The sequence below is a fragment of the Carcharhinus amblyrhynchos genome, chromosome 24 (assembly GCF_965287045.1).
Source record: "Carcharhinus amblyrhynchos chromosome 24, sCarAmb.v2.hapA, whole genome shotgun sequence".
NCBI lineage: Eukaryota > Metazoa > Chordata > Chondrichthyes > Carcharhiniformes > Carcharhinidae > Carcharhinus > Carcharhinus amblyrhynchos.
In genome coordinates, this window is record NC_137347.1 from 18286137 (window position 1) to 18430315 (window position 144179).

Here is a 144179-nt window from a genome sequence, read left to right on the forward strand (position 1 = left end):
TAGAGTCTTGCCTAAAGTCAGCATAACCTCCTTGCCCTTGTTCTCAATGGCTAGGATGTTGCCACAGATTCAAATGTCAAAATCTCCAGAAAATGTTCAGAAAATAAGAATTTCACCGATAATATCCCATTTACAGATTCCACCCCCCACCTCACTCTATCCTATCCCATCCCCCCCCCCCACCCCCTCACATAACAGCTTTCCCACCCAGTATCACCAATAAGACTGGATATGTTACATTCAGTCCTCTCACCTATGACACTGATTATAGCTGAGGCCAAAGCACTTAAGTATACAGCTGCTCACCAACCTGAAAATGACCCAATTATTCCTATTATCTTTTCTCAATCCAACAAATCCTCAATCCATGCTAACGTATCATCCCAAAACCTATGAGCTTGAATTTGGTGTAATAACCTTGTGTGTGTTATCTCACTGAATGCTTTTTGAAAATCCAAATACACCACATCCACTAATTCCCCTTCATCAACCCTGGTAGTTACAACCTCAAAAAACAGATTTGGAAAACACATTGCCCCTTTCATAAACCTGTGCCGACCCTGCCCAATTATATAATGATTTGCAATGTGTCCTGTTTTCATTACTCTTATATTTCTTGTGTCCAGATCACCAACAATCTGTCCTGGTCCCTCCATGCCAATGTTATAGTTAAGAAAGCTCACTAACACTTCTATTTTCTCAGGAGCCTAAAGAAATTTGTCCTGTCTGCTACATTTTCACTGATTTTTACAGGTGCACCATAGAAAGCATCCTTTCTGATTGTGTCACAGCTTGGCATGGTTCCTGCTCTGTCCAAGACTGCAAAAAAACTACAAAGGGTCGTGAACCAAGCCTAGTCCATCATGCAAACCAATCTCCCATCCACTGACTCAGTCTACACCATCTGCTGCCTTGGAAAAGCAGCCAGCATAATTAAGGACCTCTTGCGCCCCAGGCACGCTCTCTTCCACCTTCTTCCATCAGGACAAAGATACAAAAGTCTGAGGTCACATACCAACTGACTCAAGAACAGCTTCTTTCCTGCTGCCGTCAGACTTTTGAATGGACCTACCTGATATTAAGTTGATCTTTCTCCACACTCCAGCTATGACTGTAAAACTACATTCTGCTTCCTCACCTTTCCTTCTCTATGAGCTTTGTCTGTATAGTGTGCAAGAAACAATACTTTTCACTGTGTACGAGTACATGTGACAATAATAAATCAAATCAAATAATGGGTCTACTGCCCATGTCCTTCTCAATGGCAGTGTTCATGGGTTTGAAGGTGCTGTCTAAGGAATCTTGGTGATTAATGGGACCGGGACAGTAGTCTTCAGGCCCTCTAATGCTCCCATCCTCCTCGGAAAGATTCCTATCAGCGGGGTGTATAACTACTTCCCACTAATGGGGAACAGGCTTACTCACCCCGCTGGTGAGGACAGAGGCCATTAACATCCCTCCAGGAGATTGGATACAAAAGAGGGTGCCTCTTGGCATTGTCAGCCTGGCACGCTGGCACTGCCCAAGGGGCACACTGGCATTGCCCACAGGGCACTGGACGGTGCCAAGGGGGCAGGGCCAGAGGGGGCGGGACCTACTGTGGTGAGTAGAGGAGCAATGAGTCTCTTAAGTAGCCATTAATGGAGAACTTGAGTGTTTGACTAGTTCCATAATATGGGAGATAGATTGGGACTGGGCAGGAATGTCGCAGGCAGGCCACCTGCTTTATTTTACAAACCACTATACCTTCAAATATTGTGGTAGTGGAAGGTAAAATTCAGCCTCCTACCTCTGTTGTGGCTACTAGATCAAACTCATTAACTTCCATCAGTCCTACTAATCATCTTTCTTTTCTGTAAATGCTTCATGCATTCAAATATAGTGATTTTAGATTTAACATTTTTCCATATGTTCCCTGATGAAACCCCAGTCACTAATGTCCCATTGCCTTTATTAAGCTCTCTGTCCTGCTTGATCCACTCTGTCAATTATCGCTCAGAGGTGCTACACTTCTCTTATTGCTTTCAAATGTATCCTTTCCTGAATTGAGAAGTTACTCATGGTGCAGTTATTCAGTTGGGAGGGTCGGTTAGCTCAGTTGGCTGGCTGGCTGGTCCTGGATACAGAGCAACACCAACAGCGTGGGTTCAATTTCTGTACCGGCTGAGGTTATTCATGAAAGCTCTGCCTTGTCAAGCTTGCCCATTGCCTGAGACATAGTGATCCTCACATTAAAATCACCACAGGTCATCCTATGGTCATCTGCTTCTGCACCTGGTCTAACTGGCACTCAGTGCTTATATTGGTTTGCAGTCAACTTAATGGAGACGTCACCCTGAGCTCAGCAACACTTAAACCATTTTCCCAGGTACAATTAGGAGATCATTCTTGAGGACTTGAGTTGCCTCTTTGAACATATGCAGAGTAATAAAAGGTGGAAGTGATAGGCAACATTGGAAATATAGTGACTGGTCAGCAAGAAGTGCCAGCAAGACTATTACGATGCATGAAAAACAAAGAAAACTGAAGTCCAAAGATATGCTGGTTAGGTTGATTAGCCATGCTAAATTGACTCTGGTGTCAGGGGATTCACAGGGTAAATATGAGAGGTTACCAGAATAGGACCTGGATAGGATTGTGGTCGATGCAGACTTGATAGGCCAAATGGCATTGCAGGGGGTCTATGATTCTATAAAAAGGTTAAAATGTGGGCTTGTTCATATTCAGCTGGTCTCAGGGCATCTGCACTGAAGAATAGATCTTGACTTTGTGCAATAGATTAAAGTGCTGGAAGGTGAGTCAGCAACCTATTTTGGAATCGTTTCAGTCAAGGGAACTTTGTAAAATGGGTTTCATGATCCACGATCACCCACCTTACATGATCGCACAGAACCAGAAAGGAAGCTGGGGGAAGAACAAAAGGAGCCCTGACCCGATAAAATGCAACATCTAATGCAGGAAGTCTCCTATGGAAAGCTGCTGAATGAATCAAGAACCAATACAACATACAGCCAATGGGACATAAATTCAATGGATCTTTCAGTTCAGTTTTAACCCTGGAGATTACTGAGCAATGCAATACAAAATCAGAGTCCATAGAAGAGATGTAAACACATGAGAGAGGGAAAGAGAGGGAGAGGTGAAAAGAAATTTGTAGGCCTTGCTGTGACCTGATTCTAGGCCGGTTACCTTGTTCAGTATGATGGAGGGAAATTTCCTACAAATGCTGTGTGGTAACACTCACAAAGAAGCTTTTGAGCATAGTAAAGGTGTTTGAAAAGTATCAAGTTTGTAGAGGAAGGGAAAAAAAGAGGCAATTTATATTTGTGTTTGTACAGTGTCCAAAGTGGAATTTTAGGCAGATGTAGTAAAGGCAACTCTGTGTTTCATACGAAAGGCTGCTGGCGGGCAGAGCCACAACAGACTGGTAAGTAATAACCCATAGGAAATCAGGAACCTTTTCACCTAATATTCTGCAGCTTTTGTGCAGTCAAATAGGAACAGCAAATGGGTATTTAAGAAGCATCTCCTTTACATTGTCCTATTGTCGCAACAGTACAAGGATTCTGATGTTTAACAAAATGTATCGTGATTAAAAATGCTTATGGTCAAAAATTCTGAATCAAAATAAAGTCAAAATTTCTGAATCAAATTCTGGTCAAAAATTCTGAATAGCAGGAAAGACTTGGGGGTAGAAATTGCCATTATTTTTTGGGTGTGATAGCGGTGGCATGGTGGAACACTGGTTAGCAATGCTGCCTCACAGCGCCAGGGGCCCAGGTTCAATTCTGATTTCGGGTGACTGTCTGTGTGGGTTTCCCCTGGGTGCTCCAGTTTCCTCCCACACTCCAAAGATGCGCAGAGCTAGGTGGATTGGCCATACTGAAGTGTGCCTTGGTACCCAAAGATTTGTAGGTTAGGTGGATTAGCCACAGTAAATGTGCAGGGTTATGGGCTAGGGTGGAGGGGAGGGCCTGGATAGGATGCTTTTTTGTAGAGTTGGTGTAGACCCGATGGGCAGAATGGCCTTTTCTGCGGTGTGAGAATTCAATGGTAAGAGGGATTCAAAGCTTATTGATTTGCAGTGAGGTTGCCTGCAAGCAATTTGAGCAAGTGTTGACCCAATGTTAAATTGTGGAAGCCCAATTTTTCTGGTATTATGCAAATCAATTTGAGATGCTATTAACTCTTTTGATTTGGAGTTTGATTGGCTGATTTTGAAATGTTTCTGAAGTTCACATTTATCATTTGTTTTTTTGTTGCCAGCGTCACCTGTTTCTTGCTTCATTAATTCTTGTGAGGATTTATTTAAATAAGGCCCATAAATCCAGAGACTCAATAATTGAAGATTATTTCTTCCTATGCATTCCTCCTCTTTATTTCCTTCCAGTAGCTCCATATCATTGGGATTCCTTAACTCGGGCTTGTTCAACGTTTTTTCATTGGAGTTTTGAGCATATTTTACGAAAGTAAGGTTTGGTACAACACTAAACGTGGATTTTTTTTAAAAGCTGACCTATAAAAATGAACAAAGAAAATGACAAAATAATAAGTTGGTAATTAAAATGAAATAAACTGAGTCTACACTAACAAACATTCCACCCAGGCCTTCCCCTCCACACCATCCTTGTAAACCAGTGCATTTACTATGGCCAATCCACCTAAACTGCACATCTTTGGAGTGTGGGAGGAACCAGAGTACCTGGAGGAAACCCATGCAGACACGGGGAGAATGTGCAAGCTCCACACAGACAATGACCCAAGAGAGTGGAAAGATGAGATCATAGGGGTGATTTTCCAACCTCACTATGCCTGGTGCGCATCGTGCCAATCCCAAAAAATAGCGTGCAGGCATTGGCTTCACGCCCGGAGCCAAACAGTTTGAAATCAGGAGTTGTTGCAGAACGGCACACAAATGCTCTGAAGTCGGTCTCACTGGCGTGTTTATGCAGTGCTTCCCCTCCCCACGCCTCCCCAAGACCAGCTCACAACTCATCAATCTCCTGGAAAGTTACTGGGTGCAGGACAATTGTGGTGCGGAACACACCTGAGAGATTGATGCGGATCACTCCGTTAATCTCACCGTTTTGATACTTGGGCCATGCTTCTCCCAAACTGGGACTAAATGCCCGTATGTTCGATCAGGTGGGACAACCCGCCAACTAGTCCAGCTGCTCCAAGACCGGCCTGCCATTTTTAAATGGAAAACCCCCTTGCAGACAGGTCTCACACTTCCATAAAAACATAAATGCTGACCCCCCACACTGACCAGGGGAGCACCACCAACCCCGCACCAAAGAAGGGCATCCTCTACCCACACTCAATTAATGGGGAACCCCCACACCACACAGGCTTGACCCCCCCCCCAACCATCCCTCTATTCCCCATCAGATACTCCACCCAGCCCCCCCTTCCCCCTCAGACCCTCCACTCAGCCTCCCTTCAGGCCACATGCCTTGGTAGTGCCAACAGTGGCACTGGCACTGATACCCTGGCCTGGTACCTTGTGCCAGGAGGGGCCTCAAGGAGGTAGGTCCGGTGACCATTTGCCCATCTGCTGTAAATCACTTCAAAGAGGAAGTTAAACCATAGACTGTCAACATTGTGGTTGGAGTCAATGGGGTACTTGAGGTGGATTCAACCATGAAGGCAAATAAAAATAAACACAAGTGGCTGGAGGATGATAGAAACCATCTGAGCTGGCAGCTTTTACAAGGCACTGCGCATTGAACTTGTTACAGATCAAAGGTTTCAAGTGCAATGGGGAGGGTTTCAACAATTTCTACTTGCTGGGAAACTTCAAATCAAAACATTGGGGTTCACGCATCCTCACCCACTCTCACTCTTATTCACTCACCCACTCTCACTCATACACCCTTACTCTCACATCCCTACTCATCCGCTCTCTCCCTCATCTTCTCTCACCCTCACTCTCACCCAACAACCACCCTCACTTTCACTCACCCACTCTCCTCAATAACTCGGACGGTTGAGGGTGGAAATGATGAGAGTGGAAAGGGCAGCTGAAGTAAGACCTGAGGCCAAGTGGTGCCCAAGGTGGGCAAGGGGATTGGTGGGGGCTGGGGGAAAGTGACCGGAGCCCACTGGGGGGAGTGCCAGGGAATAATGGCGAGAGCAGGAGGGTAGACATGATAAGTGGAGGCCCCACACACCCTGGAGTCTCTCTCTACTTCCAGATACTCACAGCTGTTAGTGTTGATTGGTCCCTTAATCACAGTTTGTTTCCTTGTTATGTTTGTTGCTGATAGGCTCACTGCAGAAACCTTCAACAATACTGAGCCATTTTGAACAGTCACTTTGGAGCCACAGAGAGGTGTTTGACAAGTCACAATGCGCCTTGTGGGTCACAGGTTGGACAAACCTGCCTCAACTCTTCTAGATTGGTGCTACAAAGTGTGTTATTCTTGGTCCTTAACTTTGGCATTTCATTTTTTTCTGGGTCATGAATGTTTTTATTTTAATGACATATTTGTTCATGAAGATGAAGGATTTTAGTGCTTCCTCCAGCCATCTCCAGCTCCCAGAATTTGACAGCTGTGGCCTAGAATTACACAGAATCGTGAAGATTCCAAACCTTATGCAAAATGGCGCCAGGATGCCGGGATTTAGCATTGAGTGCAAATAGACTCCTTTTCCGATGGAGCAAAGCCCATTTACTGCTGTGTGTGATTCACAATTCTTAACAGCAGCCATGAATGCTCGCAAAAGTGGATAACGTCTATGGAAGTATTAAGCTGTCAAAGCCTATGAACGCCTGCTTTTAAATTTTGAGAGAGAAAAAGCAGACTGCTGCATCTCTGAATTGACAAAAAGGTACTTTTGGTTTCGATAGATGTTTGCTGAAATAAGCCTAAGAGCTATCATTATAGCATTATTACTGCTTAACTGCTACCACAACTTATTATGATCACAATGGGAGGCTGCAAGTTAAAACTTCGATTGAAGGCTCCAACATGTTATTAAGGGATTACCTACCTTTGATGTGGAGCTATGAAGATAAATGTCTTTTTAATAAGGGATTAAGTCCTTGAGGAAATTTAAAAGTATTGAATTGGCTTTTATCAGTGAGATTTTTTTTAACATAGTAAAGTTTATAATAGATACTTAGAACTTTATTTCATCTCACCTTTTTTTATCTCGGGGACTGCAGCAGTTCAAGAAGGCAGCTCACCTCCACCTTCTGAATGACAACTAGGGATGGATAATATATTCTGGCCTAGCCAGCGATGCCCACATGAATTAAAAGAACCTCAGCATGGGTACTGAGGTCTGTTTGTGGTGAATACTGAGAGGCCTGGCATAGAAGGTGTCAGAGCAAATGGTGATGGGCAGTGATGATGGGTTGGCACAAAGTTGGCATAGATATTATAATGGGCAATAGGAATGGATGGAGGCCTTTGGGTTGGCATGGAAGGTATAAGGGTCCACAAAGGGTGGGGGTGGTGGAGGGATAGGAATTTGCAGGGATTAGTCTGGATGCTCATGATGAGTTTGTGAGAGAGTGAGGATTGAGGATGAGAGAGTCTGATGTTCAATTAGACAACTGGGATGACTTGCCCAAGCACCAGGTCAGGCCCTTTAAATGGACCTGGCTTTATCCAGGGATAATGGGTGTGACTCCTGCATGCCACTCTCTCCCCCTCCCCAACACCACCCACTACATCTCCACCACACCCTACTTCCCATCTTCCCCAACCCTGGAACAAAGATTTCATTTTTCAGGGAGCTTTCCCTGGAGATATGGAGGTGGTTCGGGTGAATGGAAAACTCCCTTGCCCTGTGCACCTGCCTTGGGAGCAAGGATTCAGGCCCCAGTTTGAATATCAAGCCCTCCAAGATAAGAAATAACAGCTGCATAGCTAAGCTTCCTCGACCCTGCATTGATGTCCTGGTTCAGTTTAAATGTCAGAGAAAGGGGTTTGTTGTGGTGGAAGATTTTAACTTCCCCTATATCGATTGGGATTTACTTAGTGCGAGGGGTGTGGATAGGACAGAGATAGGACAGGAGAATCCAGGAGGATTCTTGAAACAATATGTAGACAGTCCAGCTCGGGGAAGGGGCTGTACTGGACCTGGTATTGGGGAATGAGTCCAGCCAGGTGGTCAGCGTTTCAGTAGGAGTGCAGTTTGGGAACAGTGAACACAATTCAGTACGCTTTAAGATACTGATTTATAAAGAAAAGTGTAGTCCTCAAGTGAAGTATTAAATTGGAGGAAGGCTAATTACAACAATATTAGGCAGGACCTGAAGGATGGAGATTGAGGTTTGCTCTCACTGGAATGACAGAGGTTGAGGGATGACCTGTTAGAAGTCTACAAGATTATGAGGGGCATGGAAAGAGTGGATAGTCAGAAGCTTTTTCCCAAGGTGGAAGAGTCAATTACTAGGGGAATAGGTTTAAGTTGCGAGAGGCAAGGTTTCTAGGAGAAGTATGGGGCAAGTTTTCTACACAGAGGGTGGTAGGTGCCTGGAGCTCACTGCCAGGAAAGTAGTGGAAGCAGATATGACAGTGACATTTGAGGGACAAATTGACAAATACATGAATAGGATGGGAATAGAGGGATATGATTCCCAGAAGGGTAGGGGGTTTTAGTTCAGTCAGGCAGCATGGTCGGTGCAGGCTTGAAGGGCCGAAGGGTCTGTTTTTGTGCTGTCATTTTGCTCTTTGTTCTCTTTGGTAAACATGACCTGATGCATCTGTGTGAAATTTAATTATTTCCTCACCACACATGTGACTTTTCAGCTTGAGACTGGCAAATTAACGCCAGTTTTGCATCTAGGCTCTCACCTATCATAAATTGGCCGAAGGCTGTGCTTCTAAAGTGTTGTGTTTTACTTCTATTTTTATTTTTGAAAACACACTGATGAGTTTAACATTCTGTTTTGTGGGGCAGTGGATTTAAGGCAGAGGACATTGCATTCAGTTCCTCCACTGCTCAAATGTTCGACCTCACTCAGTCAGGAAGCTAGCTGATGGGCACTAAACACCCCCTCAGCTCACATGAAAAGGAAATTCAGGTCGTTCACCAAACCCCATCACTCTGCACAGCCTTGCCAGCTCCTGATTTTCCACTTCAGCCACTCCACTCCGACGGCCAATTGTCCCCCACCTCTGATCTCCCTGCTTCCTCACTTATTTGAGGCTGAGTGATGTAATTGTCAGCAATGTTTCAGAAGGCAACCTGCTTCTCTGCAGCTGGCCCACTTCATGGTAATGTAACCTGAGGCCCAACCTCAAACTTCACTATTCAAGTGCAGCATTTATAGACCGCCCTTCCAAAAAAAGACCAACTCAAATCCCTACCCTCTAATTTTGACACCAATATCTCCCAGTTACAAACACTGATTCCCATTCTCCTCACCGCAACATGCTGTTAATTAAATTGTAATAAGATCTTCAAAGGAGACCAGGCCTCATCATTACTCTCTGAAGTCTTCAGTTTGGATCTTGAAAATAAATTTACCTCATAAGAATGCTTTTGAAATGTGTTTTACAAATTCATGTAGCTAGTTCTCATTCTGTAACCGCACAGTTCCTGGCTTGTGCAGATTGATGGGCAGATGACAAAAGTCTTCTCGCAAAAAACTCCGGAAAAAAAAAGCCTTGAGGCTTCTTGTCACCAAATTTGTTGCTTAGGATTTAGTGGATTCTGCGCGAAGATGGAGGCAGCTGTAACTCTCAGGCAACAAGCCCAGCTGCAGCTTGCAGGTTTCCCTGTAGGGACATGAAGTAAATTGGCAGATGTTCTCTATGAAGTCAGGCTCTCAGCGGGACACAGAAGAGGCAGTAATCTACAAAAAATTGATAATTACGTGGCTGTAATCTCCCAAATTGAAGATGGTTTCATTCAGTCAAATATATTGTCTTTTTCCTGAAGGAAGCCCAGCAAACTGTTGTCCTATGACAACAGAATACAGCTTAGTTATTGACCTGTAAATGGCAACAACGCTGCAAATGGGGAAACACAATTCAAAACATCATTACTCAGTGGGCAGCACAGTGGCACAGTAGTTAGTGCTGCTGCCTCACAGCGCCAGGGACTCAGGTTCAATTCCGGCCTTGGGTGACTGGCTATGTGACATTTGCACGTTCTCCCTGTGTCTGTGTGGGTTTCCTCCCACTATCCAAAGATTTGTGGCTTGGTTTATTGGCCGTGTTAAATTGCTCCTTAGTGTCAGGGAGTTAGTGGAATAAATATCTGGAGTTATGGGATGGGGCCTGTGTGGGATTGTTGTTAGTTCAGGCTCGATGGGCTGAATAGCCTCCTTTTGCACGGTAGGGATTCCATGATTTAAATTTTTTAGCCCACAAGAGTGTAATTTCTTTTTGCTGAATTCCTATTGGACAGTGTGTGATGAGGAAAGTGTGCAATGAGGGTATGTGATGTGGACACTGTAAGATGAGGGTGTGTGGTGAGGAGAATGCACAATTTCAAAGGTTTTTGCTGATGCTCCATAATCATCATTCTAGTGTATGATGATTCCGAGTCAGAGATGGGTGTTACTTACCGTAAGTCACCTTTCCTATTGCACGTTGAACCTCCCTGGTCTGCGATCTCTAATTCAAGTTCTAATATGTAACTGAAAGCATTATTAGAACTACAGGTAGCAGGTAGATTTTAGGGAGGGTGAGAGCAATAGAATTGGAGAGCTTGTATGTGAAAAATGAATCTTATCATCTTAAAATTCATTATCAAAATGAACTCTATTTTTGAGATGGCACAGTGGTTAGCACTGCTGCATCACAGCATCAGGGACCCGGGTTCGATTCCTAGCTTGGGTCACACACTGTCTGTTCGGAGTCTGCACCTTCTCCCTGTGTCTGCATGGGTTTCTTCCAGTTTCCTCCTGCAGTCTAAAAGATGTGCTGGTTAGGTGCATTGGTCATGCTAAATTCTCTCTCAGTGTACCTGAACAGGTGCTGGAGTGTGGTGACTCAGTGATTTTTACAGTAACTTCGTTGCAGTGTTAACGTAAGCCTACTTGTAACGCTAATAAATAAGCTTTAAACTTTTGTTCATTATCAAAATGCATGACATTAGCCCAAAGTTTATCTAGCAAAGGAAGGGAAAAGACTTGTATTTACATTGTCTCTTTTATGACCACCCAATGTCTCAAAGCATTTTACAGTCAGTGAAATAACCTTCCATTATATCAAAGAACACAGCAAGCAAAAATTAGGAAAAACATTTTGAAAATCCACAAAATGAATGATAAATATGCAGCTGATAGCAAAAGCAAGTTTCTGGCACTTATTCAGGTTCCAGTGTTGCACCAGTGTTGTATTTGCTGGCCTCCTCAATCTGTAACCACTGAAGACAGATATCAGCATCAAAATTCACTAAACCATTCACACTAACCAGGCAGCAATGAGCTGAGTTATGTGTAAAGCTCTTGCTGAGTAACAGTGAGTGAGGTAGCAATAAACCTCAACATCAAAAGGCAGCAAGTGGTTTGATTTGATTTAATTTATTATTGTCACATGAATTGGTATACAATGAAAAGTATTGTTTCTTGTGTCCTATACAGGCAACGCATACCGTATATAGAGAAGGAAAGGAGAAGGCGCAGAATGTAGTGTTACAGTCGTAGCTAGGATGTAAAGAAAGATCAGTTTAGTATAAGATGGCTCCATTCAAAAGTCTGATGGCAGCAGGGAAGATGTTCTTGAGTCATTTGGTACATGTCCTCAGACTTTTATATCTTTCACCCAACAGAAGAAAGTGGAAGAGAGTTTACCCGGGGTGCGTGGGGTCCTTGATTATGTGACTGCTTATGAAGGTGATTTGGAACAATTCCTTGTGGCTGGTTTGGCAGTGTTCACTGTATTCTTGTGTAAAGTGCTTCCTGGCTGGTGAGAGATTGAATTCATAAGTTAGTGTGAAGTCCAGCCTACATTGTTGTGGCTTGGTCTATGACATGTTCATGTTCCGTTGTCGGATGAATGAACATTGCTCGACAATCACCAGGCAAGACTGTTCCCTTCCTGTTGGTGAACACTTCAGTGGTCACGGGCATTCGGCCTCTGACCTTTGGGTAAGCATTCTCCAAGGCGACCTTCACGACACACGACAGCGCAGAGTCGCTGAGCAGAGACTGATAGCCAAGTTCCGCACACATGAGGACGGTCTCAACAGGGATCTTGGGTTCATGTCGCACTATCTGTAACCCCCGTGACTTGCCTAGGTTTGCAAAACCTCACTCACTGTACTGTCTGGAGACAATATACATCTCTTTAACCTGTGATCAGTGCTCCTTCCACTCACATTGTCGGCCACTTTAAGACTTGAATAGCAGGTTAGGTGTAAAGATTCGCATTCTAATCAGTAATCTGTAAACTGTGCTTTATATGCTCTGTCTGAGGCCAGAACTCTTCATTCACCTGACAAAGAGGGGAACCTCGAAAGCTTGTGAGTTTACTATCAAACAAATCGGTTGGACTGAAACCTGGTGTTGTCAGACTTCTTACTCCGCTAAATAAACCAAAAGCTTCTCAAGGATAGAAGTTTTTTTTTGTTTAATAGTAGTAGATAAAATAGCAAAGATATCCAGCCATTATGTTTTTGCTTTGCTGTTTGTAGAACACAGAAACATAAAAACTAGAAGCAGCATTCAGCCCTTTGAGCCTGCTCCACCATTCATTTTGATCATAGCTGATCATCAAATTCAATATTCTGATTCCTCCCACATCCCTTGATCCCTTTAGCCACAACAGTTGACAAATATTAGCTGACACAGATTGTGCATTTACTTCAATTGGACACACTTTCTCTGTTCTTTATAAAACCCAGAAGGTAATCAGCAGAAATGTTCATTATACCGTCATAACCATACAACATAAGAAATGCACAATTTCAGTTGTTAAATTAATAGACATAAATAATAATTTAATTACATTCTGCTTTATTGTGATATTTCTAATATATATATTAGTTTGATTGCTTCCTGCCTCATGTCTATCACTATACCTTTCTCTTATTCAACTTTTGATTTGATTTATTGTTGACACATGTATTGGTATACAGTATTAGAATCATAGAAATCCTACAGTGCAGAAAGAAACCATTTGGCCCATTGAGTCTGCACTGACCACAATCCCACCCAAACCCTACCCCTATATCCCTACATACTTATCCACTAATCCTTCTAACCTACGCATCTCAGGACACTAAGGGCCAATTTTAACATGGCCAATCCACTTAACCAGAATGTCTTTCAGACTGTGGGAGGAAACCGGAGCACCCGGAGGAAAAACACGCACACACGAGGAGAATGTGCAAACTCCATACAGACAGTGACCCAAGCCGGGGAATCGAATCCAGGTCCCTGGAGCTGTGAAGCAGAAGTGCTAACCCACTGTGCTACCGTGCCACCCAGTATTGTTTCTTGTGCGCTACATAGACAAAACACTTCGGACATAGCGGAGGATAGGAGAAGATGCAGAATGTACTCTTGCTGTCATAGCTCGGGTGTAGAGAAAGATCACCGTAAAATGAAGTAGGTCTATTCAAAAGGAATATTCTTCCTATAGAAATTTCTTCCTGTAGGGAAGAAACTGTTCTTGGGCCAGTTGGTATGTAACCTCAGACTTTCATATCTTTTTCCTGATGGAAGAAGGTGGAGGAGAGTATGTCCAGAATGCGTGGAGCCCTTGTTTTTGCTGGTTGCTTTTCCGAGGCATCGTCAATGGATGGGAGGCTGGTTTGCATGATGGACTGGGTTTCGTTCATGACCCTTTGTAGTTTTTTGTGGTCTTGGACAGAGTAGGAGTCATATCTCATACCATGGCCACGGTTCTCCCAAAAGTGCTGAATTGGTGGGAAAACTGTTCTAGATCCCAACAGTTTTGTCAATTCAGTTCCTCACCTGAATCTCCGCACTCTGTGCATTACAGAGGTCCCAATTGAGAATATCATTAAAAGCTCGGGGGAGCAGAGCCTATTCACACCAGAGTTTGACAGTTCTGAAACTCTGCACATGTCCAGTGGGCCCGATCTGTCAGTCTCCCCGTTTGCTGGCCAGCTTGATCGCTGGCCATCCCGGGACCCCCGCAGTGCTATCCCTCCAGCTCCACCCATGGCCTAATTGCAGCCCCAATAACAATTCCCATGCCAGTGGTGATGCCCCCCACCCCCTCATTCCGGCAGACCCTCTGCCCCCTCCCCCGCCGATCCCCCCCCTGGGGTCAGATCCTCCCGGAGGCAGGCCCTCCCCCCCACCGGCAGACCACCCCTCTCCTCCCCACCCATCCCAATTGCTGGCCTCCCTCAGGCCCAGACCGATCCTGTCTGCAGAGTGGCAGCGAGACCGTCCCTCCACCCCAACCAATCACTCCGAGGCTCCACCCACAATAGGCCTCTTCCCAATGGGCAGTGCCAAGGTGCCCCCGGGCATGGGCACTTTGCCCCTTGAGCACTGCCAGGGTGCCCACGCCCATTGGCACCACCTTCTGGCTGCCCAACCCCCTGGGGGGGCCCCCAATTGCACACCCTTTCATTCCGGCAGGGTCTCCCACTAGTTCTCCAAACATGGGAAGCTAGTGTCAACCCCGTTGGAATTAAGTACACCTGGCGGGGTGGGAGATTCAATTAAGACTTGAAACTTCCCGGTAATGAACTGCTAAACATACTTCAAATCTGTTTGAAGAATTACTTACCTGTCTTCCTGGTGGTTTTCAGCATGGTCTGACCGGCGACTGTTTGCCGGCTCTGGGAGATGCGCATGCATTCCCATCACGTGCGCAAATCCCGGTACAAGGCCAGCGACGAGCATCTCCCACCACGACCCACCAAAAAAAGTTGCGGGTCACGATGGGAGAATTGCGGCCCATATTTCTGTATAGCATGGAATGAAACAATACTTGTCACTGTATACTAATACATGTGACAATAATAGCGCAAATCAAATCGAATCAATTCAAATCTTTTTTCAAGGCTCCTTCAGTCTCCTCCCCTAACTCTTCTTCATTGGCTTCTGCTCTATGGAAGATTTGCTACATTGTGGGTACTCTCAACATACATTCCTGCGTAGGACTCTACAGAAATCCTCAATGCTATATTCAATATGCTTCTTTATTGCAAAGTAGACTGATTATTATGAAACTGTTTCATCAACTTAGTCTTTGTCTCCTGAATATTGCCTCTGTTTAATGGTGCCTGGATCAGTGCAATTCTGTTTTTATTGCATGACATTCTGAGGTTTTTATTGGCATTTTGGGCATTACATAATGTAATTCCATCCATTTGGAAGTAAGCCCATTGGTTTAAGGTGACTAAATGAGTGAAATTCCATTTTTATTGCAAAAGATTAAAGTCTTATCTGGGATTTTTAACCATGTTTCGGGATCATATTCCATGGTTCTGTCTACTATTCTGTATAAGCGACAAATCCTGGACTGTGAGCTAACATCAATATCAAAATAAAATGCCTGTATACTTATTCATCTGAAAATTGCATGAGATTGATTCCCAAACTTAAATTAACAAAGTACAATGTGAATAAAGTGAAGCACAGACCAGCATTAAGCAGGAGAAGAATCTGATGGAATCGTTTATACCAAAACAAGGAATTTTTGCTCCATTCTAAAATGTCTTCCGGAAAATTAGTCATTGGCTTTGCCACCAGTTTGTGCAGTGTAGTGGTCATCACGTTCACTTCACACACAAAAGGACAGCGCGGTGGCACGGTGGTTAGCACTATTATCTCACAGACCAGGGACCTAGGTTCGATTCCGGCCATGGGTCACATGGGTCCGGTCTGTGTGGAGTCTGTATGTTCTCCCTGTGTCTGCATGGGTTTCCTCTGGTTTCCTCCCACAGTCCAAAGATTTGTGGGTTAAAAGCAAATTATTGCAGAAGCTGGAATCTTAAACCAAAAGAGAAAATGATGGATAACCTCGGCAACACCTGTAAGGAGGAAAAAGGGTTGATGTTTTGTGTCCAAGTTTGTCAAAGTTTCTCTTTTGATATGTGGGTTAGGTGGATTGGCCATGCTAAATTGCCCCTTAGTGTAAGGGAGACTAGCTCGGGTAAATGTATGGGGCTATGGGGACAATGCCTGGGTGGGATTATGGCCAGTGCAGGCTTGATGGGCTGAATGACCTTCCTCTGCACTGTGGGCTTCTATGGTTATATGACCCCGGTTCAAAATTGGGTGGAAACATTATTAAAAAAGAAACACATACACATCCTATTGTATCAACTTCTTAACCATCTGATTCTGCAGATGTCCTGAGTCCAATTTAATCAGGTAAAGCACAGGGTGTGAAGTGCATGGGATTAACAACATGAGAGTCAATAATGTTTAGAGAATTGCTGTCAGCTGACACATTTGAATTCTCAGCACCAGTTACTGTTGCATCACATATTGGTTATTAATACGTAACGCTTAGCTGCGAGGCCTGACAATGTGAAAAGTCAAATGAGACAACTAGGTGTGATGTGGCAGCAATTATTACTAGCAGCTCAGCAGCAGACACAAGGCTCAGAGGCCAGATTAAAAAAAACTGCATTTAAACAATTAGAATTGCACAATTTTTCCAGCTCAACAATGATTACTGATTACTGATCAGAGATGTGGTCTCATCAGCAGATGATTAGAGCAGGTTTGCCCACAGATAAATTAGCAAGATACAAAGACTCAATTAAGAGATATTGATTGTGGACATTGTTAACTACGAGCCTTTTTCTCTTTCTGTGTGGCAAAAGCTAACAGAGAATCAATAATATAATCAATTATGTGCTGCTATGAGATGTTTTATGGTTAGACACGATGCAGTCAAATGGAGGCTTGCTACTTTCCCTCAGCAAACTGTATTAGAACGTTCTCTTCATCTTTAACTCTTCTCCCACTACCCACCTCCCCCCCACCTGCCTCAGAGTGGTGACATGTTATATGGATCCGAGAGTGTTGACAGTCCCGCATACTTCAGCAAATGATAACTCTTGGGAAAAATGTTCAGGCAATGAGTCGTTTTCTTTCGGAGATTTGTTCTTCTCTGGCTGGGCCAACACTTATTGCTCATTCCTAATTGCCCTTGAAAAGGTGGTGGTAAGCCTATTGAAATGCTGCATGTACACCCAAAATGCTGTTAGGAAGGGAGTTTTGGCCCAGTGACAGTGAAAGAATGGTGATGTGTTTCCACGTTAGGCTAATGTGTCACATGGAGGGGAACTTGAGGGTAATGCTGCCGTGTCAGAGGTTACAGATTTGAAAACTGCTGTCTGAGGAGCCTGGGTGAGCCACTGCGCATGAGTAGCAGAGGGAATCTTGAGGAGAATTGTTTGGTAGAGCAGACGCAGCACGGTTTCGTTAAGGGGAAGTCGTGTCTGACAAATTTACTGGAGTTCTATGAGGATGTGTCTAGGGCGGTGGATAGAGGAGAGCCGATGAATGTGGTCTTTCTTGATTTTCAGAAGGTGTTTGACAAGGTGCCTCACAAGAGGTTATTGCAGAAGGTCAGGGGACATGGAGTTGGGGGTAGGGTGTTAGCGTGGATAGAGGATTGGCTGTCAAATAGGAGGCAGAGAGTGGGGGTCAATGGGTGCTATTTGGATTGGCGGTTGGTGACTAGTGGAGTGCCCCGAGGGTCGGTGCTGGGGCCTCAGCTATTCACCATTTATATAGATGATCTGGAGGAGGGAACCGAGTATATAGTGTCGAAATTTGCTGATGACACCAAGATTGGTGGAACGGCAAATTGTGTAGAGGGTGTGGAGAGTCTGCAGAAGGATCTAGATAGGCTGGGCGAATGGGCCAGGAACTGGCAAATGGAATTTAATGTTGGCAAATGTGAGGTTGTCCACTTTGGTAGGAATAATGGTAGGAAGGACTATTACTTACGTGGCGAAAAACTGCATCATGCGACGGTGCAGAGGGACCTCGGGGTCCTTGTGCATGAGTCGCAAAAACCCAGCCTGCAGGTGCAGCAGGTGGTCAGGAAGGCGAATGGGATGCTGGCCTTCATAGCGAGGGGGATAGAATATAAAAGTAGGGAGGTCTTGCTGCAGCTGTACAGGGCACTGGTGAGGCCGCAGCTGGAGTACTGTGTGCAGTTTTGGTCGCCGCACTTACGCAAGGATATTTTGGCCTTGGAGGGAGTGCAGAGGAGGTTTACTAGGCTGATTCCAGAGTTGAGGGGGTTGAACTATGTGGAGAGGCTGAATAAACTGGGCTTGTACTCGTGGGAGTTTAGAAGAATGAGGGGAGATGTCATTGAGGCGTATAAGATGTTGAATGGGATGGATAGGACAGAGGTGGAGAGGCTCTTCCCGCTCAGAAAGGACAGTAGGACTAGAGGGCACAGCCTCAGGTTAAAGGGGGGGGCGGTTTAGAACGAAGTTGAGGAGGAACTTCTTCACTCAAAGGGTGGTGAATCTCTGGAATTCTCTGCCCGTTGAAGTGGTGGAGGCTGCCTCGCTCAATATTTTTAAGACGCGGGTTGATAGGTTTTTGATAGGCAAGGGGATTAAGGGTTATGGGGAGAGGGCGGGAATGCGGAACTGAGACACGACAGATCAGCCATGATCTTATTGAATGGCGGGGCCGGCTCGAGGGGCTAGATGGCCTACTCCTGCTCCTATTTCTTATGTTCTTATGAATGAATGTTTAAAATAGTGGCTGGGGTGCTAACCAAGCAAGCTGCTTTGTCCGGGATGGTGTCAAGCTTTCTGAGTACTGTTGGAACTACATCCATCCATCAGGTGGCGAGTATTCCATCATATTCCTGGCTTAAGCCTTGTAGATGGTGGACAAGTTTTGGGCTGTCAGGAGGTGAGGTACTCTTTGATGTAGGTAGTGAAATAAATGTTTTAAAGCAGCTTGAACACTTGATGGGATTCACATATTTGCAATGGTTTTTTGTAACTAGAGTCTTTTTCAGTATGAAGTGTGCTTGAATAACTGCTCTTTTACGTTGTTAGAAGTCTACATTTTAAATGTATATTTCAAAATCATTGCTCCTGCAGATTGCCCATAGTGTCTATTGGATGAATGGCTATGAAAGATATATGGGGCATGAATGGGTCAGATGTAGGTATGAATTACACTGTAAATAGCAGAACACTTGGGAAAATTTTCATACAGAGGGATTTGGGCATGCAGGTCCACAGTTCCCTACAAATGGAAACACAGATGGCCAAGGTGATTAAGAAGACATATGGCATGCTTGCCTTTATTGCCCAGGGCATTGAGTACAAGAGTTGGGAAATCATGCTGCAGCTATATAAAGCCTTGGTTAGGCCGCATTTGGAGTATTTTGCGCAGTTCTAGTCACCACACTACCAGAAGGATGTGTAAGCTTTGGAGAGAGTGCAAAGAAGGTTCACCAGGGTGTTGTCTGATCTCGAGGATATTGGCTATGAGGAGAGGTTGAATAAACTAGGATTGTTTTCATTGGAAAACCAGAGGCTGAGGGGAGACCTGATAGCGGTCTCCCCTCAGAGACATAGATAGGATGGATAGTCAGAGGCTTTTTCCAAGAATGTAAGTATCAATTACAGGAGGGCACAGGTTTAAGGTGAGAGGAGGGAAGTTTAAGGGAGATGAGCAGGGGCCGTTTTTCATGCAGAGAGTAGTCAGTGCTTGGAACACACTGTCAGTGGAGGTGGTAGAAGCAGGCACGTTAACAACATTAAACAGGCACCTGGATGGGTACATGAATAGGGAGGAAATAGAAGGATATGGACTGAGTCAGGGGAGAAGTTTTTTTTAGTTTAGTTAGGGCATCATGATCAGCACAGGCCTGGAGGGGCTGTTATTGTACTTTTCTTCTTCACCTGATGAAGGAGCAGCGCTCCAAAAGCTCATGATTCCAAATAAACCTGCTGGATTTTAACCTGGTGCTGTGAGTCATCTTACTGTGCCCACCCCAATCCAACGCCAACATCTTCACATCATGTACTTTTCTTTGTTCTTCAAACCTGAAGCACTTGACCATCTCCACTTCATCACCTTTGATGTAGACAGGGGCATGCCCTCCAGTATGCTTCCTAAAGTCAATGACTAGCTCCTTCATTCTACTGAGGTTTCTTCTTGGTATCTGATAATGTCTTCCAGAAAGTGGACATTTGTGGCTTTTGGGATTACTGGTGAAGCTTCAATTATTAAGTGGCCTTCAGCACTCACCGCATGCTGGGTGGCATCAGGGTCAGGTATGGTGGGCACTGATAGTACCCAGGTGGAACTGCAAATCATATAACTGAAATATAGAGTGGAGCTGAAGAGGAGAACATAACCTTTATTCTGTGACAGTATTACCTTATTCGCAAATTTCTTAAAAGCCAATACACCTCATGATGAAAAAGTGGAATGCTTACACAGTTACTTGAGAAAACATTACCTATTCTCCACTTCAGTCGACAAAATGATTATTGAAAACTGAGTACCACATGTTAAAGAAATAACCTTTATTATACTGTAACCATTTTATTACAGTAAATCGTTGCTGCATATTAGACCTGGGAATTAGTATTCATTGCTCCCTAGCAAGGAATTGAAATTTCCTTTGTAATTGTTGAGTGAAAGCACATCATAATAATGCATAATTCCCCACTGCTAATGACAATCAGCCATTATTTGATTATTCAGCTGTTTACAATGTTTCTTATAAATTTGAAGATAATATCCATTTAGCTGCCAATTAATCCTGAAATTGCAAACTCTCATGACAGTCTATGCTATAATAATGCATGCTTGTGTCAGTCACAGTATGCAAAGTTCTGCACAGTTACAGATCATGCACAAATGGAATGCTACAGAACGTTATTTAATGTGAACGTCAAAATATAGAAACAAATAAAAATTCACAAGCTGAAAAATAACAAGTTTGCAGTCAGACTCCATTAGGACTCACCCTCCCTTTCATTATGTCATTTAAAGTAGGAAGAATTAATATGAAGTCCATCTTCGTCAGCCGCGACATCTGTGATTGGCAAAAGATGTCCATGTGGACCAATTGCTGTCGTATAAATAGGATCATGGTGCTGCGAGCATTTGATAAGAATAAAGGAAAACTTCCAAAGTTTACTTTTGGCTTCCATAGTAGGTATACTTATCTGAAAATCAATTTTGATCTTAACTTTGTATGCTGAAGTGCTTGTCAATGTGCAATGGACTCTGTCAAGTTTAGTAACGCACATTGGGGCCAATCTTGAGTGTAGGATCGTGCACAGTAGGCATTGGGTTAAAGGAGTGCATGTGCTATAAACATCACGAGGCCACCAACATTTTGAGGGCTCCAACTTCACAGATCTCAACCCAGCATTGCTCACTTTTACCTCTTTCTGAAAGTCCACAAGCAGGACTGACCATTGTTTCAGCCTGCTTTTGGCTCACTGAACTCCGAGGGACCCGGGTTCGATTCTGGGCTTGTGTCGCTGTCTGTACAGAGTTGGCATGTTCTCCCTGTGTTTGCATGGATTTCTTCCGGGTGCTCTGGTTTCTTCCCATAGCCCAAAAGATGTGCTGGTTCGGTGCTGTTTAGATTGGCATGCTGGCTGTGTTAAATTCTCTTTTAGTGTACACAGACAGGCGCCAGAGTGTGGCGACTAGGGTGTTTTTCACAATAAATTCATTGCAGTGTTAATGTAAGCCTTCTTGCGACACTAATAAATAAACTTAAACTTCCTTCTTGCCTTTATTGTTCCTACCTACACTAGTGATCCCTCTGGACTCAGGACAGATCTTACAGCTCGAAACCGGGCATCAATGACGACAGTACGATGGCACAGTGGTTAGCCCTGCTACCTCACAGCGCCAGGTACTTAGATTCAATTTTGGCTTGGGTCACTGTCTGTGTGGAGTCTGCACATTTTTCCCCTGTCTGTGTGGGTTTCCTCTGGGTGCTCCAGTTTCCTCCCACAGTCCAAGGATGTGCGGGTTAAGTTGCTTGGCCATGCTAAATTGCTTCTTAGTGTCAGGGGGATTAGCTAGGGTAAATACATGGGCTGACGGGTATAGGGTCTGGCTGGGATTGTTATCATAATTATGCATTATTATGATGTGCTTTCACTCAACAATTACAAAGGAAATTTCAATTCCTTGCTAGGGAGCAATGAATACTAATTCCCAGGTCTAATATGCAGTAACGATTTACCGTAATAAAATGGTTACAGTATAATAAAGATTATTTCTTTAACATGTGGTGCTCAGTTTTCAATAATCATTTTGTTGACTGATGTGGCGAATAGGTAACGTTTTCTCAGTGGGGCTCGATGGGTCAAAGGGCTTCCTTTTGCACTGTAAGGATTCTATGATTCTCTGAGATGTTGCGGCCATCAGCAGCTGCAGAACTTTATCCAACCACAGCCTGTAGCCTCATGGTCTAGCATTCCTCGGCAACGTGGGTGACTCGCAACTGCCCTTTGAACACGAGCAACTAGGAATAGGCAATAAATTCTGGCCAGCCAGCGACATCCATGTCCCACGAATGAATAAAAAACCCTCACTCTACCATCAAGTGCTGGGATCAACAGTGTTTCAGTGAGGAGTGCAGGAGAGAATGTCAGGAGTAGTACCATACATACTGAAAAATGAGGTGCCAACCTAGTGAAGTTATAACAACATGGACACTAAACTATAGTATGCAAAAAACAGCTAGCTGTCACATTCAGCCATGATTGGTGGTGGTCAATTAATCAGAGCAGGAGGTTTCAAAATATCCTCACTTTTAATCACAGCTGAGACCAGCTCATCAGTGCAAAAGCCAAGGCTAAAACATCTGCAATAGTCTACATCCAGAAAAGCCAAGTTGATGACCAATCTTGGCTTTCTGCTGAGATTGGCACCGTCAGAATTACCAATCTTCAGACAATTCAGATCACTCCATATGTTTTCGAGGAATAGCAGAAGGCACTGATTGCAGTGACCATGAGCCCTGACAATGTCCAAGCTGCAGCACTGAAAACTTCGGCGACGAAACTAACTAACTCGCTCTGATGTTTTACTTTCAGAGAGCATTGAATCTTAGAGTCATAGGTTGGAATTTTAGGTGGGCACTGGAGCTTGTGGGAGGCGGGGGGGTGGGGAGGCGGGATGCAGGCCATTAGTTTCTGCATGGTCAGGCTGGAAGATAAAAGTAAGAACCTGCCAATCCTTCACTCATTGCAGATATCTCAAATAAGTTGCATGCAGCCCAGAAGGCAAATGGAATTTTGTCCTTCATTGCTAGAATGATGCAGTTTAAAAACAGCAAGGTTATGTTGCAGCTATATAAGGCGCTGGTGAGACCATACCTGGAGTACTGTGTACAGGTTTGGTCTCCTTACTTGAGAAAGGATATACTGGCACTGGAGGGGGTGCAGAGGAGATTCACTTAGGTTGATTCCCGAGTTGAGGGGGTTGGCTTATGAGGAGAGACTAAGTGGACTGGGGCTATACTCATTGGAATTCAAAAGAATGAGGGGATATCTGATAGAAACATATAAGATTATCAAGTGATTAGATAAGATAGGAGCAGGGAAGTTGTTCCCAATAGCAGGTGAAACTAGAACTAGAGGGCATGGCCTCAAAAACGTGGCAACAGATATAGGATTGAGTTGAGGAGGATCTTCTTCACACAAAGGGTTGTGAATCTGTGGAATTTCCTGCCCAGTGAAGCAGTTGAGGCTACCTCATTGAATGTTTTTAAGGCAGAGATAGATAATTTTTTGAGCAATAAAGGAAGTAAGGGTAATGGTGAACGGGCGGGTAGGTGGAGCTGAGTCCACAAAACGATCAGCCACAATCATATTGAACAGTGGAGCAGGCTTGAGAGGTCAGATGGCCTACTCCTGCCCCTAGTTCTTATGTTTTTATGTTCTTATGTACATCCTGGGGAGATACCAAGACATATTGGTAGGCCACACAAAGTTAAGAACTTGTAGTGGCACTAAGATGGCACAGGTGAAGGGCAACACTAGATAGGTAGAATATTTATGCACTTTAAAGTCTCATGTTCACATGTTTCTATATTATCACTTACTTTGAAGGCACTTTTATTGGCACCAATAAATGTTATTACACCCCACAGCTGTGACTAATTTGTCTCTGATTAGCCTCTAACAGGAATAAGAACATAAGAAATAGGAGCAGGAGTAGGCCATCTAGCTCTTCGAGCCTGCCCCACCATTCAATAGGATCATGGCTGATCTGAAGTGGATCAGTTCCACTTTCCCGCCTGCTCCCCATAACCCTTAATTCCCTAATCGATCAGAAATCTATCTACCAGTGACTTAAACATATTCAATGAGGTAGCCTCCACTGCTTCAAAGGGCAGAGAATTCCAGAGATTCACCACCCTCTGAGAGAAGAAGTTCCTCCTCAACTCTGTTCTAAATTGCCTTCCCCTTATTTTGAGGCTGTGTCCTCTAGTTCTGGTTTCCTTTCTAAGTGGAAAGAATCTCTCAACCTCTACCCTATCTAGCCCCTTCATTATCTTGTAAGTCTATATAAGATCCCCCCTCAACCTTCTAAACTCCAACAAGTACAGGCCCAGTCTATTTAATCTGTCCTCATAAGCTAACCCCCTCATCCCCCGTATCAGGAATGTACTTACCTCAATGGCTGCCGGAGGGACTCTGCACATTGACGCCTGGCAGGGGGGAAGGAAATCCCTCAGTGCACTGCTACTGAGAAAATCAAGGCACTTAAACAATTCACTGGGTACGGTGAGTGGCATGTATTGGCAGTGACTTACAAATCTGCCATGGCACTGCCAGAACCCACGAGAGATTCTCTCTCCCCCCTCCCTACCCTCCCCACCCTTGGAGCCCTGCATGGGGGTTTCAGATCCGTTACCCACCACCTAGGCTTAGACTCAGGTACCAGGGAGCCTACGGATCTCAGGTAGGAGGCAGACTAGTTGGCACCAGGACATCATCACAATAGCGCATAGCAAGTCATCACCCTCCTGCCTGCCACAGAAACTCACTATCACAGTGTAACGAGGCCCACCACTCTGTGCTACTATGTTACAGGAGAATATAAGACTTTACAGGGAGGGCGGGGGGGTGGGGGAGAAATGGAACCCACGTGTGGCAACCCAGCCCCTACTGATCAAAGTGTGTGGTGATCAGGGCCTCCCTCGATGCCCCTGCGGGCCTGACCCTTGCTGCTGCCAGCCCTCCAGCACCTGGGTGGTGTTGCTCATTGTTCTCCTTCTCTTCCTCCTCCTGCTGCGTGGCCTCCTCCCCAGTGACGCCCGGCTACTCGGCCTCCATGTCTTCTTGCTCCAAAAGGCCTCCTCTCTGCTGCACCAGGTTGTGTAGGACACAGCACGCAACCACAATGTGGGATGATATCAGTTGAATATGGTTCAGGTGCCTGGACCACTCTGGCGGTGATTATATTGTAAGGCCCCCGCCAGAGTGATCCAGGCCCCTGAACTGCATTTTGAGAAGCCCTGTGCACCGTTCCACTATTGAATAGGTGACAATGTGGGCCTCATTATACTGGGTCTCCGCCTCAGTCTCAGGCATCAGCACAGGAGTCATCAGCCAAGTCCGAAGCAGGTTCCCCATGTCCCTCACGAGCCATCCCTACACCCTGGGCTCCTCCTCAAAGATCTCTGGGATATCCGAACTCCTCAATATGAAGCTGTCGGGCATGCTGCCAGGGTGTCTGGCACAGATATATATAATATTCAGCTGATGGTTTCTCAGCAATTGCATATGTATTGCACGGAAGCCCCTTCCGTTCATGAATCTTCCTAGAATCTTCACTGGGGCCTTGATGGCGATGTGGGTGGAGTCTGTAAGAACATAAGAACATAAGAAATAGGAGCAGGAGTAGGCCATCTAGCCCTTCGAGCCTGCCCCGCCATTCAATAAGATCATGGCTGATCTGTCGTGGCTCAGTTCCACATTCCCGCCCTCTCCCCATAACCCTTAATCCCCTCGCTTATCAAAAACCCATCAACCCGCGTCTTAAAAATATTTAGCGAGGCAGCCTCCACCACCTCAACGGGCAGAGAATTCCAGAGATTCACCACCCTTTGAGTGAAGAAGTTCCTCCTCAACTCCGTTCTAAACCGCCCCCCCTTTATCTTGAGGCTGTGCCCCCTAGTCCTACTGTCCTTTCTGAGCGGTTGCACATTTGGTGTCACCACAACGGCTGCAAATCCTGCAGTTCGTTTTGACCGGGGTCCTGATTGTGTCAAATTTTTTTCTTGATAAAATAGGGATGGGTGCAAAAATGGGTGCCATTCCCACTATTCATATCACGCCTGATTCTACCACTATTTCCCACCACAAAATGGGTGCAATGAGGTTGTAAAATTCTGCTCCCCCCTCCCCATGCCTGCGTGGGTTTCCTCTGGGTGTTCCAGTTTCGTCCCACAATCCAAAGATGTGCAGGTTAGGTGAATTGGCCATGGTAAAAAGCCCCTTATGTTCCCAAAGGTGTATAGGTTAGGGGGATTAATGGGGTAAATATGTGGGATTATGGGGGTAAGTCCTGGGTGGGATGCTCCGTGGGAGATTTGGTGTAGGCTCGATGGGCCAAATAGCTACCTAGTGTCCTGCTGGGATTCTATGCCCAATTTTACTCTTTTGTACAGCTGATGGCTAGAAACTAAAAATACGATCAGAGCTTTTCTCTCTAATGACATCCATTCTTTAGAAATTCAAGTTTCTGCTGCAGAGGTCAAACTGCGCCAGTTCATGCTGCCGGCTTCCCCTGGATTCCCAGGCCTTGAAGCTAGAAGATAGAGAGCAGGAAAGAGGAAGTCTGAAATCAGACTGCACTGAAAACAAAATACAGACGTCTGCACAATGGATAGCACTGGGAAGAATGATTGTTAGAGTTCCTCTTCTTTACCTATATGATTCAACTTGGAAACGCTCAACTATGACAAAACCGTGGGTCAGCTTAAAGAACTATTGTGATGCTGACGCCTTGGGAACAATTCAGTTATCTCATAGTCAGTGGAATAAAATCCAGATTGGTTAATACAATGAGACCTCTGTATCTCGCCTTGGCTTCAATGCTGTATTTAAGGTCATTGAGCCGGGCTGCATGTTTCTAACAGCCGCAGAAATGAAATGCACAATGAAAAGGCCCCTCACTGTAAAACAGAAAATGTTGATCGTTTCATCGTCACATTGCCGAATAATTTCCAGTCTTCAGGAAGCGCAACACATGCAGTGCCGTGGGTCGAGCGCACGTCACCAAGCATCCTTTCCGAGCGACTCATTCGTCGCAGGGAAAACTGGCAAAAAGAGAGAAGCAGAAACGACTGTCCAATTGTTTCATTGAAATTGGATTATTATTTAATTAACTGAATAATTGTTTCGCTCCCTGGTGTTTACAGTTGGTGACTTTGAGGGTGACCCTCAGCATTTAAATATTGGCAAGGAAGCAGTTGCTGGAGCACCAGTTTCACTTGGCTGGCGCAGAGGGCATCATGAGCATGCCAGCCCTGCCAGTGCCAGCACATGCCAGCCTTTCCTGTCCAAGCTCTAGCTGTTGGCAGGCTCCGTCATGCCAACAGAGATGGAAGCGTTTTTCCCTTTACTAATATGCAAATCCACTTTCTTATGAAGTGCAAATGAAGCCTGTTAATTAGGGTCAAGATATTTCTCTCATCTATAATTGAGAGCATCAGAATCATATTAGAGCTATTCATTTGATCCAAACCATATTTGAGCGATCAATTATTTCAAAGACAAAGCATTATATTAATTGAGAGCAGCAGCACATATTCATTGAGTTGTTCAGATGAGGAACGGAGAACAGTTGAAAATACATGGCAAGTTGTATGAAACTTTACCTGTGGCAATCTACATTCAGTTACTTAATGACACTGGGAATATTTCTTTGTGATACGTTGCACATCTTACAACATATAGGACTTGATAGGATATTTGTTTGGCAAGTAGGAATGTCCATCTACATAACTCAATATCAGTAAGAATGCCTTGTCCAGTGATGTGAAGCAATTTTGTAATGTACATGAAGGGATTACTCACCTTACTAAAAGCGTGCAGTTTAGTAGGGCACAGGTCTAGTGGTATTATCACTAAACTGTTAATCCAGAAACTCAGCTAATGTTCTGGGGACCCGGGTTCGAATTCCACCATGGCTGACAGTGGAATTTGAAGTTAATAAAAAATATCTACGATTAAGAATCTGTTGATGGCCATGAAACCATTGTCAATTGTCGGCAAAACCCTTCAGGGAAGGAAATCTGCCGTCCTTACCTGCTCTGGCCTACTTGTGACTCCAGAGCCACAGCAATGTGGTTGACTTTCCACTGCCTCTGAATGGCCTAGCAAACCACTCAGTTGTATCAATCGCTGCAAAGTCAAGAGTAGCTGGGGTTGGGCGATAAATGTTGGCCAGCTAGGGATGGCCATGTCCCAAAAATGAACAAAAAAAAAGTGCATATCAACAACAACTGTGTTTATATAATATTGTTAATACGTTCATCCAGCAGAGGTGGCAGAAGAACATTCTGGAAGAAATCAACTCAGTCACCTCGACTGTACTATGGGTAACCAAAGAGCTAGTGTCGAGGAGTGGTTGGAGCAGTTGGACGCACTGCAGGGCATGCAGGGGACAGAGAGTGTGATAGATGCTAGCTTCAGGGAGGTGGTCACACCACATAGCACTGCTGCCTCACAGCACCAAGGGACCCAGATTCGATTCCTGACTTGGGTCACTGTCCGTGTGGAGTCTGCATGGGTTTCCTCTGGATGCTCCAGTTTCCTCCCACAGTCCAAATACGTGCAGATTAGATGCACTGGCCATGCTAAATTCTCCCTCAGTGTACCCAAACAGGCGCAAGAGTGTGGCAACTAGGGGAATTTCACAGTAACTTCATTACAGTGTTAATGTAAGCCTACTTGTGACACCAATAAATAAACTATTATTATTTACTTTGTTAGTTTCTGATAGGTAGATGGGTGACTGCCAGCAGAGGCAGGGAGGTAAAGCAGGTAAATCCCTGTGGCTATTTCCCTCTCAAACAGGTATACCATTTTGGATACTGTTGGGTGGGGATAGCCTCTCAGGGGAAAATACTAGCAGCAGCCAGGCCTGTGGCACCATAACTGGCTCTGCTATAGAACAGGATCAACTAAGTCCAAGCGAGTGATAGTAGTAGGAGACGCGATAGAGGCACAAACAAGAGTTTCTGTGGCCACAAATGAAACTCTAGGATGGTGTGTTGCCTCCTTGCCAGGGTCCTGAATGTCTCTGAGTGGGTACAGGGCATCCTGAAATGGGAGGTAAACAGACAGATGTCATTGTCCACATTGGCACTAATGACATAGGCAAGAAGAGGGAAGATGTCCCACAAAGACAATTTAGGGAGTTAGGCCGGGAGCTAAAAGCAGGACTTCTAGGATAGTAATTGCAGGATTACTCCCTGTGCCATGTGTTAACGTATGATAGGTCTCGGCATCTAAAAACTGACAAAGCCCTTGAGGAGTATAATGAAAGTAGGAAGGAACTTAAACATAGAATTAGGAGGGCTAAAAGGGGCCATGAAATGTCTTTAGCAAACAGAATCAAGGAGAATCCTAAGGCTTTTTATACATATATTAGGAGCAAGAGGGTAGCAACAGAAGGAGCAACCCACTCAAGGACAACGCAAGAAGTTATGTGTGAATCCACAGAAAGTGGGTGAAATCCTTAATGAGTACTTTGTATCGGTATTCACCGAGGAGAAAGGCATGTTGGATGTTGAGATCAGGGATCGGTGTATGAACGTTCTTGAGAACATTAATATACCAAAGGAGTAAGTGTTGAGTATCCTAAATTGCATTAAGGTAGACAAGTCTCCAGAGCCGGATGGGATTTATCCCAGGTTACTGCGGGAGGCAAGGGGCGATATAGCTGAGGCCTTAACAGATATCTTCACATCTTCTTTGACCACAGGCGAGGTTCCAGAGGACTGGGGAATAGCCATGGTGAAATTTGAAAAGAAGGATGAGAATTTTAATATTGAGGCATTTAATCTGAAGCCAATGTAAATATGTATGGTGGTGATTTTTGAATAGAACTTTATGTGCATTAGGATATGGCCAGCAGAAATTTGGATGTCTTTAAATTTATAGAGGGTGGAAGATGGGAAGTTGGCCAGGGGTAGTTAAGTTTCAAGATAACAAAGATTTGGTTGGGGTTTTCAGCAGCAGATAAAGCTACATCATTGAAAACACATTAGCTACATAGCAGTTGGTTCAACCTCCTGGAACTTTCCCTCTGTGGTATTCACTACCACAAAGAGCGGTGGATGCTGGGACAGTGAGTAAAGTAAAGGAGGAGTGAGACAGATTTTTAATTGGTAATAGGTTGAAGGTTTATGGGGAGAAGACAGGAAAATGGGGATGAGGAACATATCAGCCATATTGAATGGCGGATCGGACTTGAGGGACCAAATGGCCTAATTCTGCTCCTATATCTTATGAACTTACAAACAACACTGTGGGTGTATCTGCAGTAAAAAGTCTGACAACACCAGGTTTTAGTCCAACCTATTTATTTGATAATATACTCACAAGCTTTCGGGGTTAGCCCCTTCGTCAGGTGAATGGAGAGTTCTGGCCTCAGACAGAGCATATAAAGCACAGGTCTGTGCCGGCATACCCACATCATGGTGTATCTGCAGCACATGGACAGCAGAGTTCAAGAAGGCAGCCCACCACCACCTTCTCAAAGGAAATTAGGGACGAGCGATAAATGCTGGCCTAGGTAGTGATGCCCACATTTAAAATAAATATTAGGTGTTAATTAACCCAATCCTACCCATTGGTACAAAGCACCAGGAAAATGTTGCACTTTAGAGAATCCAAAAACCAAAGTTGAAAGATGGTGAGGTGGACCTCTTTGGTGAGGATGCACTGCGGAGGTAAGCATTCATTCAGAAATTATCTGCATCCCATCACACGAAAGATCAGTTGAGGAAGAAATTGTTCAATGATTAAATTTGATCTCTTAACAAAAAAAAAACTTGACAGGATGTTGGAAACCAACTCAAAGATGCTTGGAAGATAATTAGAAAGAAAATGGGCTATCAGGCTCATGGACGCCTTGGCCCTGTCACCCACCCTAAGAGCTCTGATGCTGCTGTGACATCAAAGAGAACATGGCACCATGAGAACAAAAAATCAAAGAACAATGCAGCACAGGGACAGGCCCTTTGGCCCACCAAGCCTGCGCAAATCATGTTGTCCTACCTAGACCAACCGCCTGTATCCCCCTATAACCCACCTGTTTATTTGTCTATCCAGATAAGTCTTAAATGTCTTTGCAACTTTTGTATGGACTTATCTAAAAGAGTTTGATGTTACATTGCAATTTTTATTTGTTGAGTTGAGAAACCTGGGTTAAGGTCAAGCTGCCTGACGTAACCAGGATTCAGAAAAATAGAAGAGCAAATTCATCGAAGAGTTATGATTCAATGACTTCAGGAATGGATTTAATAAGTTAAAGGGACAGATTGGAGGAAAGTGAAGTATTTGGGCTGACAAGTGTGAGGGATGGTATGGCTCACATTATCCCTGAGTCTAGGGACACACACTGGAGGTACAGGCAGCACGTGAAAGTCAATTTCAAAGAAACGGTGTGGTTTTTTGTGTTTTGTACTGTGAAATCGTGCAGTGAATGTGCAATGCGTTGGACAGGCCCAGAGTGCAAATTGACATTACTTGACTCATAAACTCTTTGGAAACACAGCCTCTGAAGGACTTCATTCCATTCTGCATGCCACCTAATAGGCACATTGGAAGGCCCACGACCTGCCTTGAATACTGGATAACAGACATGGGAGGTGGTTGTGGACCTTTAGATTAGCTGGTTTTGAAGATGCAAACCACACTCCCCTAGATAGAAAAATGAGCATCTGGGGGTTGCTTAGGCTATAGTCTCGGAAGGTCTCAAAACAATTACGGGGACATGTGCTCTGGCAGGCATCCCTGAGTTGATGTTAAGTCAAAGCCACATTTTCAGTGAGTTGTGGATAACTGTCAGCATCCATCCCTGTCAATGGTAGAAAATGTATGTGCCCTAGAACGTGAATTATCACAGCTCACAGTCAGACCCCAGGAAAGGTCAGTGAACCGGTCCCTTCACATCTTATTGCCACTATTAACACACAAAAACTATAACACTTAGAGGTCAAGTTTCTACCTTGGACACGCAGGTACCTGAGAAAGAATTCAATATAAAGGTTGGATGTATTATAAAAGAGGGTCATAGAAAATGGAAAGGCCCCAGTTATGTCTTGACAGTAAGGCAGTACTTTACAAACATGGCAAACACCTATTGTGGTGAATGCAGTAAATGAACTATCTTGTACTTGTAATGCTCACATGTGTGGGTGAACAACTTAGTCCACCGAGGTTGGAGCCTCCTAGTGCCAACCCTTGCCACTGATATATTTGGTGTGGGGGCAGGAGCTGGCAGGTAGGTGGTGAGCAAGCAATCCATTGGAATTTGCAAGCCACACTACACCCTCCGCAAACCCATTGGTAGAAGAGTGTTAAATATAACCCCAATATTTTTATGTAATGAAAGAGAAGGAAATCTCTTAATTGCATATTACTTATGTTTAATTATATGTAGCTGGTGAGAATTAACTGGTTCACTTCAGGAAGAATTCACTTGTGCCTCTGTTAGGCTGAAACTGTGGTTGTTGGGTTAGGAGGTGTTAGTTTGTAACTTGGCACTCTGTAAATAGAAAAAGGATATAAAGGTCTGTTCTTGTTTTATCCTTCACTACCTGGTTTCTGGAATGTAACAACACATGCTGAAGATTAGACTCAAAGGTGAGATTTTTCACTAAGACTGGAAATTCCCGCCCAAGGTCAACGGACCTTTGAATGGTGTGCCGAATGTTCCCTCCCGTCCATTATGATTCCGGTGGCAGGAGAGGCGGGAAAACTTTGGCCTGGAAACCTTTAATCTCTCGAATGCAATCATCCTTCAAAAACTGCTCAGTTGCCCACCTGAACCTTGTATCTATGCTCAGCAGAATTTGGTAGATTATGAAGTCGTCAGCCATGATTTAATTTCACATACGTGTGATCACCCAATGTTCATGTTGGAAATGTTGTGATGTTTGAATACACGCACTAGTTGTGATTAAGAGCCCTGATACCAATTAGGGAAAGGTTCAGGTACATATATAAGAACCAGTTTCCACCTGTGTGGAGGAACTATGTGGAAGGGAAAGGTGGTCTCCACTTACATTACGTTGCGCTTGTGAATAAATCTCAAACTGGCTCCAGCTTTTCCTTTGCCAGAAGGTTGTTCACCAGATTAACACCCAACATCAAGCTATGCCCTCTATTATGACTCAAACATTTTGAACACAGTGGTTTGAGAGAGAACATATCTAGGTCATTGGAAAATACTTGCAAATTCATGACACTGAACCGTGTCCATTTATGTCCATGAAAGCAGAGACAGAGGTGTGACACAAGATAACATGTTCAGTGAACAATACTGACCCTTGGTAAACTAACTATAGAATAAAAACTTCTCCGGATTAAACTGCTGCTGTTTTAGCAAAACCTGGATGTTCAGAAGTCCTTTATTAGTAGCAATCGAGGTTGACTGAGTGATCCATGCAAACTCACCCTGAAACTCATAAAGGCTCAGAGGCATGGAAGCTCCCATCTCCAAGTTTGATACCCAGCTGATACAGTCATAGATTCATAGACTCACTACAGTGCTGAAAGAGGCCATTTGGCCCATTGACCATAATTCCACAGAGGCCCTATCTCCTTGGCCCCACATATTTACCCTGCTGGTCCCCCTGACACTGCGGGGTAATTTGCCATGGCCTATCAACCTAACCTGCACATCTTTGGACAGTCAGTGAGAATGTTTCTACTGAACACAAGACAATAATTTTCACTGCTGTTGGCTTAAAGTCAAGTTAAAGATAGTGGAAGATGTTTGCTTCATTCTATAAAGTTGTATTCAGAAAGAAAACATAAGGAGGTAAAGGCAAATTACTGGGGATGCTGGAATCTGAAACCAAAACAGAAAATGCAGGAAAATATCAGCAGAACTGATAGCATCTGTGGAGAGAGAATAGAACTAATGCTTAGAGTCACGTTGACTGTTTGTCAGAGCTTTGAAACAGGGGTGGGGTTGGTCTGGTGGTGATTTTGGGCGAAGATGGGCATTTGTCAGCCCAGATTTCCTAGCTTGCAGATCACCCTCTTGCTTCACAAGGAAACATGTTGAGTCCATTTAAAATTTACCTTTTGAGTCAGAAATCAGCTCCCAGTGCAGTCTGTAGATTTTAAACAGAATTTCACCTCCTTCCTGCAGGTGCCTGCTCACTTACTCAAAAGAACAGCATAATATGGAGACACAGGAGCTGTAGCCGATATGTGACTCTAGTTCTCATGTATACAATGGGTTATTCTTAATGACCTCATATCTATTTCTATTTATCCTGACCTTTCAGCAATATGCCCACATCACAATAATAAATACAAAGCTGACTTTGTGGGGGGATAGCAAGATCTTTGGTCGTGCTGACTATCAAGTGTAAAAGTTTGTTTTATTAGTGTCACGTTTACACTTAGGCTTACATTAACACTGCAATGAAGTTAATGTGAAAATCCCTAGTTCCCTCACTCCAGCACCTGTTCGCGTACACTGAGGGAGAATTGAGCATGGTCAATGCACCTAACCAGCACATCTTTGGATTGTGGGAGGAAACCGGAGCACCCAGAGGAAACCCATGCAGACACCAGGGAAACATGCAGACTCCACACAGACAGACAATGACCCAAGCCGGAATCAAACCCAGATCCCTTACACTGTGAGGCAACTGTGCTAACCACTGTGCCATCCTCTCAAGTGACCCTTGAGGGAACTATTCATACCTCAGTATCAAGTGAGGACACAATCAGACCTAGGATCTTCTCCACGTGTCTAAATATTCCACTAAAGCTAACACTGAGGCTTGCATGGGAGGAATGGCCACCTGGTCAAGGTACGTGTGGGCAGATCAATGTAACCACAACATGATCCAGAAAAACAAGGCCAGTGCAAGACTCTTTCCCTTGTGTGTGTGTGTGTGTGTGTGTGTGTGTGTGTGTGTGTGTGTGTGTGTGTGTGTGTGTGTGTGTGTGTGTGTGTGTGTGTGTGTGTGTGTGTGGAGGGGGGGGTGGGGCAGTGGGGGGGTGGGGCAGTGGGAGGGTGGGCAGGGGGAGAGAGGAGGGCAGAGGGTGGAGGGGGAGATGGGGGGATTGCGCATGTGGATGGTAAAGGGTCTTATCAAATTATCATCGTTGCATTTGTGAGAAACAATTATTTGGGGATGAGTGACGAGGCAGGTTTACACCGCCACCTGAGACAGGACTGTCTCCAGGAACCTTGCAATTACACAAGGGAAACCAACGAAACCATAGAAAAAAAATACAGACAATAGGAGTAGGAGTAGGCCATCATGTGGCCCTTCAAACCTACTCTGCCAAGCAGATGCTGAATAAATGGTGATTGTGTTTCTAACCTGCCATGTCAACTTCTTTCAGTGAGATAGTGGTCTTATGTCCCAAGCCACATTAACTCAAAATTATTTATGTTAAGAGTGTAATTTCAAACAGCAAGCATTTTGGTTGAGCTATTTGGAACTGGCTGTCTTCTCATGACCTCATCTCCCCCTCCCCCCGCCCCCCAGCTAGATCATTGACTCTTCATTTACACTATGTCGTGGCTGAATGGGATCCTGTCTTTCCGTCCCCTGTTGCCCTTCTGACATTGATGCTCCCTTCCGTGCCTTCATTCACACCATCTGTACAAAAAAGCACAGCAGCAGACAATAGGGAAAAGGTTCCATTTCACTAATCCTGTGATGGAATACCATAATTTGTTTCAGTTGGAGTGCAGTGCTTGAGCTGAATGCAACAGGAAAGTCTCCCATCAATAAGGCACGCTCGATGGAGTAACAGTGCAGATATGCTGCCGCGGCTAAACAGAGCTGGGAGTCAATCACATATGCTCTGATTTGTGGAAGCAAAGTACCAGCCCCATGAGGCCCACACCACAGGCACGAGGAAATACAAACTGCTCAATAAAGTTCTTCACTTCAGAATTTTACATTGGCCTAATTAAAAGTGCAATCCTACAATTTGCTTACATGGCATTTGCCCAGAGTATGTAATTATAACTGGGCCTTTTAGCATAGCTACAGGTCCTTGGATCTTCAGATCAGATTTTAACCTTGACAGGCAACTGGATCAAAAGGGCAGTTGTACACTCACTGTTGTTCTCCGAAAGCTCACCTGCCTACCGCACTTTTAAATGCTGTGTTTTTAGTAGCGTTGGTAACAGGCACTGGCTGTATGCAAGCAGACAAAGAGTTCACTACATTTTTAAAAGGCTGATACAACTCAGCCCTTAACACAGTTTGTTAAATTCTTTCATGGGATGTAGGCGTTTCTGACTAGGCCAGTATTTGTTCCATTGTTCCTAATCGCCCCGAGGTGTTAGTGAGGGGCGCAGCTATACCTGCAGTGCCATTAGAAAGGGAATTCCAGGATTTTGACCCAGCGAAGCGACAGTGACAGAGTTCCTAGTCAGGCTGATGTTAAGCTTGGAAGGGAAGTTGCAGGTGGTGGCGATCCCAATCAATGCCATTGCTATCCTGGATGGCACAAGTCTCACAAGTGCCAAACCTGCCAGTGACACCTGGAGCCAGGGCTGAAGCAACGCTCAGAATACCAATATTTTAAGTGATTCCTCACATGTCACAGGAGAAGCACGGGTACTCCCCAGGTCCCCCAAGGAAACATTGGGCCTGACCAGCCCACCCGCACCATGGGGTGGCACTCACCCACACTATTTGTGCTCAGGTTGAACTGGGGGGGAACGGGAAGGGTCTTTGTGTTTCTCAATTCAAGGTTCAGGAGTTTTGTTTGTACATCCACTGGGGAAGTGGCTGGTTGTGGTAGACAGGAGCTGGTCGGGGCTACTTTATAATGTTCAGAACCAGCTTGTAAGCTACATCCAGCTGTCTCCTGATACTAAATGGCTCACTGCTGAGGTCAAGATAATAACACCCAGCAGCAAGGTGACCAAAAATAACCAGAGACACAGCACTGTTCACTCTGAGCTGGGTGTGGAGATACTGGATGGGTTAGTAAGCTGATAAAGTGGGAGTTGAATGTCAACGCATTGAATTCCTACTATGAGAGCCAGTATGGCTGATTCTTGTGTGAATATTTCCCATATGTAGAGGTGAACTCTCTTCATCTACTCAGCCAGCCTTCGCGCCATGTTCGTAACAGGAGAGTTATGTTACTGATGGGAGTCGTCCAACTTGGTGCGATTCAAGTTCAAAATCGCTGCCCTGGGGCTTCTGAATTTGATCAAAACCACAGCCCGAGCTTCTCAATGGGCCACACTCCTTGGAGACCTGAGACAGGTAATCACGGAACTCTGGTGGCCTCCCCCAAAAATACGATGGTGTCTCCAGCAACCCTTCCGTCAAAGCTGCATATTTAACTATCACAGATACTGCGATCTCTCCCACCTGCAAATACACATTCAAATACAAGAGAAACAAGAACAGGAGAATAAGAAAAGAGAAATGGAAATAGAGAATGGAGGAGACATGGAATAATGCTGAATGGAAAGAGACAAACAGAAGTCCACAAACCAATGCTGAAGATAAGAAGGAAATGGTTAACCTATTGACTGTATAAAGTCCAAGTTAGATTTGGCATCAGAAATGGTGTTTAATCACCATTCTTCCCGACATAGAAAGCAACCCGTTCACTCAGCATGATCTGATACACGGTTCTTTGCCTATTTGTCTCGACAGGGAGGTTGGTGGTCAGTGTTATTGATCCTATATCCAGCTATCCTTCTGCACAGTATGACTACGCTCTGATGCTTTTTTGAGGAGGCCTTTGTAGTGATCTTCAGGGAGGGAATCGATACGACTCAGATGCGAAAGCACTTTATTGGTTTCAACTGGAGTACAACCCATAACTGCTTTATGGAGATGAAATAATCTCTCATCGCTTTATTCACAATGCCAAACTAAAATTCTGTCTCTTTCTCTGAGAAGTATTCACACGGGTCTTTCCTTCTCTCTTTGTCAGATAAATACTTGAAATGAAAAGGTTTTAACAGGCTCATTACAATACCAACTTGCTTTTTCAATATCGTAAAACATGCTAAGTTGTTTCCTAGTAACATTATGGGACAAAATGTGACACTGAGCCACATATAGAAATTTTAGGATAGATGATTAAAATTCTGGTCAAAGAGGGTAGTTTAAAGGAGCTTCTTCAAAGAGGAAAGGGAAGTATAAAGGTGGTGGGATTTAGGAAGGAAACGTCAGATGTAGAGAGCCAATGGAGGTTAACAGGCACAAGGACAAACAATGGAACGATCCAAGTTAAGAGATGGACAGCAGACATTTGGGTGGTGGTTAGTGGAGGGAAGAATGTGAGAAGCTTGCCAAGGGAATATTGAAATAGTTAAAGCTAAAGGTAAAAGCAGCATGAACAAGGGTTTGCGGTTCTGATGCATTGAGGAGGGTCAGAGCTGGGTGATATTATAGAGGTGTAAATAGGTGGCTTTAGTGCTGGCACAGATTTGAGGTCAGGAACTCATCTCAACATCAAATATGATGCAAAGTGGGTGAAGAGTCTGGTTCAGCCTCAAGGTTGTTACCAGGAAGAATGGCTAGGAGCTTGGAGTGAGGACCAAAAACAACGGCTTTGTTCTTCTTCATACATCACTAGGAGAAATTTCCACCCATGCAGTACTGGATGTTGGCAGGCTGATAATTTAGATTTCATGATTGGGATAGAGGAGGAGAGTGGAGTTTATTGATACAAGAAAGCACCGCAATGGACCTCCTCTTGCATTTATGGTTTTTTCCATATTCTTTTGGGTCTTGTTGTTTCTCTCACTCTGTTTCAGAAAAGTGAAATAGGTAGATATTCCTCTCTGAATAAAGTTCGCATCTGTGGTGGTAAAGCTGACAGTAAGTTCATTGTGTGCTACTTTACAATAACAGCAGTATCAGACTGAGTCACGTACAGGGCAGTGTGGTGGTACAGTGGTTAACACTGCGGCCTCACAGCCACAGGGTTCGATTCCCGGTTTGAGTCACTGGCTGTGCGGAGTCTGCACATTCTTGTCATGTCTGCGTGGATTTCCTTCAGGTGCTCTGGTTTCCCCCCTCGGTCTGAAAGATGTGCTGGTTAGGAATATTGGCCACGCTAAATTATCCCTCAGTGTACCCGAACAGACATCGGAGTGCGGCAACTAGGGAATTTTCTCAGTAACTTCATCGCAGTGTTAATATAAGGCCATTTGTGACACTTATGAATAAACTTTCAAACTTGGTGTTGGATTTCACCAGGTCTTCTGGCACAAGAGCAGGAAGCCTTTTGTACCTTTTGCTTTTTGCAGCCAATTTCCCGTTGGAGGACCTTGCGGAAATTCTCGGCCACGTCGCTCAGGTGCAGCTTTTATTTAACCCGACCTGCCGCTTAAAAGCCGTCAGTGTAATTACTACAAACAGGCACGGTCTTAAGTCAATAAGCCAATTAGAGGTTAACTATTGTTTGGAGAAGCGAGTTTACAGATTGGCATGTGTTTGTAAATTTCTGGCTCTGTGTCAGAAGAAACCAGCGTGAAATGGCTGCCTTTCAAATTACTTTTTTATTTAATATTTTGAAGCAGTTTGGATGCATCTCAAAAACAGAGAGAGAGAGAGAAGCGGGAGACCAAAAGTGCTACTGCGGTTAATACATCAATTGGCAATGTTTTAACAAGGTTTTTTTTCCCAGCAAACGGGTACCTATATTATATACTTACCTAAATCTCGGTCCTGGGTATCTTCCATCCAAACAAGGCCACATATTCTTTGTTTTTTTTCCTTTTTCTTATCATTCAAAAATTAAAACTGTCTGAATGGCTTTCACAGCCATTAAAAGGTCACCAATCTGAACTCGGTTTCTCTCTCCACGGATTCTGCCAAACCTACTGACTATTTCCAGCATTTTCTGTTTTTATTTGAAATTACTGGCATCTGCCGTATTTTGTCCTTATACTCATTCCTTATACTTACTGCCTTCTCTGTTTGCTTTTCTGTTTTATATAAAAATATTGATACTATTTCAAATAACCAAAACCATAAACCAGCCTTTCAACCACTCACCAGAAACTTAACTGCATCAACCAAATAAAGATTGTGGCTACAAGAGCGGGTCAGCAATTCTGCAGTAAATAACTCATCTCCTGACACCATTTCCACCATCTACATGCACAGTGGCACAGTAGTTAGCATGGCTGTCTCACAGAACCAGGGATCTGGATTCAATTCTGGCCACGGGTAATTTTCTGTGTTGAGTTTACGTGTTTTCTCTGTGTCAGTGTGGTTTTCCTCCAGTTTCCCCCCACACTCCAACAATGTGCAGGTTAGATCGATTGGTCAAGCTAAATTGTTGCCTTGTAACAGAGGGACTTGCAGGGTAAATACATGGGGTGACAGGAATAAGGCCTGCATGGGATTGTTATCATTGCAGGCTCAATATGCCAAATTGCCTCCCTATGCACTGTAGGGATTTGATGATGATATACATGAGGGTTCTGATGGAATACTCTCCACTTCTTTGGATGAGTGCTGTTCCAACAACATTTAAAAGCTCAATGTGACCCAAATCAAAGCAGCCTGCTTAATTGGCACCCCATCCATCACTTTAAACATTCACTCCTTCCACCGCTGGCACCCAGTGACAGCAGTGTGGACCATATCTACAAGGCTCCTTTAACAGCCCACATCTTCTACTGCTCAGAACAGGACAGCAAATGCAGCACTACTGGCCCTGATTTTACCAGCATGGCCATCCTGAAATTGGGGCAGGCGAAACTCGCAGAATGGCACTCCCTGTTGACCTCGGGTGCGATCTTACGAGCCTCAGGCAGCTGCGCTAGTAAAATCAGGGCCTGCTGTCTGCAAGTTCCCCCTCCAAGTCACACACCTTCCTGACTTGGGATTATATTGCTGTTGCTTCAATGCCGGTACGCCCCTTATTTTGGAATTCCTTCCCTTACAGCATTGTGTGTGTACCTACACTGCACAATGACATCGACTCAGAAAGGTAGCTCATCACCACCTTCTCGAGGTATAGGCAATAAATGTTGGCCTAGCCAGGGTCACTCCTAGAATGGACAGAAAATGAATCTCCTCTCTCTAAACTCCCACCAAGCTTGTTGCTGCATCTTGGATATCACATGAAATCATAATGAAAGAGGGCATTAGAGAATGAATAGGATAATTCCTGGCAAATTATAATCAATAATAATAGCTTTCAGAGATATGGAAGCAGAGATCTTTCCAGACTGAAGGAACCTGACAAATGTAATCATATTCTAATGTCTTAATTAATTTTGTACAATACTTTACAAGGTAAAGCTTGTTGAAAACCTCCCTCAGGAAATTGAGTGAAACCAATTCTGACTCAATGCCGCAGAATCAATGTTATCTTGTATCTGAAGGCCAATCAGTGTGCTTAAAAATAACACTCACTTAAAGTCTCTTATTTAATCATTTGAATTAATTTTATTAACAATAACATATTAGCAAACCTCCCATTGCTGTGTTAAGTCAGAAGATACAATGATCCTTATGAGCCAGTGCATCATTAAATCACAGTGTTCCTGGGACATGAATAAAGAAGGAAATGAGGAATATTTGTGAGGGGAATAGCTGAGAGGAGATGCTGAATGAAGGACTGCAGAGGGCAGTGCTTAGACTCTCTTTCTTACACTATTGGTCAAAAATGGCAAATTATATACTGATAAATGTGAATTATTCAACCCCGGACCAAGAAACAAATACACAGGGAATGAACACAAGGTAACTTGGGAGCGTGCACTTGGGAGCATGGCTTCATCATTGTCAGAGGCAATTAAGCAAACTGTTGGGGTACATGACCAAAAGTCATTCTGAAGGTTTATAATGTACTGGGTTGACCTCAGTTGGAATGTTGTGCCCCTCTTCCAGTCGCCATACTTCAAAAGAGACATTCCACTTCATAATTATATGCTACACCTACACACTAACCTTTTGTGTCTCATATATGAGGAACCCTAGATTGCTCCGCACCTCAAAATTCTACAGCCATCCTCCATTTAAATAATACTCTCTGCCTTTTTATTCTTCCTGCCAGTGTGAACAACTCCACATTTTCCCATATTATACCCTGCCAGATATTTTTCATCTATCATATTGCTTCCCACCCACTCAACCTATCAAAATCCTTATGTCCCCTTCACCACGTACTTTCCTAGCTACCTTTTTGTCATGCGCAAATTTAGTTATCATGCCTTTGTCCTCCTCATTTAAGTTATTGTTGTAAATTGTAAGAAGTTGCGGGTCTAACACGAACCCCTGTGGGACTCCACTCATCATATTCTGCCAACCAGAAAACAACCTATTTGTAATAATTAGTTGGGGCAGAAGTCCCTTTACCAAAACCCTTTTATTTACAAACTCTAACAGCGGTACACAGAGTGCAAGCACTTAGCAGCCTATCTCCAGGGGTGTCAGAGGAACTGACACTCCCAGTTAAGTGCAAGGCCTCTGATTGGCCCATCAATTGAATCCTTAATCAAGGAGGTCATATTCCAATTGGCCAACCTCAATGGCCTGATTGAAGTCACTACACTATTTTTGCATACTCTGTTTTCTGCCAGGCAACCAATCTACTATGGTGGAGAGTAGAGGGAGAAAAGCAAGTCCAGTTGTAAAGAGAATGAGCTACAAGGAAAGATTAGGGAAGATTGAATTCTAGTCTAGAAATAAAGTGAGGGTTTACCTCATTAAGTGTATAAATAACTAAAAGGCATAGCTAGAATGAACCAAAGGTATGATTTTCTTTCTAGTCAAGTCAGTAGAACAAGAGGACATCAGGTTAAAAGTAGGTTTAAACTAATGTTAGAAAAAATATCTTTACTCAAGGAGAATTCAAGATGCATTTACTCTTAGTTTGAGTAGGTTGCTATGAAACAGATGAGCCAATAAATGTAATAGCTACTTTCACAACTTCTTCCTCCTGATATATTCCCACAAGGTTGTGTTCTCAGCCCCCTACTATACTCTTTATACACCAATGACTGTGTGGCCAAATTCCCTTCCAATTCAATTTTCAACTTTGTTGGTGACACCACCATAGTGGGTCAGATCTCAAACAATGATGAGACAGAGTACAGGAATGAGATAGAGCATCTAGTGAACTGGTGCAGAGATAATAATCTCTCCCTCAATGTCAACAAAACGAAGGAGATAGTCATCAACTTCAGGAAGCGTAAAGGACAACATGGCCCTGTCTACATTAATAGGAATGAAGTAGAAAAGGTTGAGAGTTTCAAGTTTTTAGGTGACCAGATCACCAACAAACTGTCCTGGTCCCCCATGTTGACACTATAGTTAAGAATGCCTCTACTTTCTCAGAAGATGAGGAAATTTGGCCTGTCAGCTAGGACTCTCAACAACTTTAACAGATGCACCATAGAAAGCATTCTTTCAGGTTGTATCAGAGCTTGGTATAACTCCTGCTCTGCCCAAGACCGCAAGAAACTGTGAATGTAGCCCAATCCACCACTCAAACCAGCCTCCCATCCATTGACGCTGTCTACACTTCCCACTGCCTCAGCAAAGCAGCCAGCATAATTAAGGACCCCACACGCCCGGACATTCTCTCTTCCACCTTCTTCTTTCAGGAAAAAGATACAAAAGTCTGAGGTCACGGGCCAACAAGAACATCTTCTTCCCTGCTGCCGTCAGCTTTTTGAATGGACTTACCTTGCAGTAAGTTGACCTTTCTCTACATCCTAACTATGACTGTAACACCACATTTTGCACTCTGTCATTTCCTTTTCTATGAACGGTATGCTTTGTCTGTATAGCATGAAGAAACAGTACTTTTCACTGTATGTTAATATATGTGACAATAATAAAAATCAAATCAAATCAACTGTAACACTACATTCTACACTCTCTCATTTCCATCTCTATGAATGGTATGCTTTGTCTGTAAAGCGTACAAGAAACAATACTCTTCACTGTATGTTAATACGTGTGAAAATAATAAATCAAATCAAATCAAATATCCAATATTTTGCTGGAAATTACTCTTACCCTTCTTTTTTCAAATTGTGATTAATTGTCAGCCTTTTCTAGATCTCATATGAACACGAGGAAAAAGAGAAGTAAGTCCATTTGTTCCCTCAAGGTTCTGTCATTCAATAAAATCATGGCTAATGTATTTCTGCTTTGAATTTGATTCTCGTACCCAACCACAATCTATCCACCTCCACCTTAAGAATGTTCAATGACCCTGCTTCCACCACCTTCTGAGGCAGAGAGCTCCAAAGTCGTACAATCCTCTGAGAGAAAAAAACTTCTCATCTCTGTCCTATAAGAGCAAACTCTAATTTGAAAATAATGTCCCACTAGTTCTGGACTCACACATGAGAAACATCCTTTCTACATCCATCTCATCAAGACCGTGCAGAATTTTAGATGTTTCAATCGAGCCACCCCTCACTTTTCTAAATTCCAGTGGAAACAAGCACAGTATACCTAACTTTACCTCATAAGGCAACCTGCTCATTCCACATATCAATTTGGTAATCCCCCTGTGAACTGCCTCCAATGCATTTATAACCTTCCTTAAATAAGATGACCAAAACTGCACCCAATATTCAAGAGGTGGTCTCACAAATTCCCCATATAACTGAAGCAGCACATCTTCACTTATATCACAGAGAATGCTGGAAAATCTCAGGAGATCTAGCATCATCTGTGGAGAGAGAACAGAGCTAATTATAGAAATCATAGAATCCGTGCAGTGCAGAAGGAGGCCATTTGGCCCACTGAGGCTGCACTGACTATAATACCATCCAGACCCTGTCCCCATAACACCACTTATTTACCCTACTAGTCCCCCTGACACTAAGTAGTAATTTACTATTGCCAATCTGCCTAGCCTGCATATGTTTGGACTGTGGGAGGAAACCGAAGCACCCGGAGGAAGCCAACGCAGGCACGGCTGGAATGTACAAACTCCACACAGTTACCTCAGGCTGGAATTGAACCCAGGCCCCTGGCACAGTGAGGCAGCAGTATACCTATGTCTGTTTTAAGTCTGGATGACTCTGGGTCAGAGCTCTTTAAAAGAAACACAATTATTTTGCAAAAGAATGATCCCAAGTATCAAAGGTATACAGGGAGATCAGAGAAGTCTAAGAAAGCAGTATGTTAGGAGAGAATCTCACTGGCGTATGAAAGTTTATAAGGGGGTGTTGGACCCAGAATCACAGAATCCTACAGTGCAGAAGAAGGTCATTCGACCCATTGAGTCTGTACTGACCACAATCCCACCCAGTCTCTATTCCCATAATCCCATGTATTTACCCTAACTAGTCCTCCTGACACTAAGGGGCAATTTAGCATTGCTAATCCACATAACCTGCATACCTATAGACTGTGGGAGGAAACTGGAGCATTTGGAGGAAACCCACGCAGACACAGGGAGAATGTGCAAACTCCACACAGTGACCTAAGCCAGGGAATGAACCCAGGTCCCAGTGCTAATCACTGTGCCATCATGCCATCCTAAAAATAAAATTGAACAGGCCAGTGTAATAGATGGAATATTGCTTCAGGATTAGTCAGGCCAGATCCAAAATAATGAAAAGTCACTTGATCTCAAACATAGGCAACTAATCTTTGCACAGGAATAATGAGATTTGGATCCAAAGTTAAAACTACAGCTAGGCATTTAGCTGAATGAAATGGAGTACTCGAGGGTGAGCTGGACTCATTGAATGGTCCTTTCTTTGTACTTTTGACTTCCAGCCCATCGGTCTAGGCTACATGTGGAGTTGATCGCAAACAAGGCCTAAACCTACATCCACTCATCATTGCCAAGCACCTTGAATACTGTAGGTGACATTGTATTGATTCACATTTTAGGAGCAGCGAGTTGTGCAAATGCCGAGCAGGTGAATATTATTTTGCAATTATTCAGAATAAAGATGTAAAAAGGCATGGCAGGCAGCTTAAAAAGCATACAGACAATATTTCTTTCAATGGTGCAATACAAAGACTGTTGCATGCATATCAAAACACTGCCTGTTTAAATAACTTTATTATATTCCAGACTATAAAAACATGACATGAAAGTCAAACATTTCAATAATATCTCACAGGATATATGACTGGAACTGTAACAAAAGTATGAGTGTGTAAGTTGTCAATGGCTAAATTCTAGTTAAAAATCAGGCGGCCAAAATAAATTATTTTTGTCTCGGACCAGTTTATTCTAGACTTGATACGCACAGGCAGCTTGCTTTATACTTGGACATGGGTCAAAGCATCACAGAAGTTTCCACTGACATGTGGAGATAGGGGGTGAGAGGGGTCTTGGCCCTGGGCCTGTGAATGGAAACGCAAAGAGGCCTCCTCCAACTCCAGGGCTCAGGATCACTAGTTTATTTCCAGACCTGTCAGCAAGTGCGATTTTAGTCAGGGACAGCCCAGTCCTTGGTGTGCCGGCCCCCGTGCCTGTTAATGGAAATTTCAATTTCTCTTTACTTGATGTGTATCCAGCATAATTGAAGAGGAAAAGAAATGGTCCACAGGGTCCTGCTCTGTAGACATGTACACCGATCAGGGAAGAAAATAGTTTCCTTACACTTCTTGGATCAACTTTGTTTTAAAGTAGGTGGGAGACGGTGTAAATGACAAAATTCACAAGAGAGTGACAAACTAAAGCAGAGAAGGTAGTGGCAGGATATTTAGAAAACCATACCACATTCAGGCAGGTTTCATTAAAAGGAAATCCTGTTTAACAAATTTATTTGTGATAGTTGAGGATGTAACAAGCAGGGTGAGTGAAGGGGTACCAGCATATGTACAGCATTTGGATTTCCAAAAGCCATTTGATAAAGTGCCAGATCAAGTGTTACTGCTCAAGATGAAAGCTCACGATAGAGAGAGGATAGAGTCAGGATAAATGGATCATTTTCAGGCTGACAAGATGTAACAAGTGGAGTGTCACAGGGATCGGTGCTGGGGTTACTTATGATCTATATTAATGACCTGCACAAAGGGATAGATTGCAGTGTGGACAAGTTTCCAATGATATACAAAAGGATAGGAAAGCAAGTTGTGAGTAGGATACAAAGGACCTGCAAAGGGATACGAATAGATGAAGTGAGTGAGTAGATGGAGTATAATGTGGGAAAATGTGAGGTTGTCCACCTTTTCCAGAAGAATAGCAAAGTGGGGTACTTTTTGAAATTGAATGAGACTGCAGAATGCTGCAGTACAAGGGTAACTCTGTACGTGAAGGCAGGTCAGTCATGATCTTATTGGATGGTGCAGTAGTTTTGATATGCTGAATGGTCTGCTCTTCCTCCTATTTCTTATGGTCTTAGGATCCTGGATAGCAGTACAGACAATATACACCAGTGACGAGTGACCTAGGCTGGTGAGTGGGCTACATCACCCTCCATCTCAGTACACCACAGGATTGAAATTGGGCTTGATCATTAATTGTGACTCAGAGTGAGATTAAACACATTTAACGCATGCCGAATATTTCATCACAAGTTCATAGAATCACAGAAGCCCTACAGTGCAGAAGGAGGCCATTTGGCCCATCGAGTCTGCACTGACAACAACCCCACCTAGGCCCATAAACCCACATGTTTACCTGCTAATCCTCTAACCTCCACATCCCAGGTCATTAATGGGCAATTTACCATGGCCGACACACTAGCCTGCACATCTTTTGACTGTGGGAGGAAACTGGATCACCCGGAGAAAACCTGCACAGGCACGGGGAGAACGTGCAAACGCCACACAGGCAGTAACCCAAGCCGGGAATCGAACCCAGGTTGCTGGAGCTGTGAGGCAGCGATGCTAACCTCTGTGCCACCGTGCTGTGCCAGTTGTAAAAAAATGCTTCATCATTTGTATATTAATAGAACTAAAAACAAAAGAAGTATTTACACTTCGGACACAGAGACATGGCTCTCACAATGTTGTGCACAATCACCACGCACCTCACTTCACTGGCTCTTGCTTCACATGTGTATCACTTCAAACATATCGATAGGAAAAAGTCTACATCGATGGAACGGAATGTGGCAATCATGTGCAAGGTCAACAAAATGTCTCGTGGGCCACACTCAGAATCCAGATGGGTCGCTTATTGCCCCTGGGCCTCAGGTGTGCGGAATAAATCAAGGGCAACTCAAATGAGGCTAAAGAACAAAAGGCTTTATTGGCAAAGAACAAATAGCTATGTTTACAATAGGGTCAGACAGAATAGCTATCCGACTGCACAACACTGCTGCCTGGCTTCAACTGCAGATCTTTCTCCGACCCGGGACTCGTGCCCTTGTACTCCATTTGGCTCAGCTTCCAGCCTCGACACTCCTGAGGGTCCAGCCCAACCACGTGGCCCTTAGGGAACGTTCCCTTAAAGGGGCCACGCTAGGACACTCCTTCTCCCCTCTCTAACTCCTGCAGTCACCTAAGGAGTAAATACAAAGAAAACAACTTTAACAAGAGCAACAATTTTCAAAAAGAAAATCAGGGAAACCCCCCCCCAAGGCGGCTTGCCACAAGTTTAGTCAATCCTGTGATTTCGGAATGTTAGTACAACATTTCAACTCTGAATTAGATTTATCTGCAAAGAAAAGATCACATCGGGATGAGGTGAAAGGGAAACTCATTGAGGCAGAGTCTAGTTCTTCCTCAGTAGCTGTTGTATTCTCAGAAAGCACAGGTTCCTCTGGTTCAACATTTACATCTGGGATCCCTATAATCAATCCCAGTGGATCTAAATTTTCAGCTGGAGTTTAGAATCCCTATAGTGCAGAATGAAGCCATTCAGCCCATCGAGTCTGCATCAACCACAACCCCATCCAGACCCTTTCCCAATAACGCCATGCATATACCCTAGCTAGTCTCCTTTACATTAAGGGGCAATTTACCATGGCCAATCCACCTAACCTGAACATCTTTGGGCTGTGGGACGAAACTGGAACACCCGGAGGAAACCCACACAGGCACGGGGGAAAACTTGCAAACTCCAACAGACAGTGACCCAAGCTGGGAATCGAACACAGGTTCCTGGAGCTGTGAGGCAGCAGTGCTAACCACTGTGCCACCATACCACCCTAATAATTTCCTGTTGATTCCTTGTATCAGGTTTTACTCTTCTCCTCAGGTGGCATCCTTGTATCTCTACAATCTAAAGACTGGTTCTGTTCTTTCCATTATCTTACCAGTCACCCATGCCAGTCCTGCTGCAAAATTTCTGACTGTGATTAAATCTTCAACTCGGAAAACTCTTGTCATTCTTTCTTAGGTCATGATTTTCTTTTTGAGAGGCTTGCCTAGCCTCCACCCTCCCCACCAAATCTGGGAATATCATATCCAAACGTATCCTTAAATAGTGTCCCATTAGCAACTCAGCTGGCATGACACCCATAGTCATATTTGAGATTAGGTTATTAGACAGGAAAAAGCTGGCATTAAGTAAAGCAGAGGTCTATTTACTTGTTTCTTTATTGAAGCCTTAAAAGTTGAAGAGCTCATTCCACTAATCCATTTGATGCTGGGTGAGAAGGTGCTGACCTAACATGGTGAATGCCTTATCCATAAGCATAGTTTACCTCTTCAAAAAACTCTGGTATGTTTAGGCCTTCTACCACAAGGTCTCATCCCCCACTCTCTCTTTGTGAAAATCAGATCAGACTGAAGGACTGTTGCATTTTAACATGCGCAGCTGCCTCTGTGAATCACAGATGTGCAAATTTCAACCCACCCATGAACGTGCCCTGCGAAAATGGTGATGACCAATTTCAGGGTTGGGACATCTGCATGCTGGTCTCTGATACAAAACCTGTATACCTTCAAATTTTATTGGACTCCAAATAGACTGCTTAATCTATCCTCCATTCTGTTTCATGTGCATGCACGCATGTGTACTTGTACATGTGAGGAGAGTAGAGTCAAATATCTCCAAGACAAGCAAGCATGGAGCAAAGCTAATGCCTCCACCCATCCCTCCAACACTGGCTACGCAATTTGTCTGTGAATTTGCAATTAGGTATGCAAATCGAGACTTCACCTAACATGTTGGCAAACAGGAAACAAAGAGTAGAAATAAATGGGTCAATTTCCAAGTGTCAAGCAATGACTAGCAGAGTACCGCAGGGATCAGTGATTAATGGGATGCTGCAGGGATCAGAGCACCTGGAGGAAATCCACGTAGACATGGGGAGATTGTGCAAATTCCACACAGACAGTGACCCAAGCCAGGAATCAAACCTGGGTCCCTGGTGCAACAGGCTATTAAGAAGGCAAATGGTATGTTGACCTTTTTAGCGAGAGCATTTGAGTACAAGAGCAGGGATGTCTTGCTGCAATTATACAGGGCTTTGATGAGGCCACACCTTGAATATTGTGGGCAATTTTGGTCTCCTTATCTGAAGAAGGATGTTCTTGTTATGGAGGGAGTGCAGCAAAGGCTTAACAGACTGATTACTGGGATGGTGGGACTGTTTGTGTGGAGAGTTGAGTCAATTAGGATTACATTCACTGGAGTTTAGGGTGGATCTCATAAAAAAATATAAAATTCTAACAGGACTAGACAGGATCGATGCAGAAAGGATGTTCCCAATGATGAGGGTGTCCAGAACCAGGGGTCATTTCCTGAGATTAGAAGATGGACCATTTAGCACTGAGATGAGGAGAAAATTCTTCATCCAGAGGGTAACAAGCCTATGGAATTCTCTACTACAGAAAGCAGGTAGGCCAAATCATTGTGTGCTTTTAAGGAAGAGTTAGATCTTAAGAGTTAGGTAGCTTCTGGGGCTAAAGGGATCAAATATTATGGCGGAAAACAGGAAGAGGTTACTGATTGGGGGAACGGCAAATTGTGCAGAGGGTGTGGAGAGTCTGCAGAAGGATCTAGATAGGCTGGGCGAATGGGCCAGGAACTGGCAAATGGAATTTAATGTTGGCAAGTGTGAGGTGGTCCACTTTGGTAGGAAGAATGGTAGGAAGGACTATTACTTACGGGGCGAAAAACTGCAGCAGGCGACGGTGCAGAGGGACCTCGGGGTCCTTGTGCATGAGTCGCAAAAACCCAGCTTGCAGGTGCAGCAGGTGGTCAGGAAGGCGAATGGGATGCTGGCCTTCATAGCGAGGGGGATTGAATATAAAAGTAGGGAGGTCTTGCTGCAGCTGTATAGGGCATTGGTGAGGCCGCAGCTGGAGTACTGTGTGCAGTTTTGGGCGCCGCACCTGCGCAAAGATATTTTGGCCTTGGAGGGAGTGCAGAGGAGGTTTACTAGGCTGATACCGGAGTTGAGGGGGTTGAGCTATGAGGAGAGGCTGAATAAACTGGGCTTGTACTCGTTAGAGTTTAGAAGAATGAGGGGAGATCTCATTGAGACGTATAAGATGATGAATGGGATGGATAGGATAGAGGTGGAGAGACTCTTCCCGCTCAAAAAAGACAGTAGGACTAGGGGGCACAGCCTCAAGATAGAAGGGGGGCGGTTTAGAATGGAGTTGAGGAGGAACTTCTTCACTCAAAGGGTGGTGAATCTCTGGAATTCTCTGCCCGTTGAAGTGGTGGAGGCTGCCTCGCTAAATATTTTTAAGACGCGGGTTGATGGGTTTTTGATAAGAGAGGGGATTAAGGGTTATGGGGAGAGGGCGGGAAAGTGGAACTGAGCAGCGACAGATCAGCCATGATCTTATTGAATGGCGGGGCAGGCTCGAAGGGCTAGATGGCCTACTCCTGCTCCTATTTCTTATGTTCTTATGTTCTTATGAGTTGGATGATCAGTCCTGATCATGATTTATGGTGGAGAAGGCTTAAAGGGCTGAATGGACCCCTCCTGCTCCTATTGTCTATGTTTCTATGACACATGAGACGAGGTCAACCGAGACTACAACACTCAGCCACTGAACCAATGAAAAAGAAATGGCAGTGTATGTTGATGGGGGTGGATGAAATAAGCTATGAGGAGACCCAGGTGGAGCATGGGCCGCCACATAGACCTTTTGGGACTAATGTCCTGCTTCTGTGTTGTAAAAACGTTCTCATACATTTAGCGAGCAGAGTGTCTGGTACCTTCTCTTCATATCTGTATGCACAATGAGGAGTGTTTTCCATTCATTCTCATAAGGTGGAGTGATTTGCAGGTTGATGGGCAACAACAGCCTTTATAATGAAGTCTTTGCGTATCTTTCATGTAGCAGCATGGAGAAGTTCTGTGGGGCAGATCAGCTCATTATATCACATGTTATGTACATAATAAGCAGGTTTTTTTTACAGTATTCCACGTTTTTTGATATCTCTCCATTTCAACCTTTCTTTAATCCTGACTGCTTCCCTCAGGAAACCCACGGTTCGGAAGCTTGGGCCAATCTCAATTGTTGATGCTTGGCACCTCATAACAAAATCATATTAATGACAAAAATATCGTGAGCAATATTTTTTCCTCAAAACACTCCCCATTCAATCGAATCATGTAACACACAATAGTGCGGGCTGCGGTGGGGGGGAGGGATTTGTTTAGTTTAAAATCAGGGTTAATTGGCTGGTAAAATGTGGAACAAGTAGTCTGCTTCACAAGGCATTTTCCGTGTTTGACTCACAATTCAGTGGATAATAATAAGGCCCTTTATATGCATGTCATATTACATTAATTTGTAATCCGAAATGGAAAAAGCTTCAAGTGAACTGACTTTTTAAAAGCTTTGCATTTGCTAATTATATTGCAATTATTTATTATTGAATGGCATCTAAAAGAATCAGTTTAGTATGTCACTGAAGGGAAAGGTGGCATTTATACACAAGGCGTCACCAGTATGGTTCATTGCTTGGTTTAGATGTAACAGCCTCTCTGTTTCTGGGAGACCCAGGGCTCTGTCTTTTCATTCCTTCCCTAAATATAATCACTCCACAAACCCCCACAAACAACGTGCAAATATAGTTCAAGCAAAGGAAGAGGTATGTTAGTTCCCATCGTAGTTCCCAAACATTCTTAACGTCGCTGTCTAAAAATAAGGACAAAGCTGCAAACAGAAGCGTATTCCGGACATTTTAAAACATCTGAGAGTTACAGGGATTCGTACATGGCAAATATTGTCAGTCCATTTATCACATCTCAATAGAAAGGTTTGGCACTTTAACCCTGAAAGCTCACTCCGCCTGCTGCCTGAACATAGATAGTACATATAAACGATTCTATGAAGCTGTACTGTTAACTCTGCAATTTAGCTTCAATCTTTTGTTGTAACAAATGATGAACTGACACATTCATTTTACAATGTTGGAGAACATGATAGTTTTCCCCCCTCCCTTGCTCTATTTTTCAATAAAAATATGGGGGCTGTTTGTGGTGTGGGGTATGTGAGAAAGCTTGAAGTAACATTTAAAATGGTGCTCTATTTTTATTCACCTGTGTTTCAGTTTCTTTATTTCACACCCACCCCCCTTGCTCGAACAGTGGCACAATCGCCTGACCCCTAACTGGGCTTCCTTTCTGAAGAATTCCTTGGTTCTCAGTTAGCAGCTGTGCACTCGGAGATTTTCCCATGAGGGCTGCAGGTGAAAACTGGGACTCGTACTGGCCTCCAAGGGATGCCATCTGTCCCTGACTGGAAGACTTCACAACGCCCCACTGCACCAACCCCCCACCCCACCCCCTGGTCCCTCCCCAGTGCCAGCAGAGCATGGTGAATCACCGAGGAATGTGCTCAGCATCACAGCTCTGTGATCCCATGACTAATTCAGTTGTCATAAGGGCCTGCAGCACCTACTAACCCTTTGCATACTGGAACCACTTTGAATCATAGCAACAGGGAAAATGTACACAGGATACCACATACACTGGAATGAAGACTTTGTTTACTTCACTCTTTGAATATGTACACTTTTTTGAGTTAATAGGCTACAATTAACTAACCTTTAAACTCACAACTTGATGTCACCTATTAATCACTTCCTGATTTACCAGATATTTTTCTACTATTGATACTCTTAAACACCACAGGCTTAGATTGCTAATTTGAAAAGATATTGCTGTAGTATTATCTATACTGGTGAAACTTAATAAATATTGAAATAATCTGCAGAGTTTGTGGCATAATTTACCATGTTCGACCAGCTTTTTTTATATAATAGTCACACATCTATTTTGTTACTTTTCCACACTCATGTTACGCAACACAGGGTTTAGATAGCATTGTACCATATATTCCATTTTAGTTTTGCTTCTGTTGGGGCCGCAGAGAGAGTGATTTCTGTAAACTTGGTCTCCATATACGTGCAGCTCCTGTCCGCACAAAATTCCCTATAAAGATTTTTCCTATCTATTTCCCAAGGGACCAGCATTAAGATTACTGGTTATGTTATTCCAAATTAGGAACACAAGTCAGGATTAATGGTCCCGTCCACCCCTGAAATTTCTGCCCGAGGTCAACAGACCTTTCAATGATCTGTCTGGCGGACCGGACTGGAAAGTTTACCCCATAGGAATAGGAGCAGATCTTTCAGCCCTTCATCCTGTTCCAGCATTGCAATTAGAGGGATACAGGCCAAATGCAGGCAATTGGGATTTGCTTAGGGTTTTAACAAAAAAGGATGGCATGGACAAGTTGGGCCAAAGGGTCTGTTTCCATGCTGTAAACCTCTATGACTCTAGATCATGGTAGTCCGATCCCTCAACTCTCTGCCTATCCACTTTGGCTCCCTAAACCTTTATACATATTACTAGCAAAATTCCACTCATCTCAGTTGTGAACATTTCAATTGATCTCTCTATCACATTATTTTGAGAAGAGTTTTGTGTGAAGAAGTGCTTGCTGCCATCATTCATCAACAATCTAGCTTTGACTTCAAGTCTGTGTCCCCCTCCACTACCTCTCCAGATTTAATGGTTTCTCCCTATGTACCCTATCAACTCCTTTAATCATCTTAATCACCAGAATTAAATCACCCCTTAATCTTCTATACTCAAGGGAATATAAGCTTTGTCTATGCAACATGGCCTCATAATTTAACTCCTTTGAGCTCCAGTATCTGTGCTGCACCCTCTCTGGGCCTGATATATCTTTGCTGTGATGCGGTGCCCAGATCTGAACACATTCAAACAATCCGACTCAAGTACAGCTTCTTTCCTGCTGCCATCAGACTTTTGAAAAGACCTATCTTATCTTAAGTTAATCTTTCTCTATATCCTAGCTATGACTGTAGTACTACATTCTGCACCCTCTCCTTACCTTCTCTATGTATGGTGTGCTTTGTCTGTATAACGCACAAGAAACAATGTTTTTCACTGTATACGAATACATGTGACAAAAATAAATCAAATCAAAAGTACTCTAAATGGTATCTAACCACAGCTTTATACAATTGTAGCATAGTTTCTACTCCTTTTGTATTCCTGCCCCTTGCTGCAAAGGTCTACTTTGCTTTTCACTCTTTAATTTTATATTGTGCCTGTCCCTGAACAGGTTTGAGTGATTTCCACACATGGATTCCCAAAACTATCTCTTCCTCCTCATATCCTAGCTTCTTACCATTTAGAAAATACTCTGATCCATATCCTTCTTAAGTCCAAAGTGGATGACCTCTCACTTCCAGAAACATTTAGATTCCCCCTTTGGCCATTCACGCACTTGGGGCCTGTTATTCTCTGGTGACAGTGAAGGGCTGTTACTCAGACAAAGCCATTGTCTTTCACTTGGCATAGACTCATTCAGTGTGCCATTATTGAATTATTTGCTTTTTTTTGGACAAGCTTTGCAGTTCTCCTGTGAATGACACTCCATCTGAAATCCTAGACTCTGAAGGTAATTCATGTTCTAATGGACATTACTGCAAATCAAATTATTTGCATGAACTGTTGCTACTCTGTGAATAAAAAATGTTACAATCGGTGAGCAAAGAGTTAAATAAGGTTGTATTGTAGCTTATGTACTGTGCTACAATCAGTGAGCAAAAAGTTAAATAAGGTTGTACTGTGGTTTATATTTCTGCACACCTATGGTAATTAGTTCACTCAGATGGTATTTAATTAAGTAGTTAAGGGTCTTCTGAAAGCTGGGCAGAGTGTGTGGGTCGTTCTGTGCACTTACAAGTGAAAGACTTGTAAATTAAGCACAGGAGAGAAACTGCCCTTTTATCCAATGTTTTATTCCTCATTAAACCCTCTCATCTTGGCAGACAACCTCATTATAACCCTGATCTAATACTTGTTGTAAAACCTGCTATATAATTTGGAGTTAAGTAGAAAAGAAAATCATTGATCATGATGGTAGGAATGTGAAAAGGTAACAGAAGGACCCACTGCAAATCCAACTGGAAAGCGCAGTAAAGGCAGAAAAGAATGGTTTTAAAATGAAAAGTTATGTGTTTAAGGGTAAAATACATTCTCAAAGTATCTTGTGTATTGGCCATGCGGTTTGTTATGTCAAATTCATTAATGGCTCTAACACCTCCTAACCCTACGGGCTGGATTTTCCAGCCACGCTCGCCCCGAGACCGGAAAATTCCTGCCCGAGGTCAACTGACCTTTTCATGGTTTGCCCCTTTGCCTGCTCTGATTCCTGTGGCAGACGGAACGGGAAGATTCATCCCGATGTTTTTGTCAATTAGTAAATTTGAACATCCGAAATGAAACACCCGAAATGATTGAAAAGTCACTTCATTATTACGCATGGGATATCCAGCAGAGCCACTGAAACCTACACATCAGGGTTACACAGCTTTGACATCTTAAAGTGAGCAACTCACAAACTTACCACTAACACAAGTGTCCCTGTAAAGTGAGTGAAAGCCTGATGCTGGAAAGTGAAGAAGTTTGTGTATTCGGTTCTGGTACCAGGTCCCTACGAGTGGATCCACACGGTTAGTGGTAACCCCCCACCCCACACCAACATCCTCCAGGTTTTGCTCAGGGCAGCAACTGAGAATAATGTGGTTTAAAAGAAAATGGGTCTTCACTGTCCCAGTGAATTAGCTGTACGAATTGCACAAATGTCCCAGTAAACCTAATGGCAGCTGAGTCACAGTAACTTTAAAAGTATTTTTATATACTGGGTGTTTTTATCTTGGATTCTTTGGGGCCTCACATCCAAGATCTGGTTGTCTTTTCTTCGTGACTGTCTGAATTTTTTGTTGACCTACGAATCTTCAGGAAAGTGTTGGATTTAACAATGTAACCTGGTTCATAGATGTTAGTCTCTTGGAACTCAGGTTAAAACAGTAGAAATATAAAATAATCTTGAAAGGGAATTATTGGTATGAGAGAGATAAATATCACTTTTGCCAGCGCATTGTGATATTGCTTAAATGGTGATTTTAATTGGGACTCTCACATTTTGAGGCTGAGGGTATGAGACATAGGAGCAGAATTAGGCCACTCGGCCCATCGGGTCTGCTTCGCCATTCAATTGGGGCTGATATTTTTCTCATGGCCATTCTTCTGCCTTTTCCCCATAATTCCTGGTCCTCTTATTAATCAAGAACGTGTCTACCTATAGTATAATAATGAAAGAGGAGAGAAAAATAAGCTTTCCCGGGTTTATGGGATGCTGATGTGCCTTTTAAAAGAAGTGCCTGCTAATAATAAAACCAAATTTTTTAATCAAGATGCATTATCGTAATAAAATGGGGAGCGTCTCTCTTGTAGTCTTGTCCTATTTTTCCACCAGAAGGACTGAATAGGTGCCTCTTCCTGTGCTGCATTCTGGGTACTTGACCACTGCTCCCAATTGTTATATAGGATATCCTGTACAGAAACAGGCCATTCAGACCAACCAGTGTCAGTGCAAGATCACAGGTCCACAGGGTTTGGGCTTAACAATATATATAATTTTCTCCATAGGAGCTATTACATGTGGTTGAAGATTTCTGTTTTGCTATGTTCCAAATCATAGAATTATATAGTGTGGAAGGAAGCCATTCGGCCCATCAACTTTTCACTGACCACAAAGCCACCCAGCCCGAATGCCCATAGCCCCATGTATTTCCCCTAGCTAGTCCCCCTGACGTGAAGGGGCAATTTAGCCTAACTCACACATCATTGGACTGTGGGAGTAAACCAGAGCACCCGGAGAAATCCCGTGCAAACACAGAGAGAATGTGCAAATTCCATGCAGACAGAGACCTGAGCCAGGAATCAATGTAAAAAGTCTGACATCACCTGGTGTTGTCAGACTTTTCACTGTGTTTACCCCAGTCCAACGCCGGCATATCCACACCAGGAATCAAACCCAGGTCCCTAGTGCTGTGAGGCAGCAGTGCTAACCATTGTGCCACTGTGCTGCCCTGGATAATAAAGCAGTAGGCAGTAGTATGATCACAGATGCAACTTTGCGTTGCTAAGTTAATTAATGTTTCCTCCATTCCTATAGTCCCCAGTTCCCATTTTAGCAATTCATGGACAGCCTGCTCTCAAAGCCACAATGGTTCGCATTGTGCCTCACAGCGCCGGGGACCCAGATTCGATTCCCAGCTTGGGTCACTGTGTGTGTGTGTGTGTGTGTGTGTGTGTGTGTGTGTGTGTTGGGGGGTGGGGGGGGGGTTGCACATTCTCCCCATGTCTGCATGGGTTTCCTGCAGGTGCTACGGTTTCCTCCCACACTCTAAAGACATGTTGGTTAAGTGCACTGGCCATGCTAAATTGCTCCTCTGTGTACCCGAATAGGTGCCGGAGTGTGGCAACTCGAGGATTTTCACAGTTAACCTCATTGCACTATTAATGTAAGCCTACTTGTGACACTAATAAATAATCTTTAAAAGCTAGCCCCCGATATCATGGAAAAGCAGCACACGGCTCCCAACTCCAGATGACATTAGTCATCCCCCATCAGAAAGGAGACTTTGCCCATGCCACTTCAGTTAGAATTCAGCATGTGGAAAGCATGCAAGTGTAATCCCTCATTGTCCGAAACGTATGCAGACTAATAACCCCACCTGAAATGAATGATACATGAAGGTAATCGACCAATCGTAGTGTCCCAACACCAAATCATTGCTGCAATGTCAAACCTAAAATGCTGTAACAGTCACTGCAGCAGCAGCAGAGGTGTAGATGGGTACGGGGCACTGCTCAGAACAGCAGGGAGCTCAGCAAACCTGCAGGGTGGAGGAAGAATTAAATTGAATCAAGGATAATAGGCAAATGTTCTGAATAAAACCATTCTTTGACTGTGCATCTTAAAAGTCTCAATATCAGAGCACCACCTTTGAAGTGAAATGATGGCAAAGTGCTGAGATTAACATCTATTCTGTTTTTGTATTTTTCTTCCTGATGTAGGCATAAGGGGGTTCATGAACCCAAGTGCAAGGGATATGAATTATTTGTGAGGTTGGACGGTTAGGAACCAATGGCTGTTTTAAAATTAACCATTTACATTAACTCAGCCCTCATCTTAAATCAGATTCAGTGGACCTCCTGAAACTGTATTCCAAGTGGTGTGATTAACACTGGCTGTGTAAAATTCGATTCACTGATGTTAATTTACCGCAAGTGACATAAATCTGAATATGCTGGTGAGGGAAGATGAGCTGCAGCCTGAACTGAGGCGATCGATATGAATGAAGATGGGGAAAAAAACTTGGATACACGTTGCTCATACAATAGCTGCCAAAATCACGGCGTTATAAAGAGCTCATCTCGTTGTGAAGCAAGGTGTAATTATAAGATTGGTAAGAAGCTCTAAGCAGCCTCATATGTTCATACTGGTAATGTGTTTCAGAATAGAACTATACTTAGACTTCTGTTTCCATTTTGCTCAGACTATTCAAAAATAGTCTTGTTAAGGCTCACAACAGTTTGCTACCAAGTTTGATGCTGCAGAGTTTGTATCGGCGGTGTATGGTGTGCAGGACGGTGCTTGAGGAGGACACTGTTCCTTTAAAGCAATAAAATCAAACGCACAGAAATCAGATGCATGCACTGAATACAAATGATATTCAATTGGATTGAAGTGTGGAATAGGTCCTCAAGGCTCTCCCTGGGGACAGGAAACATGTCAGTATCTCATCTTCAGTTGGGGGTGCACAGGGTCATCCAGGGCTGTCTGGGTCTAGGTGTTCCTTCAGGCTGTTTTCTGTGAAAATAGGAGCCAGCCAAACATGGTAGCTGCTGCCTTGTGTGTATTCATATGCTGTCTGCCTTGACACAGGGACTGCACTAGTTTACATACATCTATGTTAATGATTTCATTCTTGCGTGATCGGTTGAATGGCTTCCTTCTGTGCTGCAATTCCTATAAACTTCTGTCATAACACAAATAGCATTGGCATGGACTTCAGACTTGATTACTTGCTGATGGGGTGTCCATTTTACGGCAGTCCCTGAATCATTCGGGACTGAGAGTCCTGCAGGAAGTACATTAATGAAATACGTTTAGGCAGCATGACTAGGAAATGCATCATACATGCTGTGTGTACCTCAGGAAACCCCGACCCCCCCCCCCAACAAAACAGAAAACAGACTAGAAACATCCCAAGTTCCTAACCTGTGTTGTGTCAGATGGTAACAATAACAGCAACAATTCAATCGCCACAAAGGGAATGGGAGTGTGGGTGGGGATCAATACTTGTATCCTGGGGATCCCAGCTGTACTTTGCGCATGTGGACATCAGTCAGATGTAATTGGACGCCCGTTGCTATGATCAAATAGCTTGCCAACAGTCATTATGGCAGGTTTGGAATGGCCGGGTCCCCTGTCAACACTCATTGGCTAAACCCACACGTTAAAAATGGGCGAATGTTGAGCCACCAAAGGACAGATGGGACCCATGATATTATACCCAATAAACCTTAGTAACTTGAACAGAAAAAGTGAAAGGCTTTGGTTGGAATTCTCTGACTGCGCCTGCTCCTGGGATTGTCCAGTTCTGTGCCAGTGAATGGAGATTTGGCTGAGTGCCAAATTCTCTGTTCTCGTTGGCAGTGGTAGCGAGGCGTGCGAGACCAGAGAATTCCAGCTTTCATCTTCAGGTGGGATGGCGCTGCAACGATATTGCTCTGCACTATGCACAGAATGGTAGGTTATTAGTTTACACAAGCGCTATGTCCCATGTTATACCCATCAGAAACTGAAATCTGGGAGCTATCAACAGGGATTTAATTTATATTGTGCCATTGAAAACCTCAGTAGGTCCCAAAGTGCTTTACAGCCAATAGAACACACCTGAAGTCTCGTCACTGATGTCACATTGGAAACATGGGCATCAATTTGCATGCAGGATGGTCCCACAAATCCAATGAGATGATGAGTACAGCCCTGCAACAGAAACAAACCATGTCTTGTCATCCATCACATGGATGTAGGAGCAAGTTAAACTTCCTTTGTACTTAATGAGGAATTAAAAAAGGAATCAGAAATTAAGTTAAGCAAGTACATACAATCATGCGGGATTTGGCATTTTTATGATCTGACGCAGTCATCATTAGTTAATTTAATTAAAGGCTTTCAGCAAATTATAAAAGTACAGGTGAGAGAAGTCTCCATCTGCATCCGCCTTCCTCCCCCACATCCTACACCTGTCCCTTCTTGTATCTTATTTAAACCATGAAATGAATGCCTTTAAATCAATAGAAATCATGGCAGCTAGCTGTCACATTCATTGAAACCACCTGACAAATGAACCAAAATGATCTTGTGTGGTGCTTATATATAATGCCATTATCTAGATTTTCTTCTCCCCAACGACTATACCAAACCATTCATAAGGACATCACTTCAAGCACCTTTTGTCGTGCTATAAGTGTGACATCCCAATAATTTTAAATGGCTAGCCTTTCAAAAATAGTAGGGGATAAAAGTAACAGACCAGAAATGTAAATGCACAAAAAACCCCAACATTATACCCCTGTAGAAATGGAGGTGCAGGGAAGGATGTTCAAGGAATTGTAAAATAACTCAGAGACTGGTGTCTCCTTCACCAGCTTCCCTTTATTTACAAGCTCAATGCCACTCCCAAGAGTGCTTCCGGTACAAAGTCAGAACCCAGAGTATCAGTAACCCTAACGCTCCGAAATATATGTATACTAGTGAGACTCCTTGATGAGGCAATCATTACCTCAATCTAGGAGCTCATACTCCACGGGGCCAACCTCCTGGGTCTTGTTGAGGTCATTACACACTGCTGAAGAACTGTATCAAGTAGCATAGCTGGAGACGCAAGTGGATTTTCACCACTGAGATAGGGAGCTCAGATCAGGAAATTTCCCAACTCAGACATGTCTTCATTGTGTGCGACATCACATAGTTTTGATTATCTCAGATAAACATGGGAATTATGAGTATTCAGCACTAATTTTTAGGAGTACCTATGATGTAGCATTAAATAAACCCAGTTTATTTAAAATGTTGACCTTTCACCTCTTCCCATCATAATGTGAGTATGTAACTAGACACGGGTAACTGGTAACACAATGCAAAGTCCCAGCATGTCCTCTGAACATGTTCTCCACCATTCAGGCTATATTACAATGGCATACATTTAGCTTTTAATTGCCTCATAATTTTGTTTAAACTTGAAGTGCTGACTCTACCCTCATGTCCAGAGACTTCCTTTTTATGTTGAATTTTGAGAATTAAATCACATTTTGTGTGTTTTTTTCAGCGAAACAATGAATAATCAGTTATTCTTATCACCACTGATTTTAACTTGTCAGTTGCCTGGTCAATTGTATAGTTGTTCTAAGTAAATGTACTGCTGGACCCTCTGCCACATAACACACACATGCCTTTATTGAGAGGCAGAAAAAGGATTAGAACTCTAAGACAGCTTGGAAAACTCTTAAAGTTCAAGAATGTAACCAAGATGATAATCCCAATACAAATTTTGGAAGTTTAACACAAATCACCCACTTATCATAGAATCATACAGTGCAGAAGGAGACTGTTCGGTCCATCGAGTCTGCACCGACCATCATCCCACCACCCCATCCCTATAACCACTTGTGTTTACCCCAGCAAGCCCCCCTGACACTAACGGACAATTCAGCATGACCAGTCCACCTAACCTGCACATCTTTGGACTGTGGGAGGAAACTGGAGCACCCGGAGGAAACCCATGCAGACATGGGGAGAATATGCAAACGTCACGCAGACAGTGACCCAAGCTGGGAATTGAACCGACGTCCCTGGTGCTGTGAGGCAGCAATGCTAACCACATATAGTGAGAGTAGGTTTAGTGTACATGTGCCTACAGGGCCTTGAACCTGGGCCCCAGCCAAATTTGAAGCTGCATCTGCTCAAACTCATCACAACACAGAGAGAAAAAAAGTGCGCTGACTCATAATATTCTAACATTTTAAAAAATACTCCCAGATGAGTCAAGGCAGTGTTGGCAGATTGATTACAATATGAATACTGACACTTGCTGTCACGGCTTGTGTCTTAATAGATTGGTGTTGTGGTGGAGATGGAGGTTTGGGGGGGATGGGAGGTGGGGGGAGGAGGAGGGATGATGGGGGATGGTTCTGTGCAGAGGGACCCTGAATGATCCTGAGCCGAGGGTCTCGAGAATCCTTAATCTGTCTCTCCTCGCAGCTATGGTGGTTATTACTGCCTGAAGCTTTAATGGTGACTTTTTTTTTGCCTGACTGCAACGTGTAACCTACTCAATCACATAATATAACCTCATTATCATTTTACACAATGTCCTCTGTAAACATCTTACACAAGGAAAGATACAGACTATTTTTGCAAGGGGCAAAGGAGATTCAACCCTCGAGGGCGGGTAAATATTCACCTGCCTTTACTGAGATTAAAAATTTAAAAAAAAATAAAAATTAGGTATTATTTAAAAAATGTCAGTCTTGGCTTTGAGCTCCCTTCCTCCAACGATATTCCATGAGTGTAATGGTAAGTGAAACACTCTCAGTTCATCTCCACTTCCAAAGATGCCAAATTGATGAGCAGTAATTATAGCTGTTTTGTGGGCTTCACAAAATGATGCCATTAGGTTTCCAGAGATATGCATGCACACCCATGGCTTGTGAGAAACCCTGTGTGCTGTGCTTCTGGCCAAAGTGCTCAGCACCAGTATAAAGGCACAGTCGAGAAAGGGGCTGCCTTCATTGCATTTTCTGTTCCTGCCCTCCAGCTATATCACAATTGATCTGATGAAAAACAGCTTAACGCTGCACTTTCTCCTTTTCTGTTTTTGTTTTCCAGGTAGGCAATATTAAAATGCATAACTGAAAAATGTGAAAAATATGTTTTAATTTGAATGGGAGAAAAGACAAATTTAACACGTCAGAGTTCCTCACGTGACCAACACATGGAATTATCCTTCCAACGGGGCAGTAAAAGCATCTTGAAATCCCCAGAACAGTTGGAAGGATGGTGACTTTTGTTTTGAGTAGTCACTTCTCTCATCCCTGTTTATCGGGTGTTTTTAAAAAGCCAATCTTCACCCAACATGAAAGCTGCAGTAACCTTGTTGTTACACTGCAGCGGCGTGTTACTACTGCTCACTTGTCATCATGTTGGGAATGGAGACTGATAACTGTCTTAATATCTCGCCCACAAAGATGCAATCTGATAAACTGATAGCTGAATAGAAATAAAAGCTCCATTTTGACAGGAAACAAAAACATTACGGCTCGAATCACCCCTCTCACAGGCGATCCCTACCCATTTAATACAGGCATAACAATTCAAAAGAGGAAGCCTTTGACACCATTACATGGTGGCGAGCAATGTAATTTGGTCTCTAGCATAAGACCCCACTGTAGTTTGCTTTTAACCTCACTTGTTAGTTATATTACCATGTCTTTTTCCTCATTTCTCCACACCGTTCTCCCTTATTCTGATCAGATCATGTCACTACACAAGCAGGCTAAAGATCTTTTTTGTGCCTTTTTGAAGCTTGTGTGATGACCGTACTGTTGAACTGACTTATAATACCCAAGCAGGATACACTGTAGTGCTGCACTGTAATGGTGGGAAGGGAGTCATGATGTGGAGATGCCGGCGTTGGACTGAGGTAAAATTTACCATCGTGGGAAGGGAACAGAATGCGTTCAAAGTACTGTTGATGATAGATTGTAATGGAATCATTGGATGTATATTCCTGGTTTAATAGTTGTGGTTACAAGTTCTATCAGGAAAAAAGAAATAATAATATTGCCATCTCCCCAGCGAACCTAAACACACGATGTTGACCTTGATAATTTCAAAAAAATGCTCAGGTGTTTGAAGCCTCAAGTTATAGTTTATCACTAAAATTGATTCAACTGGAAATGTCTTTTCATCTTGCCTGTAATTACAGCATGTGACAGCACACACCCAGTTAATGAGAACACTTCATTACTAAAAATATTTGCTTAAGTAATGTGTTTTCTTCCACCTTCTCATCAGACATTTATCCTACTTCAGTTAGATTCCAACACTGCTGGAGGCAGCTGGATTCTACGCAAACACAAAAGCTAAGCAATCAAACCGGTGCTAAGGGGCCTGGACTCACAGCTTGTTTTTTTTGCATGTTGCGGACAGCTGCCAACCTCTCATTTTGTTTGGACATTGGCAGCAAACATCCACCATTTTCTGGAGAGAACATAGTGCCAACGTTTCAAGTCAGGATGACCCTTCCACAGTGCTCATCTTCCCCAGAGTTCCCTCCTCCACCACCCCCCCCACATCGCTCCCCCGCCAGTCCTGTGACCCCCCCTCCCCTCCCTGGAGGTCCATGGTCAAATTAAAGTTACAGCACAACATTCTGAACACATTGCTCAGCCGCTTGCATTTGAAATTGTTGTGCCTGCTGCACAGTCTGCTTTAACCCTTATACAATGGACAAAGAATTGCGAGTAGACTTCTTGTTAGTACAACAATATTTATTTAAAACACACAATCAATAATCACCCACCCAATCAACAATAAGTTATCTTATAGAAAATACTAAAGTTCAAGTCCAATTCTAGACCTCGACTTAACTTTGCATGACTGGCAAGTACCCAAGCAGATATTGGCCTTTATCTGTGTGCTGATCTCGGTCATCTGTAGTCTGGTCCTTTGGTCTGATCTGGCACTCTGGCCCTGATCTTCCTTCCTTCTCAGGTGTGGTGGCTCTCCTTGTGTTCGTCATTGCTGGCGATGGTCACCGTTGTTGTAGCACGTCCGTGGGGTCAGAGAGAGAGAGAGAGAGAGAGAGATTCTTGTTTGTGCTGCACTCTATGCCCTGTTGGGTTTCACACCCCTTTTGGCCATTGCCAATCAATCGATCAGGACTTGATCACCCTGATCGATAAAGTCCAATTGGGCGCTGCCACACCAATCTCTGGGTGTGCCCCCAATGACCATGTCTGTAGGAGCTGGGAGTACATAGGACACATACCTCTCTCCCAAATAAGGGGTTATGGCACTACTACGACTGGTAAACAACCCAGTTTGATCAGAAAATCCCTTTTGTCCTGGAGATGGCCCATATCCTGTGTATTCACTCATCTAAGCTGCAACCTGTTTATCCCTGTCTTTTAGACTGCAGCCTGCTGTTTTAGTTTTTGCCCAATTGTCCCAGAGTGCTTTACAAATCGCCATTTTAGACAGCCCATTTGGTTACAAAATGAATCTACAATACAAATATAACATTCATTTATAGGAGTTTCCAGCTGTTGTCTTACCAACACTCAGTCAGGATTATATTGGTCTGCAGCTAAATGGAACACTGATGTAATCTCAATGTAACAGTACTAGTAATCCAGGAGACTTGAGAAATGCTCTAGAGGTATGTGTTCAAATCCCACCACAGCAACCGGGAAAATTTTAATTCAATTAATAATTAAGTCTTGAATAAGATGCTAGTCTTATTAATACTGAGCTTGAACCCACTGGATTGTGAAATAAAACCCATCTGGTTCACTAATGTCATTCAGGGGGGAGGAGATCTGGTGCTGTGAGCTAGTCTGTCTTAATGTGACATCAGAACAACAGCGATGTGGTTGGCTGTTAACTAAATGATCCAGTTGTGAGTGACTCTCAGCCAGCTGCTCAAGAACGATTAAGGAGGGTGATAAGTGCTGATCTAGCCAGCGAACTCCCATTCTAGAATGTATTTTAAAAATTAGAAAATGTATGTATTTAAAGTACAAAGGTACACTTAAAATGTCAGGAGTGATCTTACCAGGATTGGTCAAAGCATCAGGCTCAGTCAGAACAATGGTGTGTAACTCTCTAGTTGCACAGATCAGTTTTCTCTCCACACTTGGAGCCTCTTGGACACCATCTCTCTGGCAGGGCAACAGAGACCGGGGCGCCATCTTTAAAAGGAGCCTCAATCTGAAATATAAAAAAACTCTCCCCCCCCACCCCCACCACCCACGTTTCCCTGCAACCACAGAGGCATTGGGGGCTGTCCACCCCTCCTTCCCCTCAGCCCCCAGCCCACCCCCAACAATGATCGCCAGCATTTCAATCCCTTAGTGCCCACTTCTCTCTGCCTCCACCATACATAAATGAACCACCCCCCAACTCCCCCTTCCCACATAGGGCTCCCACTAGGACCTATTCGTAGCACTGCTCCAGCACAGATTAGCAGTGTCAACCCTGGTAAGGCCAGCCTGTGTCAGAGAGCATTGCCAGGGGCACTGCCTGGCCACATCCCTCTCCCCCAGGTGAGGAGGCAGGGGGGTTATACTTACCTCTGTGTCCAAGAGGGGGTTTAGCTCAACAAGTTTATGTCTGGCCTATCCTGTTGTAAAGCCCGCCAACATGACGTCATGTTGATGAGTTATGAATATAAACTGGTCTGTACAACTGAGTTACACGCCATTGTTCTGACTGAGCCTGATGCCTTGACAAATTCTGGTAAGATCACCCCCGACATTTTAATTGTACCTTTGTACTTCAAATACATACATTTTCTAATTTTTAAAATACGTTCTAGGATGGGAGTTCGCTGGCTAGGTCGGCCTTTATCACCCTCCCTAATCGTCCTTCAGCAGGTGGCTGAGAGTCACTCACAACTGGATCATTTAGTTAAGAGCCAACCACGTTGCTGTAGTTCTGGTGTCACATTAGGACAGACTAGCTCCCAGCACCAGATCTCCTCCCCCCCTGAAGGGGGAAATCAGGTGGTGAGTGGCAAGGTGGGGCGGGCGGGGATGAGGCAGTGTTAGATAATTCGATTCACATTTATTCACATGCATTAGAATCAGGTTCTCTGCCATTTTGGGCATGAACCTGATTACATCGCAAGGGTGGAGCGGAGATAATCAGAAATCTTGCCAGCGAGATTCCAGGATTCTGGTTGTCCCTGGATTTTTGCGCCCCCGCTGGTGATCCCACGCACAGAGAACTGGGCTCAAGAGGGCGCCCAGTATCTACTCAAAGTGAAATAAAATAACCCACAAAGTCTCTTCAATCTCGATGAAGGGTTACCCGCTGAAACTTTATACAGGTACCGAGTGGCTTGCTCCGTATTGTTAGGAATGGGCAAACAGACCTTCCTATTAATTCCCACTTTGATGTCAAATATTCAGTGCAAGTCATTGATATATAAAGGGTTTACAGGTGGCACTGGGTGTTGATGGGGAATTATATGTGTAGTTGGATCAAAGGAATAAAGGTAGTTTATGAAGAGCAGAGCTTGTGTCTCCTTTACTAAACTGCAACCTAGAGGCTCAAACATGTATTGCCAATGGGCCGGAACAGCGGTGGATTGGTACTTGCTGCTGGATGGCCATTTAGTTCCTGACACTGAATTGCAGCCACACTTTTCTCGCCCGATGTTGCGACTCAGTCTGGGTGAGGAAAGCACAGTGTGGCTGTTCAGGAATCCTCTCAGTTGAGTTTAGGGGAGTTGGAGGAAAGGAAATCAGCCCCCTTTTGTTTTACAGTACCAGCTACCATAAAGCAGGTACATTTAAAAGTCCCAACCACATTGAGAAGCCAGGGAAAAGTAAAATATGTAAGGTAAGGTGGTTGGCTGGGGCGGGGGAGCAGGATGGCTTGGACAAGGGGTTTTGGGTGGCTGTGGAAAGGGTCAGATGGTCAGTGGTCATGTCGATTGGTCAGTGAGGCAATATTGGCAGGAGTTGGAGTGTAGATGGGGAGTCCCGCTAAAGGTTTAGAGGACAGTCAGAGGGTTAGGGGTATGGTCAGCAGGGTTTGGGAGGGCAGGTGGATAAGGGTATTCAAGAGGGTCATGGTGTAGGGGTTTTAGTTGGTGGGGCTGGGGAGGGTAGTTGGGGTATGGGGGGCTTCTCATCATGGGGGAGGGATTCCATGGCCGATTGGGTTGGTTAGTTACCCAGGATTAGAAGTGCCTTTAATCCTTCAAACTTTTCCTGGGTAACTAATCCTGGAAGACAGTTGGAACCATCTGTAGATTGCATTTGAAATCAAAGTATCGGATGGTTCCCAGTTCAACGTAAATGCTCAATGGAATTTCAACTTCCGAGACAATTGCAGTGTAACCCTCGTGTAGAGACTCCTTTGGGATACCTCCTGGGTACCAAGCCCTGGAGCTCGGAAGTTATGGGCCAATACTTCACACTTTTATTTCAAGGATTCTATAAGATTTATATAAGGGAAAGAAAGATTGTTTTATTCAGACTATTAGCTGTGTAACACTTCAAATTGTCCTTCCAGAAATAAAAGGAAGAGCTTAATTCCAACATCCTTCTAAAGAAGAGTTTTTATTTCCATGATCACCTCTCATGTCCTCAGGACAACCTGAAGCAATCTGTATTTTGCAGAAACACAGACCCTGTTGCCTTATATCTGGGGACAATGGTCAATTTGTCCAACATTAAGTCATGCAACCAGGGAGGTCAATGACCAGTTCATGTGTTCTGATGGTTTGTTTGAGAGATGAATGTTAACCAGGTCACTTTCAATACAAACGTTAAAACACTATTTAGTTACCTGAGCAAACAAATAGAGCCTTGGGTTAATCTCATCTCAAAGACAACAAACACTCCCTTAACACTATATTAAATACCAGCCTGCATTTCATTGTGCCAGGAGCCTCTGAGAAGCACACTACCCTACTTGGGTATACGTCATGGCACCTTCATCACTGAGTCAATGAACTGGGAGAGCTCAAGACTCATCTGAGGAATGAATTCATGAACCTTGTCTGAACTGTGTGCAATGCAATTATATCTGTTTTTACAAACACGCAGACCAAAACTATACACAGCATTCCAGTTGTGGCCCTATCAAGAGCTGCAGTAAAACTTCCCTACTTCTACGTTCCATTGTCCTTGCAACAAAGCTTCAATTTGCCTTCCAAATCACTTGCTGTATCTGCATACTAACTTTTTGTGATTCATGTACCAGAACACCCTGATCCCTCTGCAACAACAAGTTCTACAATTTCTCTCAATTTAAATAATATATTGCTTTTATACTCTTCCTGCCAAAGTTGATAAGTTCCCACATTGCACTCAATCTGCCAAATATTTGCCCATTCATTTAACTGGTCGATATCCATTTGCAGGCTCTCTGCTTCCTCTTACCAACTTACTTTCCTATCTATTGTAGTGTTATTGGCAAATTTAGCTACAATACATTTCATTCCTCTATCTAAATCATTGGACTGGTTTGCAAATAATTGAGGCCTCAGCACTGGTTGATGTGACGCTCTACTTGTTGCAGCTTGCCAACCCATTTCTCCCTCTTTGCTGCTTTCTGTTGACTAACCAATTCTTTGTCCATCCTCATACATTATCCCCTACACCAGGGCCAGAATTTTCTGTTGCTCACTCTGGTGCACACCAGACTCGGAAGTGTGTAAAATCGCACAAGAAGACATGGGGTGTATGTCCCAACGGCATCACACTTGTGGGATATTTAGGTTGGCAGATGCTGGCACAAGTTGGAAGCCAATTTAAATTAATTAAACAGCAATTGTACGTTGCTTGTCTGCCTTTACGTTTGGTGGGTGAGCCAACTGGCCAGGCAGCCTTTAAACTTAAGCTGTAACCTCAATCTAGGGTATGATGAAATTCAGGAGTTGAATATAATTAATAAATGCACCTGGGGATTGAAGTCTGTGTATAATTGTATGGCACAGACCCTGGGACTTAGTCCTTCCACTGATATTTATATATTACAGGTTGGTTTCTCTGAGTCAGTTCTGCAGTTGCCAGCCCACACACCCCCTTTCCTCAGCACCCACCCTCCCCAGCAGCATTCAGTCTTTCACAGAACATGGTTCGTGTTGGATGGCCGTTAATCAGCCATTAACAACACACTCTCAGGCGGAAGTGGGTTTCGCACACGTTCCCATCCATGCTGACTCCGGACCCGCCCTGAAAATAAAATTCTGACCCACGTTCTGTTATTTTGTTCAGTAACCTTTGATGTGGCAGCTTATCAAATGCCTTCTGGAAATCCAAGCACACCACATCTACAGGCTCTCCTTTATTCACGTCGCTTATTACTGCCTCAAAAATCTCCAATAAATTAGATCAATAAGGTTTCCCTGCCACAAACCCACCCTGACCTTTGTTGATCACATTTTGATCTTTTGAAGCCATACTACTATATTGGGGTCTAGCAATTTCCCTATAAAATAGAGTCATAGAGGTTTACAGCATGGAAAGAGGCCATTCGGCCCAATTTGTCCATTCCGCCCTTTCTTTTTTAAAACCCCTAAGCTAATCCCATTTGGCCCATATCTCTCTATATCCATCGCACCCATGTAACTAATAGAGCCTAGAGGTTTACAGCATGGAAGCAGGCCCTTCGGCCCAACATGAAAGATGTTAGCTAATTGGCTTGTAGTTTCCTGCTTTCTGTCTCCCTCCTTTCTTGAACAAAGATGTTACAGTAGCAAAATTCCAATCCACTGGGACTCTCCAGAATATAATGAATTTGGAAGATTATAACCAATGTATCTAATATCATTGCAGCAACTTATTTTAAGATCCTAGGGTGCAGGCCATCTGGCACTGGGGACTTATCGGTCTATAGGTCTAATAGTTTACCCACTACCTTTTTCTAAGCGGTGAGTATTTTAAATTCATTCCTCCATTTCATCATTTTAAGTGTCTGGAGAAGTTTTATAAATCCTCAGTGAAAACGTACCTGTTAAATATTGCTGTTGTTTCCTTGCTTTCAACTCTCAGCTCCTCAGACTCACTCTCCAAGGACTAACAGTAGTTTTAGTTACTCTTTTCCTGTTTAAATACTTGTTAAAACTCTTACTATCTGTATTTATATTACTAACTAGCTTTCTCTCATACTCAATTTTCTCCGTCTGTATTTTTTGCCCATTCTGAAAATCTAACCAATCTTTTTATTTATTTGTGGGATATGAACATCGCTGGCTGGCCAGCATTTATTGCCCATTTCTAGTTGCCCTTAGGGGGCAGTGGAGAGTCAATCACATTGTTGTGTCTCTGGAGCCATATGTTGGCCAGATCAAATAAGGATGGCAGATTTCCTTCCCTAAAGTGAACCAGATAGGATTTTTCGACAGTGGTTTCATCAGTAGATTCTTATTTCCAGATATTCCTTATTGAATTCAACTGCCATACCAGGATTGGAACCTGGGTCCCCAGAACATTAGCTGAGTTTCTGGATTAATAATCTAGCGATAATACCACTAGGCTATTGCCTCCACTTTAATCTTCTGACCTACTACAAATCTTTGCAGATTTATACACTATTTATTTCAATTTGATACCACCTTTAAATTCCTTATTCAAACACGGATAATGCATCCTTTTTACAGTGTCTTTCAATCTTACTGGCAAAATCTTTGTTCAGAGTTATTAAATATCTCTTTAAACGTCTGCTAAAACATCTCGACTGTTCTACCTTTCAATCTTGCTTCTCTATTCACTTTAACTAGCTCTGCTACATACTGTTATAATTACCTGTATTCAAGTTTAAAACAGTAGTATAGACCCACTGTCATGAATGTGCCAGCAGGTCCAAAGCCACCAGCATTTCAAAAGGTATTTCACTGGATATGAATTCCAATAATGAAATTAGTGGTTGTAGACAGATCAAAAGAATTACACTGCCCTCCTAATAGGAAATGCTTTGGGTAGGCAATTGCAACATCCAGGGAAGACAAGTCTTTAAAAATATTTCGATGAGCACCTGAAATTTCATAATATTCAGGAATACTGAATAAGTGCAGGAAAATGGGGTTAGCGTGCCTTTAATGGTGGATAATAGCAAAAAACAACAAAGAAAATTACAGCACAGGGACAGGCACTTCAGCCCGCCAAGCCTTCACCGACAATGCTGCCATTCTGAACTAAAACCCCCTACCTTTCCAGAGATTCTATTCCCGTTCTATTCATGTATTTGTCAAGATGCTCCTTAGAAGTCACCATTGTATCTGCTTCCACTAATTCCCCTGGCAGCGAGTTCCAGGCACCCACCACCCTCTGTGTAAAAAAATTTGTACGTCTCCTTTAAATGTTGCTTCTCATACCTCAAACCTTTGCACCCTAGTAATTGACTCTTCTGCACAGTTTCCATCAGTGCAAACCTGATAGGCCGAAGGGCCTATTCTGCATTTGTATGAATCTCTGTGACTCAATGTTAATCTTTTGAAATTAACAGAAGCTGAGGGGCCAAACAGCCAAGTATACACAGAGAATCTTCAAAGTGAAACAAGGAAAGAATTGACAACCTCTGTGAAAGCAGGGGGCAGAATCCATCTAGCAGCTTAAGGGGAAGGTTTTCCAACTAGCAGCTTGCATGCCGGTTCTTGTTAGCAAAAAAAAACAGAAACCTGCGTGGAGGCAGTTAAAACCACATCTTTGCTGAACCAAGAAGAGATGTTCCCCAGAATAACTATTCAACGTGTACAGTGTGGTAACTATAAGTTGTCCTTTCCTTAGATCTATTGAATTGGATGTTGTTTAAGAAAAGGGAAGTCCTGAAAAAACTCAGATTTTATAAATGTACTTTGAAATAAAAAGGGTAGTTTCTACTTAACTTGTGTGGATGTGTTTATTAGTCTTGTACATAACTGTCTTAGATTATTATAGTCCTGTTCATGTATATGTCTTTTCTTTGTTGTAATAAATAGTCTTTAATAAGTACTACAGTACGACTGGACTGGTTCCTGTTCTCACTGGGTATCACATGTGGCTCTTAACACCTTTCCTGTTGACAAACTATACACAACCACATAGCAATGTTTCCAACTTGGGACACCCTAGCAGATATCATCAGCTGGGTTTGTGACACCCATATTCTCCCTCTCAAACTGAACAGGAAATTTGACCATGTTATGATCGCTGCCACAGAAAGGTGGTGTTACCATGACGTTACTGATAAATCCAGCTTCATAGCTCATGACTATATCTAGAATGGCCAGGTCCCTGGTTGGCTCTGAACACCCTGTTACAAGAAATTGTTTCACATACACTCTATGTATTCATTTTCCAGGCTACCTTTGCCAATATGATTCATCCAATCTACATGTAAATTAAAGTCACCCATGCCTATTGCTGTACTTTTCTTGCGCACCTCTCTTATTTTTTCCTGTATGCGCTGTCCTACAGTGTAACTGCTGTGAAGAGGGCCAATAAACTACTCCCACAACTGATCTCTCACTTCTCCTATTTCTAATCTCTATCCTACATCTTGCTTTTTCGAGTAAAGATAATCTTTGATTACTGTACTAATAACATTCTTAATTAACAGAATTATCTTTTCTCAGCTTCTTATCTTTTCAAAATATCAAATATCCTTCAATATTCTGAACCCAATCTTGATCATCTCATGCTCCCACTGTGGGTTCAAGGTGGGGGTGGGGGACAGAATTCAGCGGAAAGTCCACCCATTCCAGGTATTAATCTGGTGAACCTTCTATGTGCTTCTTGCGATGCATTTACACCCTTCCTTAAATAAGGTACCAATACTGTACACAAAACTCCAGACATGGTCTCACTTGTGCTCTATATAAATGAAGCATAATCTCCCTCCTTTTGTATCCAATTCCACTTGCAATCAATGATAACATTTCTATTAGCTTTTCTAATTACTTGCTGTACCGTCATATTAGCCTTTTGTGATTCATGAACAAGGACACCCAGATCCCTCTGCATCCTTTTGAGCATGTTGTAAACAAAGCATGTTGATGATGAAAGACTGGCCTCAGTGAAATTGTAACATTGGTGATGAGAAGTTAAGTGAAATTTTTTCCCCTTCAGATCATCTTTACTGTCATGACAAATAATCTTCTGGAAAGAAAAATGTCTCTTTTTGACAAGCTTGAAGCCAACAACGCAAGCATAGAAGACAGGGTCCAATACGTAGAGAGCACACATCACTTTCTTCAGGCCAACAGCATTGAGGGACAGGCAAAATGCATGCTGTTTCAACAAAAGGCCAAGGCCAGTACTGAATTGTATCTTGTGGGTATTCTCACAATCAGGAACTGGGACAACATGATTAAATCAAATCTCCACGACAAAGATTGTTCCCAAAATGTTGGAGTTGTTAGTAAATGGTCACCCATTAAAAATGGAAGTGGATACGGGGGCTGTGGTGTCCACTACTGGGGAGCAGATTTATAATCACCTCCGGGCTGATATTCAGCTCCAGAACTTAGGAAACACAAAGGTCAGGCTGGCCACCTACAGGGGGGAAGCCATTGCAGACAAAGGGCACACAATGACCTGAATGTCTTACCGGCAGCAGTCAGCTTGATTTCCATCAGTGATTGTACACGGACAAGACCTTTCACTGACAGAGAGATTTGCTCCATCACATTAGACTGAACTGGCTGGAAATCTTCAGGCTGTGTGGGGGATGGGGGTCGGGGTGGGGGGGGGGCGGTGCGCAGGAGGTGGGGGAGAGGGAAACTGTCTGAACTTATCAATAAGCACCCTGAAGTTTTGTGCGAAAGGCTTGGAGCAATAAGGGAAGCTGAAGCTAAGACTTGTGTTGACACCCGATGCTACGCCTAACTATTTTAGAACAAGATCAGCTCCGTTCTCCCTATTGGAAAAAGTAGATTGGAATGGAAATGCTTGGAAGAGCTGGGCTTAATAAGACCAGTACAATTCACAGAGTGGGCCACAGCCTGTTGTTCCTGTCCTTAAGCTAGGTAAGACAGTCTGACTTTGTGGAGATTCTGAGTTTACGATCAATAGGATTTCTAAACTTGACAGATACCCCATGCCCCAGATTGAAGACCTGTACACCAGGGTAACTGAAGGGGACAAAACATTTTCACAGTTGGACAGGAACCATGCAAAACTTCAGCCTGAATTAGACACACCTTCCCAAAAGTATGTGACAACTAATACACACAAAGGCCTATACAAACAAATTAAAACATATAATCTTACACGGGGGGATTCTGAGGACAACTCTGAGATGAAATGAATCATTACTTAATGAAGAAAGGTGAGTTCAGTGTTGAGGCTAGCTGCATCCACTGGAGTACCCATGTGGACGATGCTCTAATACTTATGGAATTACATTTCAGACACTCTGGGATTTCAAAGTGAAAATAGTAGCCAGGAGCTATGTTGGGTGAGTCAGTCTTGATGCAGACATTATCAACTTGGTCAGACAGTGTGAGTCACGCCAAGAGAATCAAAAACTCCTCCCCTCAGCCTCTCTACATTCATGGGAGTGGTCTGGTAGGCCTGAGGTGCGAGTGAATGTGGACTTTGTCAGGTCTGTTTTGGATTCAATGTTCTTAATTATGGTGGACATGCTTTCCAAATGGTTGGAGATACATTACATGGGCTCCATTACCTCCCATTCTATCATTGCAAAACTACAACAAAGTTTTTACATGCATGGGATACCTGAAGTCCCGTTGAATGTCACTGCCTTTACACGCACCGAATTGCAGGCCTTCATGCTTTCCAATTAAATGAAACACATTAGGACTGCACCCTATCACCCACCATCCAATGGCTTGGCTGAACGGACAGTGCAGATTTGAAGAAGCAACTTGAAGAAGCAGCCTGCAGCATCCATAGAGACCAAACATGTGGGATGCTTATTCAATGAGAGGACAACCCCTCATACAATGGCAGGAATCACCCCAGTGGAATTATTAATGGGACAGAGGATTCTACTGTTCACAAACTTGATGTGGAGGATGGAGTCCCAACAAAAGAACCATGATCTGTAAGGACAGAAAAGAACATTCAAAACCAGCAACACAGACCATGTGAGAAATTTTGCAGATGGAGTCATTTAGTTCCCCAGGATTATAATAGGAAAAACAGGGCCTGTGTCACTTGAGGTCCAAGTGCAGAGCAAAGTTGTCAGGAAACAGCCGGACCATCTCTCAAGTAGGGAACCTGTGCCAGGGCAGGACTCATTACCAGCCATGGGGATGGTCACTGCCAGCTCGCCTTCACTAGAAGTCGACACCATGTCTACCCCACCAGGTAATGAGGACATGGATTCCAAGATGGAAGCGGAAAAGACCAGCACCCCAGAAGTGAAAGCTCAAGAAGAACCAGGGAGCAGTGGCTTTACAGAGCGCCCTTTGGAAGTGAACGTCCCGCCTCCAATTAATCCCAGGCCGATCGCTAAGTGGCAGAAAAGGCCTTCCCATAACATGGTTGTTGGGGAAGAAACAGACTTGGGTGGGAGGAATGTTATGTTGGCCATGGGTGATCTCCCCGTGGGCCTCATAGAATACCAATTCCCCTACTAGGCAAGTGGATGTTCGCCCAATAGGAGAAGAGCATTGGGGGGGGGTGGTGTGGGGGGGTTTAAAACCAGCTGTTTCCATTCAGGCCGGCAGTCGGATTTCTGGGCTGACCCGTACTCTTTAGCCACTGAGTAGCATCTTGTGCACATGGTAAATAAAGGCTGATAGTGATAGGAGGCTGGCCACGGTAAGATTATTAATCAATAATCATCCCATCCATCCTTTCATCCAAGTCATTTATTAAAATGTAAACAGTTGAATCCCAGCATTGACACCTCATTACAGCTAGCCAACCCGAAAAAGACCTATTTATGCCTACTCTCTGTTTCATAGAATCATAGAATCCTACATGCAGAAGGAGGCCATTCAGCCCATCGAGTCTGCACCAACCACAATTCCATCCAGCCCTACCCCAATAACCCCATGCATTTACCTTAGCTAGACCTGTGACACTAAAGGGGAATTTATCATGGCCAATCCATCTAACCCACACATCTTTGGCCTGTGGGAGGAAACCGCAGCACCCGGAGGAAACTCACACAGACATGGGGAGAACATGCAGACTCCACACAGACAGTGACCCAAGTCGGGAATCGAACTTGGGTACCCGGTGCCATGAGGCAGCGGTGCTAACCTTGCTGCAGCGGGGGGGCATAGTGTCAACAGCAGGTAAGATCACGCTCTTAATCTTTTGACAATGTTTCCATACTGGGACATTCTGGTCCAGTGGTAACAGCAACTGGGATTGTAACAATGGCCTGATAACAGAATGTTTACATTGAGAAACTCCAGGGAGCCTCAACTTTTGCAGCTGACAAGCCAACATGACTCAAAGTGATACTGGAGATTAGAGCTGTGGTAAAGAATAGAGAAACCAGGATACGTCTAAGGTTCAATCGCTGATCTGTGCTGCATTAGTCAAGTGAGGACCAGTTTGCCACAGTTGATCTTGACTCCTTGATTCAAGGAGGGGAGAACTCAACAAGGTCCTTTGTACTGAAAGCTCATTCAGCCACCTCCCTGCCTGACCTACCTTTCCTCTTGCCAGTACACCGAAATCATAAAATCCCTACAATGCAAAAGGAGTCCATTCAGCCCATTGAGTTTATACTGACCACAATCCCAACCATGCCCAATCCCCGGAACCCAAGCATTTACCCTGCTTATCCCCCTAACACTAGGATCAATTTAGCATGGCCAATCAACCTAACCTGCACATCTTTGGACTGTGGGAGGAAACCAGAGCACCCGAAGGAAACCCACACAGACAGGGGGAGAACGTGAAAACTCCACACAGACAGTGACCCAAGGCTGGAATTGAACCCGGCACCTCCTGGCGCTGTGAGGCAGCAGTGCTATCCACTGTGCTGCCCTGAAGACTGAAGACTTCCTTTGTTAGGAAAAATCACCATTGAAACCCTACAGTGCAGAAGGAGGCCATTTGGCCCATCGAGTCTGCACCGACCACAATCCCACCCAGCCCCTATCCCCATATCCCTAAGTATTTACCCACTAATCCCTCTAACCTGTGAATCTCAGGACACTAAGGGGCAATTTTAGCATGACCAATCAATCTAACCCATACATCTTTGAACTGTGGGAGGAAACCGGAGCGCCTGAAGGAAACCCATGTAGACATTGGGAGAACATGCAAATTCCATTCATAACTCAACAGTTACCTGAGGCCAGAATTGAACTTGAGGACCCCTTGGCACTGTGAGACAGCAGTGCTAACCGCTATGTCACCCTAAAGACCGGTGATTTCCTTTGTCAGGAAGGATCCCATTTTCCAAGCTTCTTAGACTTGACGGTAGACCCAACAACAGCTTGTGACATTCATAAAAATGACCTTCTCCTTTGCACCATTAATAGTAACGCTGACTTCTTTTTCTGCAGTTGGTAACACTTCACTATTGTAAACCTTGATGCCCTGTTGAAGAATTGATCACTTTAATATAGATTTAGGCCAACTTTTAAATGAGTAGTTAACTCAGGGTAAATGAGAAAATGAATATGAACAGGGCGGTGATACTGGCTATGGATTTTTAAAGAAACTATATCAGCTGCAAATCAGCTGGAAACATATTTGTTCCTTCCAGTGTCTGCAGGACTTAATTCATTGATATTTTATTATATTAATAAAATGTACATAAAAAATAGAACACATCCAACATTCGCTTTGATTTTGCTTTCTAACTAAGCTTCTGGGATACTAACCTTGTTAAATTTATTGACCCGGCTCTGAAATAAATATTGTTGGTCTGGAGGGAATATTTTAATTCATTGATTTCTTGGAAATAAATAAAATAAGACCCGGTAATATAACATTTCTTTCCCCCCTATTACTTCTGAAATCGGCTAAAGAAAGTTAACCTTGTTTGACATGGTGCAAAAACCCTACTCTTGGCCTCAGAGGGATAGGGGTCTTTGTACATTAATCTACTGCAGCACAAATAATCAATTTTCAATTTAAATTATTTACTGGCTATTGTGTAGGAGCATTTCCACAGCCAGAATTAAAAATTTAAAAATTAGTAGATTAGCATTTGGTGTACCATTCGCAACCCCTCCTGGAACATTGAATTAGATGAATGTTTGGAAGGGAGGGTGGGTTGCCAAGCAAGATTAGCTTGATACGTCTTAGGAATCAATACTGTAATAAATTTTCACAGAACTTTAGGTTGGGTATACTTGTGTTCTGTCAGAAAGTGGCGTTTCAGCAAATTTTCCAAAGGGTCATGACTCTTTACATTGTCTATAATCCCAGACATGGAGCCAATGAAAAGAATGATCCTATTTTGCTTTTTCCACATTGAGGTACTTTAACATTCCTCTGCAATAATCCAATATATAAAAACCTGCAGGACTTTGACTGTAAATTTAGTGCTGAGAAGTCTTAATGAAAAAACAAAACTCTTTTTGTTATTATGTTACAGCATAATTTATCTATTAGTGTCACAACTAGGCTTACATTAACACTGCAATGAAGTTACTGTGGATATTCCCCAGTCACCACATTCCAGGGCCTTCGAGTATACAGAGTGGGAGAATTTAGCATGGCCAATGCACCGAACAAGCACATCTTTCGAACTGTGGCAGAAAACCAGAGTAATCGACACAGACACAAGGATCCTCCGCACAGACAGTGATCCATGTTAGGGATCAAATCCGGGTCCCTGCCATTATGAGGTAGCAATGCTAATCATTGTGCCACTAATATCTAATGGCTGTCTGGCAGATTGGTCTTGCTGCACACTTGTCAAAAAAAGTTTGAAAAATTTACTCTATTCCTGAGAGTATCTTCAACCTTAAAAGACTTGTTTTAAGCATTATGGTTAATATGATTGACACATTCTTTGAATTTGTTTTATCCTTTCATGGGACATGGGCGCTGCTAGCTGGCCAGCATTTATTGCCCATCCCTAATTGCCCGAGGATAGTTGAGAGTCAACAACATTGTTGTAGCTCTGGAGTCACATGTAGGTCAGACCAGGTAAAGATGGCAGATTTCCTCCCATAAAGGACATTAGTAAACCAGATGGATTTTTCAGACAATGGTTTCATGGTCATCAGTAGATTCTTAATTCCAAATATTTTTTATTGAATCCAAACTCCACCATCTGTTGTGGCGGGATTTGAACCCAGGTCCACAGAACATTGGCTTCATGGAGGTTTGCAGCATAAAGTCTACTCTTTAATCTATAATGGAGCCATTCATTGCATTTGCAAAGCTCGCCATCAGAGATCAGCTGACACATTGGACAGAATTTAATGTAGGCAATGGGCGTCCCAGTTGCTAGCAGGAGGGACAGTAAGAGCCATTTGTTGCCTCTTCTCGGGAAGGAATGCTGCCTTAAGTATTAAGCAGGCATTTAACTGGGCACTGGTGGACCTCCCTTGGAATAAAGAATGCCAACGACGAAAGACCTATCTGCTAAGAGCTATCAGCCAATCAGAGGCTACCTATGAGACTTCCCACCCTGGATTTAATCAGGGCGGAGACGGGGGGGTGACGGGATCCCAACCAATCACCTTCCCACTTGATTAAATACCCCTCCCCCACTGAATTTGCCATGGGGCAGGGCATTAGATTCCACCTATTGTGAAAGATAGAATGAAAGGAAGTCTCATACAAGAAGAGGGCAATCTGTCTATCAAGCTCACACTATCAATATTGGATGTTGATCCATACTGCCTGAAATATGCACGAGAGCCAAATTATATCATGAGATAGACGTGCATGAGAACTTGCCGTGTCAATATACAATTCCTCTGCCTTTCTGAACAGAAGCTTTAACCCATTTAAAATACATGGCCAACCACATTTTTGAGATATTAGAATGCTCATTCCCCATACTGTAGTTTTGTGATAGAAACTTCTTCCTCAGAAATAACAAATGAGGCAGGAGTAATCCTCCTCCCTCTCTGATCCCCAAATACTATGCTTAACGGATATTGTTCCAGATCTCATTTTTTAAATGCGTTAATTGACCATGAATCAACTATGGCCTCTGGGAGTCTCTTCCACATTTTAACAGCTTTTTTGAAATAATTATTATGTTATGCTACCGTCACAAGGGGTTGGATCCAGTTAACAGTGTTGCTATGCATGGAGATTATTACAGATAGGTAACACAGAAAGGTGAACGTGGGAAATGATGCACAGTTTAAAGTAAGTATATATTCCCCCTTCTCCTTTCCACCTATCCTAAATTCTCTTCAATTATTTAAATTCATTTAGATTGATGATGGACTGCAATAATAACTCAAGATTTCCCATGGATATTGCCTCTACTTTTGTTGGCAAGACTAAGTGAGGAAAAATAAAGTGTACAAGCCTGTGAGCTGCCATTAGGAAGCCAGCTAAAAAGCACATACGGCTACTGCTCTGAACAATGCAACACATATTTCCTGTGTTTTTAAAATAAATTTATTTGTTGATGGGATATGGCATCGCTGGCGAATGATTGCCCATCCCTTGTCACCCTTGTGAAGATGGCGGTGAGTCACCTACTTGAATCATTGTGGTCCATGTGGTAACTGGGGGACTTTAAATTCATTTAATAAATATTGAATATTAGACCTTGTCTCAATGATGGGGACTGTGACAACTATCACCAGTTGTTATTAAAAACCCATCTGGTTCTCAGAATAAGAGATAAAACCATTTTGAACCATAGATGATGTTTTCAGTATGAGGGTGATATATCTTTGGAATTCTCTACTACAGAGGAAAGCTCAGTCATTAAGTATGTTCAAAGCAGATGTTTATAGATTTCTACATACCAATAACGTATGGTGCTGTGAGGAAGGAAGTTCTAAGATTTTGGCCCAGTGACAGTGAAGGAATGCCGACATATTTCCAAACCAGAACGGTGTGTGACTCAGAAAGGAACTTGCAGGTGTGGTGTTCCTATGCACCCGCTGCCCTTGTCCTTCTAGGTGATAAAGGTTAAAGTTGTGGAAGGTAGATGGGAGAAGCTGCTGAAATATCTATATTCTAGATGGTACATACTGCTGCCATTGTGTTTCAGTGGTGGAGCAGTTAAATTTTGAAGATGGTGGATGTGGTACCAATCAAGTATATGCCCTGGATGTGTTGAGTTTCTTGAGTGTTGCTGAAGCTGGCGGATTTCCTTTCCTTTAGGGAAGAGAATTAATTACACCAGTAGAACATTCAGCTCTCATTTCAACACCATTTTCCCACACTTCCCTCAAATTCCATAATGTTACTGGTATGTAGAAACCTATAAACCTCTGCTTTAGACATACTCAGTGACTGAGCTTTCCCCTGCAGTATAGATTTCCAAAAATATACCACACTCAGACTGAAGAAATTTTTCCGCACTTAGGGTTCAAAATGGCTTATCTCTTATTCTGAAAACCAGAACCATTCGTGAACCAGATAGGTTTTCAATAACAATTGGTGATAGTTGTCACAGTCACCATCATTGAGACAAGATCGAATATTCCATATTTACTAAATGAATTTAAATTCCACCAGCTACCATGTTGCGATTTGAACCTGTGTGCTCAAAGATTTAGCCTGCCTGGGCCTTTGGCTTGCCAGGCTGGTAACATTACCATTACACCACCACCTCTCCCATGATGGCATATTTCTCCAAGGTGGCCTACAGCTGTAAAGTTTCCTGTTCAGATAATTAATTGTGGCCTTTTGTTGGCTCTTTAAATAGTTCGGACTTTTCAAAATTTTAGTAAGACCATCCGACTTGATATTTCTTCTCAGTGTCAAAGCTGGTACTATATGGATACGCAAGCTACTCTAACTGATAATTAAGGAAGGACAAGTGTCCGTAATGGTACAGTTTATGTCAGTGGTTGAAAATATTGGCCTAGCTTTTGCAGTGAGCAGAGAAATGGCATTCACTGCAATCCACTGGTAAATCCTCTCTCAAAGGCTTCGTCTACAACAGGAGTTCTCAACATTGTGCCTTCTGAATCCCCACCTCCCATGTGATAAATGTTCCACAGGCCCCCAAACTTTGAAAAAAATTAATATTTTTACTGCAGAAAATTAATCATAGAATCCTACCGTGCAGAAGGAGGCCATTTGGCCCATCGATTCTGCACCAACCACAATCCCATCCAGGCTCCATCCCCACAACCCCACACATTTACCTTAGTTAGTTCCCCCAACATTAAGGAGCAACTTAGCATGGTCAATCCACCTAACTTGCGTATCTTTGGAATTTTGGAACCCTTGGAATATTGAAATAAATTGGAATTGGGATATCTTTTGATATTGTAGACATTGGTTTCAGGCAAACTAACTGACTCCTTGCTGGAACCCCATTGTGCTGGGACTGCTAATGCTTTGGCCACTGGCACTATTTGGGAGATTATGACCTGCAAAGGTTTTCCTTGGTTGGAAGTTAGCTGGAACAGATTCCCCATCCCCATGGTCATTGCCACTTTGAAACTGCCACAAAAAATCAGGTGAACAGTTGGAGGGAGGCATATTGCTAGCTCAACAATTTTCCATTTTTAACAGTATAAAAATAAAGACTTTATACTATAGTCCAGCCAATAACATATATAATATATGTACTTTCTGTCACATCTCGAAGATGACACATCCTTAATTACCCTAAAACTGATTGATTTGCTCAGCCATTTCAGAAGCCTGTTAAGAGTTAACCACATTGCTGTGGCTCTGGAGTCACATGTAGGCCAGACCAGGTAAGGACGGCAGATTTTCTTCCCTAAAGGATGTTAGTGAACCAGTTGGGTTTTTTCAACAATTGATGACAATTGTCATGGTTACCATTGCTGAGCCTAGCTTGTATATTGCAGATATATGAATTGAATGTAAAAGCTAATCTCAGTAATGGCGACAGTAACAATGATCACTGATTGTCATAAAAAACCCCCCATCTGGCCTGTTACTAACAACCTGATGTAGAAACCTGGTGTTGTGAGACTTCTTACTAACGAACTGAGCAGAATCACCTGCTGTGACCTGTTGCCATCTCCTTGACAACAGACGCTGGACCAATGAGCATGAGCCTCTGGGATGTGCAATGATTTCTGACTCCTCCGGCCCTCTACAGGGCTGGAACCAGGATCTAAATGGAAAGGGCACTGATATCAATTAGTGACTCAGTTGGGAAAGTAAACCAGTGCTTTGGATACTGTTACTTTTGGGGACCAGCATTAAACTGCCTTTAAATGGTCTGCATAGTGGGTTCAGAGACAGGTGGGGCCACTGAAATATTTCCACAGGTGGCTAAGGTGCCATGCATCCCCGTTTGAGTACCCCTGCTCCAGCATTGTGATTTCCTCTATTCAGAGGTGACTTGATTCTGTCAAAGATCCCCATTTGGTGTCCAGCACTAGTAAAGGCATCATTGGTCAGTCAGCCAATTGGAAGAAATAATTCAAGTAGATAGCAAAGCAGGGAGCAAAATACATAATCAGAGTTCAATTTTGCTTAGTGCTGATTTAAATATATCTGAATCTCTTTAGTGAGCTCGGGATACTATTGTCCAGGTTCGCTTGGATTTCTGACCTCACCGGTAAGGGTGCCCACGAGAAGCGATGATGTATGGTCCCCTGTAACAGGATGTGACATCTTGTGGGTGGGATCAGAGGCCATTAGGAACCCCCAGGGGGCTGGGGGCAGAGGGTGTTGTGCTCTTTGGGCAGTGTCAGCCTAACACCCTGGCATTGCCCACCAGGGATCAGGACCAGCCATCAGAGGTCAGTGCCGCCATCGGGAGGCTGGCCATCGGGGGTGGGAGGTTGGGGCCAGCATTCAGTGTGGGGGGATTGGTGTTGGGAGGCCAGCGATTGGGGTGGGGGAAGGCATGTCAACGGATCTCCCAGTATACCGGGAGACTGGTGCATATGCAATGGCCCCTTCAGCAGCCTGACGCTGGCCCCTCAAGTGGGATTAAGCACCACTCCCCCTACCCCCACCCTCCGGACCCCCCTCTGGTGTGGATGAGGTGGTAAAATTGTGGCCTATATGTTCTTCTGAGGGAATGAAACTCCACACTGGTAAAATTAGTTTTTCAGTTCCTGAAAGATTGTTGAGCAATAATGAAGAATTAGTTTGTTGTCCAAAACTAGTTGCAGCTCATCCAACAAGATATAACATTTTCAAAGGTGTTTCCAGAGAGGATAACTTGCAAGAAGTTGAAATTCACATTAATTCATTCAGCAGAATTTTTAGCCAGCGGGATTCTATGGCCCCACTGGAGTTGCTAGACATTTGATTGGCTCACCACATTTTACAGCCTTGCTACAACAGGGCTGTAAAATTCCATCTATTGTTTCTGTGTTCACTACATCCACATCTTCCAGAATCTTCCGTTTAACTGCATATGTGTGACCTCAAAATATTGCCGCCAGTTTTTCAGATTAATGTTGGCGAGCGTTGACAGTTTTGTTGTCATTAAAATTGCAAATTCTCGATCTATATAACCCCAATCTGTTTCGACTGAATCTTTGGTAATTGATTCAATATCTGACCAAGCTATTGCCCACTGCAGACTCTAGCATTTCAAATGCTGCGTGGATGTGTTACAACTCTTGTGTTAAAAGTGATCACATTTTCTACCACTTAATCCCTGGAATGGGTGGGCTGATGTTCACAAAATAAGTTGTTTGACGAGGGCTGCATTGTCAGTCTCCAGAAATTAAAAAGAAAGCAATTGTTCTTCTGAACGTGAAGAAAGCATTTTTTAGTGATTAATAGCGTGACTGAGATTGAAATCATGAGAGCAGATCAAGCGCTGATTTTTGACAAGCATTTCCCTTCTAATCCCAGGGCTGTCTGTCACTTGGATCTACTGATGTCTGGTTACCATTTCTTTGTTCATAGGCAGGGTGCTGAATTTTCCTGTGAGCTTTTAGACCCCAACCTCAAAACCAATTGGAGACTCCTAACAAGCTGAGTGAGTGGGTAAGGGTGTGGCAGATGCAATATAATGTGGATAAATGTGTGCCAAATGGTCTATTCCTGCTTCCATTTTCTATGTTTCATTGAGGTTAGAGCATATGCATCCTTAATAACTCAAAGCTTACCAATTATTGGAAAAATACCGTCGGACGTAAACAAGCCCAGCAACAGGATGAGTAATGGATGAGGTTTTTCTGGCCACGCATGTCTCAAAACTGAAAAATCCCCCATTCAAGGTCAATGGACCTTTGCATTGTCCGCCCCCACAATTCCTGTGGCAGGCGGGTTGGGAAAATTCTCCCAATGTCGCCAAATCCAACGATAATGCCTGGAAGGGTGGTCAGACTATGCCACAACTAACTCAATATTACAGCAGTGTTTTGAACAGTGCAAGCACCTCACAGTTATTAACAACTTCCACAGTTTCAATGGTTTTCTCCCTCAGTCCCAAAATGTTTGGGTCAGGTTGACTGGCCATGCTAAATTGCCACTTAGTTTCGGGGGGGCTAGCAAGGTAAGTACATGGGGCTGTGGGGATAGGGGCTGGGTGGGATTGTGGGTCGGTGCAGACTCAATGGGTCGAATGGCCTCTTACTGCACTGTAGAGATTCTATGATTTTATGATCCTGTGAGAGAATACTTATACCGAAAACATTTTGGCTTGATATTCTTCAAAGCCTTCACCAGGTTCATCTAGGAATTGCAAAATGCCATAAGAGAGCACAGCAATCACTCTCACAGCCAGGCGTTACTCACTCTTGTGGACTTATAGGCTTGTTGGCTGTAAGACCAGCACAGGCTGGAGGCAGCCTCCAAATAACCATATCCAAGCTCGCTGTGCGATTAAGGAGAGCAGGAGGCTTCCCCACCCACCAATGTTGCAACCCAAAATAGAGGACCAGCCATCTTGGAGTCTCTGCAGGTCCATAGGGAGAGGTGGGGACTGCTGAGGTAGGTCAAAGAACACTAGGACACCTCAAGATGTATATTCCCTTCCAACCTGAAAGAATAACTAATCACTGAAGAGAGCCGAAGTGGTGCGACATTTGGATTGGAGGACATTTGGAGCTTGTTGGAGCCAGCAGAGAGTCCTTTGCTACATGTGGCCTCTCTTTAGAGGAATAGAGCCTGCTGCACCCATGGCCCCTCTGGACTGTGACAGGGAAGCTGTCACTATTACCCTGGCAGCCTTGGCCTGGGGCTGGGACTGCTCCACCATTGGCAAAATGCCAGTGAGAATTAAAAAAAGGCCCTACTTGGGGCCTCGTTCAATTTAAGCATTAGTCAATGCAGCCCTGCATGTCGGCCCACTCCCATATCAGTAACCTGCCACAATCAGAATCACCACAGAATGATTGTTCCTCATAACAAAGAGAACCAAGGTGATGGGATGGGGGGACAGGGGGGCGGGGGAACAGGGGGGGATGTGGCAGGCGGATGGGGGGGGGTTGGTAAGGGGGAGGGAGGGAGAAAAAAGAGTATCAATGTTCAAAACTTCACAATTTTTGCTAGCATATTTATGATCAATTTAAGAACTTTTCTAACCTACACGGTTGACCGATATAATTGTATTTCTATCTTAGTAGCAAGGATGACAAGCAATGCTTCCTGTTAAAGTCAGGGGTTCAGCTCACATATTTGTGTTAAACTGAAACCTCTCACCTTACCAAGGGAATGGGTTTAATCAGCTTCTAGATCAAATTCAGTTGGGAGGATTTCCATCTTGAGTGTGAGGAGAGGTTGGAGGCAGTTTAATGATAGCGACTTGTCTAGATGTGAATAAACCTCCAGTTGTTTAGTCGAACAACAATGCACCTAGTGTGGGTTGTCCACCACTCCAGTGAAGGATATTGTTGGCAGAGAGAGATAACCGGGGAAATAAAAACTAGAATAGGAATGAATAAAGATCAATTTGTGCTGGTCTGATTGAAAGTTAATTATGGCACTGGAAAAGTTTACTTAAGCCTATATAAGCCACTACTCACCCTTCTGAATAGTGAAGAAGTTGAGAAGATGCTGCCCAGAATCTAGCAGTTTAGCCTAAGGTTGATGAGATATGAATCCATCACAGAGTATGTACAAGAGAAATATCAAACAACAGTAGACACACTGTCATGAATACCCTTACAAAGAGCAAAACAAGAGGATTCACACTTCATCTCCAAATCTCCAAATTTACAAATGACACAAAGCTGTGAGATAGGTGCACTGTGATGAAGATGCAGAGGTGTTTCAGCGTGATTTAGACAAGCTGAGAGAGTGGATAAATGTGTGGCAGAGACAATATAACGTGGATGAATGTGTGCCAAATGGCCTGTTCCTACTTCCATTTTTTTATGTTTCTATGAGGTTAAAGGATATACACCCTTAATAACTCAAAACTTACCTACTATTGGAAAAATATTGTCGGAACTAAACAAGACCAGGGATGAATAATGGATGAGATTTTTCTGGCCACGCTTGTCTCAAAACTGGAAAATCCCTCATTCAAGGTCAATGGACCTTTGCATTGTCCGCCCCCACAATTCCCGTGGCAGGCAGGATGAGAAAATTCCCACCAATGTCCCCACATCCAACGATAATGTCTGGAAGGATGGTCAGACTATACCTCCACTAACACAATATTACTTTAAACAGTGCAAGCACCTCACAGTTATTGACAACTTACACTATTTCAATGGTTTGCTCCCACAGTCCGAAGGTGTATGGGTCAGATTGACTGGCCATATTAAATTGCCACTTAGTTTCAGGGGGGCCAGCAAGGTAAACACGTGGGGCTGTGGGGGCGGATTGAATGGCCTCCTACTGCACTGTAGAGATTCTATGATTTTATGAGGGAACAGTTATACCAAGAACATTTTGGCTTTATATTCTTCAAAGACTTCACCAAGTTCATCTAGGAATTGCAAAATGCAATGTGAGAGCACAACAATTACTCTCACAGCCAGGCATTATTCACTCTTGTGGACTTATGGGCTAACAGCAAAATGTCTGCAACAGGATGATGGGGAATAAAGACCAACTTTGCGCCAGCATGACAACAGGAAAAACAACAAACAAAGAGGTCATCAAACTCCATAATGGGCTAATAGCTGGTTAGGAGGAATGTTCCAGAGGAGAGGGTGCAAAGAATGTTCAGCTTTAGAGAGAGTGCAAAGAAGGTTCACCAGGATGTTGCCTGGTCTCAAGGGAGTTGACTACGAGAAAAGGTTGAATAAATTAGAATTGTTTTCACTGGAAAGACAGAGACTGAGGAGAGACCTCATAGATTTTCTACAAAATTATCGGAGGCATACACAGGGTGGATAGTCAGAGGCTTTTTCCCAGGGTGGAAGTGTCAATTACAAGAGGGCAGAGGTTCAAGGTGAGAGGGGAAAGGTTAAGGGAGATGTGTGGAGGAAGTTTTTCACACAGAGGGTGATGGGTGCCTGGAACATGTTGTCAGAGGAGGTGATAGAAGCAGGCACATTAGCAACATTTAAAAGACATCTGGATGGGTACATGAATAAGGAAGGAATAGAGAGATGCATTTCAAGTAAGGGCGTAAGGTTGTTTTTTTTTCAGTTTAGTTAGAGATCATGATTGGCACAGGATTGGAGGGCTGAATCAGGCCTGTCCCTGTGTTGTACTTTTCTTTGATGTGGGGTTGCCAGCATTGGACTGGGGTAGGCTCAGTGGGTAGTCTCAAAACACCAGGTTAAAGTTCTGGTGTTGTGAGACTACTTACTTTACTTTTCTTTGTTCTTTGTTTTTAGGACAATGGGACCTTGATTAACTTAACCTGGTTAAACAGGATTATGCTGTTTATTTTTATTAATGAGTTTAGGTCTTAATGAGGCAACAGAACTCGGGCCAGTTGTGTATGCGTACAATGACTCAGCACCAGTAGAACCTGGATAACAGTAGGAACATCAGAAACATTGGCAGCCTCCATCTGCAGGAACAGCCAATGCATGAAGGAAGGTATCCTGAGTCCAGGACTTGAAGAAGATGACCCAGCCAGAAGGGAGCCTGATCAACTCGCCTTGCCTTGCAATGAGTAGTATTGGAGTTCAAGCTGTGAGCCTTGTGTTTTGTTGACACAAATAATCAATATTTTAGTGAGTGTTCAGTAAAATGGTAGTTCAAGTGTTTATTGAGTGTCTGAGGGTAATCGACATTGCAGCGAGTTAAGGAAAGAATATTTCATGTTCATTTTTAACCTTAGTAAAGATTGGGTTATACAAAATATTATATGTAAATGTTTCTTTATCTGCCACGTCAGTCGATACCCTATTCTGAGGGTCAACACTCTATAAAATAAATGATTTCAACTAGTGCCATAAACAATGGAGAATAAAAAGAACCACTATTACCATCTACTTTTCCATCAAAGCCATGGAAATGCCTAGAAATGGACTTACTTGAATTTAAAAGGAAAACCGTCCTTATTTCCATTGATTACTTCTCATAGTGGTTTGAAGTAAATAGATTGCATAGCATTGCAGCAAGCTAGTCATCCAATCTCTCAAGAGAATCTATGCAACACATGGCACCTTGGACATCATAGTCCGCAATTTGCCAATGAGCTAGTCAACAATTTTGCAAATGGGAATGGCTTTGTTCTTATAGCCAGTTCACTTTGCTATCCTGGAGTGAATGGAAAAGCTGAGCAAGGGGTACTAACAATCAAAGATTTACTGAAGAATCTAGCTCCTTTGAGTTAATGGACCTCATCGCTGCAAAAGGCACCATCAGAGTTACAGATGGAGAATCCCAGCTGCAGGTGATGTTGAAGAAGTCCAGCCAAAATCCCATCACCACTCTGTGATTTAATAAGACGATGTGTATTATTTTGGTCCTGTGAACTTGATTCTTCGCCCTTTGCAAAATTGATGTTCAAAAAGGTGGCACAGTGGTTAGCACTGCTGCCTCACAGCGGCAAGGACCCAGGTTTGATTCCTGGCTTGGGTCACTGTCTGTGTGGAATCTGCACATTCTCCCCGTGTCTGCGTGGGTTTCCTCCAGGTGCTCCAGCTTCCTCCCACAATCCAAAGATGTGCAGGTTAGGTTGATTGGCCATACTAAATTATCCCTTGGTGTCCCAAGGTGTGTAAGTCAGGCAATTAGTGGGATATATGGGGTTCTGAGGAAAGAGGATGGGTGGGATTGTTCTCGGTACAGTCTTGATGAGCCAAATGGTCTCCTTCTGCACTGTAGGGTTCTATGATTCTATGAAAGTGTTGGCCATTCAGTTCTGGTGAGAAGGTGGAAGCTGTTAAATATGGCGTAACAAATGAACAAAATCATTCTTATGGTAACTGTCCACATTCAAGATTTAAAATGAGCCATTTCTGGAATTTTAATTGATTCATGTCTGCCAAGTTGTCTGCTCTCAGAATAGGACCCCAGCAAGGGAGCGACGAATGAGGAAAAGCAGACAGCATTAATTGCATGCATTTGTTTGATTGATTGTGTAAATATTTGTATGTATTGTCTCTCCGGTAAGGATGACACGGGCTAACCTTTGATAACTCATTTAGAAACATAGAATCCCTATAGTGCAGAAGGAGGTCATTCAGCCCATTGAGTTTGCACCGACCACAATCCAATCCAGGCCCCATAACCCCGTGCATTTTCCCTAGCAAGTCCCCTGATACTAAGGGACGATTTAGCATGGCCAATCCGCCTAACCCGCACATCCTTCAGACTGTGGGAGAAAACCGGAACATCCGAAGGAAACCCATGCAGACACGGGGAGAATGTGCAAACTCCACACAGACAGTGACTCAAGCTGGGAGTTGAACCCGGGCCCCTGGTGCTGTGAGGCAGCAGTGCTAACCACGGTGTCACCATGTCACCCCTCCCTATGGATGCAAACACAGAACCAAGGAACTGAAACATTAAGGAGACTATAAGGGAAATAAAAACAAGAATGTCTTACATAAATCATTGGTTGGTCATACATAAATTGAGTATTGCTGTAAAAGGCGATACTGTCAAAGTTTTTCATCTTGTACATAGCAGGACAAATTTGCAAAATACCAAAACTCAAAGGGAGCAACAATTTTTACTATATGAGAAGAGGGGGCTGACTGGTTGGCAAATGGACTCTGACTGGTAGAGACATTGACATGGAGAATGCATCAGGGAATAGTTAACAGCCAAGCTTTTGTTTAAATTCAAACCAGACTGGTTGACTTTGATCAATCAAGACGTTGCCATGGGGTATGAGCCAGGAAATACTGTCCCCCACACTTTTGCTCATTTGAAAAAGGCGCAATACCTGGACATGTTCCTTCTGTTTGCTGTTCACAGTGCCCTGTATTTGAATAAATGCAGCTTCTGTATATGTAAGTGAGCTAAACAGCAAGTCTGACTGATAAACTTAATTGGATTTCAGTATAACTCTTAGTACAATTAGGATTATTTAGTAAGTGTTGTCCAATCACAGAATCACACCTAATATTGGACACTATGTCCTGAGTTTTGCAGTCTTGGGATGGTTAAGTGCAGTCAGTATTTGCCTGTTGTGAACAACCAAAGGGACTTGCTGTTTGATACTATCCACCAGTAGTTGGGTCCAATGATCTAGATACCGGCATTGAGATTCATGCATCACATTACAGGAGTGTGATAGGCACACACCATTTTAGTTTGATGGCAGCATCCTGTTAGTGGAGAACACCATTTGCTTTCCTACATAGTAGCAGCATGAAATAGTTTGTTGCTTAAAATTTCCAGGGTAATTGGAGGTAGACTGGGCACTTTTCAGGACAGAAAGTGATGGCCTCAGGCCCATCCATGAGTTTGCAATGATATACAGTGAGTAATGATCTGACAGGGTAGCCAGTATACCACATGATGCCTTTGATGTGCCCGCTTTCAGAACTATGTTTGCATAGTGAGCAAATGGCTTGGGCCCTATCATCGATGTTGCAGGTAAGATGAATCTTATACTTCATGGAATTATAGGAATCTCATTGTTAACTAGTGAAGCTGGGCTTGCAGTGGACAGCAGTGGAGAAACCGCTGTCAGGTTTCTGAACTAGGACGTTGAAGAAAGGGAGCTTGTTTGACTCTTCTACTTCAAAGGTGAAACAGAACATAGGATGGAACACATTAAGGTGTGTAAGCAAATTCTTACATGCAGCTGCTGTTTCAAATGCAGCAAACGTATCATCTACATATCGGAAATACACAAGAGGTAGGAGGTTAGGGGTCATTTTATTGAAGACACATCTCTCATGTAAATTGACAAAGATGTAGGTGAGAGTTGGGCCTCGGGGATCCCTTGGCAGCAGCATTTATCCGGGCGGACATGTCATTAATTTCAATGACTACAGATTCAGACAATGGCAGTGCATCTAGATTGCCATGATATAGTGATGTGTTGTAAATGTTTATGGCTTCCTTAACGAGTACATTAGAGTCCAATTGTCAACCAATCAGCATCTTCTTTCCTTTATTCATTGATGGGACATGGACATCACTGGCTGGCCAGCATTTATTGCCCATTCCTAGTTGCCCTTGAACTGAGTGACTTGCTAAGCCATTTCAGAGGACAGTTGAGAGTCAACCACATTGCTGTGGCTCTGGAGTCACATGTAGGCCAGACCAGATAAGGACGGCAGATTTCCTTTCCTAAAGGACATTAGTGAACCAAATGTTTTTTTTACAACAATGGACAAAGATTTCATGGTCATCATTAAATTCCTCATTTTGCTTTATTAAATTCAAATTCCACCATCTGCCTTATTGGGATTCGAGCCCTAGAATATTAGCTGAATTTCTGGAACAATAGTCTGATGATAATACCGCTAGGCTGTCACCTCCCCTGCAATATAAATTGTAGCTCCATTTGAGGTTTGGTATTCTTGTGAATCTGTCCTGATGAGTGCAAGAGAAAAAGCTTCGACAGTTAATGAGAAACAGTAATGCAGAATTCTGTTAGTGAAGAAAACCTTGATAAAATCTGAAGTGCTCATGACTCAGGCTTCTCCATATCTTGAATTTATTATGTGTACACAATTCCCTACAGACTGTCTTGCATCATTTAGCATTAAGTTCCATGAGTTTCAATAAAAAGGGTATCGTTTACTGCGCTTAATCAGGCCTAAGTAAGATAATGAAATATGCTCTGACTTTTGAATATAAACACACTCAAATTTTGTATCCACACAAATAGATTACAGAGTGAGGAAGAATAAATTAAGCAAGCTCGTGTCCAATAAAACACAATTGTGTTTTATTGGACACAAGGGGGGTTTTGGAGGTTGGTGACTTGGTTAGCTTCAGGCTGAGTTTGAGGGTTCTGATGCTTCTGGCATTGAAACAATTTAAAACCTCTGTTCTTCTGGAGAAAATAGTGCTCGATTGAATTATTTTAAGATGCTCCGTCTCTGGCACCTGGATAGTCACAATCAGCAGACAGGGTTCAGAAACTTGCAGGTTTGGTGGGGAAAGAAAAGAGTTTTAAAGTCTATTTGTTAGTGTCACAAGTAGGCTTACATTAACAATGAAGCTACTGTGAAAATCCCCCAGTCGTCACACTCCAGCGTCTGTTCGGGTAACACTGAGGAAGAATTTAGCACGGCTAATGCACCTAACCAGCACACCTTTTGGACAGTGAGAGAAAACCAGAGCACCTGGCGGAAACCAATGCAGATACACAGAACATCCAGATTCCACACAGACAGTGACCCAAGTCAGGAATCAAACCCAGGTCCCTGGTGCTATGAGGTAGCAATGCTAATTACCGTACCACCGTGCCACCCCAAGCGAAAGCAAGAGAGAGGAACATACACATTAGGAGAAGGAGTAGATCACTTGTCCCTTCGAGCCTGCTCCTGCCCATTCAATAAGATCGAGGCTGATCTGATTATGGTCTGAACTCCACTATTCTGCCTATCCTTAATGTCCTTTGGTTCCCTTGTTAGTCAAGAATCAATCTAACTCTGCCTTAAAAATAATAATTAACCTTGTCCCCACCATTTCATGGGGAAGAGAATTTCACAGGCCTACAGACTCACAACCCCTCGAGAGAAGAACGTTCTTCTCATCTCTGTCTTAAATGGGGACCCCCTTATTTTTGAATGATGTTCCCTGGTTCTGGTCTCTCCCACAAGGAGAAGCATCCTTTCAGCATCCACTCTGTGAAGCCATCTCAGATTTCTTTAGGGTCACCCCCTCAGTCTTCTATTTCCACTGTATACAGGCCCAAACTTTATTCATAAGAGGATGCCATTCCATCTCATGAATCAGTCAGCGAACTTTCTCTGAACTGCTTTAAATGCAATTATTTCCATTGTTAAATAAGGAGTCAAACTATGCACAGTATTCCAGATGTGATTGCAACAATGCCCTGTACAACTGTAGCAAAATATCACAACTTTTAGATTCCATTTCCCTTGCAATAAACAACAATATTCCATTTGTTTTCCTAATCACTTGCTGTATCTGAATACAAACCTTTTGTGATTCATGTACAAGGACAACCAGATCCTTCTGCACCTCAGAGTTCTGCAATCTCTCTCCATTCAGATATTAATGCTGCTTTTCTATTCTACCTGCCAAAATGAACAAGTTCACACTTACCCAGATTATCCTCCACCTGCTAAATGTTTTGCCCACTGACTGAATCTATCAATACATATTTTTGACAAAGCTTTGAAAAAGGGTGATCTGGAACTCGAAACGTCAGCTCTTTTCTCTCCTTATAGCTGCTGCCAAACTTGTTGAGATTTTCCAGCATTTTCTCTTTTGTTTCAGATTCCAGCATGCACAGTAATTTGCTTTTATTTAAGTTTTAAAGTTTATTTATTAGCGTCGCAAGTTTATCATTAATAGGCTTCCATTAACACTGCAATGAAATTACTGTGAAAGCCCCCTAGTCGCCACACACCAGCGCCTGTTCGGGTACACTGAGGAAGAATTTAGTATGGCCAACGCATCTAGCCAGCATGTCTTTCCGACTGTGGGAGGAAACCAGGGATCACCTGGAGAAAACCTGCACAAGCATGGGGGGACTTTGCACAGACAGTGACCCAAGCCAGGAATCAAACCCGGGACCCTGGCGCTGTGAGGCAGCAGTGCTAACCATTGTGTCACCATAAAAATGGAAGAGTTAGGCTGCATTATAACAGTGTTGGAAACATAGCAGTTCAGAAGTAGAATTGAAACCAGACAACCTGTTAATCTTGCCACTCAGTCATGAAATTATCTCAAATTTATGCATGTTTTGATCAGCCACATTGCCTCCACATATAGCTACACCTGCAGGCATTTCAACATATCATTGCTCATTCCCGTTAACCCACAGAACCTGCTGCCTTCAGTGCAGTATGCTTTTAAACAATCACCTTCATCTTCCATCTAACGTGACCACTTTTGGCTTTTTAAAGCCCCAACATTCTCAGGGGATTTTCATTTTGGCAGTGTAAATTCAGGTTGATAAACAAATTGATCTTGTGAATTAAATAGTTACTTTACACATTGGAGCCTGAAGTGTGGTCTAATGAGGCACCGTTTTAAACCCAGGGCAGTGGCAAGCCATGCTAGCAAATAAATATATTCAGCTATAAAATAGCAGTCTGCGGGTTGATATTTACAATTCCCCATTGGGGGAGCTCCTATCCAGGGTGCCTGGGGAGTTGCTAAGCAGAAGTGAGGTGCTGCTCTCTGACAGTCGATGTGAAAAGTGAAGGCCAAGTTATCTTTTGCAGATCTTTGGCAACTAATAACATGACCTGGATAAAGGCCTCCCCGCTCTTCCTGTCCCTGGTTTCCCTATTTGGAGTGAAGCAGGGAGGAACAGAGGTAAAAGGACAAATCCAATCCAGTCAATTACACCCCCATTGTAATAAGTTCTCAGAGGCGAATAAGACCTTAGAGATCACTGCAACAAAAATCCTTTATTTACAAGATCCAACAATATTATACAGAGCTCTCTTTTATGCAGTCCACATCCGGAGTGCCAGAGGAACAGACACTCCTGTTTAATTACAGAACATGTGACTCCCTCTTTGGACCATTAATTTGGCCCTTAATCAAGGGTTCATATTCAAGCAGGCAACCTCAATCACCTGATTAAAATCACTACACCCATCAACCTACTCTTCATCATCAGTGTCACTGGCAATGCAATCGAGAAGCACTTACTGAGCAATAACATTACTCACTGATATTCAGTTTGGGTTCCACTAGATCCGTTCAACTTCTGAACTCATCCAGCACTTTACACATTCACTTTCTCCACCACCAAAATACCAAGATGTATCACAGCAAATCACTAAGTCTTTTCCAACAGCACCTTCCAAATCCATGACCTCCACCAACGGGAAGGACAAGGGTAGCAGATGTAAAGGAGCATTACCATCTGTAAGCCTTGAAAATATAGCGCTGTTCCTTCCCCATTGTTAGATAAAATTTCTGGAACTCCCTTGAGTATTTCCGTCAGATTGTCTAGTTTCAATTCTACTTCTGTGCTGCTATGTTTCTAACGTTGTTATAATGCAGCCTAACTCTTCCATTTGCATGGTGACACAATGGTTAGAGCTGCTGCTTCACAATGCCAGGGTCCCGAGTTTGATTCCTGACAAATGGTTCAAGAAAGCAACACACCAACATCTTCTCAAAGGCAATTAGAGATGGGCAACGAATGCTGGTCCAACCAGCAGCTTTCACAACCCGTGAAAGAAATAGGAATACCGGAAGGATGAAATAAGAGAAGATCATGCCAGAAAGCATCAGTCAATCAGGCAGCATCTATAGAGGGAGAAACAGAATTAACATTCCAGGTTGGTGACCTTTCATCCTTTCAAAATGTTTGCTATTTTTCTCTCTCCACTATGTTGCCCAGCACTTTGAGTATTTCCATCATTTTGTGTTTTTGTTTATGGGAAAATTGAACTTGGGGACGGGATGAAAAAGGGACAAAACTCGGCTGATTGTTAACACAAAAACTCCAGTGTTTTAGTTCACTAACAGTTGCACTAAATGCACACGTCTGTTGTAGTGCTGTTTGAAGGATAACTTTTACAATTTAATCTACAAGATAAAATAAAAACTGCATAAAAGAACAATTAGAACTAACACATTTACAAATGTGATTTATGCACCTAACCTCTAAACATTAGGTTTTGAATAGCAGTCTCATCTAGAATAAATATTATTTACTTATCATCCTGTTCTTTCTGACCTTCCCTTGCCCCTTTTGTTGATTCTATTCACTCTCCAATTTTTCCCTTGCCTGAAATCCTTTCAGCACCTGATTCATCTGACCTCTACAGGCTGCTCCAGCCTTTGTCCCGTCTCCTGTATTTTGTTTGTCTCATTTCGGTCTACTCTTTGTTCTTCCCTCCTCTCTGTTCTACTTACAATGGCTCAGTCTCCCATCACCTGTATAAACCTTGCTCTATGTCCCTGCTACACATCAGATTACTTTTAATGTTGATAAATGGGCGTTGGTGCTGGTCTAACCAGAAAAAATTCTGATCACAGTCTACAACTCCTGTTACAGCAGCATAACTCTCTTTGCAAAGCATCATGTACCAATGCCCCGAGAACATCTGAAAATGACAATATTGTTGCTTTACTTACTCTCATTCACAGCAATGTTATAATTGTCAACATTCCTTCTCCATCTCCGGTACAGTGGCACAGTGGTTCACACTGCTGCCTCACAGCACCAGGGACCTAGATTCGATTCTGGCCTTGGATAACTGTGTGGAGTTTGCATGTTCTCCCTGTGCCTGCATGGATTTCCTCCAGGTGCTCCAGATTCCTCCCACACTCCAAAGATGTGCAGGTTAGGTGGATTGGCCATGCTATACTGCCCTTAGTATCTCAAGATGTATCGGTTAGAGGGGTTAACGGGGTGAATATATGGGATCACCGGGATAGGACCTGGGTAAGATGGTCTGTTGGAGAGGCCAAATAGCCTCCTTCTGCACTGTAGGGATTCTATGATGGTTATGTTAAGTTTCTTTTCTGCATTTAACCAAGCCAGATGCAGTAAAGCAGAGCAGAATGTAATAACTGAAAGAATTTGGTTAAGGTTATATGATGAATACTTCCTCAATAGAAAACACGTGCCAAAGAACTACATTGAAATCACATTGTCTAATTTCAGTCCAATTGGAGTTCATTGAGATTAATTGGTCATTGCAAACCTTTGTTCTATCAATGACCTTCCTATGGTATATTCACACTCCTGTCTTTTTATTTAAAGGGGTTGACACTGACTGTAAAGTCCTAGTCTTCCAATCAGGGTTGGAAACTCTAACCCTGTTCTTGATCAAAAAACAAAATACTCAATTATCTGCCTCCAGCTTTCTGCCCTAACATCTGATGGAGGATCCTGCAGAATTCAGTAAGCTCAGGAAACCTTGGAGACATCAGTGAGGGGAATCTGAGAAGTCAGGACCCCATTTTTATTGCCATGTTTTGGGAAGTGTCCACTAACCAAGAGGTGGCTGATGGAGTTTAATATGGAGAAGTGTGAGGTGATTCACTTTGGTAGGAATAACAGATGTGTTGAGTATAGGGCTAACGGAAGGACTTTGAATAGTGTGGATGAACAGAGGGATCTAGGTGTATGTGTATATAGATCCCTGAAAGTTGGGAATTGTTGTAAAAATCAGCCTGTTTTAACCCTTATACGGTGGACAAATAACTTTGAGTAGACGTCTTATTAGTACAAACAATATTTATTTAAACCCACACAATCAATAATCACCCACCCGACCAACAATAAGTTATCTTACAGAAATGCTAGAATTCAAGTACAATACAAGACCTTGACTTAACTGTGTGTGACTGACAAATACCCAAACAGATACTGGCCTTTATCTGTGTGCTGGTCTTGGTAGTTGTCTGCGTAGTCTGGTCCTTTAGTCTGGTGTGGTACCCTGGCTCTGATCTTCTTTCTTTCCTCCCTTCTCAGGTGTGGTGGCTCTCCGTCGTTGTAGCTTGTTCATGGGGGTCCGAGAGAGAGATTCCTGGTTGTGCAGCATCCTTTATACCCCGTTTGGTTTCACGCCCTTTTTTTGGCCATTGCCAATCAATCGATCAGGACTTGATCACCCTGATCGATGAGAGTCCAATCAGGTGCTACCACACCGATCTCTGGGTGTGTCCCTGGCGGCCATGCCTGTATGTGTTGTAGGCACATAGGTCACATACCTTCCTCCTAAATAAGGATTCACGGTGCCTTTGCGTCTGGCACACCACCCAGTGTGATCAGAAAGTCTCTTTCATCCTGGAGATGGCCCATATCCTGTGTATTCACTCATCAGGGTTGCAGCCTGTTTGTCTGTCTTTAAACTGCAGCCTGTTGGTTTAGTTTCCTGCCCAGTTATCCCAGAGTGCTTTACAAAACGCCATTTTAGATGGCCTGTTTGGCTACAGAATCAAGTAGTTAAGGTTGTTGAGAAGGCATACGGTGTCTTGGCATTTATTGGTAGGGGGATTGAATTTAGGAGTCGCAGCGTCATGTTGCAACTGTACACAACTCTGGTGCAGCCGCACTTGGAGTACTGTGTGCAGTTCTGGTCCCCACATTACAGGAAGGATGTGGAGGCTTTGGAGAGGGTGCAGAGGAGGTTTACCAGGATATTGCTTGGTATGGAGGGGAGGTCCTATGAGGAGAGACTGAGGGATAGAAGGCAGCTAAGAGGGGATCTTATTGAAACATATAAGATGATTAGAGGTTTAGATAGGGTGGATAGTGATAGCCTTTTTCCTCGGATGGAGAAAGCTAGCACGAGGGGGCATGGCTTTAAATTAAGGGGGGGTAGTTATAGGACGGATGTCAGGGGTAGGTTCTTTACCCAGAGGGTGGTGAGGGATTGGAATGCCCTGCCTGCTGCAGTTGTAAATGCGCCTAGTTTGGGGGCGTTTAAGAGATCCGTGGATAGGTTTATGGATGAAAAGGGATTGGTTTAGATTAGTGGGTCATTGTTTTTTAACTGGTTGGCGCAACATCGTGGGCCGAAGGGCCTGTTCTGCGCTGTAATGTTCTATGTTCTATAACACACTGAAAAGTTTTGGACATGTGAACTGCTTTTCCGTGTGTTGGTTACCCAGAGGTTAGACGAGGATTTTTTGGTCTGTTTCTTGGATGACTATTCAGGTATGAATGCCAAATGGGGGGGGGCAGGGTGGGGGGGGGGTGGTGGGGGGGTGGGGAGGGAGTGGGGGGGTGGGGGGGTTGGGGAGGGGGGTGGGGGGGTGGGGGGGGAAGGGGGAACCATGGGCAGACAATGCAAAGGTCTGTTGACTTCAGGCTGGATTTTCCAGTTTAGGAGCGAGCGCATCCAGAAAGTTCCGCCCAACATTTCCCAAAGTGTCCAAATCTAATTTAAAGTTGAAGATTTTTCAGGAGGCGCAGGGAACAGCGGAACTGTCCATCAGAAGTTCAATCTTCCTGGGTGGTTTCCATGGAATCAGTTCAATGGGCCTTTCGATAGGAATAGGAATTAGGAGCAGAAGTTGGCAAATTCAGCCCTTCGAGCCTGCTCCGCCATTCAATCAGATCATGGCTGATCTCTCCCTGGTCTCAAAACCACCTGCCCACCTGTTCCCCATATCCTGCTTTCTCTTGTTTTGTTAGAAAAGGTCTATTTCCCTCCTGAAACCATTCAATGATTCAGATCCCACTGCACTATGGGGCAGCGAGTTCCACAACTTCATTACCCTTTGTGAGAAGTAGTTCCTCTTCATCTCAGTTTTAAATCTGCTGCCTCACAACTTATACCCATGACCTCTTGTTCTAGATTGCCCCATAAGAGGGAACATTTGTTCTACATTTAATTTATCAATCCCTTTTAATATTTTACATGCCTCAATCAATCTCCTCTCATCCTTCCAAACTCCAACGAGTACAAGCCCAAACTGTTTAACTTCTCCTCATACATTAACACTTTCATCCCTGGAATCTATATGGTGAACCTTCTCTGAACTGCCTCCAATGCCACCACATCCTTCCTCAAATAAGAAGGATAAAGGTGGACACAATACTCTATATTTGTTGGGTGCCATAGCCAGTGCAGACAGGCAGTATACACAGCTCGTTTGGATGGACAGTGTATTGGGATGTACACTGCCAGTGTGGATGGGCAGTGTATTGAACGTACACTGCCAGTGTGGATGGCAGTTTATTGGGATGTACACTGCCAGTGTGGATGGGCAGTGTATTGAACGTACACTGCCAGTGTGGATGGCAGTTTATTGGGATGTACACTGCCAGTGTGGATGGGCAGTGTATTGAACGTACACTGCCAGTGCGGATGAACAATGTATTGGGATGTACACTGTCAGTGTGGATGGACAGTGTATTGGGATGTACACTGCCAGTATGAATGGACAGTGTATTGGGATGTACACTGTCAGTGTGGATGGACAGTGTGTTGGGATGTACACTGCCAGTATGAATGGACAGTGTATTGGGATGTACACTGCCAGTGTGGATGGACAGTGTGTTGGGATGTACACTGCCAGTGTGGATGGACAGTGTGTTGGGATGTACACTGCCAGTGTGGATGGACAGTGTGTTGGGATGTACACTGTCAGTGTGGATGGACAGTGTGTTGGGATGTACACTGCCAGTATGAATGGACAGTGTATTGGGATGTACACTGCCAGTGTGGATGGACAGTGTGTTGGGATGTACACTGCCAGTGTGGATGGACAGTGTGTTGGGATGTACACTGCCAGTGTGGATGGACAGTGTGTTGGGATGTACACTGCCAGTGTGGATGGACAGTGTGTTGGGATGTACACTGCCAGTGTGGATGGACAGTGTGTTGGGATGGACACTGCCAGTGTGGATGGACAGTGTGTTGGGATGTACACTGCCAGTGTGGATGGACAGTGTGTTGGGATGTACACTGCCAGTGTGGATGGACAGTGTGTTGGGATGGACACTGCCAGTGTGGATGGACAGTGTGTTGGGATGTACACTGCCAGTGTGGATGGACAGTGTGTTGGGATGTACACTGCCAGTATGAATAAAGAACAAAGAACAAAGAACAAAACAGCCCGGGAAACAGGCCCTTCGGCCCAATGAGCCCGCGCCGCCATTTTAACGTTACCAGTCCCCCCTCCACCCATGACCCTTATCTATGATTATGGCATTCCACATTGAGGGAAACTAATTTAGGGACAATTTATTACCTCCAATCAGCCTAATAGCACTTCTTTGGGGTGTGGGAGGAAACTGGGGCACCCGGAGAAACTCCCACAGACACCGGCCCAAATCCATGTGTCTGCACAGCAAACAGTGATAGTCACTGAGCTGTCGTGTTGCGCATCATCTGGTCCAGTTTGAGCGCACACTAACGGCATGAAGTACTAGGTTACTCTCGAACATCCAAGAGCAGCCTTATCACGTGTATGCCCCTCGTTGGACAGCAAGGCGGACCGACTTAAAACCTATGGATTAAAAGAGAAAAACATTAGTATCATTCCTCATCCTTATACATTACCAGGGACATCCCAATGCTAATGAACCTTATTTAAAACAATCTCCTATATCCTCCCATCTCCAACCCACTCATGTACCTGTTTAAGTAACTCTTAAACAAATCTAGTGTGCCTGCCTCCACCACTTTGCTTGGCAGAGCATTCCATACCCCCACTACTCTCTGTGTAAAAAACCTCCCTCTAATATCCGTGTTATACCTCTCCCCACTCACCCTAAGCCCATGGCCCCTCGTACTGTATGTCCCTAACATAGGAAATAGTTTACCACTGTTTACTCTATCTATACCCTTCATAATCTTATATACCTCTATTAGATCCCCCCTCTGTCGATGTCTTTCAAGGGAAAACAGCCCCAGTTTGCTCAATCTTTCCTCGTAACCCAGTCCTTCCATACCAGGCAACATCCTGGTAAACCTCTTCTGCACTCTCTCCAGAGTCTCCACGTCCTTCTGGTAGTAAGGCGACCAGAACTGGGCGCAGTACTCCAGATGCAGCCTAACCAACGTTCTATACAACTGCAACATTAGACTCCAGCTCTTATACTCCATACCCCTTCCTATAAAGGCTAACATACCATAAGCTTTCTTCACAGCCTTCTCCACTTGTACTGCCACCTTCAAAGACTTGTGCACTTGCACCCCCAGGTCCCGTTGCATTTCTATACTCTTTATAGGCTTACCCTTTATCATATAACTCCCCCCTACATTATTCCTGCCAAAATGCATCACCTCACATTTATCAGGATTAAACTTCATTTGCCATACATCTGCCCAATACACCAGCCTACCTATATCCCGTTGTATTGCCAGACACTGCTCCTCACTGCCCACCAATCCACCATCATAGTGTCATCAGCAAATTTGCTGATCACACCACCTACTCCCTCTTCCAAATCATTTATATATACTACAAAGAGAGGTCCCAGTACTGAGCCCTGCGGCACATCACTAGTGACAGACCTCCAGCTAGAAAAGGACCCCTCCACTACTACTCTCTGTCTCCTCTTAGCAAGCCAGTTCTCCACCCATCTAGGTACCTGACCTTGTATCCCATGAGCCTTAATCTTTTCTACCAACTTACCATGAGGGACTTTGTCAAACGCCTTACTGAAATCCATATAGACGACATCAACGGTTCGTCCTTCGTCAACCGTTTTTGTCACCTTCTCAAAAAATTCCACCAGATTCGTAAGGCAAGACTTCCCCTTTACAAAGCCATGCTGCGTATCTCTAATCAGATTGCAACACTCTAGGTGCTCATGCATCCTATCCCTAAGAATCCTCTCCATCAACTTGCCTACCACTGACGTCAAACTCACCGGCCTATAGTTACTAGGGTTATCCTTCCTACCCTTTTTAAACAGCGGTACCACATTAGCTATCCTCCAGTCCTCTGGGACCTCACCTGTGTCCAAAGAAGAGACAAAGATTTGCATCAGAGGCCCAGCAATTTCATCCCTCGCCTCCCTAAGCAGCCTAGGATATATGCCATTGGGCCCCGGAGATTTATCAGTTTTAATGCTACCTAAAAGCCCTAACACTTCTTCCCTCGTAATGGATAGTTCCTTCAATTGGTCTATAGCTCCCTCCAAGACATTACAAGATACCAAGCCCCTCTCCTTCATGAATACCAACGCAAAGTATTCATTCAGGATCTCCCCCATTCCCTCAGACTCTAAGCACAATTCCCCTTCTCTGTCCCTGAGGGGATCGATTTTTCCCCTAGCCACCCTTTTATTCCTAACATAGGAGAAAAACACCTTTGAATTTTCCTTAACCCTACCTGCCAAAGCCATTTCATGCCCCCTTTTTGCCCTCCTAACTCCCCTTTTGAGATCCCTCCTACTCTCTTTGTATTCCTCCACCGCTCTCTCCGTTCCCAGTTGCTTAGACCTAATGTATGCCTCTCATTTCTTCCTGACCAAGTCCTCAATATCTCTAGTAATCCATGGCTCTCTAATCTTACCTTTCCTATCCTTCCTCTTAACTGGCACGTGCCTTTCCTGCACCCATTTCAGAATGGACAGTGTATTGGGATGTACACTGCCAGTGTGAATGGACAGCGTATTAGGATGTACACTGTCAGTGTGGATGGACAGTGTATTGGGATGTACACTGCCAGTGTGAATGGACAGCATATTGGGATGTACACTGCCAGTGTGAATGGACAGCGTATTGGGATGTACACTGCCAGTGTGAATGGACAGTGTATTGGGATGTACACTGCCAGTGTGAATGGACAGCGTATTGGGATGTACACTGCCAGTGTGGATGGACAGTGTATTGGAATGTACACTGTCAGTGTGAATGGGCAGTGTATTGGGATGTAAACTGCCAGTGTGGATCATCAGTTTATTGGGATGTACACTGCCCATGTGGAAGGGCAGCATATTGAGGTGTACACTGCCCGTGTGGATGGGCAGCATATTGAGGTGTGCACTGCCAGTGTTGATGGGCAGTGTATTGAGGTGTACACTGCCAGTGTGGATGGACAGTGTATTGAGGTGTACACTGCCAGTGTGGATGGACAGTGTATTGAGGTGTACAATGCCAGTGTGAATGGACAGTGTATTGGGATGTATACTGCCAGTGTGGATCAGCAGTTTATTGGGATGTACACTGCCAGTGTGGATGGGCAGTGTATTGAGGTGTACACTGCCAGTGCGGATCACCGGTGTGTTGAGGTGTACACTGCCAGTGTGAATGGGCAGTGTATTTGGACGTATGCTGCCAGTGTGGTTGGACAAACATTCACTGCAACAAAACACAAAAATGATAGTCCAAAAACGAGTAGCATTTCATTAGCAACAATGTATCTCTAAAAACTGACATTCTAATGGATGAGACTTCCATGAAAATATTAGAAGGTACCTTCTACCTTCAGGATCATTAGACAGGCCAAGGATCGTTTTATCAAGTCCTCCTTGAAGAGGTGACTACCACTGTTTACAAATGTGAACGTGAGAAAGCTGACTGCAGCAATTACTGTGTGGTGTGTTCTCTGGAAAGATTGTAGTTCTTGAGCCATTTAATAATGTACATTGCAGACAATATCCTCCCTGAGGCACAATGCACGTTCAGAGCACAGCGCAGCACAATAGATCGGATCTTTCTCAAAACACAGATGTAGAGGTAATGAGAACAAAACATGAACCCGTACATTGTGTTCATCAATCTAACACAGGCCTGTGATGCTGTTAGTGGTCCTGACGTAACTATTCCTGGTGAAGTTTGGGTGCTCAGAATGTGTAGTGCATCAGCATTAGCCCAGGGTGTGCAGTCATAATGATAATGAAGCCATCAGCATTTGCTGTTATAACTGCTTTGAAATTGATAACACCTTCTGGGGTTCATGCCGCCACAGTGAAATGCAAAGATCCAGAAGTTGTTATCAAGAGATTTTACACTTCACCATAAGGTGTGCTATTGAGTTAAAGTTTATTTATTTATTAGTCAAAAATAGGCTTACATTAACACTGCAATGAAGTTTCTGTGAAAATCCCCTAGTTGCCACATCTGGCGTCTGTTCGGGTACACTGAGGGAGAATAGAGCATGGCCAGTGCGCCTAACCAGCACATTTTTCAGACCGTGGGAAGAAAGCGGAGAAAACCCATGCAGACACAGAGAGAATGTGCAAACTCCACACGGACAGTGACCCAAGCCAGGAATCAAACCCAGGTCCCTGGCACTGTGAGGCAGCAGTGCTAATCACTGTGCCACTGAGCCACCCTTTACCCCACAATGCAATCAATTAGAGATCACTGAAGTGACAAGAAAGCAGACTCATTTTTAAAATGTAACCTTCCCTGGCATGTGGACTTCACTAGCTGTACCAACATTTGCTTTCTCAATCCTTTGTTTGAATCATTTATTTTGCTATCTGTAAAATTTAATCTTAACAGTAAAGAGATTCAGTGGTTTTTGTATCCTGATCTAATGTCAGTGAAAATACTTCAATGCAATAGACTGTTTTCCTTCTTAATTTGATCACTGTTTCTCCTTGGCTGGAGATTTCCCTCACCCAATTCAAATTGACTTGGGAAAGAGGGATCCAGTGTCACGGAGATTATGAAGTTTTTGTGGGTAGCTTTCTTCCAGGTCATGATGTGGAGATGCCAGCGTTGGATTGGGGTGGGCACAGTAAGAAGTCTCTCAACAGTAGGTTTAAGTCCAATAGGTTTATTTGGTAACACAAGCTTTCGGAGCACTGCTCCTTCATCAGGTGAGGAGGTCTTCTTCCAGGTCAGCAGTGAGCGTTGTTTCTTTGCTACTGACCACAAACTCTAGCACTTTGTTTAGCAACTGGCCTATGAGAATGTGCATACATGGGATTTTACTTAAAATAGGAGAGAAAGGAGGATTTGAGTTTTCGCAAAGTTTGCTCTTTCTCCCCGTCCTGCTTTGTGATTTCAATCTCCAGCATGTTGCTCAACCTCATCAGGTTCCACATGTTAATTACAGTGATGAAAACCATAAACAGCTTCTTACAGATGATCAAACCGTCCAGACATGTTCAAGAAGACAGCACCAGATTCTCCAGACAAACAAAGAATGCCAGCCTTGCTATTAACCATGCATGTTTTGGCTGTGTCAGTTGGTAGCACTGCTGCCTCTCAGAAGATTTTATAGATTCAAGTCCTACCCTGGGACTTGAGCACAAAAGTCAAGGCTGATCCGCTGAAGGAGTGCTGTATTTTCAAAGATGTTGTCTTTCAGCTGAGATGATAAACCCAAGCTCCACCTCTGCTCTACGGTGGTTGTAAAAGATTTAATGGCACTATTTCATAGATCAACTAACTCATCCCCAGTGTCTGATCTAATATTAATTCCTCATCAATATCATGTAAACATATTATCCATTCTTTTTATTCATTCGTGGGGCATGGGTGTTGCTACTGACCAGCATTTATTGCCCATCCCTAGTTGCCATAAGAAACATTCTTTCTGGTTGTATCACAGCTTGGTATGGCTCCTGCTCTGCCCACGACCGCAAGAGACTACAAAAGTTTGTGAATGTAGCCCAATCTATCACACAACAAGCGTGTGATCCATTGACTCTGTCTACCCTTCCCACTGCCTCAGGGAAAAGCAGCTAGCATAATTAAGGACCCCACTCAACCCAGACATTCTCCCTTCCACCTTCTTCCAACAGAAAAAAGGTACGAAAGTCTGAGGTCACGTACCAACTAACACAAGACTCCTTCCCTGCTGCCATCAGACTTTTGAATGGGCCTCCCTCGCAGTAAGTTGATCTTTTTCTACACTCTAGCTATGACTGTAACACTACATTCCGCACTGCCTCGTTTCCTTCTCTATGAATGGTATGCTTTGTCTGTATAGTGCGCAAGAAACAATACTTTTCACTGTATACTAATGTATGTATGTGACAATAATAAATCAAATCAAAGAGTTAACCACATTGCTGTGGCTCTGGAGTCACATGTGGGCCAGCCAATTTCCTTCCCTAAAGGACACTATTGAATCAGATGGGTTTTTCCTGACAATCAACAATGGTTTCATAGTCATCAGCAGATTCTTAATTCCAGATTTTTTAAATTAAATTCAAATTCTACCATCTGCTATGGCAGGATTTGAACCCTGGTCCCCAGAACATTAGCTGAGTTCCTGAATTAATAGTCTAGTGATAATACCACTAGGCCATTGTCAAATGTGTGAGAACTTGCTGAGTGTAACTTGATATCCCTTTTTTTCTACATCGCAACAGTGATCATGTTGGGTAGTGCTGCAGTCATGAAAGGTGCTGTATAAATGCAGGCCTGAAGAAAATCAGTCTTCCCCGATGACCCAGAGCTCAGTGTCATAACATAGTGAGAAATGTTCATTCCTTGATGACGAATGATGTACATAATTCGAAAATTGAGCTCATCATACAGAAATAAATATATGGAATAATGATGTTTGGAAGCTAGATAAGCATACATGAAGGACAAGTGAGGTCATTCCCATTCTGCACCACTGAGACTCTACCAACCAAAGTAGCACTTCCATGTTCAAGGAACTTGACATGTTCTTTGTGTGTCATTTACTTTCAGCAACATATAAGTGTTTTCAAGGGTCAATACATCTGTCTTTGAAGTAGTATTCAACAAAACACTACTCCATTAAGATGGCCACGCTGTTCAGATGGTTAAACAGTAAGGTTTTAAAACAAAAACTGAAAATGCTGGAAAATCCTGGCAGGCCTTATAGCATCTGTCAAGAAAGAACTCTGATAAAGAGTGTCTCCTCTGTCCCGTGTTTAATAAGACTAGGATATGGCATTCGACTCATCGATCAAAATTCCGACGTGCCACAGCAAAAAGCCGCACCAACCTCCTCAGAAGACAAACAAATATGGCGGACAGAGTATCCTTCATCGTCCAGTAATTCCTGAAGCAGAGAAGCTATGACATCTTCTCCAGAACATTTCATCAATGAAGACAAACATCTCGCCAAGGTCATTCCCACACTCCCACTACTTGACTTCAGACAGCCGCAGCAAACTACCCAGCCTTCAGGAGAACAGAGGTTGAGCAACATACCGATTTGGTATATCACCAAATAACACGATTATTTGACCAACAGGCCAAATAAACCTGTTGGACTTTAACCTGTTGGACTTCTTACATTCATTTACTAGTCAGCTCAATTGCTGGTCATACTGGGACCCCCGCAGTGCTGCCCTCCCCCAAACCCCCCAAGGGCCGATTGTAGCCCACCATCCATTTGAGGGCTAGCCCTGAATCTTTCCTGGTCTGGCATGCCCTGATTTCCAGTCCCCCCACTCTCCCACCCACCACTACAGTGGTAATCCCCTCCCTCCCCTCCCACAGACCCTGCCCCGAAAGACCCCTCCCCCCCCGCATATCACCCCAGTTGACCACACCTTCAGCCCGCCCCAATCGCTGACCTCCCCCCAGATTCCAATGCGGAGTGGTAGTGGGCCCCCCCCCTCCCCCACCCTCACTGATCACCCCCTCGGTCCCACCTCAGCAGGCCTCACCACCTAATCCCCCCCAATAGACCCCACCTCCTTGGCACTTCCCCATGCCTTGAGGCAGTGCCAAGGCGCACTCTGGGCATTTACTCCTTGGGCAGTGTCAGGGGCACAGGTTGGCACTGCCAGGGTATGCATGCCCACAGGGCACCACTGCCCCACTGCCCGAATCCCTGGGGGGTGCCCCAATTTCCCCCTTCACTCCAGCAGTATCATCCTGCTGGTTCCCTGAAGGTGGGGAGCTGTTGTAATCCCCGCTGGAGTGAAGCACTCTGGCAGAGTGGGAGATCCTAGCGGGTCTGGAGAATTCAGTCCTGGGCCCGCTAATACTATTTAAATAGAATGTAAAATACTATTTAAATGCTAGCCCCACCTCCCAGCCGATTTCCTGCGCTGCACAGACGCTGCCTGAGATCTGGGCCTGGGCAACGCAAGCACAGCACAAACACTCGCAGGAATCCCACGAATTGGCCGACGCAAAGATTCTTCCGGCCTGCTGTGCTAATTTTTTGGATGGAAGAATCGCTGCCTACGTTTCAATGCTGAGAACCTTGAATCGCTCCTTTCCTCTCACTGAAAACAACTGGGATAAAAAGGGAGAAGAATCCAAAACTAATTTCCAAAATTTCCAGCCTTAAAAATCTCCTTACAAAAGAGCATTCAATAAAGTTCATATAGTCTTAATGAAACTGGATGCACTCAGAGAACAATTACCAATCCTTCCGTGGCAAAACATGTTGCTTTGCTTAAACCTATTGCCAATGTTTTTCAATGCTAGAAGGGGCCCTGTGATTGGCATGATCCCACAACTATTGAGCTAATGAAATCTTAGCAATGCACCACAGCTGCTGTACGTGTGAAAGCAGAGTGTCGGCACTATGTGAAACACCACTGCCAAAGACCACAATCTTTAAAAATATATATTTACTTATTAAATGAAACAGAAAGAGTTGATGTCATCCCTGTGTAAATGTGTCAGAACTGGCAGAGTAACTCCTGTTACTGCAAGCTCAGAGAACAAGCAAAGTACTTTGTTTTATTTCTCTTCATTTATTGAGGGTAGCTTATGTCTTATACTTAAAAGTAGCTTACTAAGGTCAGATTTAAAAAGCCTACAGAGGGAGTCTGCAACAGCAGAATCTGATAATGGAGTCACACTGGGCAGCATGGTGATACAGTGTGGTGGTACATTAGCACAGTGGTTCGCACTGCTGCCTCACAATGCTAGGGACCCAGAGTCAGTTCCAGCCTCGGGTGATTGTCTGTGTGTGTACATTCTCCCCAAGTCTGCGTGTGTTTCCTTCCAGTGCACCAGTCTGAAAGTTGTGTGGGTTAGGTTGATTGGGTGTGATAAATTGCCCCTTAGTGTCAGGGGGACTGGTAGGTTAAATATGTGGGGCTACGAGGATAGGGCCTGGATGGTATAGTCATTGGTGCAGGCTTGATGGGCTGAATGACTTCTCTCTGCACTGTAAGGATTCTATGATTTGAAAATGCTTGAACTGTTTGTAGGAACAGATTGTCCCACAAACTAGAGTCGAAAACAGCCTTCGATTCTCACTTCCAATGGAGTTTAATCATATATAGGAAAAGGACCTTTCTATCTATTTTACCATGGGTTGGTAAAAGGACTGTGTCCCATCAAAGGTATGAGTATAATGAGCACTTGACCTTTCTGGGGCAATCCTGATTGTATCCATCTCATCATAGGGCAACTAGTCACTGCTATGTTGACTCCTGTTCAGTTAACATAGAACATAGAACATAGAACATTACAGCGCAGAACAGGCCCTTCGGCCCACGATGATGCGCCGACCAGTTACAAAACAATGACCCACTAACCTAAACCAATCCCTTTTCATCCATAAACCTATCCACGGATCTCTTAAACGCCCCCAAACTAGGCGCATTTACAACTGCAGCAGGCAGGGCATTCCAATCCCTCACCACCCTCTGGGTAAAGAACCTACCCCTGACATCCGTCCTATAACTACCCCCCCTTAATTTAAAGCCATGCCCCCTTGTGCTAGATTTCTCCACCAGAGGAAAAAGGCTATCACTATCCACCCTATCTAAACCTCTAATCATCTTATATGTTTCAATAAGATTATCTTGGGAATCTTGTTATCTTGGGAATGACTACAATATCTTGGCAACTACTACACCACTAAAGATGGCATGGTGGCACAGTAGGTTAGCACTGCTGCTTCACTTCTCCAGGGAACCGGGTTTGATTCCTGACTCGGGTCATTGTCTGTGTGGAGTATGCACATTCTCCCCATGTCTGATGGGTTTCCTCCGGGTGCTCCGGTTTCTTCCCACAGTCCGAAAGATGTGCTGGTTAGTTGCACTGGCCATGCTAAATTCTCCCTCAGTGTAGCTGAATAGGCACCAGAGTGTGGCGACTAGAGGATTTTCATAGTAACCTCACTGTAGCATTAGTGGAAGCCTACTTGTGACACTAATAAACCTGAACTTAAAAAAAATTGTAAACACTCGTGGACCCTCCTTCAATCTTTTCACTCACCATAGCAAAAATGAAATGAAAAATATAGTATTAACTTGGATAAGCACAGCAACGGTTTATGAAGGAACCCCTTCCAGATGTTAAAATGATCAATCAAATAGTCAATAATTGTGATGACCTGTTTTGAAATATTAAGAACGTAGCACTGGCGGTGAGGGGTGATGAATGCTGCTTTCTTGAACAGAAAACACTCATAACTCATGACGACTGAAGGTCCCCAGTGACTTATGAACCTGGTCTAATTAGTGCCAAATTATAGGGAGTTGGACTGGCGACTGCATTGTGATTACACAAACTCATTTCCATTTGAGATGCTTATAGCAACTCGCATGAGAGCAGGCAAATCCTCAGAGTCTGGGAATGACTCACCACAACCTAACAGACAGTCACAGCCATTTTTGCTTTTCGAAGAAATAATGATTTCTGGACAAGGTTAGAGTATTGTTTCGTAGGCTCATAACAAATGTTCTGTCACACACAAAGCTTCCAGCTGAGAGCGCAAACTTGGATTATGAGAAATCTCCAACACAAATCTGCAAATTAGCATTCCGTGGCAACACATGTCAGTGCACTAACTCACTGCTCTCTAAAGCCACCTCATTTGTTAACTATTTGAAAATGCATTCCACTTTCCCATTCTCTTCGCAATATCACCATACAGCGGCAGAATGTATGCACGTCGTGTGACACTCTTCCTAACCACTGGACGTGCAAAAGTGCTTTACGGCCAGTGAAATATTTTGTTGACATGCAGTCACTGTTGTAATGTAGGAGGTGCTGCAACCATTTTGCACTCAGCAAGGTCCCACAAACAATAATGCGATAATGATCCAATTATCATTTCTAGGCTTTGATTACTGTAATAAGTCTTTGGAAGCAGAAGTTCCTTCACCAAAATCCCTTTATTTACAAACCCTAACAGCAGTACACAGAGTGCTATCAGTTAGCAGTCCATCTCTAGGGGTGTCAGAGGAACTGACGCTCCCAGTTAAGTACAAAGCAAATACACGTGTGTGTGTGTGTGTGTGTGTGTGTGTGTGCGCGCGCGCCAGGACATTGAGGACAGCTCTCCTGCTTTTCTCTGAAACAGTGCTATGCCAACTCGATGTCACCCAAGACATAAAGTTCCTATGGACACAGCCTGACATCTGGCCAAACTCTCTCTCAGACACCCCAAATTGAATATGCATTTTCGACCTTCCAAGGCAGGGCTTTCCACATCCTCACATTGTCCATACTTGGTAAAGAAACTGAATCACCTAAGCTCTGTTCTGCTATCTTGTTGTACATTCTCTGTCTATCCCCATTGAAAGAGTTAATAATCACATAAGCTGCGAGCTGAATCTCAATCACACAGGGAAAGCTGTGTACAAACCACAGGTCCTGATGAAAGCAGACTCAGGTAAGAGTCAAGGATCATTCAATGGAATGATGTGTAGCTGCAGCTCATGTTTGTTCATTAGAACAAGGAACAATAGAAAGGGAGGTTGATATACCAATGGTCAGAGATATAGCTATCATTGCTTGATGATATAATGTACAGAAATTGTAACTGGACACTGTACCCTTATGTATGCATGATGTAACCTTAATCAATAACCATGAGTGGATCGCATTATCTCCTATGCCTCAACTGGTATATGCTAATTACTTGTAATCAAATTTAAAACTATACCTGCTTGTGTATTACTGGCCTTGATAGTTCAGGTCAGAGTCATATAGCTATAGTCTTTAATAAATCATCTTGAAACCGTTCCACGACTTTGTCTGGCTACTTGAGGGGAATGATAGTTTTAACTACAATAACAACAAATAAAACACCCAAGGAACACCTATCTAATTTGGTAATCTTCATCATCATTTTAAATAGCTCAGTCAGATTGCTTCCTACAAGCAGTGACAGGGAATGTGACTGAGGTTGACCCAGTCTTTCATTACCTTACAGCCCTCTCAAACATTTGATTTAATTTGATTTGATTTAATTTGATTTATTATTGTCACATGTCTTAGTATAAGAACATAAGAAATAGGAGCAGGAATAGGCCATCTAGCCCCTCGAGCCTGCCCCGCCATTCAATAAGATCATGGCTGATCTGAAGTGGCTCAGTTCCACTTTCCCGCTTTCTCCCCATAACCCTTAATCCCCTTGCCTACCAAAAACCTATCCACCCATATCTTAAATATATTTAGCGAGGTAGCCTGCATCACTTCAATGGGCAGAGAATTCCAGAGATTCACCACCCTTTGAGTGAAGAAGTTCCTCCTCAACTCCGTTCTAAACTGCCCCCCCTTATCTTGAGGCTGTGCCCTCTAGTGTTGCTGTCCTTTCTGAGTGAGAAGAACCTCTCCACCTCTACCCTATCCATCCCCTTCATCATCTTATACGTCTCAGTAAGATCCCCCCTCATCCTTCTAAACTCCAACGAGTACAAGCCCAGTCTATTCAGCCTTTCTTCATAGTTCAACCCCCTCAACTCGAGTATCAGCCTAGTGAACCTCCTCTGTACTCCCTCCAAGGCCAAAATATCCTTGCGCAAGTGCGGCGACCAAAACTGCACACAGTACTCCAGCTGCGGCCTCACCAGTGCCCTATACAGCTGCAGCAAGACCTCCCTACTTTTATATTCAATCCCCCTCGCTATGAAGGCCAGCATCCCATTTGCCTTCCTGACCACCTGCTGCACCTGCAGGCTGGGTTTTTGTGACTCATGCACAAGGGCCCCCAGGTCCCTCTGCACCGTAGCATGCTGCAGCTTTTCGCCCTGTAAGTAGTAGTCCTTCCTACTATTATTCCTGCCAAAGTGGATAACCTCACACTTGCCAACATTGTATTCCATCTGCCAGGTCCTCGCCCACTCGCTTAGCCTATCTAGATCCCTCTGCAGACTTTCTACACCCTCCGCACAATTTGCTTTTCCACTTATCTTTGTGTCATCAGCAAATTTCGACACCCTACACTCAGCTCCCTCCTCCAGATCATCTATATAAATGGTAAATAGCTGAGGCCCCAGCACCAACCCCTGGGGCACTCCACTAGTCACCAACCGCCAATCTGAATAGCACCCATTGACACCTACTCTCTGCCTCCTATTTGACAACCAATCCTCTATCCACGCTAACACCTTACCCCCCAACTCCATGCCCCCTAACCTTCTGTAACAACCTTCTGTGCGGCACCTTATCAAACGCCTTCTGAAAATCGAGAAATGCCACATCCACCAGTTCCCCTCCGTCCACCGCACTAGACACATCCTCATAGAATTCCAATAAATTCGTCAGACACAACTTCCCCTTAACGAATCCGTGCTGCGTCTGCTCTATCAAACAATTCTTCTCAAGATGCCTTGCTATTTCTTCTTTGATGACGGATTCAAGCATTTTTCCTACAACAGATGTTAAATTAACCGGCCTATAATTCCCTGCCTTTTGCCTGCTACCCTTTTTAAACAGTGGCGTAACATTAGCCGTTTTCCAATCTTCCGGCACTTCACCGGAATCCAGCGAGGTTTGGAAAATAATCACTACGGCATCCACTATCACCTCCACCAATTCCTTCAGAACCCTGGGATGCATTCCATCCGGTCCTGGGGACTTGTCCACCATCAGTCCCGCTAGTCTGTCGAGCACTGCCTCTCTAGTGACAATGATCTCATTCAGGCCCTCAACTCCTACCATCCTTCCATCGTTAATATCCGGCAAACTAGTTGCGTCCTCCTCCATGAAGACCGAAGCAAAAAACTTATTCAAGGCCTCAGCCATTTCCTCATCCCCCACCACTAAATCCCCCCTCTCATTCTCTAAGGGTCCAACATTCACCCTAGTCAGCCTCTTTATATATTTATAAAAACTCTTACTATCCTTTTTTATATTTAGGGCTAGTTTAGATTCATAGTCTATCCTTCCTTTCTTTATCAACTTCTTCGTCATTCTTTGTTGATTTTTAAATCTCTCCCAATCCTCTACTCGCCCACTACTTTTAGCCACTCTAAACGCATCAGCTTTTAATTTAATACTCTCCTTTATCTCCCTCATTAACCATGGCTGATTATCTCTTCTCCTACGATCCTTCGTATACAGTGAGAAGTATTGTTACTTGCCTGCTACACAGACAAAGCATACAGTACATAGAGAAGGAAAGGAGAGGGTGCAGAATGTACTATTACAGTCATATCTAGGATGTAGAGAAAGGTCAACTTAATCTGAGGAAGGTCCATTTAAAAGTCTGACAGCAGCAGGGAAGAAGCTGTTCTTGAGTCGGTTGGTACTTGACTTTTGTATCTTTTTCCAGATGGAAGAAGGTGGAAGAGGGAATGTCCAGGGTGTGTGTGATCCTTGATTATGCTAACTGCTTTTCTGAGGTAATGGGAAGTACGGACAGAGTCAAAAGATGGGAGGCTAGTTTGTATGAATGGCTGGGCTTCATTCACGACCCTTTGTAGATTCTTGCAGTCTTGAGCAGAGCAGGAGCCATACCAAGCTGTGATACAACCAGGGAGGATGCTGTCTATGATGCACCTGTAAAAGATGACATATATCATCCTTATGATGTTTTCCCCCCACCTTTCCCTAAAGCACATCAAACGGTATATTTTATTTTCGGTGAGGACTGACCAACATTTTGTGTATTTGCGTTAGTCCTTCTTCTTTTCATACTTGAAACCATAGACAGGGAAAGCCCAGTGTCTTTATGAGGTGGAAAATGTAACCACAAATTACAGATAATGGCTCGAATTCTCTGGTCTCGCACACCCTGCTGCCACAGCCAGCTTTCCAGGCACCATTCCCATCTCCAGCAGACTAATCTGAACTAGTGGAGGAAATTGCAAAATATGGAGTTAGTCCAAATTTTAGTATGGATGCAGTTTTATGTTTTGACATTATTCCCAGTAGATACTAATTGTTAAGAAGTATATATATACTGCTTCAACCTGATCTGTGCTCTTATTTATGCCTTATGACTCCTTGTCTGCCACAGTTGCATAAACTAATCTATCATTTCCACAGATGCATTGGCAACATATCACCTGTTGTATCATTAAATATGGAAGAAATTAACATTTTATAACAATGAGATATAGCACTATCGCTGACCAACTTGTAAAATTAATCAAAAGCGAGAGGTGCTTTGTTCAATAGAAGGCTCAAAAGATATAGTAAGAATGCCAAAAACTTCAGAACTATGCCCAATCAACAGGTGTTTTTTTTTATTCCTTGATTCTAAATAAATGAAGATGTGTGGTGGGATTAAGGTTCATGGTTTCTGATTTCTCAAGCAAATAAATAATGTTTCTATTTATCAGTGCCGCAAGGAGGCTTGCATTAATACTGCAATGAAGTTACTGTGAAAACCCTCTAGTCGCCACACTCCGGCGTCTGTTTGGTACACTGAAGGAAAATTTAGCATGGCCAATCCACCTAACCAGCACATCTTTCAGACTGTGGGAGAAAACCAGAGCATCCAGAGGAAACCCTTGCAGACATGGGGAGAACATGCAGACTCCACACAGACTGTAACCCAAGCTAGGAATTAAACCTGGGTCCCCGGCGCTGTGAGGTAGCAGTGCTAACTGTTGTGCCGGCGTGCCGCTTGACGGATATGTACCTGACATATGGTTACTTGGATGGGTTGAAGTGTATTTGAATTGTTCCAGAACCACTCTAGTGCGAATGAAAAAGCACTAATTGATTTCAACCATTACATTTAAAAAAAATGTCAATTCATCCTATCCCTTTAGCTTCTTCATATGATCCTGCTGTAAGTTATTTTGAAATGTGGCAATTCACCACTGTGGCTGAAACATATATACTTATTAACAATTAGCACATGAGAAAAGAGTACAATGTTAGGTGATCTTGAAGACAGTCAGAGTGGTTTTCAGTGGAAACATGTTATCAATGGTACACCAGTCCCAGTTTATGAATTCAGGCAAATTCAGAACCATTAGTGTGTGAACATTTAGTATAAAGGATCAGTAGGAAGCATCTGCTAATTCATAATGTAAATGATGATGTGTTACTGACATGACTAAGTCGTATGTTAGACTCCCAAGAGAGAGATTGGAATCTTACTTAGGGGCAGCATGCCTACTCTGCAATAAAAGCGAAATATTGAGAATGTCGGTATCTGAAATGGAAACAGAAAATGCTGGAAAAACTCAGCAGGTCAGACAGCATCTGTGAAGAGAGAAAGTAGAGTTGATGTTTTGAGCCCAATATGACTCTTTTTCAGTCCACCACAGGATCCTATAATCAATCAAACAGTCCAAAACATAAAGTAAGCTGAACTCAGAGAAATAAACCGACTTATCATTTGGCATGACTCTGAGCCTTCACTTGATTCCGTTGGCCCACGGGCAGTGGCTTCACCCACACAGAGCCTACCAAACTGGGCAAAAGGGTGTAAACTTCCACAACGGCAGCCATTTTGAGATGCTTGTGTCGTGCTGCAGAAAAGCAACATTAGTTCAGGAATACCCAGCAGGGGGTGTGGGGTGCTTCTGGTGTGGCCAAACCTGATATCCTGCATGTTTCTGAAAATCCAACAATTTTAATTGAGATAGAAGAGAAAAAAATATGAATGAAACACATTCTATCCATGAGATGGGTAATCAAGGTAAAGGCAAAATTACAGAGTTCTTAGGAGAAATTGGTAATCGGACATCAGAACACTGGCCAGTCACAGTGCAATTTCAAAGCTTCCTTCCCACCTTTAAAATTGATACCGGAGCAGTTGTTAACCTATTAGCAGATGACATCAACTGGCTTTAGCTGATGACAGTTCATCTATCAAGCATCAATTGCAAGATCCAGGCAGCATAGGCCTCCCAATCAAAGGCAGGATTATTGCTCCTCTTGGCTACAAGGGACAACAGATTGTTCAGTCTTTATCTACTTCACAATTAATGTACATCCATGTAGAATGGTGATGTTGGTGTAGTTATAGTCATAGAGTCACAGACGTTTACAACATGAAAACTGGGACTTGATGGGTTGACTCAGCTTCCTAGCAATTTTCACTATAGCGCTGATAAAGTGTTGTCCTATTCTGCAGATGATACTGTCCTACCAGATACAAAGGAAAGCTCTCATGTCACCTATGGGCTGAGAATTCCAAGGGAGTTTCAATCTCCTAGGACTGTGACTTTGGGGAAGGGGAAGTGTTGGAGTTGGCAAGAATTTGTATTGTAAAAGTTACAGAAATGCAATGCAAATATTTAAATATATGGGTTCGCGATTTTCCGCTCCCATTCATGTCGGGCATCATATTGGGTGAGCAGGTGCAGAAAGAAAGGGGGATGAATTGATTTTGCATTGTCATAAAGCCAGGTTGCAGTTGTGAGCTCCAATTGTCAATGGTAGGCCATGTTTCGCACTGCGGCACATTGGGAGTAGCATTTCAATATGTTTGCATCTCATTATAAGGACTCCTCAATGGAATCACCATCAATGTGCAGTTAGAACAATGCATTTCACAGCAGTATGTAAGCAATGTTCACCTGGTGACTATGCTTCTCACTTCCAGGTTGGCTGTCTACTTGCACCATGCAACACTCACAGGAATTGGTGCCAGCCTTCGCAGTCAGCACTGCATCACTTTCAGGGGATTATCACAGACATGTCTTTATCTACCAAACCAGCAGTATGGTGCGGTTGGCACTTCACGGGCTGCAGGGCTGGGCCTCCACTGGGGAAGGGGGACAGCAGGGAGACATCGACTGCACTCATGTGGTTATAAGTCTCCCTGGCAACGGGCACTCTGGCATATAAACTGGAAAGGCTACCATTCACTCAGTACACAACTGCTCTGTGATCATAAGTTATCATGCAGGTTTGTGCCATATACCCAGGTAATGTCCATACAGATTGAGTAGATCACACATCCCAGACCTCTCCAAGGGACCACACAAGATCCAGGGATGGCTACTTGGTGACAAAAAGTATCTGCCTTAGACTCCTGCAGACAGAAGGTATGGCAAGACAATGATATTCAAGCCACTTGCCGAGAATTGGAGTAGACCATAGGGATACTAAAGGTGCAATGATGATGTTTGAACAGATTTGGCGGAACACTCCAGTACAATCCCCAAGGGTCTCACAGATCATTGTGCTTGCTGTGTGTTGCACAACCTGGTGCTTGCCAGATGGAGAGGACGCACATCTCCTCCAATGAGGAGGATCTCAAAGGGAATGAGGGTGCTGAGTTTGAGGAAACCAAAGCTGCAGGGAAAGAGGTCATTGCATGGGCTGTACAAGGCAGGTGTATACAGAGATCAGTCTCCAGTGACAATGGAACATTGCATTCTGTGCAGCATTGCTGGTGAATCAGAAAATTCACATGGGGAGGAGGCGGCCAATAACATTGCACTGCTGTGAGTCCATTTATAGATGATGCAGTCATCTCTGGAATGTTCTTCCAAATCACACTGACATCCGACATTGCAACCATGGGCATCATTTCTCCTCAGGTTAATGTGGATGTGGACCAGCTGAGAATGACAATGTCAAACACTTGCCTGCCAGACACTGAACACAGACATTGTGCTTTCATGGCCAGCTCTGGCCCATGCCAAGTTCAAAAAGCTCAGACACCATGAAGCCATCAAGGTCACAAGTCATTGCTAGTAAAGAGCACACTTCAGCTTCAGTATATCTTTCCTCCTATCCCTTTACCCCCTCCCACGTTGTCGAAAGCTAATGATGTGCGCTTCCTCAAGCATGTTCAAAGCCTCCATTTGGAATTAGCACCAGGGATCTTGGAGAATCTTCAGGTGAGGAGATGCATGACATTGCATACCTTGTCCCCGCAAGACCCAGAACAGCAGGGTTAGACACTACACGTTAGCCTTTTTTGCATCAGGACAATAATGTGACTGGAGAGGGACCAAGCTTCATCACCCTAATACACTTCATCACACTTACTGGTGAACTTAACCAATAAACACACTGAAAGTTAAAAACACAGTGGGCTGACAGTCCTGAGTATGAGCTCATAGCATGAAAACTCTGCCAAAAGCATGTGGAGTTGCACAATGTGTGGCCCTTCTCCATGGGTAAACACATCTCTCTCTCCTTATTCACTGCACATTCACCTTTCAAGAATGCAGATGGGATTGGGGAATGCTTCTGTCTCAACCTTACATAGCCAAGAATAAACATGACGTGACCTTGCAAAAACGGCATGTGGTTGCCGTTCCTTCCACAAATATCACTAACATTAAAGTTGAGGTATCTCTATTGCTGAGAACAATCAGGGAAAGGGCCACCACACACTGAGGTGATTTGGAAGCATAGTGCACAAGCCGAGAGGCACGGATAATTGTGATACCTACGATAAGTGGGGCAAGGAGCCATAGTAACACATCTGATTGACTGAAACATAGTTCATCATAAAAAGGAGGCAAACACAAGAGGAGATGTGAAATTGGTGAGATTCTATTAACAGTTGTGAACACTTGTGTCACTGTTGATCTCCTAGATCTTTTTTACATTTCATTAATCCCATCACTATGTCTCAGTACTTACCCTTCATCCACAGCAGAGATGGAGACAGCCTGCTGACTGTTACACCCTGTTTCCTATGATAACCTTGGCAGTGCCCTGTGAAGGGCCCAGACCAGGAGGGGCCCAGCTTGTTTTGAGTGACCTGCTGTGTGGCAGGCTCATCATCCTCAGCCTGTGGAGCTGGAGGATTTGGGGGTCACAGGAAGAAGGGACTTGGGTTGGCTGGAGCATCCTGGAATCACCTGCATGGATGACTCCAGGGTGTCCAACAGCTGTTCTTCCCAATGGGTACCTGAGGGCCCTTGGCTGACTCCCTGAGGAGAAAGGGGAGCTGGAGGGAGTTCTAGGTGTTCTGCCCTGCTCTTGTGCAGCCCCTGATAGATGCCACCAAAAGCTACAGTGATAAAGTGCAGTTCTTGCAGTGGTGCAGGACCAATGTCCTGGATCAACATTTTTAGGGCAGCTGCCAAACTGCCAGGGTTGACCCCAGTGCATTGGCATGCTATCACAATCACCTCAGACTGGAAGTGGACAACTCCTCCATCGTACACTGCAATCTAAGGAAAGCAGCTGACATCCCTTCCTGATGTCTCCTTGACCGAGTCCAGAGGCTCGTCATCTGATTCAGCAGAATCACTGGCCCCCAGCAGTCCTCTGAGCACTGACGACCTCGGATGCCCCTGCCTCCTCGTGCTGTGAACCAGACTGTGCACTGTGCTCATCAGATCTTGATCTTGAGTCTACTCTAGAACTAGGTTCCACCGAGGTGCGTGTCTCTGGGCTGGTGGAGGGTATGGGTGAACACTCTGACATGTCTTCTATGGTGCTGTCCTCTGGTCCCTCATTTGAGGTGTCTTTGGGTTTGGAGTTGAGGGCCTGGCTTGTGGATACCATCCGGAACTTTCCAGGTATGCCCATGAGGGAAAGGAGAGATTGTTATTGCATGGTATGACTCTAAACAGGACAAAATACTCACAGGATGGCTGTCTGAAGAATGAGCTGGTACAGCACCCTCACGAGAATGTGTGCCACCAATCTCAATGTCGCTTCAGGAATGGTCAATGCCCTCTCCAGCCAGCTCAGTGGCTCAATTATTGAACTCTGTGTGAACCTTGATATCAGGCACTCCAACCCCAGTCTTGGAACTCTCCCTTTTATTGTGCACAAACTTATCCTGCATAAAGACAGATGGAGAGAGTGTGAGGAGGATGAATGCCAGATGTGAGGATGCCTGGCATGTGTGGGTGGCAAGTGGGCAGGATGATGATGTAAAGGTGTGAGTGAGTGAGTGAGTGAGTGAGTGAGTGAGTGAGTGAGTGAGTGAGTGAGTGAGTGAGTGAGGAAGGAATGAGTGAGCGAGTGAGTGGGTGATGATGTCACTTGAGTTGCCAGTGAATGTATGATGGGTTTATGACTATGAAAGTTGAGAGTGATGACATGGTTGGTTTACCCTGGCAGCATCGACGCGATCATTCACCTTCCTCCTGCACTGAGTGGCTGATCTCTCTTGTGCCGCACTGGCGCTGCCCGTAGTTCCCTCACCTCCCAAGCCAAATTGGTCGCTTTGCTGGATTTCATACAAATCATAGAAATCTTACAGTACAGAAATAGGCCATTCAGCCCATCGAGTCTGCACCAACCACCATCCCACCCAGGCCATACCCCATATCCCTACATATTTGCCCACTAATTCCTCTATGCTTCTCAGGACACTAAGGGCAATTTTTAACTTGGCCAATCAACCTAACCTGCACAACCTAACCTGCAGCCAGAGTGGGGGTAGGGGAAATGGCAGTGGGCCTTAACTGCATCCAGCAAACACTCCAGTCAGACATCACTGAATTTGCCATCTATTTGGGTTTTGGAGCTATGTTGTCAGTGGAGCAATCCTGGGTGGGCAACATTGCAGAGGCTATGCACCGCCTCACTTTGAGTGTGGCACCTGGAGTGAGGAAGTGGTGAACTGAAGGCAGGGCAGGTGAATCAGAGGCTGCCTGTCAGTGATCCACTGTGTCTGCAGCTTTGGGGACAAAGTAGAATTGTTTGAGGTCTTCAAGTTTCTAGGTGTTCAGATCACCAAAACCAGTCCTGGCCCCTCCATGCAGACGTTATAGTTAAGAAAGCCCACCAACACCTCTACTTTCTCAGAAGACTAAGGAAATTTGGAATATGCGCTGTGACTCTTACCAATTTTTACAGATGCACCATAGCAAACATTCTCTCTGGTTTATTCACAGTTTGTTTTGTCTCCTGTTCTGGCCAAGATAAAAGAAATTATAAAGGGTTGTGAACATAGCCCAGTCCATCATGCAAACCAACCTCCCATCCATTGACTCCATCTACAATTCCCACTGTCTCAGAAAAGCAGTCAGCATAATCAAGAATCCCATGCACCCTGGACATTCTCTCTTCCACCTTCTTCTACCAGGAAAAACATACAAAAGTCTGAGGTTACATACCAAACAACTCAAGAACAACTTCTTCCCTGCTGCCATCAGACTTTTGAATGGCACTACCTCACATTAAGTTGATCTTTCTCGACACTCTAGCTACGACTGTAACACTACATTCTGCTTTCCTTCTCAATAAATCATATGCTATGTCTGTATAGCACACAAAAAACAATACTTTTCACTGTATACTAATACATCTGACAATAATAAATCAAAGCAAATCAAAGTATTTCTTTGTGTGCATAAATAATACAGTGAGGACTTGGCGTGAAAACCTGCCACTACGGTTGACTGCTACAACACTGCTTTTCAAACCCGTTCACGCAATGGGGGGGAAGTCCAGCCCCATGCTTTTGCGTTGACAGTTGGATAGTATACACAAGGAGAGGTGGGGTGGTTGATACGAAGAGTTAAAGGGTGGGAAACGCTGACATATGGCGCAAATGTTCTACTAACATCAGTCAATCATTTGTTGGACGAGAGAGAAAGAAAATTGGACTCATGCCAAGGGCAACATGTCTGCTCTGGAAGCTATTTAGAGATACTAATAAACAAGTATTAAGCAGATACAGGAGTATGCCTACAGCCTGTCTAACAACCGAGTCCTATGTCCAGAGTCCAAGGTAGAAGGACATATCTCACACATCTCTTTGGTCAGAATATTCTTTTCTCTGTGCGTTAGATCTGATTTGAATTTTCTGATATCCCTTCCCACTGGGTTTTTTTATAAATTCATTCATAGGACATGGGCATCGCTGACTGGGCAGTATTCATTAACCATCCCTAGTTGCCCTTGGAGGGCAGTTGAGAGTCAACCACATTGCTGTGGCTCTGGAGTCACATGTAGACCAGACTAGCAGATTTCCTTTCCTAAAGGACATTAGTGAACCAGATGGGTTTTCCTGACAATCCACAATGGTGTTACGGTCATCATATTATTCCAGATATTTTATTGAACTCAAATTCCACCATCTGCCGTGGCAAGATTCAAACCCAGGTTCCCAGAACATTAGCTGAGTTTCTGGATTAATAGTCTAGCAATAATGTCACTCGGCCATCGTCTCCCCCTCAGCAGTCCTGTTCTTTAATGGTTTAATTGAGATCAGAAGGAATGCAAGGGTAAGTCTGATAGCTCCCCAACTATTGTGTCATCCTGTGATGCTTCTGTCAGTGTAGGCTGGGAGTCCATAGCCAAATATCATTTGCCATTATGCAGAAAAAAATGCAGATGGTGCAGTTATAAATGCTGTAACATTTTTCATGAAACCTTATGAGAAATATCTCAGTGCACGCACGAACAATGACCCAGATCTTGGCGTGAAGGGGAAAGCTGAAGGTGGCCGGAGAACTCGGCAAGGCAGCCAAAGGAGGACCTCATTAATATCTTCATGCTCCATTTCCCACAGACAGTCAAACGGATAGCCTGATAAGTGGGCTGGAGATAATGCCAAAGATAGGGGGCTGTAGCTGATGACTCATCAGGTAGCTGACAGCTGGAACTGGAGGGAGAGCTCCATTACTGAGTCGAAAGACTTTGAGATGTGGGGGACATTGCTGCTCCTCCTGCTTACAGGCATGTGCATTGAGAAGGTGGCAGCCTGTTCCGTTCTTTCATCATTATATTTCCTCATTCCTGGGAAACCTTTGCCACAACTGCAGATAGTCACAGTTTCAATTGCACTGTGGGAACTTAATTTAAATATGTTAATTAGATATCCTTCATCATGACAATGGGACAGTTGCCCAGCTCATTGCAACTTAGAGAAATATGAGTCGGGACAGTTCTTAACTTTGCTGAAGCGAACCCATCAATTCCTTCCATATCTGCTGTATTTTTATCTCCAAGAGTTATCTGGTTCAATGTTAACTCTCAGTTTACAGGGACAGCAGACCAACTGTCCACATCATTCTTATTCCCCCTCAACAACCCCCATCTATTCCCCTCCATATTCCCCATGCCCCCTCATATCCCTGTGGCCCCTCCAGCCCCCTTCATACCAGCATGCCTATTCCATGCCCCTCATACTCTCTACCTATCCTCCATAGCCACTCACGCAGTATCCCATTTTGGGGATACTGGGTGAGTGGCTATGGAGGATAGATAGATGGGAAGAGTTCAGGAGTGATGTGATAACAGGGGGATGTCTTTGAACTGGACATGGAAAAAATAATCCTCTCACAATCTAATACAGTGATGAATCAAATACACCACCATTCACACTGAACAGAATGAAAACTCCAGTCCAGACTCATGGAAAAAAAGTTAAATCCCTTCAAGGGGTCATTGAGTTCTGAAAATAAACTAAAATCTATTCAGAAATCATATTAAAGATAGATAATCCTTTGAAGACCTTGTAAAACTGCAGATGTAATCACCTGTGGAGCTGAGTGCTTCATTAGATTCTGAAACTCAGCTATGCATTCATAATGGCCTTAGCTGTCCAAAAAAGCATTACAGATCCTGGCACTGGAGCCTATTGAAAGGGAAAGGATAATGGTTAGGTCTTTTCTAAGCTATACCAGATGGCCTGTCATTTAAATAATTTCAGGAGCAGGTGGCTGTTTCTTTCTTATTTTATTTTAAGTTAAACCACTGTAGACATGAATATATTCTCCAATGGGAAAATTATTCTAATATGCTTAAACAATGCTGCTTATTACAATAGTTAACAATACAATACAATATGCTTAAACAATGCTGCTTAATACAATAGTTAACTTACTGTCACAGGACAGAACCCGATGAATGTGTGCAGTAAAACCTCATCTAATTTATAATCCAGCAGCTAGTAATTACATCTGAAGTTGCCAAAATATTTATTACTCACATGTCAGAATGTTTGTGACCCCCTCAGCATTTCCACCCAATTTCTTACCTTGCAATTTCCCCAAAGGCTTTGAAAAGCCACCTACCTGAGTGAAAATGCAGTGGGATATGTAATACAATTTCTGCTAGGCCTGTCAATGGCAACCACCATGTTACAGGTGCCATACGTGTAGGATCTCAGCCCACACCTAACTCAAACACTTTGCCTCTTATGGGAATGTGGCTGGAGCTGTTTTTGAGGGAACAAATCATTTTTCCAGTCCCATGGCCCAGTTTTGCCATTCCTGCAACCATTGCAGACTTTTTGAGACATGAAAATTCGCCCCCCAGGCTCCATCTTTAATTTTTTAATTCTCCACAACCTTGCCACCCATTGTAAAGGTTTAATTTTGAACCAAATGAAATAATTCACTTGCTTTATGGGTTCTGTCGTTATGCAATTTGAATAGTGAGAATGCCCCTGGATGTGATGTATTATCACAAGAGAGACCTTGATTCCAAACCTCCTTTGAATAAATTTTCTGATTCCCGCATGCACCCGGCCGAATCCTTTACCTGATGAATGGGAAGGAGCCCATAGTCCATAATAAACATCAGCTGATGAGGGACCTCTGGAGACCATCAAGGAGAGCAGGCTCTCGTAAAATCATTGTGAAGTGTGTGCAAGGCATGGATGGTCCAAGATCACCTTGTGAGGCCTGGAAGATCACTCCTGCCAGGATGTAAGCAACTGTCTGATTTTAACTACCACCTCTTTCTCAATGCCTCCCCCCCCCACCCATCCTATCAACCTACCACCAGTTTGTTGGGGGGGGGGGGCAGAGTTAAAATTGGGCCCAAACTTGGGTCTTCCAAAAAGGGTACAATTATCAGCTGGAATTCAGGAATCATACCAAAACTGGAACTTAAAAGCAATGGATTAAATTGTAATGGATTTTTAAAAAAATACAACTGTCCACCAGTCAAAATGCCGCAACATTAACCTCATGAAACGCAAATGACTGGGCGACTTGCTGATTTTCTGTGTGGTATAGGTCATATCACTTTAATGGAACTGGGTATTTTATTAATAACTGGCCTACTCAGAAACTGTTAGCTTTGTTCTTTATTGTTCTTCCTTTCCTGGAACCAGTTAAGTGGTAGCAGCAGTAACTGGCAGGGGAGACGTGTTGTTGCTGCTGGATCTGTTACAAAGCACCCCAGTATGTCAGCTCATAGCTGAAATCTCCAGGAGAGAGAAAGTTATATGATGTAAATGTTGAGGCCCATAAAAATCAATGATACTTTCCCGAATGATCAATATTTACTTGGCTTCAGTGCCACTTAATCCAATGTATCAATTAAAGATAGTGTAATGTCTAATTTTGTCTCCTGCCCCTGTTTCTGTTTGTCGCTCGCCCAGCTGTGGGATATCACTCATGTCTGGAACCGCCACTCTTTTTGTTCCGTACATAAGTCAAGGACAATAAGTAATTGACGTGAAAGTTTTTAAAATTAATTTCACTGCATATGCGACTATCCAAGAGCAAAACCAGAGATCATTTATAACTCCGCAATGATTGGTCCTGACAAAACAATACCCTAAAAACTCACAAAAGTAAATTATGTCCCCGGTAAATGGCCTAGTGATGGTCGAGTCTTAGAATTTGGAAGCAAGCCAAGCTAAACAAAGTAATGTGCTTTTGATATTAATAACATGAGATGATATTGATTCTGTTGCTGGTGTCACTTCCACGCTGAAGCTTTTGAGATTGCCTGAGGCACTTACTCTACTGAGAGCGGGTTAGCCAACCAGCATTTCATTTTATAAGGTCTTTTAATTATGTGAAATGAAATCCTTTAGAACTGGCCCTCATTCCAAAAAAAAGAATTTCCTTCTACTTCCTTCTCAGAAGTTTGCACTGTTGTATCAAAGCACTGATGGTCCGATTGATAAGTTTGAATTGCTGCCTCATTGCCCCATCTGTGAGGTTACCAGTTGGGTTTTTAATTTGTGATTTAGTTGTTCCACTCCATAACTTCCCCCTTCAGAAACTGACTACATTGTGAAGAAATGTTACCTGATTGGGAGCTTCGAGGGCGATTCTCCCAGCTAAAGCAGCTCAGCGAGTGGAGACATCAGCAGAGGCCATTTAGCCAGCTCCCCACTGGGCACCATGGCACCTGCCTGTCTCCAGGGACAGGATTCCAGTGTCATTAGCTCTGTGTCAGAAGCTGGCGTGGAGTTGATTTAAATATTACAATTGATATTTAAATATGATTAGCAGGCCCAGGGCTAAAGTCTCTGGACTGGCTGGCATCTCTCCCCCTCACCCGACGCCTAGAGTGATTCACTCCATCGGGGCTTATAACAGCTTCCCACTAACAGGGAGCTGGCAACCCAACCCTGTTGGAGTGGAGGGAGGCCATGGAGGCCCTCCCCAGGAGTTTAGGGGTAAGGGGGGTGGTGGCACTGCCCAAGAGGCAAAGTGGCAATGCCCAAGATGTCTCCTTGGCACTGCTCACTGGGCATTGAGCAGTGTCAAGAAGGGTAGGCGGAGGAGAGGGCAGGGCCTATTAGGAGGATGGGGCCTATGGGGAGGAGACTGGGGGGGGGGGGGGGGGGGGAACCTGTTGCCGCACTGCATTGGGATCAATGACAGAGGGAGGGAAGGGAGTGATCGGGGCCGGCCATTGGGTTGGGGGGGTCGGGACTGCCAGGAGAAGGAGGGTCAGGATTGCTGGAGGGGTGGGGGAGGGTGGGGTTGGTGGATAGAGAAGATCATGACTGCCGCTGGGTCGTGGAGATGGGGAACACATCGGGGCCAGCCCGGAGACATCCAGGAGGCCAGCAGCGGGGGGGGTGGTGGGGTGAATTGGGGGGTTGGAGTTGAAGGGCCAGCAATGGAGCATTGCTATGCTAGCCAGTAATCGAGTTGGCCAGTGAGCAGGAGGCCAGCAGTGTGAGGGTAGTTCTGCGCGTGCACTGATCTCCTCTCGGCACGTGCGCAGTGGCTCACTCAGCGCTGTGCTGCCGGCCTCTCGGGCGGGAATAGACCCCGTGCCCTGATTTTCAGTATGAATATCCCTGAGGAACTCTGCAGTGCACAGAGTGTGGGAGGTTCATTTTGAAAATCCTGCTAAAAAAAACAGGGGTTATTCCAGTTTTAACGTAGATTTGGCACTTGGAATTTTTTTGGTTGAATCCCACCCTTCATATTTAAAATAATATGTAATGGGGGGATAAATTTAAAAAGCTCCTCCCTAGAGCCAAGAAGGCATCCAGAATTTTATTATTTAAGGGTAACCACATGCATGAATATTAGTTAATCAAAGCTTGTATGTTTCTAAACTCAGTGGTAACCATCTTTTTTGTATTCATGTAACGCTTTGCCACTTCCAAAACATTTGCATTGACAACTTCATCGCTAATGATTTCCTTATTTCTCTCCTTGCTCACTTCCAATTCTTCTACCATCAGCCTTGGTCCCCTGGAGACTTGGGGCCACATAGACTGTTTAAATGAATGCACAAAGTCATTTGCATAACCCAGATCCATAGATGCCAGTGCTAGGAATGTCATTATCTGATGAGAATTTACCCAGGCTTGCCAGCTCATCTTATTACTGTCACGGACAGCATTTATGTATTTCAATTTTGTCCATAATCAACGTTTTTTAAAGTGTGTAAGGTTATTTTTTTTTACCCTCATGGGGATTTGTCCCACTTGAAATGATTTCCAGCAGCAAGCCTCTGTGAATTTAAAAAATAAAGAAGCGTATTTATTGGCACACACTTGTGCCAGAGATTTAAATATGATGTGCCATATACACTATCACACATAGAAAGATTAGATACAAATGAAGGCAAAAACAATATGGTTACAATCTGGACAATTCCAGTCTCTTCCATGGAGGGCCCGTACTTTTTGTGGTCAAATCTATGTTTCAGCTAGAGTGTGGATCTTGTGAAAACAGAAAATTCTCAGTGAGCTGCTAGGCTTCTGATAGTTGAATTTCCAGGAGGTGGGAAAGGTGAGAGTCCTTCTCCCACTTTCAGTATATAGCTGTATATTACCTTGCTGTGTAGTTAGAAACATGGAAAATAGAAGCAGGAGTAGTCCATTCGGCCCTTCGAGCCTACTGCGCCATTCATTTTGATCATGGCTGATCATCAAATTCAACCTCCTGTTCCAGCCTTCCCACCATATCCCTTGACCTCTTTAGCACCAAGAGCTACGTCTAATTTCTTCTTGAAATCATACTTGTCTTGCTTGGTGGCTTAGATGGTGTTTCCGATGGTTTCTGCTCTGAACAACTTCCCAAGTTACACATTTAGACGCAGATAATGAATATGGCTCCAAAAGAGAAAACACTGGAAAATCTCAGCAGCCCAGGCAGCATCTGTAAGGAGAAAAAAGAGCTGATGTTTTGAGTGCAGATGACCCTTCATCAAAGCTTTGACAAAGAGTCATCTGGACATGAAATGTCAGCTCTTTTCTCTCCTTACGGATGCTGCCAGACCTGCTGAGATTTTCCAGCATTTTCTCTTTTGGTTTCAGATTCCAGGGTCCACAGTAATTTGCTTTTAATGAACATGGCTGCCTTACCCATGTGACCTGTCACAAGTCCGAAGTACTTTTCCAATAAGGTTGTGTGTTAGACCAGTAAACACCCTGCAACGTGGCTTTTCACACTCTGAGGGTTTCAGGCTGGAGACCAAATGGTCACATGATGATGTGGCTACTTGAAGGGTCATGTTGGTTTCTTCTTGGAACAGGTTCTTGGACAGAAGCACAGGTGTTCTTCCCAGAAACGTGAGCAGAGTGGAAGCATATTTCACTGCTCAGAATGTGAATAAACTATTGTTGTCATAAGTCCTTGGTCGTCAATCATTGGAGCCTAATACTTCTACACAGTCAGAAAAGGTCCAGCTGTGAGGAGCCATCATCCTGGGATCTGATTGTAAACTTAATCAAAAATGCCCATTTCTGATTTGCAATCCAGGGTGGCACGGTGGTTACCATTGCTGCCTCATAGTGCCAGCGACCCAGGTTCAATTCCGGCCTTGAGTGACAGTGTGGAGTTTGCATGTTCTCCCCGTGTCTGTGTGGGGCTCCTCTGGGTGCTCTGGTTCCCTCCCACAATCCAATGATGTGCAGGTTAGGTGGAATGGCCATGATAAATTCACCCTAGTGTCAGTGTGGTTAGCAGGTTGAATACATGGGGTTATGGGAATTGGACCTGTGTGGGACTATTGTTGCTATAGGCTTGATGGACCAAATGGCCTCCTTCTGCACTGTAGGGATTCTTTGATTCTATGAACAATAGATCACAGAGTCTTTCGGGTGACTTACTACATACCAAAAAATAGAAGCTTCTCAGGAAGTCAAAAAGGTGACTAGCACAGCAATTAAAATATTGGCCAGTCAGCCAAGAATAAAATGAAACACAATTTTATCATGTGACCTATTAATTTGTTTATTGCACATTAATAGCACAAGTTTTTACATTGCTATTAAGCATAAAAGTCAAAGGTTAAGGGCCCTTCTGTTAACAGAAATCACAGCCTAATTTGCATTTTAATGCTCTTTCACAAAGAGCCACCACATTTAGTTTAACACAGCAAGTGCTGAATTCATTACTGTTATTTGCGAATCTGTAACCTGTGATCTAATGTTGTTAAACATGCACGAGATTACAATCACCCATTTTTATTAGGTTAAAATGAGGAAAACCTCTCCAGCGCTGGCTCGTTTTACTTGCTGGGATGAACATAGTTTGCCCAGTCTTGCTGCCGTGCCTAATGTTACTGCTACACATTTGTCTTCATTGCAAGAAAATAGCATTGGGGATATATACTAACAGTTTACATTTTTTGCATACTAGTACGTACTCTGGGATATAGGAACATAGGGATTAGGAGCAGAAGTAGGCAAATTCAGCCCTTCGAGCTTGCTCCACCAATCAATCAGATCATGGCTGCTCTCTCCCTGGTCTCAAATCCACCTCCCTACCTGTTCCCCATCTACCTTAAACCCTTTTGTTTTATTATCTCCTTCTTGAAACCATTCAACGATTCAGACTCCACTGCAGCAAGTTCCACAAATCGCCACCCTCTGTGAGAAGTAGTTCCTTCTCATTTCAGATCTAAATCTACCGCCTCTCATCGCATACCTGTGACTTTTTCTTCAAGATTGCCCCACAAGGGGATGCAGTTAGTCGACGAGGAAGATTTTTTACACAGAGTGGGTGGGTGCTTGGAACTCATTGCCGGGGGAGGTAGTGGAAGCGGATACAGTGGTGATTTTTAAGGGGCGTCTCGACAAGTGCATGAATGAGATGGGAATAGAGGGGTGTGGTCCCCGGAAGCGTAGGGGGTTTTAGTTAAGTCAGGCAGCGTGGTCGGTGCAGACTTGGAGGGCTGAAGGGCCTGCTCATGTGCTGTAATTTTCTTTGTTCTTTGATATTTACTCTATCAATCCCTTTTAGAATTGTATATATCTCAATCAGATCCCATCTTATCCTTCCAAACTCCAGTGAGTATGAGCCCAAATTGTTCAATCTCTCCTCGTACTTCTGCAATAGAAATGGAATACAAAACGGCAACTCCAAAATGTATGAGTTAGGTGGACTGGCTACGCTAAATTGCCCCTTAGTTTCAGAGGCAATTTTCCCTCATTATCTCCTTAATGTTTCAGTTCCTTGGATCTGTGCTTGCAGGTCATCCACATCCATATGGAGGGGCGACATGGCGGCACAGTGGTTAGCACTACTGCCTCACAGCGCCAGGGACCTGGGTTCGATTCCCGGCTTGGGTCACTGTCTGTGTGCAGTTTGCACATTTTCCTTATGTCTGACTGGGTTTCCTCTGAGCGCCCTGGTTTTCTCCCACAGTCCAAAGATGTGTGCGTTAGTTAGGTGGACTGGACTCGCTAAATTGGTCCTTCGTGTCAGATTCAGCTGATCTCAATTTGGCAATGTTATTATGGTGTCACAATTGGCCTCATTTCCCCCCAATGTAAAGAGAAAATCAGTTCTGCTTCTATGTTATACAGTAAGTCTTGTTGAAGAACATATGTGTGGATTTCTAATGTGGAGCGAATAAGGCTTTTTTCTCTCTGCAATCCACAGTCTGACACTTACCATCAAGGTATACACATGACAATCGGACATTCATTTGAACTATTGCAGAGTGCTCATTCTTTGCCCTGTAAAGAATCAACACTTTTAAGAGGTGGGGAGTATAGGAGAAAAATAACAAAAGGAATTGGTAAAGGGAGCATTGGGTCCTATTTTACCATTTTGATTCTAAGTGCTGGGCGGACTTGAAACTGGGAGTGTTTCAGATCTGAATTTCAGACCCATTCTGCGATTCTGAATCTCGCTGCAGAAGCCTGTGGGTGGGGCTTAATGCATCCGAAAACCTGAGGCTCCTATTGGCGCCTCCAACTGCACATGCGCAGAAAAAAAAGATAGAATGCTGCTCCCCACCACATCCCTTCTAGGCGGGATAATGCCTTTCCCTAACCCCCACAGATATTGTCCCATCCACAATGTTCCTGACTCCCTTAGACCTCATCCCCTCCACCACTCAGACTGATCGCGGGCCCCTCCCACCCTTCCCCCCAACCAATCTCAGGCAGAGTGGCAGCAGACCCCCTCTTCCCCCCTCTGATCTCAGGCAGAGTGACAGTGAACCCCCCTCCTACCCCTCCACCGATCGCAGGCAGAATGACAGCGGAACCGCCCCTTCCCACTCCCGATCTCAGAGAGAGTGGCAGCGGATCCCCCTTCCCCTCCACCGATCTCAAGCAGAGAGCCATCCAATGCTCAGCACCTACCTCCTCATTAACTGGAGCGCCTGAATGGACTATTAATGAATGTGTCTGTTTCACACCGATTCTGGATGAGTGAATGTGGTGGTAAAGGGGAAGTGCCAGTAAAGGTGGATATGCAGTCCTTAAGTCAGTTTAAGTGCACGCAAATACATTTAAATGGCTGCCGCATTTGTTTCGGGTGCTGTCACAATCGAGGCCATTTTCGGGCCCTGGTAAAGGGGGAACCAGCACAGAGGTGGGCGCAGATCATGCTACTTGTCTTATGCCCAAATTTACCAAGTTTAGGCACCTGAAAATGGGCACAACACGAGTGTAAAATCCTTTGTCTCCCCAAATAAAAGCTGTCAAAATGCCCTCTTGGATTCAGTTACATTGCATAAATTAGAAGGCCCATGTAGAAGAAATTGACGTTCTCACTAAATTGACTAGAATAGGACAGCATGATGGCACAGTGGGAAGGTACAGTGGCACAATGGTTAGCACAGCTGCTTCACAGCGCCAAGGTCCTGGTTTCAATTCCAGCCTTGGGTAACTGCATGTGTGGAATTTGCACGTTCTCCCTGTGTCTGCGTGGGTTTCCCCACGCGGGGAGAGGTGCAATGGTGTTGAGAAGGGATAAAGGATTGTGGAGAAGAGATTTACTGAGAGATGAATGGCTTTGGTTATGAGGAGGGACACGAGGAAACTGTAGCCCTTTTCACGAGAACAGAATGAGTTACGATGAAGCTGGAGAAGTGTTCAAGATTATTAAAGGTTTCAATCAAGTAAATCGGGGAAAAATTATTTCTCACCAGTCGATAATTTAGTAACTAAAGGACATAAATTTAAGATCATCGCAGAAAGAATTAAGGTAAACTCATTACATTTATATGCAGTCTTCAGTGGGATTGACGGCAACACCAGCACAGCTCATGGTAAAAATAATCTATTGCCACCACTGATGCTAGTACATAATATTCAGATTACCACAGCAAAATAATGCTAAATAGAAGTCTTTAGATAATCATTTACAACATTAGATCAACATCTTTGACTGGAGACTGGCACCAACCCAGTAGCATGTTAAATAATAGAACAACTTTTGACATTTTTGAAATGTTATTTACTTTTTCTGGACAGACCATGAATCAGGAGTGGATGTAACAAGAAATTCGCAATAAAATGGAAGCTGGATGATTTGGGATATAATTAAATTTACTGTAAAAACAAATAAATCAAAAATTTAAACAACTGGGAAAATTATTGGCAAGTTTATTAGAAAGATTGGATAAGTAACAGCATCTAGCGCAGTCACTATGAGGAATTTCATTCACTCATTTGTTGGTGTTATTTCAACAACAGCAGCTTGCATTTATATAGTCCCTTTAACATTGGAAATTACAACATAGGATTTCAAGCAAAAAAGGATGGATATCAGGCCAAAGTAGGAGATGTTAGAAAGGGCGAACAAAGATTTTTTTTTATTTGCTCATGGGATGGGATTTGATTTTGATTTGATTTATTATTGTCACATGTATACAATGAGAAGTACTGTTTCTTGTGCGCTATACAGACAAGGCATACCATACATAGAGAAGAAAAGGAGACAGTGCAGATTGTAGTGTTACAATCATAGCTAGGGTGTAGAGAAAGATCAATTTAATACAAGTTAGGTCCATTCAAAGGTCTGATAAACACAGACGAAGCTGATCTTGAGTCATTTGGTGCGTGACCTCAGACTTTTGTATCTCTTCCCTGACAGAAGGTGGAAGAGAGAATGTCCGGGGTGCATGGGGTCCTTAATTATGCGGGCTGCTTTGCCGAGGCAGTGGGAAGTGTTGACAGAGTCAATGGTTGGGAGATTGGCTTGCGTGATATACTGGGCTTCGTTCATGATCCTTTTGTAGTTTTTTTACTATCTTGGATAAAGCAGAAGTTGGTGAGAGTTGTAGCAAACATGCCAAATTTCCTTAACCCCCTGAGAAATTACAGGTGTTGGTGGGCTTTCTTAATTATATCATCAGCATGGAGGGACCAGGACAGGTTGTTGGTGATCTGGACACTGAGGAACTTGAAGCTCTCGACCATTTTCCCTTTATCGCCAATGTTATGGACAGGCGTATGTTCTTCTTTATGCTTCCTGAAATCGATAACTATCTATTTCATTTTGTTGACAATGAGGGAGAGATTATTGTCGTGTGAGATTTTCTATCTCTTTCCTATACTCCGTCTCATCACTGTTTGAAATCCGACCCACTATGGCGGTGTCATCAGCAAACTTAAAAAATTGAGTTGGAAGGGAATTTGGCCACACAGTTACAGGTGTATAAGGAGTGTAATAGGGGGCTGAGAACACAGCCTTGTGGGGCACCGGTGTTGAGGATGATCATGGAGGAGATGTTGTTGCTTATCCTCACTGATTGCAGCCTATGGGTTAGGAAGTCTAGGATCCAGTTGTAGAGGAGAAGCCAATCTCCAGGCCATGGAGTTTAGAAATGAGGTTTGTAGCAATAATGGTGTTGAAGGTTGATGTGGGCATTGCTGTCTGGGCCAGGATTTATTGCCCATCCCCAAAAGCATTTAAGAGCATTATTGTGGAGTCACATGTAGGCCAAATCAGGTAAGGACATTAGATTTCCTTCCCTTAAGGACATCATCAAAGCAGGTGGGTTTTTATGACAATTGACAATCGTTTCAAGATCATCATTAGACTTTTAATTCCAGATTTTTATTGAATTCAAATTTCATCATCTGCTGGGGTGGGATTCAAACATGGGTCCCTAGGTGACTAGTCCAGTGACAATGCTACCATGCCACCACCTCCCCAGGTCAAATGGGTAGGCTTAAAGGAGGGTGTTAAATGAAGAATAGGAATTGGAAAGGCAGAGGAGCTTAGAGAGAGAATTTCAAAACATTGTCCAAGGCAATAGTTGGCAAGGCCATCAGGCATACAGCGATGAGAAAAAAGAAAATTAATGCAGAAGGGACCAGAGTTAAAAGAATGGAGAATACATCAGAGCTGAGCTCTGTCATGCCCAGTACTGGCATAATAAAATTTGGTAACTAAAGAGTTGTATTTTGAAAGCAGGCACAGTGGCACAACGCTAGAGATCCGGGTTCAATTCTGGCCTTGGGTGACTGCCTGTGTGGAGTTTGCACGCTCTCTCTGTGTCTATGTGGGTTTCCTCCGGGTGCTCTGGTTTCCTTCCACAGTCTAAAAGACATGCTGGTTAGGTTAGGTGCTTTGGCCATGCTAAATTTAAAAGCTGTTTAAAATGTATACAGCTCCAGGCAGTCCTGAATCTCAAGACAATCTGATTACATATGGACAACTCATGCATCTCTTTTGTTAAGGAGAATCCATCAACAGAAGGGACCACAGACAACAGAGATATTGAAAATTAATGGATGCTGGATGAATATGAATCTGATCTCGTTGAGCTTTTATTGTACTGCGACAGTTCCTGATCCTGAACACAAAGACCTTGGCTATCTGAAACTCTCAGGATGTGAAAATGCCACAACACAGGATGTTCATCGATCTAATCCACCAGTTTAGCTGTGAAATGACTTTGGACTTGTTACAGGTCACATGTGTAAAGCAGCCGGTTTGTTACCTGCTTTTAAAACCAAATACAGAATCTAAGACGCTGAAGCAGCCGTGGTAACGTACTACCCCTTTAAAGTGGGTGAAAGTCTCTCCCCCCAGCAATTTGTCCCAAACCCAAGTACACCTAAGGGCTGACCTCCTGATATTTAAAATACAAGAAGCTTCACAGCTTACCAAGAATCCACAACCTTCACTCAACCACACCAGTTAGAGCATCAATTTTTTCAAGAAACCGTAAACCTGCTACAAAAGAGACTGAAATAATTCCATATTACAATTGTCTTGCCTTTTTCCCTTCATTTGTGTCTAATCTTTGTGCGTGTAGTTGTGTGAGAGGCATCATTTTAAATATCTGGGGCAAGTCTGTGCTTCCCCAGATCTTTAAAAAATAACACCTTATAATAATAAATAAGGTGTACAGCACCTTATTTATTTTTAAATTCACAAACACTTGCTGCTGGACATCGTTTAACTTGGGACAAATCATTCTGAGGGCAAAAAGACAAGCTAACCTTACACATTGAAAGAATTTGATCAGGTACATCAATAAATACATAAACTCGATCTGTGAAAAATTGAATGCAACATCCTGGGATAAATCCATTGGAAGCTGAATCTAACTTCAAAGGAGTTGGAAGTACAATGGAATAGTAACAGAGAGCCAAAATTATGGAAACAAACCACAAGGGATTACAGTAAGCTTTTTGAGAACCAACATTAAAACCGTCTGTAAAATGGAAAAGATAGAACTTAATATACAGAATAAAGAACAGAGGCTTGAGTGACTAAAGATGCTGGCTGAGCATTTGGACCACACTCCAGATTCAGAATAGGTAGGAGAAACAGAACCTGAAACAGACCAAGCTACTTTTGCCACAATTTGCCTGATGAGTGCAGGAGTGTTTTGGGCGAAGGAAAAGAAAGAGAAGCTCAGAAAGAAAGGGAGGAAGGGAATTACAAGACAGGCAGAAGGAGTGTGCCAAACTGCTCGAAGAGCTTGAGCGAGAGTTACAAACTCAGAAAGGTCTGGAAATGAGTCAAATTACAGCAGTGAGAGAGAACCTAACTTTACCTCATTTAAATACTATAAGCCAGGGACAAACTTTGATTTCCTGAAATATTCCCAATTTGTCCCCAAGTTTGAAGAGAATGATTTGGAAACTTTTTACAGCCGTCATGAAACTGGCAGCTCAGTTACAATGGTCATCAGATCTTCAGATGCTCCTGGTGCAAGATCAGCTAGTAGGAAAGGGCCATGAAGTTTATTCTATGTTGCCAGTTGACAGTTTTGCCAGTTACAATCAAACAAAGGCTGCTATTCTCAGTCTCAGTTAACTTGTACAAGAGGCACCAACAATTCCGGGTCTCCCATAAAAACCCATTTGGACCTTCCAAGAATTTAAAAGAATTAAATGGTCAATTGTGCTTCGGAAGACTTAAGAGTGTTACCAGAGCTTAAAAATTATCCTGCATACAATTTCAAATCTAGGGGGCAAAGGACCTCCAGACTCAGAGATGCAGCTACCATGGCTGATGACTACAATTGAACACACCAACCTCTAAACCAAATAACAATTACCAGTAAAGGAGAAAAGAGAAGGAGGCAGAGGGAAACAGAAATAGATACCAGGGCAAAGGAGAATAAGGGGAGACAGGGCAGATAAATCCCCAACTTTTAAAAGGAAGAACCTGAAAAGTAAAGCAACCTGTTCATGCCCTGCTTGCCTCTAGTGTGGTGTGCCATGTCACATAAAAGACAACTGTCAGTTCACCAAGACCAAGAGGGGAGGGTGGGGGCGCTGGGGGGGGTGGGGTGCGTTGCTCAAAGTACAACTGTGTCCAAAGCCTTGAAAGTATTAAGCTCTGACTCAAAGAGAATGGGGTTCAGAAGAAATTCCTACCAAGGAGCCAAAAATTTATTTTCATCTCCTTATTTCAGTATATCCGAAGACACACAGACTGTCATTTACACTTTTTGTCTTGTTGCCCAGAAAATGTAACTTTATGATATTTGGATTTAAGTAATTAAAATTGATGGTAAATCATTTTTCTTTCTCTCTCACTCTATCCTCTGTTCACACCACAATATTGGACTGAGGCAGTTCAGAAATGGAGCTTTAGTGAAAGGAAATGTAGAATGTGGCCACACGTCAAACATCCCTTCCCCTGCTCCTTTCCCGAAGGTGTTGAACCTTGCTGGGGCATTTAATTCTATCGGCAACACCAGCCGCCCAAATACTACCCAACAATCTGTAAGATTAAACTGCAAATATTAATGTTGTTGTAGCCAACTTCATCCAACAGAGATGCACATGCACTGGACCATAGGGAAACTGTATAAACGTGTCAGAAACTGGATCTCTGGCCCATTTCACCCTTTCTGGATGTTGTGACCAGTTTCTGTTCTGGCTGAGATCAGATCGATGCGTGGATCAGTGTCACGCAGGGGGTTCATTCATTTCTGAAACAGTCGAGTGAGTGACAGTACTGCTTTTGAAAACGACTCTTAAAATACACCAAATGAAAAGGGAAAATCTGCGAATATTGGAAATCTGAAAGAAACAGAAAATGATTGCAATGGCTGGAATTCTCTGGCTGTTCATGCCGGTGGGATTCTCCGATCCCATTGACAGTAGCGGGACCAGAGAATCCCGCTGCTAGCAAACAGCACGCCACCTCCCACCAGCACGAGACAAGCGGCAGGAGGTGGAGAATCTCGGCCCGGGGTGGAGAGGGGTTGGGGGGGGGGGGGTTGCTTTGATAAAATCAATGCAAAGAAACTGTTTCTTTTGTGGACAAGCCTAGCAAATAGTGGCATGAATGTAAGATAGCTACTAACAGATCAAATAAATGGACTTAGGAGCAAGTCCATTGATTTAAGGGAATACAGAACTTGCCGCCATATCATGCAGAGGTCATGCACTCAGAAGGTGATGTCAAAGGACCCTTAGTGAATTGTTGCAGTACATCTTGTAGATGGCACACACATGGCTGCCACTGTGCACCAGTGGTGGTTGAAGCAGAGAGCATTGAAGCAATGTGACATCATTAAAACTCTTTTATCAAGATGACAAATCGATTTAGCAACATTTATCCTGCTGCCCATATACTGTGCAAACATCATTCAAAATGAAGGATTACAAGTGAAATGTTATCCTAACTATTTTTATGACACTGAAAGACCTGGAGCAAGATTCTCCAACCTCCTTTAATTGCCCTTCCCTACTTTCGCTTCAGAAAGTTGTGGTAAGCCAGCTTCATGACAAGAGTGGTTTACTAGACTATTCCAGAGCGCAGTCAGGAGTCAACTACATTGTTGTGTGACTGGAGTCACGCGTAGGCTAGACTAGGTATTGACAATAGATTTTCTTCCCTAAAGGACATTAGTGAACCAGATGAGTTTGTGCAATAATTCAGTAATTTTGTACTTACCATCATTGATGCTTACATTTTATTACAGATTTATTTAATTAACTGAATTTAAGTTCTCCATCTGTGCAATTTGAGCTTATGCTTTAGACCACCAGTCCTGGCCACTGGATTACTAACCCATTAACATAGCCAGTATGTTATCATTTCTGTGCCTAGAGTGATATATGAAGAAGTGTCACTGGGGAAGAGTACCAGATGCCTTTTTTTATTCTTTCATGGGTTGTGGGCATCGCTGGGTAGGTCAGCATTTATTGCCCTAATTCCACTTGCTTGAATTGCTGCAGATCACTGTTGTGATATTGTTTGCATGCCTGCGCTTGGAAGAGCAAGAATTTACATTGGACTGGAGAATAGTACCACCCACAGTATGGATGTATCAAATCACCTGGTAATAAACTCTGAGAGAACAATCTGAAACCCCCCAGTCATGGAAGCAGCACCACTTATGACAATATCTGGGATCTGTAACTGCTAAAA